Source organism: Mytilus californianus, unplaced genomic scaffold, assembly GCF_021869535.1.
Source record: "Mytilus californianus isolate M0D057914Y unplaced genomic scaffold, xbMytCali1.0.p SCAF_2, whole genome shotgun sequence".
In the NCBI taxonomy this organism is placed as follows: Eukaryota; Metazoa; Mollusca; class Bivalvia; order Mytilida; family Mytilidae; genus Mytilus; species Mytilus californianus.
Window position 1 is genome coordinate 34,850,655 of NW_026262668.1, and position 144,179 is coordinate 34,994,833.

At 32.2% G+C, this 144,179-nt stretch overlaps 1 protein-coding gene across 1 annotated transcript; it reads left to right on the forward strand.

Annotated features, from left to right (window-relative positions):
* Window positions 1–1,692: 1,692 nt before the first annotated feature.
* LOC127729744 (citron Rho-interacting kinase-like) lies at window positions 1,693–72,844 on the forward strand. The gene is given in 46 exon segments (XM_052237613.1): window positions 1,693–1,772; window positions 7,343–7,547; window positions 8,131–8,306; window positions 12,979–13,127; window positions 14,874–14,969; window positions 16,504–16,597; window positions 17,356–17,568; window positions 18,842–18,995; window positions 25,111–25,291; window positions 25,807–26,104; window positions 26,529–26,656; window positions 26,882–27,044; window positions 27,656–27,781; window positions 28,887–28,994; window positions 34,500–34,655; window positions 35,707–35,832; window positions 36,150–36,230; window positions 39,250–39,366; window positions 40,923–41,053; window positions 41,313–41,703; window positions 41,706–41,890; window positions 42,591–42,855; window positions 43,346–43,522; window positions 44,173–44,247; window positions 45,815–45,931; window positions 46,246–46,355; window positions 48,151–48,234; window positions 49,369–49,504; window positions 50,141–50,245; window positions 51,513–51,653; window positions 52,257–52,367; window positions 53,984–54,146; window positions 54,730–54,753; window positions 58,736–58,975; window positions 59,608–59,788; window positions 61,491–61,727; window positions 62,169–62,274; window positions 63,272–63,352; window positions 64,018–64,162; window positions 64,670–64,911; window positions 66,014–66,122; window positions 66,644–66,775; window positions 67,703–67,783; window positions 69,354–69,435; window positions 70,316–70,486; window positions 71,889–72,844. Coding segments are annotated over 45 exon segments (6,750 nt in total). The 5' UTR covers window positions 1,693–1,772; window positions 7,343–7,345; the 3' UTR covers window positions 72,049–72,844.
* Window positions 72,845–144,179: the final 71,335 nt, after the last annotated feature.

Here is a 144,179-nt window from a genome sequence, read left to right on the forward strand (position 1 = left end):
AAATATTCTCATTACCGTTTGCTCAATATGGAGGTGGAGTACAAGAGGATTTATTTGTACAAGTAAAAATAAACAAAACTTTATTTTTGAACTTGTTATTTATGCAACAATTAGTTGATAGCAGGATAAAAGCCGGTGTTTCGTAGATATTTTTGTTATTCATATTTTCCACTGATCTAGTTCAGCTACATGCTTGCAGTAACGTATGATCATCGTATATAAAAGCACTCAAACAACTCTTATATATAGGTGGCGTATTTATTAATATTAGAAAATGATTTTTTAATATTAAAAAATCAAGCTGAATATTTAATATTAAATATTCATTTTTTAATATTAAAAAATAAGACCATTTATTAATATTAGAAAATGAATTTTTAATATTAAAAAATGATTTATTAATATTAAAAAATGATTTTTTAATATTAATAAATAGGATCTATTTTTTAATATTACAAATTATTTTTTAATATTAATAAATCGAATATTTAATATTAAAAATTGAATATTTAATATTAATAAATAAAACCCATTTATTAATATTAAAAATTACCTATTTATTAATATTAAAAAATATTTATTAATATTAAAAAATCGATTTATTAATATTAAAAAAATAATATTTAATATTAATAAATGATTTTTTAATATTAATAAATAGGGAATAAATTCCACAACGGCTTGCCATAAATGAATACAGCATAATGAAATCTCATTTCTATAATCCAGACATTTACGTCTATAAGAACTATACTGAGTCACTTTCAGGACTTTTAAAGAATTGCTTTTAATGCAACGTTTCATACTTACCTGATTCTCACTATAACTTGTCGGAAGTATATTTAATATAACAGTTTTAAAGTTTATTCTGTCGTTAGAATATTTTTCACAATTCAGTATAAAGTGATTTTCATCTTCTATCTCACTCGATTTACTAAACTGGTCCGCCATTCGATCTAATGCTTCGCACGTTAGTGTAGCGATAAGTGAACACAACAGGGGTCCAGTTTAACGATTTACATACATTGTAAACTCGTTCATTGGTGGGTAAACCTAAATGTCGCCCTTTTACTATATAGCAAGATTGTGTGCACGCAATCTTATTTTACACATAGATGACCTTTCTGATTTGCTCCTTAGAACATCAACGTAAGAACTACGATTTGAATTATGAAATTTATAAAATTTTAGTTTGGATGAATTGTAAATTTTTGATGATTGATTCTGCGTGCATTGACATATATATAGAACTATATATATATAGAAACGATGATCTGACAACACACACTATTACCACCCACACTCGCGTATATACATTTCTACACAAATATTTAATTTTGGTGTTGTTGGGTTGAAAAGTAAATCTATGTCTTCTATTTGGCGGGGCGAGTTGGAGCGAGTAATTTTCCAAGTGGAGACGAGTTGGTTCAAAACGTGGACGAGTCGTTGAATGTGGAGGCAAGTTGGTAGTGGGACGATTTGTCCTTCCAAAATTCATGATAAATTCATAACATTCAAATGCATGACATCACCTTACCTCAAAGCTGGTATAAAAAGTAAAAGGTCGTACATTAGATTATGGTTTAGAGGATAATACGAAATGGTCATTGGACGAAATCCATAGGGTACGAAATAGAATAGGACGAAATAATCATGGTACGAAATGAATATTTTCTCCACAGATGGCGCTGTATTTTTGAAAATGAATGGCGCTCGATTACAATAACATTATAAACAAAAAATGAAACTGTGACACATTCCTTCCATTAACAGTAAGTAAGCAGATAATAAACCGCCACCCGAAGATATTGTTATAATGTCTAGTGTTTTGATAAAAAGAGATATTCATCAGGTGTATGCAGAGAGTCAATATCATCTTCTTCTTCTTTCGGTTTTCAGTAGTCCTTCAATATCTGAAGATTATATACTGTTTTGCGCTGCGTGGCCTATATATATATTTACAAAAACACAAAAATAATTGAAAATGAATTTGGAGTGCGTGAGCATTTTAAATTGTAATTAAAACTATGTACATAGGCTAATAATGAGTTAAATGAATTTGTGGAGAACAGTTGGTGTAAGCTGTTCTCTGAAAGTGTCGACTGTGGTTACAGCGACTGTGTGGACTGGTAGTAAATTCCACTGAGTAATGGTGTACGGAAAAAATGAAAATTTATATGTATCTTTTTTAGTAGAAATGTGTCTGAAAGTGAAACTATGGTTTTTGCGGGTTCTACTGTCTGATGGTATGAGAATAGCAGATGGGATTGCTACGATTTGATGTACTATTTTGTAGAACATTATCAATCTTGTGCGTAGTCTTCTTTCTTGTAGCGTGGGCCAGTTTAGTGAGTTTATCATGTCTGTAGGACTACTGATGTTATGGTACCTGTTACAGACATATCTGGCAGCTCGTCTTTGGACCATCTCAATTTTAGAGGTTTGTTCAGCTGTGTGAGGGTCCCATACTGAACATGAGTATTCAAGCTTAGGACGAACTAGTGCCAGATATGCCTGGGTTTTGATGTTCTGACATGATGTTTTTAAATTTCTTTTTAAGAAGCCCAAAGATTTGTTTCCATTAGCTATGATGTTGTCTGTATGTTTTGACCATTTTAAGTTTGCTTGAAGTGTAATGCCAGATATTTAGCTGAAGAGACTAGTTCAAGTTTGTGATTGTGAAGGATATAGTCATGTTTAAACTGTTTTTTCTTTTGTGATACTGTGAGGACTGTGCATTTGTCTGGATGGAAAGCCATCAACCAGTCTTGTTCCCACCTAGCAGCTGCATCTAAATCTAACTGGAGTTCATCACAGTTACTTTGAGATTTGATGGTTTTGTAGATGATACTGTCATCGGCAAACAGTCTGAGCTTACTGGATTGTAAGTATTCTGGTAGGTCGTTGATGTATACCAAGAATAATACTGGGCCCAGAACTGTGCCTTGAGGGACACCTGAGGTGACTGGAGCCAGGTCAGATGACTCTCCATCCAGGACAACTGTTTGTGTTCTGTCATTTAAGAAGGCAGAGACCCAGTTTAGTGTTTCATTTTGAATACCATAGTAGTTCAGTTTATAGAGAAGTCTTTTATGAGGGACTTTGTCAAATGCTTTGGCAAAGTCCATTATAATTAAGTCTGTTTGTGTGTTGTTGTTGTTATTTGCTGCAAGCTCTTGGATGAATGAAATGAGTTGGGTTTCACATGATCGTGACTGACGGAAGCCATGCTGGAGGTCATACAGTATATTGTTCTTTTCAAGGTGGTTGATGATGTGTTTGGTGATGATATGCTCCATAAGTTTACAGGAAATACATGTCAATGATATTGGGCGGTAATTTTCTGGCTTGTATTTTTCCCCTTTTTTAAATACTGGTGCCACATTGGCATGTTTCCAGTCTGTTGGTGTTATGCCAGTTTCAAGTGATGTTTTGAAGATTAGTGTAAGAATTGGAGCTGTTTGATCTTTGAGTTCTTTTAATATTCTGCCACTGATGTTATCTGGGCCAGTTGCCTTATGTGGGTTTATGTTGAGTAGAAGTTTCTTGACACCTGGTAGTGATATTTCTAGTGGTGTTATTGTGGGGTGTGAGCTTGGACCTTTGTCTGGAATGCTGTTATTTGATTCGGTTGTAAACACTGATTGGAACTGTGTGTTGAGGATGTCTGCCTTTTGCTTTGTGTCTGCTATTAACTGTCCTTCTTTTTTCAAAGGAGCTACACCGGTGTTATCTGTGCGCAGTGATTTTATAAAGGAGAACAGTTTTTTAGGTTTTGACTGATTGTTACATGGTTGGTCCGGTTCATTTATGGGTAGATCCAATATCATTTTTTCAATATAACCCCAATATGCTTCCCTCTGTTCTTTTTGTACTTGTTTTTTCAGATGTTTGTACTTGTCTGCATACTTGATGTTTTGTTTCATTTTATAATATAATTTATTTTTTCTACTTATCATTTTCCTGAGGTGAATGAATGAAATTCTTACAATTTCTGTTCTATCAGGCCAGAAAATTGCACATATAAACTGTTACACTAAAATTTAAAGTAATAATTAAGTCCTAGATGTAAGGCTTAAAATGTGCACCAGATAACCCTCCTTAGTCTGGCTACAATGATACGCACATGAAACTGCTGGTTGTTATAGATACATGTACATGAGGGTGGTAATAGGGGTACCTTCATGACGAATAACGGTAAAAAATCTTGCCAAATGAAATTAACGGTAACTTTTGGTGCATGATGATAAAATGAAGAATTTCTTCAAGACGATAAAAAAAATCGACTGATTTTGACGAATCACATTAATTTTTTTCCAAAAATAACGGTAACAATAATTATTTGAGACCTCTGACAAATCACGATAAGGATAATTTGACGGAAAAATTTTAACAGATTTGACGCTAACGGTAGCCGAAAATGACCGTTTGACGCCTGACGGTAAAGGGCATTCATACCCTCGTACATACCCAGATTTTCCCTTGCATGTAACCATTGTACACTTTTTATTCTATATGTAATGATAACTGTCATTAGTATGATATATAATTTTATTTGTCATGACTTCAGGAAACCTTCAGGATTAATAGTATTATACATTTGCCATCTACAGTCGACTCTCCATATCTTGAAGTCAGCTGAAACAGAGTAATATTTCGAGATGCCTGTAGTTTAACTTGAAAACCAATTTCGGAAATTTGACAAACCAAAGGATACAACTCTTGCTTAGCTTGATAAGGCTAAAATAACTCCAGATGAAAATGGGACAGGGATTGATATTTTGGTCTTAGATCGTTGTATCTGTATGTAATGTTCTCATACCTGCCAACATTTCAAAATGCCCATGGGGGTTTAGGGTGCAAGATGGCTCCTTGTCCCAAAAAACCTTTAAATGGGCCTTCAAATTTATTGTAATGATGTTTATTTGCTTCTTCATACTTTAACAATCATATACCATGGTAAAATTGATTGTTTTGTTTTAAATTGTGGACAAAATTGCTCTTTAAAAATTTCCAATAGGGAGCCCGGTCCATGAGGGAAATCCCCCACAAATAATGACAGTTGGTAGGTATGTGTTCTTTAATTATTAAATGTGTATAACAAAAGTTAACTGTATGTAATTATTATAACAAAAGTTAACTGTATGTAACCACCATAACCATCTGCAGGGTTCTCCACAAAAAGAAAATCAAGGGTGGGGGAGAGATGTTAACAGAGATGGTGTCGCCTTTGTTAGCATTCCTCCTTGGGCATAAATTAGACAGACAAAATACTTTTAATACATCTTATTAAATTAATAAATATATATATATCTATGATAACAAAATATAACAGCACATAACATACATGCAGTAAGCACAATTGTCATTTTGAGGTAAGGACTAAAATATATCTAAGATGTCTTGTTAAGTTGTCTGCTACCTGTGCCTTCATTCAGCTGACCAAGGTCTAGTCTTCTGATGGTAATGCATGACAAGGTAAATGATACAATCATATAAACATTCCTGGAGTCACACCATTATATACTAATAATTTTGATTGCTTAAATTTGCCACTGACATGATAATTGGGTTAGAGGTATTCGGCATTTACTACAATCTATTGATTTTTGAAGCGTGGCGGACGACAAGTTACGTGTGGTGCATGAAAATCAAAGGTGGCGGAGAGGAATTTCAAGTGTGGCGATTCCCGAACTGTAACCATTTTATTAATGGAAAAACTTAAATCTGGTGCTCATTTTGTGCCTTATCTACATGTACATGTACAACAAATGTATGTACACTTATACATGTGCTATGAGGAAATAACACGAGTCACAATTTCTTTTTCAAAGTTAAAGTATGACGCTGAAAATGGTGGGTTGATGAAAATAAAGCTTTCATTTGTGCTTCAAAGGTTCATGAATAAAAGTTACATATTTGTGGAAAAAAAGGAAAAATGAATTGAATCTTTTATGATTTATCAACTTCAAAATGGATCTTTTACAATTCAAAATAGAAACTTGCTGTCCCAAGGTCTTGGTGGGCAATTTCCAGGTTTACTATTTGGACTGTGCTTTGACTTCCCAAGGCCACAACAGTCCTAAAAGAGGTACTGTTTCCTGCAGGATGTTGTGGCGTGGTATGGCGCCATGCCCTTTTTCCGTCGTATTTTAGAACGCCTGTAATGTAATATTGGTTCTGCAATTCATCTTTTACAAGTTTTAGCAAGACCATTTCGAGTTATTTCCCATGGAACAAAAAATCAAAATTTAATGGCTGACATTTTATTGAATTTTGAAATGGTTTAACAGTTTTGAAGCGACATATTACACATATGATTCACGATTGAATCTAATAGGGACAACATCGATTTATACTTCTATGAAATTAAAAAGGGGCCAGGCCATCGTTTTAAGTTATAATTTGACGATGCATGGGATGAACCTTACCACTGATAATTCTCGTAAACAATCCAATGTTTGTTTATATTTTCTACATATACTATTCGGTCGGTCGAGACGTCGGATTGGGTGTGAATTTACTACGGCTTTCATACTGTTGTTATCTTAATAAAATTAAAGTTGAGAATATAGCTGATATAGTTTTGAATAGTATACAAAAAATCAACAATGTTTCAATAAAAAAAAAACACAGATTGAAAAAAGATGAAATGCAGAAGAATATGTATAGTAAGTCTTGCTATACAAATCTTTGAATATCATAAAACTATTTTTAGTCATGAGCCAAGGTAGCTTTGAGTGGTTTAAAAATGCGAGTCCAAAAGGTATTTGGCACTTCTTTTGTGCATCTTAAAAGCAATGCATTGCATATGCTCTTGGTCATTCAAAGTCCACTTTCACAACACATCCTTGGACAATCAGTCACAGTGATCCAGTATTAAAGTTTATAACTGGAGTTATTGATTGAAATGAGGCAGTTGCACAATGAAAATGATCAAGATTCTATTAGCGGAGTCTAGAAGTGAGAATTTTATTACAAAAAGGAATTAAATTAACAACCTTATATACATGTACATATCTTTATTTCTTACCAATGAATATGAAACAGTGATATATTTGATCAAATCACCATCCATTACAGTGCCTTTACTTCTGTGAAAAGAGTGCCCCAAAAGTATAGTCCTCCGTGCAAAGGGTGCCCTTTAAGTACAGCTTATCGCGCTAAGAGTGCCCTCTGAGAAAAAAAATAACCTGCCCTTTTCAAAAGCTGCAGGAAACACTAAAGACTATCAGTCATTGGAACAATCTGGGACTAAATTACATATTTACTTGCTGAATGTTCAGTAGTTATGTGTCTGATTGAAGGATGTCATTATACAAGTGTATATTATTCTTTTCAGGCCATGGGGGACTTAAGAATGGAATCTATCACCAACAGAATACAGGTGTTGGATGGCTTTGTTAAAGGACAAGTGGAGACTGATGATGTTCATACATCTTTATTGACAAGAGATGGATTAATGGATAGTTTGCTAGTGTTATTTGATGAGTGTAGTCATGACAATCTAATGAAAAATAAACATGTAGCAGCTTTTGTGAAAAAATGTAGGTTTTGGTAGAATGCAAATTATTTGTACATGATAAATCAGTGTTAAGTTTTTGTATTCACAACCATGAGAGTGAAAGGAGCCAATAGTGGTATCCATGTCTGTCAAGCTATTTAAGTTCTCCATTTAAAACTTTTCCTTCTTTTCCAATGAAAAGAGTATCAGAAAATTTTGATGTATGAATGTTCATGAAGGCAGGATGCTTTTGTCCTACAGACATACTGTAAACCGACTTATTTTCGCGTTTTACCCTCTCTAGTCCACTTCGTGGCTATTTGATTTCGCACTTTTCTATTTACTTCATGTAGTTGAATAAGGAAAGATGCAAGTTTTACATATTCGCGACGATTTATATTCACAATATTTTTCTACTCACGAAAGTCACGAAAATTAGTTGGTTTACAGTACTACTTTGTTATCATTTGTAATTTGAAATGGCTAATTAAGCATTTTTTTCTTTTTCCCCTTTCCTAGGTCCAAACTTTATTTTTATACTGGAAATTAAACAAAAATTGTTTAACATGAAAATGATGTCATTGAACTTTTTCAAGATCTATTTTATTTGTGATTACATTTTATAGATGAATCAACAGTTAAGGAACTGAGAAAGATAAGAATGAAAATGGCAGACTTTGAGGTGAAAGATGTGATTGGACGAGGCCATTTCGGGGAAGTACAAGTAGTTCGAGATAAAGTGACAAGCACAGTATACGCTATGAAAATTTTACATAAACACGAGACACTGGCACAACAGGAGGTACATTACACACCTAGAAAAATAAGAAATAACACATGAAATCTTGTGGTATTTAGGTATTTAGGTATTTTGACTGTGATATTATATCAAATTGATATACGCGACCTTAACTTAATATCTACTAGACAGCAACCCAACTGTTTCCTTTAGTCTAAATCTAGGGTAGGGTTCGGTCTATGCTTTCGCTTTAGGACTTCTATTATAGTTATGCCCGACCGGTATATTTCAAAGTTTTATTAGGTATTATTTTTACCGGTCCATGCCACCAGTTTATAAGTGATTTAAAATGTGTGTTCTGGAACTAAATGTGTCTGAAGTTCAGTACTCTTCGAGATTCAGTCAGGAGTGTCTTCTAGAATCTTTCTCCAATGGTGGACAAAGAGGACCTAGACTGCTCTTATGGCCCAACAAGCCCTAACCTTTGACCTTGACCGTAATCAGGCTACCATAGTATTGGACTATAGAGACCAACAGGAATAATAATCTGGATAGTCACCAGATATACAAGGATCTGGCGGTATCGGTTTACAAGAGAAATCTCAATCCCAAACTCAGTCGTTCTGGTAGTAGTCCAGAAATAAACAACACCTTTATCTGAATCTCTCAGTATATTTCCACTCAAATATGTACAATCCCACACTAATACTACAGTATAGACTTTTGTATGTGCTAGGGTAAAAACTAAAACACTATAAATAAGCCTGGGGTTAAACAATGAATAAAGGGGCAACAGACTGACGGACCAAAAGTAACTAGCCCGACCTAACAATTTTGGACGTTTCAAGCACGGCACCACAAATGTAAAGATAAGTCATAAGACTTTCGAAAACTAGTTCTCTATTTCCACCAATATACAATTAACAAGAACCAAAAAAATAAACTACTGAAGGGAAGTTAAAACAAAATAAGACTCGTTCTGTCCAGAATATGCTTTCTCAAAAACGGTCTGTAATCAGGAAACACTGAAACGCAGGCTCATCGAAAGGGGTCGAGATCTAGGTTGATACCAATACAAAGGGAAGTAACCGGGATTAATTTTTAATCAAAAGACCAATTCAGGCAAGGGACAAGGCGTTTCTCTGTAATAAAATAATTCAGTAAAGTACAACATTTATTAAACAAGACATATATGAATCAGCTGCACATTTAATTTGTTACAGTTTTGGAGAGTCAATGGTCTAATTCTGCAGTCTCTATAATAGTTTCCTAGACCAAGAAATATAATGTTTTAGTATCTAGAATTTCTCTCTAACGACTCACTCTGCCGTTCTGCTCAGGGCTTGCATTTAGAACTCGCTAGTTAGTGCTTCAATTCTTAATTTTACCGACTTTTAAGTTCAAGTCATAGATTTAAGACACGCACGGGAATGTCAACAAATAATGACCCCGAACTTTTACTTTCTTTAACCAGCGATCTATAAATAACTTTAACCTTAACAACTGACTAGCTGAACAGTTAATCGAATCTCGTTTTTCGCAAACTGACAACTTTTATTCAGTCCAAAGAACTATACAAAAACTCAACTCATTTAACCAGCGAACTGCTTTCTAAATAAATTACGCCTCAATGCGTAAATATTCTAAGTTTCCGCTAAATATCCAATGCAAACCCTGATCAAAAACTAGCCAGTTTTAGTCAATCAAAATATATACATAAATAGGAAGGGGAACTTCTTACCTAAAAAATACTGTAATACACATTTTCTTCAATACACTAGTTATAGCATATTAAATAGTGCGAGATTCCTCACCGAGACCACTTCCAAAAAATCGCGCACATGGTTGAAAATTCACTCTTTAACTTATGTCTACACCCCTGTGAATCTGAGCTGGGAATGATTACCAGAAGACAATCACTGCACGAGCTAATTTTCCCCGGGAATTCAATTGAGCTCTCTGATTGGTTGAGAAAGGAAAAATATTTTGAAGGCTAATGCGAGGTTCGTTACGTCACTAAAATTTAATGAATGAAAAAAAAATCAGAAAGTAATAAAATAATAATAAATCTTTCTGGGAAAATAATTAAAAATACTAATAATGAAATAAATAAATGAACCAAATAAAGTGACCCACAAAGCTACAAAATCATCACTGCACATATAAAACAAGGACTTCTGTTCTCATAAATAGATCATTGACTAAGTGCAGTTTATTTAAAAAACTATTTAGGACTATTCCACAGTCATGACAGTAAAATCTAAAGCAACTTTTGATTCTTTAAATTAAATTCATTCTTAAATAGAAAACTTCACATTGCTTCAGATAATGCAATTTCCAAAAGCATGACTTCTTTTGACAGAGCACATATATGTAGTTGCATCTTCATATTGTGTTTGTTATGGTTGAAGGTATCTGAGTTGTAATTTTTTGTCGAGCCTGCGACTTTTGTCGCAGAAAGCTCGACATAGGGATAGCGATCCGGCGGCGGCGTTAGCTAACTTCTTAAAAGCTTTATATTTTAGAAGGTGGAAGGTCTGGATGCTTCATACTTTGTATATGGATGCCTCATGTTACGAAGTTTCCGTCAGTCACATGTCCAATGTCCTTGACCTCATTTTCATGGTTCAGTGACTACTTGAAAAAAAAGTTAAGATTTTTTGTAATGTTAGATTCTCTCTTATTATAAGTAATAAGATAACTATATTTGGTATGTGCGTACCTTGCAAGGTCCTCATGCCCGTCAGACAGTTTTCACTTGACCGCGACCTCATTTCATGGATCAGTGAACAAGGTTAAGTTTTGGTGGTCAAGTCCATATCTCAGATACTATAAGCAATAGATCTAGTATATTCGGTGTATGGAAGGACTGTAAGGTGTACATGTCCAACTGGCAGGTGTCATCTGACCTTGGCCTCATTTTCATGGTTCAGTGGTTATAGTTAAGTTTTTGTGTTTTGGTCTGTATTTCTTATACTGTATGCCATAGGTCTACTATATTTGGTGTATGGAATGATTGTAAGGTGTACATGTCTAGGGGGCAGGTGTCATCTGACCTTGACCTCATTTTCATGGTTCAGTGGTCAAAGTTAAGTTTTTGAGTTTTGGTCTTTTTTTCTAATACTATGTGCAATAGTTCAACTATATTTGGTATGTGCGTACCTTGCAAGGTCCTCATGCCCGTCAGACAGTTTTCACTTGACCTCGACCTCATTTCATGGATCAATGAACAAGGTTAAGTTTTGGTGGTCAAGTCCATATCTCAGATACTATAAGCAATAGGTCTAGTATATTCGGTGTATGGAAGGACTGTAAGGTGTACATGTCCAACTGGCAGGTGTCATCTGACCTTGACCTCATTTTCATGGTTCAGTGGTTATAGTTAAGTTTTTGTGTTTTGGTCTGTTTTTCTTATACTGTATGCCATAGGTCTACTATATTTGGTGTATGGAATGATTGTAAGGTGTACATGTCTAGCGGGCAGGTGTCATCTGACCTTGACCTTATTTTTATGGTTCAGTGGTCAAAGTTAAGTTTTTGAATTTTGGTCTTTTTTTCTAATACTATGTGCAATAGTTCAACTATATTTGGTATGTGCGTACCTTGCAAGGTCCTCATGCCCGTCAGACAGTTTTCACTTGACCTCGACCTCATTTCATGGATCAGTGAACAAGGTTAAGTTTTGGTGGTCAAGTCCATATCTCAGATACTATAAGCAATAGGTCTAGTATATTCGGTGTATGGAAGGACTGTAAGGTGTACATGTCCAACTGGCAGGTGTCATCTGACCTTGACCTCATTTTCATGGTTCAGTGGTTATAGTTAAGTTTTTGTGTTTTGGTCTGTTTTTCTTATACTATATGCAATAGTTCAACTATATTTGGTGTGTGGAAATATTTTATGATCTTTTTGGCAGTCACGCAGGTTTTATTTGACCTTGACCTCATTTTCAAGGTTCATTGCTCAGTGTTAAGTTTTTGTGTTTTGGTCTGTTTTTCTTAAACTATAAGCAATAGGTCAACTCTATTTGTTGTATGGAAGAATTGTTAGCTGTACATGCCTGCCTAGCATGGTTCATCTGACCTTGACCTCATTTTCATGGTTCATTGGTCAATGTTTAGTTTACCTGGTTAATGTTAAGTTTATGTGACAGTTGTAATAAAGCTTTATATTTAGGACTATCAACATAATATCAATGATTAGTAAAGAAGGCGAGACATTTCAGCGTGTGCACTCTTGTTTTAATATTATCTGAGGCTCTTTTCACAAAATTTTTTAATAGAACTACTTGTAAGTTATGAACATACAGTATAACTTACAATTTGTAATATTTTTTTTGTGAAAAGAGCTTCTTATCTTAGTTTATTGTTGGATATCAACATAGTATGATTAATTCTGTTCGTTTGTTGACAGTTACATACTGCAATCAGTTCATGGAAACCATTTCTGATTGATTGATTGTTGGTTTTTAACACCACTTTTAGCACTTGGTTATATCATTTTGGCCAGTTTTCATTGGTGAATACCACCTATCTTCGACAGGAAATCTAACAATCCTTGTCAATTAGATATACTGCTTATGAATTTGCAAATTGAGCTGTAATACTATGATTTTTTTTAAACTTATGAAAAAAGAATATGCACTGTATTATATAAAGTTGCATATTTCTGTCCTTTTCATTTATTATACATTGTATTTTATTTTCAAAAATATCACATTTCTTATTAATTGCAGATAACTTTTTATGAAGAAGAACGAGACATTATGGCCAGGGCCACATCTGAGTGGATAACACAGCTACACTTTGCTTTCCAAGATGCTCAGAATTTATATTTAGTGATGGAATTCCATGGTGGAGGGGATCTTTTATCTTTACTATCAAGGTTTGCTTATGATATGAATATAGAAAGAAATCCTGTTTATACTTTTATCAGCTGTAATATTTAACCATGTAAGAAGGCATTACCAGTGCAATCATTTCATCAATTACAATCGTGTCATAATTGTTTTGGACAATCCATAAGAGTAGACACCCTTTGCAAATCACTGTATACATTTTATATGGATATTTCTTTTTAAAATTGCTTGAAAAAAAAAGATTTAAAAAAAATAAATTAATGATATTTTAGAATATAATCATGAGCAGAGGAATGTTTCAATCTAATTGAGGGCTATTCCAAAATGAATTGTATTGGGGGTTGGAAGGCAGTTGATAATACTATAGGCATAGTGGGGTTCAAAATATGTTTCCCACAATAGCACATTGAAATTTGAATTAAAATTGTATGGATAGGGGTCTTTGGGGAGAGGAGGGAGGGTAGTGCCTTTCTACCCACCCATACATTCAATTTCGGAAATGCCCATAAAGTAAAAAAGTGTTTTGTTTTAATCATTGTTTTCAACACTCGTATGATGAACATCATATAAAACATAAATCTAGAGTCCTTTTTAGCTCACCTGGCCCGAAGGGCCAAGTGAGCTTTTCTTATCACTTGGCGTCCGTCGGCGGCGTCCGTCGGCGGCGTCGTCGGCGTTAGCTTTTTACAAAAATCTTCTCCTCTGAAACCACTGGGCCAAATTTAACCAAACTTGGCCACAATCATCATTAGGGTATCTTGTTTAAAAAATGTGTCCGATGACCCGGCCAACCAACCAAGATGGCCGCCATGGCTAAAAATAGAACATAGGGGTAAAATGTAGATTTTGGCTTATATCTCTGAAACCAAAGCATTTAGAGTAAATCTGACACGGGTTAAACTGATTATCAGGTCAAGATCTATCTGCCCTAAAATTTTCAGACAAATCTGACAACCTGTTGTTGGGTTGCTGCCCCTGAATTGGTAAATTTAAAGAAATTTTGCAGTTTTTGGTTATTATCTTGAATATTATTATAGATAGAGATAAAATGTAAACAGCAATTATGTTCAGCAAAGTAAGATCTACAAATAAGTTGTCATGACCAAAATTGTCAGTCGACCCCTTTAGGAGTTATTGCCCTTAATAGTCAATTTTTAACAATTTTTTGTAAATTTTTGTAATCTTTTACAAAAATCTTCTTCTCTGAAACTACTGAGACAAATTTAACCATAATTGGCCATAATCATTATTAGGGTATCTAGTTTAAAAAATTTGTCCAATGACCCTGCCTTCCAACCATCATGACTTGGTTAAAAATAGAACATAGGAGTAAAATGCAGTTTTTGGTTTATATCTCTAAAACTAAAGCATTTAAAGCAAATCTGACAGGTGGCAAAAATGTTCATCAGATTTAGATTTATCTGCCCTGAAATTTTCAGACGAATCCGACAACCCGTTGTTGGGTTGCTGCCCCTGAGTTAGTAATTTTACAAAAATTTTGCAGTTTTTTGTTATTATCTTAGATATCATTATAATATCTAATATCTAATACTATTAATTATGATTTTAACCTTATTTTACATGATTTCCAAAGCATCAGTAAATACAGGTGAGCGACACAGGCTCTTGAGAGCCTCTAGTTTGTTGTTGAAATGTCTTCCAAGTTACTTCCAGTTTAACTTTAAACATGTACATGTATGCACATCATATCTTACTTTTGTTGACAAATCCTGATATTACTGATTGTTAATTTGTTTGGTTTGAATTTTTAGGAATGATGATATATTTGAAGAATCAATGTGTAGATTTTATGTAGGAGAAATGACACAGGCAATACATGCTTTACATTGCATGGGATATGTACACAGGTAAGATTTCTACACATAAGTTTGTGATATTCTAAGGCTTGATAGTTATTAGATTGTTCTTACCAGTGTAACTCTTGTAAATTTGCTACTAAATTCCAGATGTTCTTATGGTGAAAAAAGATATATCATTTAATAGAAGAAGGTTTTTGCAATTTATTTTTTACTCTCATCATTTGCATGAAAGTCAGCTGTTTTAGGTTTTGTTGCTTCAGCTTATGAGTTGAACAGAAGTTTTGTGAGTAACAGTTAGATTGGTTTCTTAAGATTACACTTTATTGTAAGAAATGATAATTTTTGCATCCTTGTCTTTTTGGCAAATAAATTCTGAATTAATAATAGAAAATTCAGTTTTCAACATAATTTGGAAAGTTAAAACAGGTGAAGACAAGATTTAGAAGAAAAAATGAAAGCACAAGTTACTAATTCTTGCATATTAAACTCAAAAGCAATTAGAGAGGTTTTTGCAAAAAAATTCTGGATTAAAAAGTGAAAACTCAGTTTTCCACATATTCCACTCATTCAGTTTTACCCTTGTCCAACTGTACGTAGGTACGTCCGTACGTCCCAAAATTGGTTTCCGTTCTCTAACTTGAGTTTGCCTCAACCAAATGTTATGAAACTTATACACAATGCTAATTACCACAAAACACAGATCAAGTTTGAATTTTAGTGGCGTCACTTTAACCGTTCTAGAGTTATGCCCCTTTATGAATGGAAAAATTGCAAAATTTTTAGTTTCCGTTCTCTAAAAAGTTTGTCTCAACCAAATGTTATGAAACTTATACACAATGCTTATTACCACATAACACAGATCAAGTTTGAATTTTGGTGGCGTCACTTTAACCGTTCTAGAGTTGTGCCCTTTTATACATGGAAAAATTGCAAAACTTTTATTTTCTTCTAAATATCGAGTAATTTTTAAAATTGGAGTTATCTTCCTTTGTCCATGATTATAGTTGAATCAACTACAATCAATGCTTTATACAATGCAATGTTTAATTTTGACTTCCACTGATAAAACACAGATCAAGTTGAATTTGGGAAGTGTTACTTTAACCATTATTGAGTTATGCCCATTATAAATCGAAAGATTGCAAAATTTTTAGTTTCAATTCTGTAACTTAAGTTTACCCCAACCAAACATTATGAAACCTATACACAATGCTTATTACCAAATAATACAGATTAAGTACGAAATTTGTTGGCGACACTTTTACCATTCTTGAGTTATGTCCATTTATAAACATAAAAATTGCTGAATTTTTCAGTTATGTTCATTTATAAACATAAAAATTGCTGAATTTTTCGTTTCTGTTCTCTAACTTTAGTTTGTCTCAACCAAATGTTATAAAACTTATATACAATGCGTATTATCACAAAACTCAGATCAAGTACAAATTTGGGTAGCGTAACTTTTACCGTTCTTGAGTTATGTTCCTTTATAAGGTTATATGCAAGCTTTGGCATCATCTCTGTCCACATGTGGACACTATCCACATTTTTTTTCTGATACATTTTAAACTTTTTTTTTAAGGGACATTAAACCAGAAAATATACTACTAGATAGTACAGGACATGTAAAGCTAGCAGATTTTGGATCAGCTGCCCAGTTATCAGCAGATATGTTGGTTAGTATCATTACCAAGGGCTGTGCCAGATAAAAAATGAAAAAAAGTGGGTTGAGGGGTCGGAAGGCTCTGACAGATTTACTATATTAGATTTGTTTGGATGAAAGGTATGATGAAAATTTTATACGTTTTTTTTTTAAACTTTTTTTTTTACTGAAATGTCCTTACTCCTACAGCATAACATTGTTAAAACAGGACATGGCCCCTTTTAATTAAAAAGGCATACAGTGTCTTCTTTAAAACAAATATCGCTGTGTATTTCTCAATTTTTTTGGATATACATTAAGAGCAGTTACTCAGATTGTTTTTACATTTTTTGTGTTTTCTTTGAATTAATGTATTTCCTGTAACTAGAAACATATAAAAAAACTTTGATAAGAAATAAGTGAAATTTATAGTATTTATTTGAAATAGACATTGGGGTTATTTTACAAACAACTACCACAAACAATTGGGATTTTTATAACTGCATTTTTACCACATTGAAATTATGCCATCAGAAAAATACAAAAAACTATCATCATATCCCTGAGTATCTGTTTAATCAAATAGTTGCTGCTTAATTGTTAAATTTTTAATTGTGTGAAAAAGTCTGAAATCATGAATACATACACTCAGAATCCACAAAATTAAATCCATGAATCAATACACCTTTTACACTTTTACATATACATGTTGCCAACTTTGTTTGCTTACTATAAAATATTTATTGTCATGCTCCGGTGGCTCTTCATGGTTCATTGCATTTATATTTTTAGGTTTCATCAAGGATGCCTGTTGGTACCCCAGACTATGTGTCTCCTGAACTTTTGACCTCTATGAACAACCATAGCAGTGATTCCAGATATGGAGTGGAGGTTGACTGGTGGTCACTTGGTGTTTGTATGTATGAGATGTTGTTTGGGAAGACACCATTCACTGATGAGAGTGGCTCCATGGTCATAACCTATTCTAATATCATGAACTTCAAGGTCAGTAATACAAACAGACATATTTATACGATTTAGAAATAGTGCGTAGAAATTTTGGTAAACCAAAATTAATCATAGGGCTCTAAAACACTATTTTGATTATATCCCAACAACTTTTTGGTGATTGATTAAAGGATTGTTGGTGTTTAATGCCACTGTCAACACTCTTAGCTATATCATGCCTGTCAATTTTATTGATGGAGGAGGAAGGAATGCCTGAAAAAAAACACCCACTCTTGGCTGGAAAACTGGCAATCCTAGTCGATTCAGATCATGTTTCTCAAAGTTTTTTTAAAAAAAATATTAAATAAAGTGCCTCTAGACTGCCCCATATGTTTATTTCTTTACCTTGCCATAGCACATTTGGCTAGTATAAAGTAGGGCAATTCTAACACATGTTTTTAGACTAAATATGCATGCAATATTTGCAACTTGATCACACATTAATCAATCTGTCAATCATAATTTACAACATTTTTTGTGCACTAACCATTTTGGTGTTGATCCATGCTGACTGTATACGTATTTACTGAGTATAATAACACAAAAAATCTAGTGTGAATGAAAACTGCAAATCTTAAAGAATAATTCATATATAAAAAGCATGCTGTTTATAGTCCACAAATGTTTGGGTTTAGCATTCTTTGTGGACTAAAAGAGAAAGTCGAGCAAAATGTACTATGTCTACATTTGTTAAACCATAAGTTCGAGAACATTCATTTCTTTCTGAGGATCACTTTTTTTTCATGCCAGGCATAACTACTTATCCAATAAATTCCATTAACTGGAATAAATGTTATCTTGACCCATTAACAATTTTCTCAAAAAAAAAAAAAAATAGATGTAAAAGTTACAAATGATATAAGTTCCAATATAATACTAAAAACACTGACAACAGTAAATGCAAACAAGAATTACAAATTTTTGTAAATTGAAAGAAGAAATTTAAAGGATGAAAGACTCAGTATGGAAAGATAACATTTTCTAACCTGTGTATTGATACATTTACTCCATTTCTATTCTTTATAAAACATTTGTTATTTTTGATTCTGCGGATTCATCATTTTTCATGGTGAACCAATTTTGGTATACTGGTTAATCACAAATTTAAATGTTCAAAGGAGTTTAAATTTTTTATAGACTTTGCAGATTTTGGTCAAAGCCAAGAAACCAAATATCCAGCAAAAATTCAATCTTCCTCAATCAACAAAAATCGGTATCCACGAAAATAAATGAATCCACAGTAACAATTTCATTTTCCATATCTTTGCAGGAATGTTTGACCTTTCCAGAGAAAGTAAAAATATCTAAACATGCTGTTGATCTGATGAAAAAACTTTTAACAGAAAAATCAGACAGATTTGGCTATAGAAGTGTACTCTTACATGACTTCTTTAAAGGATTGAATTGGGAAAGACTAAGAGAAGGTAGGTTAAAATGTATTGATAAAAAGGTTTATTCAGAAAAAAACTAGGGTACATATAGATGAATGCATATTCACCTGTCAGATATGAACCTAAAGGTTGGTCTGGTGGGGTGTTGACTGTTATAACTATGAAAAAATCTGTTACATGTTAAACTTTGCTTATATCCACATCATTTGAACTCTGGTGGATAGTTGTCTCATTGGCAATCATACAACATCTCCCTATTTTATGCTTCATTATCCAGTCTTATCAACCAGGATAATCAAATATTTCCCTGAAATTTGATTTATATATGTTTTACCCCTTAGTATTCTTGTGATATTGGCCACTGGAAAAAAACCTAGTGTCAGTCATCATAAAAGTCAAAACTAGTCCTACAAAGCGTTTAATCAATAGATGTTAACCTCTTCTTCATCTGGTCTCTGTAGGGGAGTTGTCTCATTGGCATTCATACCACATCTTTCTTAATTTTATATATAAAATTCCAAGTAGAAATGATACATGAACTGCAGTAGTGTTTTACACAATTGCTGTTTGAATTTACCTCTACAAACTGATCAACTGGTTATTAAGCAGTTTAGCTCATTGCGTCAGTCGAAGGTTGTTAATATGAAGCAAGTGCAGTGTAATAAAAATAATCCTTGTCAACCTTTTCCAGTGATTTACTGTGACTTGACTATAGGTGTTGCTGTTTACCTTTACCTATTGTTCAACCAGATTGTAAAATTGACAATACAATTGGGACATTTAAATTGACCAGTTGGTATTGTTAAGAGTTGACAATAGGTAATCACTCATGCATTTACAGTCTACCTTGATCCTGTCCTATCACTATACCTGTTTAATTGTAACTGATTTTCAAAACTTATCCATGTGGCATTTAGGTTTCAAGTTTTATCTTTGTAAAATAACATAACATGCCTACAGTTTAAATAAGTATATATGGTATGAAAAAAGCTAGACACAATATGCAAAATTATTCCATGTTCTAATATGCTAAAGACTGCTGAATTTTTTTTTAATTTCATTTCCACATGTTTTCCTTTAGAGAATCCTAAAATAAGTAAAGGGAAAACACATTGTTATTACAGTCTTTTTCATTGAAATGAATGTATTCCTTGAAGTAATTGGCCATACAATTTCCAAAGAAACACAACTTTTAGAAGAAAAAGGAGAGATTTTTATTTTACTGTCATTTCAAATTTCAAGAGAGAGGAAGCCAGAACAAGAATATATATGTGTTTTTTTTCTTGTGGGGTATTAACTTGCATGTCATATAATGCACTACATTTCCTCTTAATGTTTTCATATTCAAATACTATGAGTGCTTGGATTTCTTTTATATTGTTGAAAAAGACCTCTTTTATCTCATTCGCTTTTTCTAATGGGAGTTAACTCAAAAGATTTATTTTTTACTCTCTCGGAAATCTTAATTATTTCATAATTTCCATAATTTTCCAAGATTAAAAAACACCAGATCAAATGTGTGCATTCCTTCGTTTAGACATTTGTTCAATACTTATTGCCATGAGTCTTGTACAAAGTGTTCATGCATAGTGAAATATCAAAAATAATAGTTATGAATAAACTGGTTTATTTATTAACACTGATATTTGATATCCCATCCAGTATTCCAGTTTTCACTATTTGAAGTAATACTATTTGAAGTAATTTTAAACTATATTCCTAATTCTATTAACTTTTTGGAATATTTTCTTACATTTTTCACTATATTACTAGATTTTTTATTCTATATCCACAGTATTCTGTAAAATTTCCTATGATATATATTCCAATTAAACAGGTGCAGAGAGTTTATATTAGATCCAGAATTTTGTAATTTTTGATCATTTCCTATATCACATTCAAAATAAATAATCCTCACTTTACAAATTTTTTGGAATATTTTATTTCTATTTTTCACTATATCACTTGATTTTACTATATCCACAGTATTCAGATTTTTATTTCATTTTCCATGATATGTCCACAGTGTTCAGTTTTTTATTTCATTTCCCATGATATATGTCCCAATTTAACAATATTAGATCCAGAATTTTATAATGATTATTTCCAATATCACATTAAAAATTTTTATCCTCACGTAATGAATTTTTTGGAATATTTTACTTTTATTATTCACTTTATCACTTAAGATTCGACTATATCCACTGTATTCACATTTTATTTCATTTCCATGATATATATCCCATTTAAACAGGTTCTCCTACTTTTTTTTAACTTAAATCCTGTCTTATAAAAAGTGAATTTCCTTGAGTGAACACAGTATTTTTATGCACAAAGCTCCTAATAGATTTCAAAGAAAAACACTGCAAGTATGCTCCCAAATTATTTTGGCTTTTACATGTACATCATGATGTGAAAGCCATACAAAACATTTTGAATGAATTATTTCCTCCTTGATACATTCATGACAATCCATTTAAAATCACATTTTAAGAAGCAAAATTAAATGCATCTAAGAATTGAATTCAAATAAAACAAATCCCAATATTTTATGCAAATTGATTCCAATAGATTTCAAACACTGCGAATAAAAATCCAAAATGAAAAATTTGAAGGGACATATGAAGAAACACACAACATATCCATCTGAAAACTGAAACTGAAAACACCTGAATAGTTATTTCTTGTTTCACTGACAACTGGACAATACTATGTATAAGGGTTAAAAATTTAAAGATTCGTTTATTATCTAAAATTATTATCCGAAAATCTTTTGACTGATTTAGATTATTTTGTCAAAATATGTTAATCATCTATATTGGGGGCTTAAGGGCATACGATACAGTAGCAAGGGCAGATAATAACGTTTTCAAAACTTTTCGTGTTGTTTTTGCGATGTTGTTATCAGAACGTTGTAATTTCGCGACTTTTCTTAAAAGAATGATTACATTTTGCGACGTCGCTTTAGATATAGTCACATTTGCAGAAAAATCCACTGACGTCATAATCCGATTGCGCGAATTTGAAAAAGGTACCTGCTAAAAAAATTGACTATATTACGAAAATTGTAATATTTATTCATTAGTAATGAAGTCAACAGTATTTATTTAAAATGTGAAAATAAAATCAAATCCACAGTCATAGTTTTGTATGTGTTTTATTTCATATAGGAAATGAATAAAAGATATGTAAATAAAATAATACGTTGAGGAGACAGAAACCCAACTACACAAAAAGCCCAATAAATAATTCAACGTACTATCTTGACCATAATATAGTATCTATATATACACCATTTGGCAAGCACTAAATTGTATGACAATTGTACAGATAAAATAAACAGACTATCAACAAAATGTTAAAATAACATAAGAAATAAAGACAACGCCTCATACTGTTCCTGACTTTCAATAGGTACATTAAAAAGTTTAACGGCATTTTTAGAACTAACCCAGTGGAATATTTATATGTGTATGAAGAATAACTCTCAGTTAAGTAAACACAGTTATGAGCCCCATACGTATTACAGACCAAAGCAAAAATGCACCGGTTCATGCGCTAAGCTTATCCCCTATGTACATATTGAGAGAAAACAATCGAAGTATCGGCACACCGGAATTAGGTATCTGACAGACAAGAAAAGTGTTTACAAGTTGCAACTCACTGTCATTAAGCTACCGACAAAATACAAAGTCTTTCCGTAAGGCAGTTTATCAGATAAGAAACAAAAATTTGTTGGACCACCGGACGGACAGACAAACAATGGTGTTGCACCCAATCCTAGATTGGAGGTATAATACAGACAAATAAGTCAATAACTATATGTACCGTAATAAAAAATACCCCTGCCTGAATACAAGCTAAGGTAACCTATCTATTGATACAGAATCATGCAATGGTATGCTCTAATATCGACTGCTGTACTTCCTATGAAATGTTATACTACACCGCAATAGACTATATATATTGAGACAATTACGAAATAAATGTAGCTTTTTTGTGTGTCGAATTGTGTTTATCTTCGTCATTTGAACTATGATTGATAAAGTTATCTCATACCAAATGTCCTTATTTTTATATTATCCCATTTTCTTTTTTTTGTAATTTATAATTGTTTCACATTTTGTCATGTCGGGGCTTTTTGAATAATTAAAACTATGCTCAAGCTGTGTTGTCTACATGAAATGTAGGACTAATCTCGGACAGAGATGCAAATTATTTTTTTTTAGATTTATTTTTTTTTTGTTTCTGGTCATTTTTTTTTTAAAAGTAATTTACTAAAATACTTTTTCCATCCAAGTTTCGTAACAATTCATAAAGTTTGGCAAATATTTTATGCTACTTTACGAGTAACTATCTGTATAAATATTGATGATAAATATCATTGATTTCGAAAAAAAAAAACCTTGACGATACCACTGAACTTGACAGCGTAGTCTGGAACGACGGAAAAGATTTCACGACGTTGTTGCGATTAAAACTTATTTCAACGTAATTTAGTGCCTTATTGGCAAACGTCCCGTCTGCCATTAAAAATCAAGGTTTATTGCTTTTATTGAAAAAACAAGCACATGGACCCCCATTTTTTTCTTTTGCAATCAATCAAGGAATGTTCCAGGGACGCTCCGCCAAAATTCTAAGAAAAAATCAATGATCGAATTTCTTCTGCACTTCTGAATAGATGCAAAAGTATTGTCAATTTCTTTATTTCACTGATAGAAATATAATTTAAAGAACAAAAATTAAGTTAAACCTTAAACTTGTTACAGCATTTTGATGCCGTGGTTCAAAGGAACATTTTACTAAGAAACCCTGTTAAATTATGACTGTTCGTTCTGTTTCTGACAAGTTTATGACCCTCAACTAATTAACATTTACAACAGGTGTTTTAAGTTGTGATTACAGATAATCCGCTTATCGGCATTGGATGGGTCACTAATCCGTTAATTATTCATCAACCTCATAATTGATCATCATTATTATTTTCCTCAGTAAAATCAGTCAGTCAGAATTTCAATTTCAATATTTATCAAACGAGCACAATTTGTAGTTCGTTTGTCGTAGTTTCGTCATTTGAGTTTTCAATCGGACAGTTCGCATTTAAATTTCAATATTTATCAAATGATCACAATTTACAGTTCGCTTATGGTAGTTTCGTCAAATGAACGTATTTTCGTCATATTTGATATAACTTTTAATCAAAAACTTTCGACAATTTCGAGTAAAAAAATAGAACTTTATTCATAACATTCAGAAGTGTTTTCACGAGTCAAACAGGTGCTTCCTTTACGATGAACTGCGCATGCGCGGAAATATTCTTATGAATTTAAAGACACTAAAACGTATAATACGAAATAATTAAGTATCAAACTAAACGAGAGAGACAAATATAGTTCTTATTTAGCAAATTTTATTTAAAAAATGATAATTTCCTGCCTTTTTTAAACACGAACCAATCCGTAGATGAATCCAGATTCATTCTGAATTTATTATCCACTTGTCACTTCCCGTTTTCATTTCATTTGGAAATCGAAAGTAAACATGATCTATTCATGATAAATTTACAATTTAAAGTCATTAGAATTGTTCCAATAATGGATTTGTACAAATCCTTGGTTCCAACTTTATAGAATTAATTCTAAATATTGCTTTAAAACGTTTTTATGGATAATGAGTATGAATAATGCAGTGAAATAGTCCTTACAAGTTCATTTATGCTGTGATTCCTGGTTTTAAATATAATGCCATTAATGGATCCCAACTTTTTCTGATTAGGAATGTACCCTGAAACTAACTGAAGTGAAATTGTGAACTAGATTTCTAGATCTTATATCCTAATCTTCGTATTAAAGTGCCACATCAGTCAAATCATGCAGTAACTGCCTAGTATGCATAAGTCCTTCAAAGTCTGACAAAATGTATAGATAGTAATATATATCCTAGGTCCAACGCAAAAGTGACTAAAGCCCTCAAAATCCTAGCTTAAACCCTGTCCCAAGAAATCCACTAAAATCGGTACCCGACGTATATTAATGAATCCATAGTATGTGGTGAACTGGAAAGATTTGAACACCTAATTTTAATTGGTCTATTGAAACATTTCATGGCAGCCACTTTTATTTTGAAAATGTGTGATTTCCAATTTCAGACACACCACCCTTTGTACCACATTTGTCTAGTTTAGATGATACATCAAACTTTGACGAGTTTGAGAGAGTTAAATACCAGCCAGCATTTGATGAATACAATGAGACCAGAGATTTTAGTGGCAAAGACTTGCCTTTTGTTGGATTTACCTATGTCAGGAATGCAAAAGAAGAAGATTCTGGGTATGTAAAGAAGGCACCGTCTCATTTTAAGCCCTGCCTTCGATAGTAGGGGGCATAATATTCTCCAGTCTGTGTCCGTCCATTCGTCCCTTAAGTATAAGGTTAAACTTTTTGGTTAAGGTAGATTACCATGAAGTTATTGTCACATCAACTTAAAACTTAGTACACCTGTTCATAATATGAACTTTAACAATATAAGCCAAATTACGGTTTTGACCCAGGTTTTACAGTTCACATGGACACATATTCTTTATTTTTGTATTTTATTGGGTTAAAGCAGACTTAAAAAATGTCAGAAAGTAATAGAATGTTGATGTTGAAAAGGCAAGTAGATTTTAATTTTTTGGTGTATAAATGTTTTCAAGAAAATTTTCTTTTGGGAGAAACCGAAAAACTCTGCTTACCTTGTTACCTTCCAAAATGAATTTTATCAAATCTACAAAATAGTCTTCAGTATAAAGCAATGAAATACTACATGGAAAGTATTGATGCTCTAAAGGTTTTTTTCATTTTAGGATCAAGATACATTCAGAAAGTTTTAGTGATGCTGACTCAACTACAACCTCATCTTGTGCAGACTCCAGCTGTAGTACTCCACCTCGTAATTTGGAAGTCACACTTACGGTAAAAATAAATGAATTACATGGTCTGAAAAGAAAATACCACCAGCTAGAAGAGAAGGAGTGCTCCTTACAGTCAGAGGTAGATAAATGGAGAGTGTCCTACCATGAGAAGGATGAGGAATTGATGAAGGTTACAGTAGAGAAAGATGCTTTGGAGAATGAACTGCAGTCTTACATTACAAAAGCTAATGTGAGTTTATCAACTGTCAAAATTAATGGGAAAAACTTTCACATAATTTTTGTGTGTTAAGAAATTGAATATTATTTACATGAATTGGGTAAATTATGTAGAGAAAACAAGTGGACCAACTGTAAGTTTCATAAGAAATGATATGGGAGGATGCTTTTAAGACATAAGGTAACAAACATGTATCAAAGAATGTAAACAAATATAAAAGACCTACACAAAACTGTAAATATAAATATTGTTGCCCTTTCTAATCAAGAAAAAAAAAACATTTTTGTATTTAATTAGATATATTGAATTTAGCTTTGTATGTTGTGTAACATCATCTGCTAGAGTATAAATTTAAGATTAAATGACAGAAAAGGTTTCTTTTGAATTATTAAAAAAATTACTAATTTTTTTGATGAACTGTATGCTATTATTTTAGAATTTAAAGGACAGATATGATAAAGTTGTAGAGGAAAAAGAAATTCTGGAAAATAGAGCCTACAAATTGTATGAAGAAATAAAAGATATGAATTCAGAAGTTCTACAAATCGAGGAAGAAATCCTAAGGTATTTTCAAATATGATTTGCATCATTCATGCAACAAGGGAATTCTTCACTGATTCTTCCTGTATTTGACTGAGTATTTTTTCGGTAACTTTAAAAATCATTTGAAATTTGGAAATTTTTTAATTGACTATTATGAAAATTGCATATATCTTTCATTGTGTTTGTAAGTCCTGAAGTATTTCTCTATGTCTGTACCATAATAAAATACATTATTTTCTCCCACAGGTCACAAGTAGAAGAACTACAAGACTTGGTAGCAGAGTTAGAAAAAGAAAAGAAGAAAATGTTGAAGAAGATTGCTGACAGAGATAAGCAGCTAAAGTTAAACAAAGAACAGCTTATCCAGAACAAAAAACAAATAGATAGGTTACAGAGTCGTTTAGACAAGGTATATACACAGAAATATTCTGTCTGTAGATAAGAACAAGATGTTTTCCATTCACATTTAAAAAAACAAAGATGTAGCATTTTGATGTCCAGCAAAGAATTCCCCACAAACTAGAGGTAGGAGCCATTGTATAATGGAAAGTCTGAGATTTTGTACTTCGTTTAAGTATTCACTGTGATTTTTAAGGTAGCAATTAAACAGCTGTTTCCTTGTTTTAGGTTTGGTCATGTGTATGAAAGATTTTTTTTATGTTACCATATCCTTCCGTTTCCATTCAAAGGGGCTTGTAATGTGTACAAGTAACCATTATGCTATGTACAAATTTGGGGAAGAGAATTTTATGGATACACATCTACATTAGGAAATGTAGTTTTTAAAAAGCAAACTTTCAAAAACTTTCACTATTCTTGTTTCAAAGGTTGTATGACTTTTTTCTTGTAAAAAATTACACATTTTTATAGAACCTAGCTGTTTACCTAATAACATCTTATTTGCTGTTAAAAATAAATTTATTCATGGTAGAATATTTTCTGCTTTTCCCAATGTATTCTTTTGTTGGGAAATCCTAGATAGAAAATCTTTGATATGATATTCAAAATCTTTTGTTTCAGGAAAGAAGAAAATCTAGAGATGACCAAAAGAGGGATTTGACATTACTAGAAACTAGGGAAGATACATGGAGAAGTCAACTGGAAGACAAAAATATTGAAATAGCAGAACTTAACAATAAATTACAGGTTTGTATACAGATATTTAACCAGAAGCAAATAAAACATATATATTTGTGTTTTATTTGTCTGTAATACTGTTTACAAATTTTGTTGTTTTACACCTTACATGTCACATGTAAACTTTTTTACCTGAATGTTGTCACATCTATTTACATAGAGATTATTAAAGAAGTTACTGTTAAAGATTGTTTTTAAACGAAGTTGTTCAAGGTAAAACAGCATAATTTATGAGACTTTATGAGACTTATTTAAGCTAAGCTTGTGCAATTTTGATATAACAATTATTTTTTGGAAAGCTTTTGTGTAAAATAAGTTCAAACCTTTGTTTTGTTGTAATGATAGTTTTATTTAAACATACATGGTACGCAGGAAAGTACTTTCTAAATTGGGTAACCACCTTTTTTTGGCAATTTTAGGATTTTCACTGTAATGGACACATAAATGGAGATTTCAAAATGCCTTACCTGGGTCTTGCATATGTTATTATGTAACAGCCCTCAGTACAAAAATGCTTTAGAATATTGTCTGATTAAAGGCAATGTATATATAGTAGGGCTGACTTTTGGACTTTTATGAAATTTTGTATGCATTTAGAACATGTTGAACAACATCTGAATATAGAAATATTGATATATGTAGCATTTATACATTAGAGATACAGTCGGTAAAAAGAAATATTTCTAAAAATGTATTAAAAGTACGTAAAGAACAGTAAAAAAAGGCAGTTTTGTCTCTTTTAAATTGTGACTTCTCTTAGATTTCTCACCAGAATTATTGTTGTAAACATTTCTGTTTTAATGATCTGAAAATATTAGTGGGTCAATTGATTTTTTTTCATTAGAAATCAATTTTAGAGGAAAATGATTAAAAATAACTAAAACAAGTGTAATGTTGGAAAAGATGTCATGCTGCAAAATTGTAATTTTTCTTGTTTATTGACGGACACCACTCAAACTTCAGTGATTTAGACAGCAAAAATTAATCTGATAACCCCTTAATTTATTCAGATCATTTAAACTGAAATGTTAACATGCAGTTTTATTTGTCAGTTGACATGGTATAAAGAACTCATGTACTCAGGATATTACCTCAACACTTGTATCTTTGACAGGAAATGGACGATTTAGTTGAGGCTTTTGAAGTTCAAGAAAAAGAGTTTATGGAACGAGAGCAGTATCTTTTGAGTAAATTACAGGATTGCCAAGAAGTTGATAAAGTGGTTAGTATAATAGAAAATATTTCTCTCTGTCTTTTATTAGTTTTTATGCCCCACCTAGGGGCATTATGTTTTTTGGTCTGTGCGTCCGTTCGTCCCTCTGTCCCGCTTCAGGTTAAAGGTTTTGGTCAAGGTAGTTTTTGATGAAGTTGAAGTTCAATCAACTTGAAACTTAGTACACATGTTCCCTATGATTTGATCTTTCTAATTTTAATGCCAAATTAGAGTTTTGACCCCAATTTCACGGTCCACTGAACATAGAAAATGATAGTGCGAGTAGGGCATCCGTGTACTATGGACACATTCTTGTTTCCTTAGAATTGACTTGTCCTATTTTTAAGGACAAAAAATTTAAGAACTCGTACCTATGTAGAAATATTATAGATATAGAACATGTAAAAATATATGTGTTTATGTATATAATGGTTAATTTTGAACAGTATAATTGATTCTCCCTTTCTCTAAATGGCATCCATTACCCCCCAAAAAATAAGAAAGTGTGTTTTGGGTTTCTTGTAAAAGTCTTTAGTATCAATAATAAAATTATGGTGTCAGAATTAAAAATAAAATCCTCTGAAGCTGGAAAATATGGTGTCTTCTTTTGAATTGAATAAAAGATGTTGGTTATGAGTACATGAGGAATCAACAAAAACAATATATACAAAGACTGGCAAGCTCTAAATAATCAGACTGAGTCTATCAAAAATCTACCATCAACAACAAAATTCCTACAAAAACAAAAACATTGAATTCTAACTGAAGACAAAATTAGTTCTGTCACCTGCAGTTATCAGAAATATAGTTCCAAGTTTAAGTAAAGCATTGTGTATGTTTTTGTTAGGTTGATATGATAGAGGTCTGTAATATATCCATTGAAGCATCTATTAAACTGCAGGTAAAGGAACCAATCAATATACTGCTTACAGCATGAACAGTTCTTTTTTTCTACAGTTTTTAGACACTACAATTATTATATCACATATTGTTTCAAATCATGCTACATTTAAAGGATCTTTAATAAATTTCTTGGGCATGCAAATTATCATCTATACAGGCCAGAAGGGCAAAGCAAATAAGTGTGTCAACTTATGTTTATATTTGTTTTGAAAGTTTTTTAACAAACAGAAATTTTATGAAATTAGTACAAAGTTCCAATAATTTAGGAGAAATATAACTTCTTGAAAGCTGTATGATGACCTTGAACTCTGGTGGATAGTTGTCTCATTGGCAATCATACCACATCTCCTTATTTTATATTTTTTCAGACATGAATAAATTTCATGATCTAAAGAAATATCATGTTTGAAGTGTCAGTTTTCTGTATATTTAAGAAGGTGTTTTAAGACTTTCAATTTTTGTCTCGCCTTGACGGAGTCAAAAAGCAAGACATAGGTATGCTGTTTCCGGTGTCGGCGACTGCGGCGTCAACAATGTATTAGTTTGTGATTAGGTCTAGTTCATGGTGAACCACTAGTGGTAAGTCAATGATATTTGGTATGCAGTTGTATTAGCATTGGCACATCTCATTACCATGGGGATTATTTGGCCCCGCCCCCTCAGTCAAGGTCTATTGACTTTGAAACTTTTCATAGTTTACATGTATTAGTTTGTGATTAGGTCAATTTATGGGGAACCACTAGTGGTAGGTCAATGATATTTGGTATGCAGTTGTATAAGCAAAGGCATATCTCATTTCCATGGAGATTATTTGGCTCTGCCCCCTTAGTCATGGTCTATAGACTTTGAAAATTTTGCTAAGTTAACATGTATTAGTTTGTGATTAGGTCAGTTCAAGGGGAACCATTAGTGGTAGGCTAATGTTAATTGGTGTTCAGTTGTATAAGCATTAGCACATCTCATTTCCATGGAGAATATTTGGCCCTGCCCCCTCAGTCATGGTCTATTTACTTTGAAACTTTTGCTTAGTTTACATGTATTAGTTTGTGATTAGATCAGTTTAAGATGAACTGCTAATGTTAAGTCAATGATATTTGGTATGCAAATTTATTGGCATTTGCAAGTATCGTTTCCATGGAGATTATATAGCCCTACCCTTGATCATGGTTCATTGACTTTGAAACTTTTACATAGTTTATAAGTTAATGTTTGTGTTTAGGTTTGTTTAAAGGGAATGACATATAATAAGTCAAAGGTATTTGGTATGCAGTTGTATAAGCACTGGCACATCTCATTCCATGGAGATTGTTTAGTCATGTACCTTCAGTCATGGTTCATCGACTTTGAATATTTGCATAACTTACATGTTAAAGTATTGCTATTTTAATTTCAACATTTGCATTATCAAAATTACAAAAAGGCGAGACATATCTCTGTGAGAACAGTTTATTTATATTTTTATAGAATTAAGGATTGGAAGTTCAGATAGTATATCAGACATCTAAAAGCCTATCATTGTTTACCTTTCTTTTTTGTTGTTGATTATTTCAAAGTAAGAATTTTATTAAAGAACAAATATCCATACCATTTATAACCAGAATTAGAAAATAGAGAATCTCATATATATTCAGTATATTTGTGGTGGTGATATTTGCTTTGATGCCAGAATAAGAAAGTCATTGTGTGATCACAAGAACAGAAAAACAGTAATTTTTGTCACATGTTTGGAAGGTTGCATGAAGTTTGGCAGGTTAGAAAAGTTTTGTGTAATCATCTCTCAAGCTTTTTAAAATGTTTGTACATTGAAGATAATACAACTCACTTTTTGTTCACTTGTCAACTATTTGCTGCTAATTTTCCAGATATTGAAACTTACTCAATTTTGAACAGCTTTTTTGCTAGAGGGTACCCATTTTGTACAATTCCAAATTTAATATATTCTTTGTACACACATTGACAATATGCACGTCACTTTGTGTACACTATATTTTGTGTGCATATTTTCCAGATTGGTTAAATTCTTTTAAACCAACAGCTTAAAAATATATTGCTTAAATTATTTTTACCCAGGAATATGAGGTATCTGTATTATGTTAGTACTAGAAAGTAGAATTTCATGTTTAAAATAACTACGTGTATCTATAATTTGTACACATTGTTTATAGTCGTGGTGTGATTGTGTAAATGTAGCATTGATGACCAGTCAGGGGCGTTTCTTAAACAAGTTATTGTTTTTAGTTACTTATATAGGTGATTTTTGTTTTTGAAAATTATTAAATTACTCAATAGAGTTATTTTAAATTTCAATAAAAGCATGGACTAGATGCAGTTGTCATGAAATTTTACATCATTTTATTTCATAGAATAAGAATTTATTAAATTTGAGAGGAGTATAGAGATAAAAGGTTACTTTAAAAATAATGACAAAAATATTACTTGAATAAGTTATTTTATACTTCTTTGAAAGAATTAGTATAAATTACAATTATTTAAGGAACATAGGTAATTGTATCGGGTTACAAATTATAAATAACTTCAAGTCTTAATTAAATCACAAGTGTCTATCTATTTATATCTGTCTACCTTCAAGATTTTCAAGGAAAATGATATTTTAATAGTCCCATAAGACCAATATTTGACCCAAAAAGCGTGGAAATGAAAAATAAGTGTGTCAGAAAGGCAATTAGTGTGTCAGGAGGATTAGTTTTTATATTTCATGGGGAAAATAACCAGATGACTGTGAAAATTTGTTAAAGGTAGTTAAATCTGTATGAAAGGACACCTATAAAAAGAATATTTAGAAAAGTTACTTATATAAGTATATTTAAAATAGCCTTGTTTTCAACATTACTTGTATAGGTAATTTTAAAAATTACTTGTTTAAGTAATGCCCCTGACTGATGACAATCTGTTCTCTGGTCATATTTATAGGTGAAAAACTCAATTGACATGGTCCTCACTCTATACTATCAGTGTTGGTTTGTGTAAAGTTTTCGCTGGTAGAGGGGTGCAAAATTTTGGGTTTATTTTATAATGAAAAAGCTTATTGACAGAACTATTAAAAACAGACCAAGTTTATGAAGTTGGTCAATTGTAAGGCCTGTTATAAACTAGACCTAATGTTGGTCTTTAGGTGTGTTTTTATTTCTGTGTTTTTGAAGGTTGCAAGCCTCATTGTCATATACCTAATGTCTCCTTTATTAGTTCACAAGAACTTACTAAGAGCATATCAAAATAATTTTTAATTTTGTATGTTCAATCTTCAATTTGTCTTCGAAAACAAGGATATTTTTGTTTACTAAAAGATATGTCTTTGAAATATTTTTTTTAGCTTTATTTTACTACCTCTAATGGAATTTCAGAGAATAAGTTTGAATATTTGTGTCTTGATTGGCAGGTTCTATGCAGTACTAGTACACATTGATTTATCCCTCTTTTCTTAGAAATCAATATATGAAAGATATGCTTTTCATAATATTAGATATTAAAAGGTAACAAAATCATTGCATATTTTTTAAATCGTTACAGAAGATTGACTGATTGTAGTTTTCTTAATGTCCAGTGGCAAATATTTCATGCCTATTCAGGACTTTTAACGACGTAAAGAAAAATGCAATCTACGTATAATGTATTACAAGAAAAATTAACTAGATAGTTATGATGAAGTTTTGAATGAAGTTGGATTTATTTCAAAAATTATTATCATCCCACTCCTAGGGTAGGAGGCTTTCACCTAGCGCCTGTTCATCCAACAAATATTGTGGTCACACTATTCTGTCAGAAAAAAGTAAAATAACAAATATACCGAACTCCAGGGAAAAGTCAAAACGGAAAGTCCTTTAACAAATGGCAAAATTAAAAGCTCAAACACATCAAACAAATGGAAAAGAACAGAACAGAACGACTCAATATTTGAGCAAATGTTTGACAGTAATATTTTGAAATGAGTGAGCTTTTCTCTTATCTTTCAGACATCTACTCCATGTTTTCTGATACATTGAATTACGAGTGGGGGTATGCTTAGCATGACAAGGCATGCATTCTTGTTTTGATAATATTTCTAACTGAACATGTTGATTATTTATAATATTCACAAGAAAGAAATACTGAGCTAAAAAGAGATTTATTTATTGAATTGATTTAAAAATTGTGGTCCTATTGTTTTTACAGTTTTTAAAACAAAGCAAACCTACTCTCATAGAAGCAATTCCACTGGACTGGCATACTATAATTTATCTATTAGCATTAAATTCTTGAATATTTGTATCATTTTTATCTTACATGCATGGCTTTGGCCCAACCCTGTAGTACGCTTTTATATTGCCTGCATTCAAATACATATATTTTTAAGAAGAATACCTTGTTAATGGCTCACCCCAAAAAACTCATGGAATATATTGAGATAACTTCTATTATTTGGGGGTAGTATTACATTTTATGCTTTGAGTCTTTGGAGACAAAACTTTGTTTTTAGATTTGTGTACCTATTATTGTATCTGGCTATTTATTATTTTGTCATTGCCACTGGACTTTAAAAAAACTAGTTGTCATTTTCCCATGTTTATGAAGTTGAAGACAAAGTCAGTATTACATGTATTATATCTGTTACAGGAATTACGTGTTTTGTTTCACACCAAGTCAAGAAACAGGAAATCTGATGGAAAAAGTAGGAAAAGGATAGAGGAACTAACAAGTTTAATTCAGAAGCACTCTTCTGAAGCTGATCTTTTCAGGGAAAAAGAAGAGGAGTTCCAAGAACAAAATCAGGTAAATCAAAATAGACCCAAGACTGTAAAGGCATTTTTTCAGTATTACAGAGGAATTTTGCTGACATGCTTATTTTTCTGAAAAAAGTGTAGCGTAAATTCAGAAATTATTGCGTGCATTTATTATTGCAGTTTTTGAAGAAAGAACAAAAATGTGAGATTTATCATTGCAATTACAGAAAAATCTGCATACAAATATATGTATTAGATATCAGAATGCGAGTTTCTTATTATTGGGATTTTAGCCCAGTTGCATTATTTGCCATAATAAAAACCTGGCAATAATTTTTGAATTTACAGTACTTAAAAATAAGTCGTCTAACCACTGGAGTAGGAAAATTAAGTCGCAGCTATATAATATATTAGATAAATATATATACTCATAAATTTTAGTTGACAAATGTAAAAGAAAGGATTGTAAGATACAGTTCTTAAACAAGCAGTGTTCTGAGCATATATGTCTTGCCTGGATCAACTATAATCACAAGCAAGACACATATATACAATTACAAGAAAGATTTACTGCAAAGACTTGAAGAACAGCTGGAGAATGACTATCATATTCCTGATATTTTGTGTTTAAGAAAGTTCATCCAAATAGTTTTTCTCAAAAGGCATAACAAATGCATTTCTATGTTAAAGATAGTACAGATTAATGACAAAACAGCATTTGACTCATTTTTACAGCTGAATTACTTGAGTGTGTACATAGGGCATATAACTTAAGTTTGCTTGTTTTTTAAGTGATCCTATATAAAAATAAATAATCAAACAGATGTTTAAATCCTCCTTTTGTTACATCTCTAATACTTTTATTGGCTATTAATATCTGTTTTTACCCTTTCAAGGGGTAATAAACATTGATAATATTAATTTAATGATTCACCTAGCAAAGAAGCAAACTTAATTTCATTACTCCTTGCACATGCTCAAGTATATATGCTGTAACACACATACATTTCTTACCAGTGATAATTGAAAAAAAAGCTGATCTTGATTTACGTTTATAAAAAAAACATGAAAAATAATGAACAAATAACTTTTTTTTATAGAAATTACATTCTGAAATAGAGATGTTGAGACATAGAGCAAATGTCTCAAGTCAAACTAAAGACAACCTCTTAGAACAAGTTAAAGTTTATCAGGAGGAAATTAATGAACTTAAGAACAAAATCAGGGTAAGTATGATAAATACATTTTTTGAAAAAAGAAAAAGTTAAAGAAGCATAATCTGCCAAATTCATGTCCACATAATTTACTCGAACTCACACTATTAATTTAAGCTTTTATCCATTAAATTTGAAATTTCATTTTACTTTATAATCCCAGTCCTTCAAAAGTTGTGGCCGCCATCTTTTCAATTGCTTCGAAAAAAGTTTCTTACAAATTTATAGTGCAAAAATATCTTTATTTTTATTTATGCATTCCACAGATACTTGTTCATTATTTCCCCATATCACATTTAAGGTGACAAATATCATAAATATTGTTTCAGAGTTTACAAGAAAGTATTCAGCTGTACATGGAATCAGAAGATACAGCTAAAAAGGAGGATGCTCTACAGAAACAGGTCAAGGTAAACAAAAGTGACCACTTTTTATATGCCCGTCAAATTTTTGACGGGACGTATTATGTTATACAAATGTCCGGCGTCCGTCTGTCTGTCTGTCTGTCTGTCCGTCCATCTGTCTGTCCGGCGTAAACATGTCGCACCGTAACTTGAGAATGACTTATCCAAATTTCATGAAACTTAACATAGTTGTTTCTTATGATGGTCAAAAGATCTGTATACTTTTTGGTGAAAATAAGATTAAAACTTTTTTGAGTTATGGGACTTAGTAACTAAAACAGGTGTGTGTTTTTTTTCACATGTCGCGCCGTATCTCAAAAACAATTTATGATTATTGCTTAAAACTTTACACACTTCTTAGTTATATTAATCTTAAGATCTGTATACTTTTTGGTGATGATTCAAAATTTTATTTTAGAGATATTGAGTATTTTGTTAAAAAAGGGGGAGGGGTTTTTCACATGTCGCGCCGTATCTCAAAAACAGTTTATGATTATTGCTTAAAACTTTACACACTTCTTAGTTATATTAACCTTAAGATCTGTATACTTTTTGGTGATGATTCAAAATTTTATTTTTGAGTTATTGAGTATTTTGTAAAAAAAGGGGGAGGGGTTTTTCACATGTCGCGCCGTATCTCTAAAACGATTTATGATTATTGCTTAAAATTTTACACACTTCTTAGTTATATTAACCTAAGATCTGTATACTTTTTGGTTTTGATTCAAAATTTTATTTTTGAGATATTGATTTTTTTTTTTTTTAAAAGGGGGGGTTTTCACATGTCGCGCCGTATCTCAAAAACAGTTTATGATTATTGCTTAAAACTTTACACACTTCTTAGTTATATTAACCTTAAGATCTGTATACTTTTTGGTGATGATTCAAAATTTTATTTTAGAGATATTGATTTTTTTTTTTTTAAAAGGGGGGTTTTCACATGTCGCGCCGTATCTCAAAAACGATTTATGATTATTGCTTAAAATTTTACACACTACTTAGTTATATTAATCTAAAGATCTGTATACTCTTTGGTTTTGATTCAAAATTTTATTTTAGAGATATTGAGTTTTTGTAATAAAAAAAAAAGGGGTTTTCGCATGTCACGCCATATGTCAGAAACTATTTATGCTTATTGCATAAAAATTCACACACAAGACGAAGGGCGTATCATGCGCTCATGGCGCAGCTGTTTATTCTCCAAGTTGGAGAACCGTGTCAATTTAAATAAGATGTGTATATATTAAATGCATATGTTATTATGTTCCATTTTCATGGTTACATATTTATAATTTGGAAAACCAAATGTTAAATTTAAGGTGATGTCCTAATCACATTTTACACACACATTTACCTTTTCAAAGTGATTTTTCTTCTTTTTTTTCTCTGGATGTTATGATTATACAGAATATTCAAAATATTATTTTGTGTTGTAATACAATCTATTCTGGATTTTATGAAAAATGACATTTAAAATTTATATTTATTTATTTTTCTCTAAAAGGAATAGTTTTATAGATAGTTATCAGTATAAAATGAATATTTTGATGCTTTGTCTAGAATATATCAAATGCTTTCTCCACCAATAAGAACTGACTGCTACGAAATAGTGCTGAAAGTGGCTTTAAACACAAATGAATTAATTAATCAATCTTGTTTTACACAGGATAAAAAAACACTGCACAGGGCACACACAACTTCAGAATCACGGGGAGAAGTGACTTCTCTTTTTGATCTATTAGGGAGAAGTGGTGAGATTTGAAGGAGAAGTGCTTGTTTGCTGGCTCTGATATACAGGGTCAGTCCCCAGGCATTACTAATGCATATAACTTTACTGGACTTTGCCCAATGTCAGGCGAACCTGGGAATGACGAATTATGGGAGCTTCGTTTGGGAGACTTCGTAACAGCATCCTGTTACAATCATTTCTTGTTTTAAAATTTTTACTATAATAAAAAGGGTCATATGTATTCTATTTATCTACTTTTTATATTGTTCAATTTATACCTGAGTATACAATTAAAGTAACAGTTGTTTCAGTTTATCATTTCTAGTTGCACAATTATATAGGTCCTCTTGTCAAAAACCACCAACTAAATATCTAGTACTAAAAAGAACTTTTTTTAATATCAAAAAGGAAAAGAATGTTTAATATATCAAATAAAAATTCAATTTAAAAACTATTCTGTTTATCATGTTTATGAAATTCATTCTTTCTCATTTAAAAGATATATAAATTTAACAAAGTTAAGCAACTTTAATTAATTAAATGAAACAATGCTTATAAATGAAAATATATTCATTAAGCAAGGAGCTCTTACCAAAAGTCTGTTAATGCGTGTGGAATGCGTAATTTTCCCTTTTGGAATCATTATTCTTCTGTCAGCAGTGCCATTTGTGCATTCGTAGTTATTATTGTAAGAATATGGATTTTGATCATATCTGGTCCGGTTCCGATCAATCCAGCCTCCGATCCATAGTTCGCACAATTATTTCAATGGCGGATGAAGAAAATTTACAAAATAAACGGTTTGACAAGCTATTTGGAAAGGAATTTTCAACACGTTCTAATGAAGTAACAAATTTATTTTGCCAAAATCAGAATGTTTTGATGTACTCTCTCGAGTAACAAGTACCGAAAGTGTTAAAAAGTTATCTGTATGAAATAACATACAATCAATCTGTAAAGTCAATACTTTCTCCTCTTTTCTAAAGAAATAAATCGTTTATGTCTTTGAATTTCTTTACTTATAAATGAAAAATTGCTGTTTCATCGACTTGGTAAAAATTGAAAATTGCAGACGGCGAAAGTGACTGAAAGCGAGTATTGTGAACACCAGGGCAACAAGTTAGCGCTTTTGACTGTCGGGCATAGTGAAGTGATGGTTGGGAAAGGGACATCTTCGCTCCAGTCGCCTGCTAGAATGAGCCCTGCTGCATAAGCCTTGCATTTCTACCTAATTCACAGCATCTTTTAAAAAAACAGTTACTCCCTAGACAATGAAAACATATTATATATTTTTAGACTCTAGAGATAGAAGTTGATTTGTTACATGAAGACAAGAGAAAGTTACGGAGTGATGTCAGCAAACACCAACAAGAATTAGAAGATAAAAGATTTAAAGTGGCAGAACAAGAGAGGGTAATTAATCATATCAGTTGCATACAGAAATTTTGTCATTTTTTTTTATGAAAAGCATAAGTATTTAAAACTCTAAATTTTACTGTTACTGAAGTAAATTTGTGTGTTTGGGTTTGTTACCAGACTTAACTTATTTGTTTTACCCAACAAGTTCTTTTTTTCACAGATTTATACCAAATTATTTTCCTCATGTAAATGAGATAACTGCAATAGAATGGTCAAATATTTAAAGTACTGTTTATATAAAGAAAAATGATTGTCTATTACTTTCTGTTTACTATTTTAAAAATTTCTTTTCTGATATAATCCTACATGCATATATCATTTTTGGTTATTTTAAATGAATTACATTTATGTGCTTTGCTTTGCATGGCTGCATATGTATTTAGATGACTTTTTTCTATATTTCTATAATTATTATATTAATTTAATTTACTAAAACTGTTGTTTTAATGTAGTTTGTAGCTAGAATTACCTTTTGTATATTTATATCATTAACATGCATTTTTATTATCTGTATTCCCTATTTTCTTTATTCCAAAAGCTGTCTCCTTATCTAAAATTAGTTAGTGTTGTCTCTCTTACACTGATAGTGCTGTATTTGTAATGGGATTTTAGGCCATTGAAAATTTTAGCAATGATATAAAATAGGATTATGGAATATCACAATTCAAATAAACAATATTTTATTTAGAAATGTCTATAAAGAAGTTAAATGGATAACATTTAAAATTTCTATAAAAGCTATTCGAAAAATACCTGTCCAAATGGTAAGTATATTCTATTAACTTTGTAATGAGAAAAGGGGAATACATTTCATAGAAGCATCTTTAGTATCTATACTTGTAGTAGCATGATGCTCATATAAACACATACTTGCTAACCTTTTCAAAATTTTGTTGAAGAAACACCTTCTAGAAAGATTTTCTTAGTTTAAAATTTTTACAATGATTTAACTGAATAAATTGAATGAATCAGTTTAGATTTGGAATAGATATATTTCTTTAAGAGATAGTATGCTTACTGGTTGGAATTTCCAGGTCTGGCCAATACTTAAATGTTAACATGATACCATTTTAATGTATTAAAATATGATTCAGATTTCAGTACTCAGTAGCCTTTATCAGGTATGCATGAACCCAAAAGTTTTGGAAATCAAATGCATAAAACATTTATGAGCATCAAAATGTTAGAAGTGTTCTTCCAGTGCATGTAAAATTTTCTAAGGTCAGCTTTGCCAAGGGAAAATGCAATTTAAGTTTTTAATAGGATTGAACAATTAATAAGCTTAATATTTACCAAAAATATCATTTTGAAATTGATATATAGATCTTTATGAAACTTAATATTTTTTCATTTTTTGTTTGTTTTTGATTCCCGTTTGGATTTGAAACATTTAATCCCAATGATGTCCAATAGAATGCACCAGCCACCATTGTTAGAACTGGGATAGGGTTAGCAGGTATGATTAACCCCAATATATAGCTCCTAGCAGCATGGCAATATAGCTCCTTAGGTGATGGTTAACCCATGGATGACATGTCATTTGTTAATAGGTTATTGCTAATGTTACACAGACAATTTCAAGACAGACCGGCAAGCTAGAAAGAGTGGAGCGACAACTGAATGAAACAAGAGACAGAGACATTGATTTGAGAGTGAAGATGAGGGAACAGCAAGAACTTCGGTAAGATGTTTTGTCTGTCTGCAGAAAGTCAAATTTGACTATATATCTTTTATCATTTTAAGTGCTTCTAAAACAAAAATATACACATTTTTATTAGATCTATTACAAAAAGTGAAGATTCAGCAGTACAGTGACAAAGTACACCTTCAGTTAATTTGAATTTCATGTAATAAAATTTTATAGAATTGTAGTGACTTACATGAAGTTTCATTCTTTTGAAGAAATGTTGTACATTTAAAGTTGAACTGCTGTTTTATAGGACTAAACTTTCAAATGAAAGATTTGCAGAGCTTGAAAAACAAAATCGTGACCTGAAGGTTAAAATCAGGGAACTGGAAGAAGAAATAGAGAAGCTGAAATTAACATCAAAGCATTCGAATAATCAAACAGACGAAATTTCTCGATTAAAAACAGAAGTTGTAGATAATATAGAAAAACTTAACAGTGTTCAAGAAAAGATGGATCAATGTAAGAAGGAGAAATTTGACTTGGACAAAAAAGTCAGAGATTTACAGTTAGAGAATGACACTCTTGAAACTTCTTTTAAAAAATCAAAAGATACAGTAAATCGTCTTGAAAAACAAGTGGAGGAATTGCAAAATGGCCAAAGAGAATTTCAGAAAGTAAAACTAGAAAAAGACAGATTAAATTTGAAAAAGTGAAAGAACTTGAACAGACAGCAGAAAAAGCTGAAACTGCTGATAAATTCAAACATGAAAGAGATAGTTTAGAAATTAAAGTGCAGAATCTTGAGAAAGATTTAAGTGATTTGAAAATATTGTCTTCTAAACGTTGGAATAAGGTAGAAGATGCTGAAGATCTCAGACAAGAAAACAGGTAAACCAATAATAAATTCGTATAAGCAGTCTTATTGTGAAGACTTTTCCATAAAGCATACAATTAATTCAAGGATATCTTATGAAAATGGAATACTCATCTATATAATCTTCATATATGTTCAAACTGAACACAATTATTTGGCACCAACTCTTAGATTTGATTTCTTTGTGCCATTCCTTGGTGCCTTGTTTTTAAAATAGAAGGGCGATGAACATGTTATATTTCAGTTCTCCTGTACAATATTTATTAATACTGATTATTCCTTTTGCAGGTTCCATTGTAGAAAACTTTTACTTATGGATGTTCACATGCAAAAGTCTTCTATAATTGAAAATGTTAAATTAAAGTCACGATTTGAATACCAACCAGAAACAAAAGTTAGAATATAATTCCTTGATTATAGATTCAATGTTGGAGATATTTTGTATGAAGTTTATACTACCTTAACATATTTTAACATATTCATTTAGTTAAACTGGCTAGAGTTTAAGCATTTAATGGCTTATAATATAGTTTAATCAGTATTGCATCTCAGTAAAAAAACTGAGGTTAAGGTATGTAATAACCTATAAATAAATGTTTAAGTTGGAAAAAAAAGAAAATTACATCAACTTGAAAGTTTCATTTGGATTATTTTCAAATTGTTTATGCAAAAAGTATCATAAGTACCATAAATCATTAAGATTTATGTTTACAGGTATTTAGAAAGTAAAATTAAAACACAGCAAGATACATTGGAACAATTGGAGATCAAACTAAGAAACCTTGAAGAACAGACAAAAGAAATCAGCAAGAAAGACGGGAAGATTAAAAGTCTGATGGAAGAATTAGACAGAATACGTCTGGAGAAAAGGTCAACAGAGGTCAAGTTATCTGAACTGAACCGTGACTTAGAACAAAAACAGAGACAGAGTACAGACACTAAAAAAGATGTCTTACATGTGGAGGAAAGGTTCCAGAAGGTACTGTGTATATTGATTGATTATTCTTATCTTTGGATCTAAATGTGTAGGTACAAATTTGCATATTGTTTGAGCATCTTTATAAATAAATGTCTAGAAATTAAGCTTTCTGCACCATTATTTGTTTGTTTTGATTGTTCATCATTTTTCAGAGGAGTTGTTTATTGGTGGTTTTGTGTGGTCTGTTGTATTGTATTATGTATTTTTAATCCTTTAATATGTATTATTAACAAATATCATAGACATGTTTGTTTGAGCAAGTTATTTTCCCAATCACTCCTGACCTGTAACTTATGCAATGAATGATAAAACTACATTCCGATTAGTTGGTTATGATCAAAACAGAAGTCCAAATTAGGCTTATGAATAGTAGAAAAATGAAGCAGATTTTGCTTTAAGAAAGGTCTTTATAAGGAATCTCCTATATTAAGAGAGTTGTTGCCTATTCACATTTAGCATCCTAAAAATAAATTAACTCTTATTGTTCTAGGAAAGAAAAAATCATGAAGAAGCTATCCAGGAGGTGCGGCAGGAACTAGAGGAGTCTAATTTGGCACTGAGTGAAGCTAGGTCATTGTTGGCTGCTACTCAGAGACAGGAGAAAAGTATGAGGGAGAGGCTGGAATCTGATATAAGAGAATTACAACTTAAACTTCACAAATTAGAGGTAAACTTGAACCCTGCATGCCACATTATTTTTTTACGGTAAAATGTTTTCATATTTGATTACTTGGAAAACAGAATAATATATGCAAATTTTATGGAACAGCCCTTTTTAAACATTTCCTTGGAAACCAAACATATTATACCATTGAGAATTTTGTATTTATATTAAAGTATAAGGAAACTTGAACATGTAAACATGAAAAATTTAATCCCATGATAAAATTGAAAAAAGAAATCTTTTTGCAAAACTGACTTCAGAAAGTGCATGATAAAATTTAGATAAAAAAGAGCTCAAACAAAAAACTTAACGAACAGTATACACCTTCATATTACACTTAAAACAGCAAAGAAATTGGGAGAATTTTCTTAGGACAACAAACAATAACTTTTTTATATACTGTAATGATACGAGAAAGAAAATTTTGATTGAACATGTCAAATACAGCCAGTAAAATCCTATTTTTAGACGACGTATTTAGGAATTGCACATGGTTAAGACATAGCTTTAGAGAATATGGAAGTTTTCAGAAAAGAAATATTTTACACGTATATGCTTTTCTCTTATTCTTACACATGTCACAGATATATTTTGAATATTTAAAGCTGTGGATTCTATAAAGTTTTTTTTTCAATTATATTTTCTATTTTTAGACATCAGGTCCAGATAATGACGATGAAGTTAATGTATTGAAGTCTGAGAGGGACAACTTGAATAGACATATCAAGGTAATATATAGTTACTGTTTAATATAAAGTCAGTGTAAAATATAATAATTTTATTGCAATATTTAACAGGCAACCAAACCACAAAATTAAAATAAAAATAAAAATAAGGTGATATGGTATGATTGCCAATGACACAGCTATCCACCGAAGACAAAGGATGAGGATGTATGGGTTTGTTGTCAGGGACTGTTGGAGGTATTCACCTTTTTAGAATCTAGCGAATTCTTGGTAATATTTTCACAAGCGTTCACAAAAATGTTTGATTGGCTTACAACGTCCTAAACAATGGGAATTCAACCAATGATGTGATGTACTTTTTATTTTTGGTGTACGAACAATGAAATTACCCACAATCCTTTAGATTTTGAAACGGCCAATTGTAGCATCGGCACTGTGGATTAATAGAAAATTTAACTTGTTTTGATAATCTTGTTTAACAAAAATGATATATTGATTCACTTTAAATGACATTGTTTTTGTCGAGCCTTCGACTTTAGTCGAAAAAGCGAGACATAGCGATCCTACATTCCGTCGGCGGCGGCGTCCACAAATATTCACTCTGTGGTTAAAGTTTTTGAAATTTTAATAACTTTCTTAAACTATCCTGGATTCTACCAAACTTGGACAGAAGCTTGTTTATGATCATAAGAGAGTATCCAGAAGTAAATTTTGTAAAAATAAAATTTCATTTTTTCCGTATTTTACTTATGAATGGACTTAGTTTTTCTGCCGGGAAATATTACATTCACTCTGTGGTTAAAGTTTTTAAAATTTTAATAACTTTCTTAAACTATCCTGGGTTTGTACCAAACTTAGACAGAAGCTTGTTTATGATCATAAGATAGTATCCAGAAGAATATTTTGTAAAAAAAAAAAAAATCCTTTTTTTCCTTATTTTACTTTTAAATAGACTTAGATTTTCTGCCAGGAAACAACACATTCACTCTGTGGTTAAAGTTTTTAAAATTTTAATAGCTTTCTTATACTATTTTGGATTTGTACCAAACTTGGACAGAAGCTTGTTTATGATCAAAAGCTAGTATCTAGAAGGAAATTTTGTAAAAAAGATAAATCCATTTTTTCCATATTTTACTTTTAAATGGACAGATTTTCTGCCAGGAAACAACACATTCACTAGGTGGTTGAAGTTTTTAAAATTTTAATAACTTTCTTATGCTATTTTGGATTTGTACCAAACTTGGACAGAAGCTTGTTTATGATTAAATGCTAGTATCTAGAAGGAAATTTTGTTTTCTTCCAGTTAACATTACATTCAGTCTGCAGTTAATGTTTTTAAACATTTATTAGATTCATAAACTATCCTGATTTTTTACCAAACTTGGACAGAAGCTTCTTACAATCAAAAGATAGTATCAAGAGGAATATTTTTATTGATTTACTTCCTCATTTTTGTTGAGCCTGCGATTAACAGAAAAAGTAGGCGAGACACTGGGTTCCGTGGAACCCTTACAAATTTTTAGTGAAAAAACCTTATTCCATCAGTCTTTAGTTGCTCATTTTAAAGTGTCAAAAATGTGGTTTGTCTCATATACTTATCACATTTTAGGAGCAAGATGAAAAAATTAGTAAACTCCAGAGAGAGAAAAGCTCAGCCTTTATGGAAAAACAGACACTGAAAGATACTTTACAGCAAAAGGAACATCAGTTGGAACTTGAAATCACGGTATGTTGTGTAAAAGGGTTTTTCAAGTCATCCATGCTAAAATATAAAACTATTTATCGAATAGTTTAGATGAATAAATTCTTTTAGACTAAATGAAATGTAAATTTACCTATTTTTATAAGGCCTATTCCATGGATAATGCAGAGGGGAGGCAGGTATTAAAATATTGTAAAGGTGGTTTATTTTAAAAGCAGGTTATAATTGAAATGATATGCAGGTTTGGCATTTTTAAAGGGTGCAACCAATGTCTATATGCCTTTGTATGTAATTAATTTTAGAATTTTCTTAATATTAAACAAATTTAATTTGAACAGAAAGTAGAAAAACTTCAGCTGATCTGTGGAGAGCTTGAAGAGCAAATCAAAGATTTAGAAGCCATTAATACAGAAAATGAGGAACGACATGTGGAATGGGATAATATCAAGTAAGTAACATGCATCATGCTAAACAACATTTAATTTCTGTCACAATGCCAGGTAAAAGATGAATGCTAAATTGCCCTAAACATTTTTTGTATCTGTTTATAGTGACTCATTGATTAAGATTGGTAAGAGGTCAAATAATAGATAGTGGAATGCTAATATGTTAATATTTATGTGACACAGTGCTGCTGATACTTAATACACTTAATACAGGAAAAGTTTGTCAGTTTTTGCATTCTTATGTAGCCATTTCTATGAATATACAGATTTGACCTGATTTCGCAATACTTTTGGTCCATTTCCATTATATCAGCCCTGCAAAGTTTCTATTAAGTTTTGGCTTTCAAATATTTTGGCCTTGCATTACTGAAGAGAAATTAATTGTGGAAATGAGTATCTGGTGCAGTAACATTAGTACATTAACGTGATTGTAATTAGCTGCCACATATGGACTTTATCCTACATCATCATTTAATGTTGCCCATGAGGGTATACCAGGGTATAGAAAATCTGACCCAACTTTTCTGCTGAAGGATATGACTAAGGAACCTAAGTTTGGCTGTACTGAGATTATTAATAAGCAATTGGAATGTGGGGATCAAATCTTATGCCTTAAGTAGGAACAGTACCATACTCTCTGCACATTAATAAACCCTTGGTACCTTTTGAGGGGTCTGTAAGGGACATGTTGCCTTGCAAATAATCTGCCCCTAACCAAGATATACCCTTCTTGACAGTGGCAGTTCAGATGTCCCCCTTCCATCCTGGTCTAACACTGGCAGAACCTTCCTATTGGATTCATTGTTAATTTGTTCTCGTCCTATTTATGAATCGTTTATTGTAAGGCCAACTAAAATTAATTTTGTAGATGGTGCGGGTGGGATGATTTTATTTTATCCCCGCTTTTTTTCAACAACTTCCTGTTTACCGAAATATTTGGGGTGGGGGTATCATCAGTGAACAGTAGCTCTCAGTTTCACTTGTTTTCAATATCAACCCGGCAAAGTTTAATTTTTATATCCTCTGAAACCCCTTTGTACTGTGTTCTTCATATGCAAGTGTAATAAAAAGCTTATCTATATATCATGTATATATAAGGAATTTTACAGAATTTTTTGAATTTTTAAATAAATATTTCTGATTGGCAACCATTGTTCTACATGTAATTGCTGCTTTAGAAACCTATTTTCAGTAAATAGCAAAAAAGGTGGAGAAATGCTCTCTTTTAGACTACGTACATTAAATTTATTTTGCTAATAAGCTATGGTTTGTAGTGCCCATAAAATGAAGCCTATGCATTGGTATGCAACACTAGTATTATGAGTAGAGTGAAATTAAAACTCAAACTGTGTTGAAAATACTAAGGTTAATGATTTTAAGATTCTTATGCAAGGTGCAAATATAATGTAAAACATGAACTTAACCAAAATGAAGAATTTGTTTAATCACTCTATTGGGGTGCTAGGGACAGAGGGTATTTGCTGTTGGTCAACAAAAAGCGACAGCCTTGGGGTAAATTTTAGGTCTTATTATAATACATTTTGTACGTTGGCCAACTTTTTGTACACAATATCTGGTCACAAGTTCATGTCAATTTCTTTATTTCAATCATGTTTTTTGTACCAATGTGTTCCACGATTCTTGCGCTTTGGATATCATTAACAGTCTAAATTTCCTGAAAAAAAAAATGGGGCAGGTGAGGATGAAAACCTATCAATTAATTTTAATTGGCCTAACTAATCCAAGTTTTGATTTCTCATTTAATGTATACTTATGATGTTTTTATTGTCTTCACAGGAAAACATTTGAGACAGCTGTTGATGAAAGAGAAGATGAAATTGAAGGAACTACCCAGAAAATTCATGCCTTAGAACAGGCAAAGTGAGTTGATTTTATATATCTTCACATGTAAACAACATGAAATTTTTTTTTTTATTGAACATGTAGTACATAAATATATAATGATGCATAGGGGCCTCGGTGGTTGAGTTGTCTAAGTTGTTCTACTGTATCACTAGCCTGTAAAGGCTGAGGATGTGGGTTTGAACCCTGCACATGACAGGTGGTTCAACTTCTACCTTAATTGACTAGGATTGTCAGTTTTCGTGCTACAGAAATATATAATTATACATAGGGGCCTTGGTGGCCGAGTTGTCTAAGTAGTTCTACTGTATCACTGAGGTTGTGGGTTTGAACCCTGCACATGACAGGTGGTTCAACTACTACCTTAATTGACTAGGATTGTCATTTTTAATGCCAAAGGTCTATGCTTCTCTCTTTGCACTCTTTCTTCTTCCAATAAAAACTGATCGCCACTATATAGCCAATAATGCTTAAAGTGGCATTTAACACCAGCAATCAATCATATGATGATACATGGTAGCATTCATATATATATAACATTGCTCTATCTTAGAATGAGGAGTATGTATGTAAACATGGTTATAAAATATGCAGATATACAGTTTTTGAAGATGACTTGTCATTTATCTATATACCGCTGGCGTATTGATATGCTATCCAAGATTCTATCAGAACTTGTTTCTGGACTTGAAATGTTCCCCTTCTTTTCCACAACTTCCCTATCGCTAATTACAGCTTATCAAGAACAGTGTTTTTTTAATGGCTTCAGGGATGTGGTTTTTATGAATATGAATAATGTGACTGGTTGAGTATCACAATAAATAGATCTCACAATCTGATATCTTATGCATATACCAACATATAGATTTTCCTGAAATAGCAATGATTAATCTCACATTTTTGTCCATTCTTCGTGCACACAATAATTTCTGAAATTACAGTAATTAAATGTTAACAAAACCTTTGATTAACAGGATTACAAGAAGTAATGAAAGTTAGAACATATTTAACATATTTGAGATCATGACCGGTATTCATAAATCTCTACTTTTAAAATGAAAAATGCTGACTTGCTCGTGTTCAAATATTAATAGAAGATATTGAGTATTTTACTTTGTCATTCAAACTTTTTTTATTGTTTTAACATTGTAGGCAATCTGCTAGTCAGAAAATGCACAAAATGAAAGAGCAGGTACAACAGTCAAAGGCCTTACATAAAGCTGAAGTTGAGGAGCTAAATCACAAAGTCTGGGAGGCAAATAGAACAGCACAAAAACATACTATAGAGGTGAGTTCATTCAGGTGTTTACTTTCTTGAAGATACATTCAGAACCAACTTTAAATTTTGTGAACTTTTACCTGGCTACAAAATATTTTAAAAAAAATGTATGAATACATGTTTTATATTAACAAAATTTAAATCATTTTGCCAAGAACATTTGATAAATGCTGTCAAAAATTGAAATAATTCTAGTTAATATCAATAGTTGTTAAATGTTAAACTTATTTTTTGCAATAACCAATCAAGTTGAATTGCAAACTAATGAAATTTCAGGACTTTTTGTAATGGTACCTATACTTTTTTTACACTGTAAAAATCTTTATTTTTTAATTTATTGAAAAGCAATTCTACGATAACTTGTAAACCTATTTGGCATAATTTTTGGAAATTAAATCCGACTTTCAGGGTTTTTCCTACTAATTTTTTATTAACAGCTTGTTCAATTCCATCAAACATTTGCCACTTTACAATAAACAGCCAACAACCAATTGGATATTATTCCTTTGTTCATGTCATAAATGATGTAAAATGCAATTTCAATTGACATTGGATTTGTTATCATTTGTAGGATAATGATATACATGAATTTACATATTCAACAAATAAAAAAAAAAATCACTAACCAAAAATAACTTGTTTCAGATTGGTCAGTTACGTGAACAGCTACAGAAAAGGGAAATGTCATCAGACAATTATAAACGTTTGATGGAAGTGGAAGCAGACGACAAAAGGACATTGAAAGAAGAGGTAAACAGATGAAGTAGATAGTACTGTAGTATAGATATTTATTTTTTCTCTCATACACCTAATCGCTATTTATTCCATTCCGGATAAGTTCTAAAATTACATAACCTTTTCATCCAGTTAAAGCTATCTGGGGCCCTGTTTAAACAATGCACCATGCATGATACTTTTTAATGAGATCTGTTTAAAACATCGTAAATACTTCAAACAAAATATTTTTTGACTATAATTTGAGTTTCGAAAATGTGGATCATAATCTATCAAAGTTTCGTATTGATCGCTTTCTAAATTTTTCCCTTCCTCAGCTCGTTACTGATGACCTTTGTTGTTTACCTGTTCAAGGCCTGTTGACCCAAACAGGAAGTTGTCTTAATGACTGTTTTTTCCGGATTGGACTAAATAGCGATAAGGTGTATTACAATCAAGGTTGATTAGTTGTTTGACAGCTGAAATTTACCTGTTCAGGTGACAGGAAAACTATTTTGTATCGGACATTGATCTGTCTATTTAAAGTTATTTCATAAATTTCTGCAGTTTGCATCTAATTAATTTAGTCAAGAAGATTTAGATTATCAGAAATGTGTATATAAATATGGTTTGATGAAAAATTTTAAAAGGTAGTAATAAAGGTTTTAAGCAAAAAATCGTCAATGCCATATTGTTCTAGTGCGGGCATGCGTGCAGGTGTGAGATTTAATAATGCATCTTTATTATTAAAAAATTATCATTGATACCTTTAATGTTCATTTCAAGTATCTTCTTGAAGAAAAGAGCTACTTAAAACTTGCTCCTGCTTTTGGAAACGTACACGGATTTTACGTATATGTCTCTGGTTTGTGTTTTATCATTGTCAAGTCAAGAATAGGTATAAGGAAAATGTGCTTTTTAAAAACAAAAGTAAAGCTTTTGAAAGCGTAATTTTGCACAAATAAAGAGTCTATGGCAGATATTAGTATGATGATGTTGCACACTTCAAATGATGGACTGTCAATTTAACAGTTTACGTCAGAACATTGGATTTATATTAAAAGTCAAGTTTAATATCATTTGTATGTCAATCATTGTTTATATGATGCCCATCTGATTACCATGATTGCCTTTTGTTACTAAGTCTTAAGGGATTAAAATCGGGATAATACAATAAATGTCCGGCTGGCTCAAATATTTTTTGGAAGCCCTGATATGAATATCATCAACCTATTCAAGTCATTTTAAATAATGTGTTATAGAGATCCACAGTTTACATTTTAAGCATCTTTTTTTCCACCAGATATCCCAGTTGATAACAGAAAATCAAGAATTAAGGAAGAGAAGCCTGAAGCTTAAACATGGACTTGAAGATGCAATGGACAAATTTGAAATGATATTTGGAGAAAAAGTTGATCTGGAAAATTTTGCAGAGGCCTTACAAGTATATTTATAAAACTATTGTATATGATAAACAGGACCATCCTGCAAGTTATTTCGTGAATAGCTCTTGTTTGTTTTTTTGTAATGTCTTTTAAGCTTTTCTTTATAATACATGCTGTTCAGTTAATAATGTTAATATTAAAGGTCAAAAGGACCTTAATAGTACTGTGTGATTCAAAAGTCTTTTCAGTAATAAAATTTCAAAGTTGTTATACTCTATTGGGGGATTTATAATCAATTATTTTCCATAATAGACATTTTTTTCAGTAATTTCAGTCAATATACCCATTAGTATAGTGTTAGAAGATTTAATGAGTCAACATTTCAATGATAGTACAGAAGTCTGTAATTTAAGGGCAAATATTTCCTGAACAGTTTAGTTAAAACGGTTATTTTCAGGGTTAACATTCCTGAACAGTTAAGTGTATTCAGTAATTTAAGGGTGATCATTTCCTTGACAGCACTGTTTGTTTGTAGTTTCAGATATAAAAGTTAATAAATTTAACATACATTCCTTATTTCGTTGGGGTAACAATTTCACGATAATATTGTGCATTTTATGTTCTTGCTTTTCCTCTATGTGGTATTTTTGTTGTTATTTCAGGGATTACATTTCTTAGATAAATACAGATTTGAGAGTACTTTAAATCAACAGATGAAGTTAATCGATTATCTGCAGGAATTATATAAAGAAAATAATGGCAAGAAGAAGAAGGTTTGTCATTTATTTCACTAGCATATTCAGTGAATATTTTTAATGGTGTTACTTCAAGTTTCATCTATATATCAATGACAATGAATTATGGATGAAATATTTTTGATAAGTAAAGCTATTTTCAGATTTGAATTTTTGAATTTAATTACGGCTTCTTCCAGGTAGAGTCCTCTTGGCATTGAAGTCTTGCAATTGAAAAAGAAAGAACAGAAAGTGGGATATAATATCAACTATGTATAAAAGATGACTTGTAAACTTTTGGGATTTAATCTATTTAAATTCATCTTTTTCTTGAATAGCTCAAAATAGTTATCTTAATTTGTATTAGGTAAAAGATAAATGGTTGAACTTTGTTATAATTGAATTAAGTGTTGTTATTCTTATTATAGCAGGATGTAAGTATGACATAATAATCAGAAATTTTGTACAACTGAATATTATAGCCATTTCGTACTGATAGAGCTTAAAGAAAACACTAAAATAATTACCCATATCAGGTTAGGGTTTTGGTGTAAGGTAGTTTATCATGAAGTTGTGGTCACATCAACTTGAAACAGTTCAGAAGTTCATTATGATGTGATCTTTTTAATATATATATATAGATATAAGAAGATGTGGTATGAGTGCCAATGAGACAACTCTCCATCCAAGTCAAAATTTATAAAAGTAAACCATTATAGGTCAAAGTACGGTCTTCAACAAGGAGCCTTGGCTCACACCGACACAGCAAGCTATATATGGAAAATAAGGGTTTGACCCAGATTTCACAGTTTGAATTGTGATAGCGTGAGCAGGGTGTGGTGTCCAATGGACAAACTCTTCGGTTTAATTTACCTTGAACTTTAGTAGGCATTTGATTCCCTATTCCTCAGACATCAATTAATCCATATTTTTGTTGCTTCAAGCATTCCTGATGTAAGCTTATGAAGGTTAATTTAGAAAAAAAGCTTAGAGCTTAGCTGAGCAAATTTTGTATGTTGAATATCTGCACTTCTTTCAAACGCTTTTCTGTTTGTGTCAGCAACAAACCTGAAACTAAGATATAGATATAACAGATGTTTATGTATTTGTATATTTACATTTTTTTAATCAACAAAACATACATATGTACATGTAGAACTTAGAAGTGTTTTGGTAATAACAATAAAGTTTTGCTTTTAATTTTTAAACTTCAAGTTTTGCACATTTTAGATAGCTAGACAAAAATGTTTAAATCATCTGTACAAAGATGCACATCTTCTGAAAGTGGTTCATGCATGTGCGGTATAGGGTGTGGTCAGCCTTTTAAATAGAAGTTTTTGTAATTATGTTCAAGCAGAATTTAATTGCTTTAGATGAATTTTCATTTTTTCCACGAACAACCACCAATCAATAATAACTCCATGAATATTTTTCAAGGACAAAATCAAAATTTAAGAGAAAAACCCATAACATGCTTAAATAAAATGGAACTACAGTCAATGGACAGTTGGATAAATTCTTGTGTATGATTATGAATAAAAGGAGATGATTGAAAACAAAGCCATTTGATAAAAAAATCCAGATAAATATATTGTGCTCAACAACTAAAATAACTTTTCAAATGTTTAATTACCATTTTCGAATATTTATGTCAGACTGGTAAATTATTTGGAAATAAAGGCAAAGACACCATTAGTCCTGTGATGAATGTATGTGGAGATCTACAGGCGGCTCTTGATCAGGAGAGAAAGAAAAATGCACGACTTCAGGAACAGAACGAAAGACTAAGACAAGAAAATTATTCACAAGCTAATGATTGTAAGCATGTCTACAATAGTTAATCCTAGTTGTATTGTTTTATATTGGCATGCTATATACTTAAAAAATTTGATGTTCCCATTTTGATGTTGTTTAGAAAAAAAGTAGCATAAAATTAAAAAAAGTTAGTGTATTTGATGGAAAACAAGATGAAAAGATTTTTGATTTTGATTTTTGGTGTTTTAACACCACTTTTAAGCACCGCTTTTGGGCTATCTCGTGGCGGCCAGTTTTTATTGGTGGAGGAAGCCGGAGTGCCTGAATTAAGATTGGAGTCCAGTGCACCCACACGAGCGGGGTTTGAACTCACAACCTCAGTGTTGACTGGCTAGTGATTACAGTAGTAACTACTTAGACAACTCAGCCACTGAGGCCCCTAAGATGAAAAGAAAAAGGGTATCAAATTTTCGGTAGTACATGTCATCTTCATGATTAGCATAAAAAGTAAAATGATGTTTGTAAGTATCATTAAATTAGGACATCAATGTTGTTTTGCAATTGACATTATAATTAGGATAGAACTGATCACTTATTGTTTATGAAATTGGTTGACATAAATAAGGTATTTGATCTCTTATCATAGGTAAATGTTACAAGGTTATTTCAAGTAAGAAAGTTTTCATTTCTTGTGTAAATATTAGTATTTAAAAGGTGAAATTGTTATAAGTGTGAAAAGGATAGCACAGTTTCTGTGGTTAAAAGGTTTCTATGGTGATCACGGTTTTGGGTTGTTTGAAAGATGTTTTCATTAAAAACTATGTAAATGAGATAGGCTTAAAAGTTATGAAGAGGAAAATTAAAAACTTTTGGGTTGAATGAAAAATGTTTGAAGTTGCTGTGAGATCATTTTGACTTGTTTAAAAATTAAATTGTTGATATATTTATAGGGCCACACAGAAAACAGGGTTCTTCCCAGGCAATTTTAGCCTTGCGATTTTCAGTACTATCAAACTTTATCACAGCACTGTTTAATCGTACTACAGTGTTTTCAATTTCTGTTAGTCTCCTAAACTGACGTTACCTTTCAATTAGTTGACTATCTTCCTTGGGAATAAGTATATTTTTAATTTTTTTTTAGAATGAATGATATTTTAACTAAGGTTTCAACTCCCTCAGGCAAATTTGACCTAAGATGGATTTGGCTATTATTTTTAGAACCATTTTGGTCATATAGCTCTTCAACTGCTTAGGTTCTTATATATTGTTGGCTTGCAAATATTCGGCTTTGAGAGTTCCTAATGAAGATAAATCCAGGAAAGCTCTTTGGACACAAGAAATTTGTAAAGTGTTGTTTTTATATTTTAACTGTCTATAGCACCAAGTAAGTATAACATATTATAATCCAGAGTTGCTCTGTTTATAACTGCTTTGGTGTAGGATACTTAAAAAGCTATCAGGCATACATTTATTATTAAATCATACATTGTACTTAAATCAGTAGAATATAGTAATTAATCACTTTAACAATCTTAAATTATAGTTATCATTTCAACATTTCGTATTGGGGCTGTACCAAAATTAAACGTAAAAGGGGATGAAAGGCACCTTTTTAAGACCCCGACCAACCATAACATTTTTTTGTTTTACTTATAATTCTTACATATTCTAAGGAAAATGCAGCCACTTATATATAATGAATTTGAGTGCCTCCCAATTTTGGAACAGCCTTGAATGAATTTGACAAATATTCATATACCCTGAGAGCAAAAAATCAGGTCACATCACTCCTTCCAGCTCAGTTAAGATAGTTTTACAGCATATCCAAGATTAAGTTCTAGACATATATAGGACAGGGCTAACGCTAGCAGGTGACTGGGGCAAAGAAGTTGCTTTCCCGTCCGTCACTTTGCTTTACTGTCAAAAGTGAGATTCTAGTTGCCCTGGTGTTCACAATATAGATGCTTTCAGTCGCTTTTGTCATAGGCAATCTTCAAGTTTTACCAAGTCAATGAAACAGCAATTTTTCATTTATAAGTAAAGAAATTCAAAGACATAAACGATTTATTTCTATAGAAAAGAGGTAAAAGCATTGACTTTATGAATTGATTGTATGTTATTTCAAACAGACAACTTTTTATCACTTCGGGTACTTGTTACTCGAGAGCGTACATCAAAACATTCTGATTTTTGGCAAAATAATTTAACAAGTTTTTTACTTCATTAGAACGTGTTGAAAATTGCCTTTAGTTAATGTTTCATCCATTTATTGCAATGAAAGCGTTATATTCCTTTCCAAATCGCTTGGCAAACATCTTTTATTTTCGTAAAATTTTTTTTCGACCACTATTGAAATATTTGTGCGAACTACGGATCGTATGAAGGATTCATTGGAAGCGGATCAGCTATGACGGAAATCCGTATTCTTATGGTGATAACTACGAATGCACTATGGGACAGCAGACAGGAATAATGATTCCAAAATGGAAAATTACACTTTCCGCACGCTTTAACAGACTTGGGTTAGATCTCCTTACTTAATGTGTATATTTCCATGTAAATGTATTGTTTCAATTTTTTTGATTAACCTTGCTTAACTTTGCTAGAACTATATCTTTTTAATGAAAAACAATGAATTTCTTAAAAATGATAAACAGAATAGTTTTTAATTGAATTTAAATTGATATGTGATACTTTCTTTTCCGCGATGTATAATTTTTGTGATACTTTCTTTACCGCGATGTATAATTTTTCTCCGTGGTGCTAAAATTTTCAGTTAAAAAATTGTAAATTGGTAAAGTTTTAAACGACTTGTTAAATCTTTTCCGTGCGGTATAAAATTCCAGGTGAAATTTGACCAGTTCAAACCAGTTCAACACAGATTGTTTACACCACGTGATCGATTTACCATATGAGGTTAACCTTGTTGATTGGATTTAATCGATGTAATTAACACTTGTAACATGATTCTTTTGTGTTTTAATTAAGAGTTCATAACTTTATGATCACAGATAACTATTTTATGGCTTCACTCTCCACCCAAGCACTGACCTGTGACAAGTCGGCAAATACATTGTACACAGTGTCTTGACCCGATAGGTACATTTTTTGTACATCATAATGGTGGCTCATTACGTATAATGGACAACTATACATTCCCAATTCTTATATTATAGTATAATATGTCTCTGATTAAACCATGGCCAATATTATCTTTAATTATGACATAGTTATTGCATGATAGTCGGGTTTCAAACTGTAGTATCTGTCTGTACATATCACATGACCCAGTTAGTTCACGTAGAATATTCAAGTTTATTTACAATTAATTGCAATCTATTATATTTTATAAATTAAATGCATGACTGTACCTTCAAACTGGATATCTATATCCATAATTAATGAATAACAGAAGTAATCTTGCAAATTTTATCCATAAGCACATGTTAAATCTATTTATATCTACTTCCTGTCATTTAGGCGGGAAAATAGGGAGACTTAGTTGTTGACATTGAATATGGTTACTTATAGATCTATAGACCAAAGATAAATTTATAGATTTAAGAATTCTTTTTAAATGGTTCATGACAAATAAAAATTTAGATTTTAGGGCAGTATTAAGTCTGTATCTATGTTTGATTATCACCTAAGACAAGAAAGGTTAATATTTACATGAGATCTATGGCAAAATGTTCTAAAATTTATGAAAAATTTCTTTTTATTAAAATTTAAGATAGAAACTTGGTTCAAATAATAAAACAATATTTGCAATTGTTCTTGTTAATTTTATATCTTCTTTATATCACAGGAATCCTTTCACACACAACAACAATTTTTTCTAAAAACTAGAAAGTTTTTTAAATTGAACATTTTTGTTCTCTTTTGAATGATATTTTATTTTTATAAAAGATTTAATTACTTTAAATTCAGATGAATTATTTAAAATAAAAAATATTAAAGTATACAAACTGTTTTTTTTATTTACTTCTTTTTTACCAATAATTTTCTGAATCAATGTATACATAACACAGTACCACAGTGTTAAAACAAAACAAGAGACATAAAAACTACAGTAACTAGAGCTAAGCGATGTGACGCGACACAACTGCTTGCATGAAATATTTCACCAAGAAGTCCACACGCGTTACCCTGGTGCTATCCAAAAATCTTTGGGAGAACACTGTGAGACTACTATAACACATGTTATAATAGTCTCAGATTGAACAATATAAAGAAAATAATAAAATAAATAGGATACAAAGGGCCCTTTATATTATAGTAAAAACCAAACATTGTATTGCCGCGAGATAACGAGCACTTCTCTTTCAAGTCTTACCACTTTTCCCTATCAGTTTTAAAAAGAGTTCTCACAATGAGTGGTCATTAATTCAGATGTAAAAGAATATAGCCTTTAAAATCCCTTTTCACTTAAACAAGAAATGTTTCCAACAGTTGCATATGGTTGTTACTTAAAACTTCATAATTAAAAAAATCAATTTTATAATGTAATAAAAACATGTTTAACATTGAAGTTTTCATATTTCTATGTATAAAATTAGATGAACAGGACTTGATTATATTTTGAAGATATCTGTAACATTTGGTTACTACATAACTATAAATGTTATAGAATGATTTTAATTATTTTACAGTATTAAGATTAAAAGGACCTTTAACAGACACCATCACTCCTGAGGTGAAGAAAGCAGTTAACCTTGGTCTTCTTACACCAAGTGTCAAAAGAGCTGCCACCATGAATTACAACTCAACACACCAGAGAATGAATCATAAGATTCCACATAGATTTGTTACAGGGTTAAATTCCAGAGCAACTAAGTGTGGGGTGTGTTTGGGGAGTGTTCCATTTGTCAAGCAGGCATCTAAATGTCAAGGTAGGAGAATTAAATTTACCTAGTGGGGTCATGCGGCTGTCATATCAGAACAAGATTGAATTGATATTTGAAAAAAAAAATGTTTGTAATTCTAGAATATAGTTGATGGTTATATGAATTTATAGCTATAATGATTTTTCATATATTTCATTATTTTGAATTTGTCTGTATATTTAAAATAATATTACATTTGATTATTTGAGATATAAGAAAAGTCAGCTAACAACTATTTTTGGCAGTCAACGCAATTATACATTTTATGGTAATTTTTGTGATTAAGAGAGATGTTGGAAAATCATAAAATACAAGGGTTAAAATGCTTGCTTTTGAGAAAAGAGAGGCTCAAAATTGTGAGTTTTTTTAATTTCATTTAACTTGGTAAATTTTCTGATAACTTTAAAAAAAATTAAAATTGGCATTTTTGGCATTAGAAGCTTCAATATATGTTCCCTAGGGAAAAATTAAATTACTTGTCAGTAATATCAAAGGAAAAAATTGATGTCAGAAATTAAGCGATATATCTGTAGAAGAAGGGAATGACTCTCACCACACTTTGATTATGACGAGTGAATTACTGTGAGATGTTTTATTGTACATGCCTCGCTACTGTATGATAAATCATTTGTTTTCAGAATGTGGCATGATATGTCACCCTAAATGTGTGTCATCTGCTAAAGATAATTGTGGTCTGCCAACAGAGTATATCCAACAATTCTCCAGCATAATGGGTCAGGTAGAACAATCTAGTCACAGGTATTCCCCAATACTTGCCGATGTCCCAATTAAAATGGAAGGATGGCTCAAAGTTCCCAGGTAATCTAATAATTAAATGTATAGATTGGAATTCTATTTACCGTAGAAAGGCTTGTATAGTTTGCACTGGTACATAGTCCGCACCCCCTTCTCCACACGAAATTTTAGGTAAAAAAACTTTTTGTAACTGTTAGAAAAGGTCTAATGAAACTCCGGTAATTTCAAATCCTGTGCGGTCGTTTGCGGTATTTTCTTGGAAAAACCTGTTTTCCATCATCAAACAGAAGCTGAAACTGCTTGTAAATGATTCTAGAACGCTTCATGATTGTTAAAATAAGTTTAATTCACGTAAAAAACAATTTAGAAACTTGTGTATGTTTAAACAGGAAGTTTAAAAAGCACGTGTAAAAGAAGAAATTAACCGGTGAGAGTCGAAATCCGTACATAACAGATATCACTATAATACGACTTTGAAAGTGAAACAGTTCCATCCTTTTGTAAAACAGTCTTTAATATATATATCACATTAATGTTTGAAGGGTCTTAAGCTAATACAAACCATATTAGTCAGTATGAACCACCAAAACGGAACGAACAATAACCGATTATGTTTTGTAGTTTACAAATTCTAAGCTGGTTACGGTTGTCTTTTTCACTATGTTTGTATCGTTTCAATCAAGCAGATACCAGTTTATTTCAACCAATGCATTGAAAAGAAACGAGAAATTTGTAATGAAAGGTTTAGTTTTTATATTCATCAGTATTAATTTGATATTGAATAAAAATAACTTGTTAATATGGATGAGTTAAAATTATTAGTTTGAAAAATGATAAGAGCGCCCTCTACAATATAAATAACAAAGATGGCGGAACGTAAACAAACCACCATTGAAATTTTTCTCTTATTTCTTGCTTATTGTACTCTATAGTCCGCACCCCGTCTGGAAGGTCCAATTTTGGAGAATAAAACCACGGACTATCCAAGCCTTTTTACGGTATATAAAAACGAGGAGATGTGGTATTATTGCTAATGAGTCAACTATCCATCCGAGTCAAAATGAAGTGGTAGTAAGCAATTATAGGCCTTCAACAATGAGAAAAACCCATACAGTATAGTCGGCTATAAAAGGCTCCAACATAAAAAATGTGAAACAATTCAAGAAAGCTTATGACCTAATTCATAACAAAACAATTTACAAAAAACAAATATGACAGGCATAAACCAACAACATGATTCAAAGGAGCGCAAAACATGTTGCAAGGTGTTTCAGGGCCATTTGTTCAAAATCTGTGATATATAGTGCATGTATTTGTGTATTCTTAAAATATATCATGTAAACACACAATTTGTTCATGCCTGCTTTATTTTATAACTACGTGGCATCAACAGTACATCAGTAATGAATTATTTATAGTATACCATGTTTTTTCAATTTTGACTTTACACCTGAAATATGCTTAAAGACGATATATATATTTACTATGGTTTCGTATGAAAAGAGCTAAAACATTACATGAGTTAGGTAAACCATGCGTAGTGTCCTGCAAGGTGCAACATGATGTTTGGAGGGGAATATGGTGCTCAGATGTGAATACAAAAGATGTGAATACAAAGTATTGTTCAATTTCACATTGGATAGTCTCTACCAATCAAGTAATAATTTTGGCATTTGTGGTAAAATATATATTTTTTAATAATTGTTAGAATTAACTTATATTTGTCTTTTTATTTATTCACTAATGTGTGGGTTTTATTTTACAGGACAGAGAAACAAGGCTGGGAAAGACGATGGGCTTCACTAGAAAACAATATATTGTTATTATTTATGTATGAATCTGATGCTAGTCCTATAGACACTTTTGATCTTGGTCCACCAAACACAGATGTTACAGTTCACAGTGCAATCAGTACTGCAGAGCTGCCTAACACAACAAACACTGATCTAGCTCATGTAATGAAACTGGAACAGCAACCACTCACAACCTGCTGGCCAGGAAGGTAAAATCTTAGGTCTGGGGACCTGTCCTTCCTGGAAGGGGACTTTTGAATTACAAAATACAAAGACCTCCCATTCTTTACACTGATACTTTTTACAGGATCTTTGACTTTCTTAAGGAGAACATTTTACTTGAAGATTCAAATGGTCAGGGGCCTTTCATTGTTTAAAGCAAAATTGAACCCCTGTAAAATAATTGAAGATAATGAACGGAATATAAATTTGGAGAATAAATTTTTTTAGTTGCTCTCTCATCAGAAAAAAATCTAGTACTACAGACAACTTTGTTGACATCATTTTCCAGTCAGTATGGCTAGCCTCTATCTCTGCACTATCTCAAGTTTTGACAAGAAAGATGTACATTTTGACAACAGATAGGTGTATGAATATTTTAGACTAACTACCTAAATTTGTATATATAAGCTATATTTATCTTTTTTCAGAGTGTTGTATCTGATGGCTAGTAACTTCTCAGACAAGCAGAAATGGGTAGCATGTTTGGAAGCTGCTGTCAAAAGTATACAGAGAAAAGACACCATTGTCAGAACTGTAAGTCCATAAAAGATTGCAACATTTTATTTTGAGAGTTAGCAATATACTCTGGTACTATACAGAGAATTTCAAATGAGATTTATGATCTAGAATAATCTAAACTTGCAAGCAGGTGCACTTGAATTAGTACTTAGTTTGACCCCTTCAACATGCTTTATTTGCATCAATTCAAGTTCCATATCTTTAGTATCATATTCAATAGGTATCAGGTAAAAGTAGATCACTCTTATGTTTTGTGGATGTTATTCCCATGTATTATTTTCAAGTTCTGCATTATTGTCCAGGAGATTATTTTTCATGGTTATTTTACTTCATGGTACATCATTTTAGGCAAAAATGTTTTTCCAAGTAGTCTGTTGTTATTTTTGCCTTACTTTTCTTTGTCAGTTTTACTTTCAGTTATCCAGATGATACACAGTAATTGTTTTTATGTAGTTATTATGATTATAAAGTTCTTTGTCAGGCAATAAACAATAGGATATGTAGGAAGATTTATAAAATCACTAGGCAATTTATTCCTCCATACACATATGTAGTGGTTGTTGGTGTATATCAGAGTACCACACACTCTAGGAGCCATGTTGATCTGTCATGTTTGCCCTTTTCAGTTCATTATATATGACCTTCCAGCAAAGGTCAAGATGTAAAATATCATTAATAAGTCTGTTCCTTTTATGTTTTGCTCATATCCTAGTGTTCCATAGAAGTTTTGTTTCATGTACATCCATCTTTCCTCCCATCTTTTCCAATCCATCCTTCATTGACTATGTCAGTGTTTACATTTGGGTATCACGCTGTGAGCTTTCATACATTAAATAATCTATAGTGCAGACATGTGTGTTGGAAATGTATCCACAGCTTTGTTTCACCATATTTTTTATTTATGATTTAATATTTTGTCAGTAGGAAAACACTAAGGAAACTCTGACATCCTAGATTACTTGCGTTTAACTTTGACATCCTAGATTATTATAATACTGTTTTTATTCTATAGGGAATGTTTTCCAAGACGTTGTTAGAGTTAGAAGGAAGTCGAAGACTGGAACTCAACTGCTCCTTTGCCTTATGTAAAGAGGTAGGTCAATTAAATGAATAGTTTATCATAAGAAGATGTGGAATGATTGCCAATAACACAACATTCCACTAGAGACCAAATGACGTAGAAATCAACAAATTTTGGTCACTATAAAGCCTTCAACAATGAGCAAAACCCACACCGCATAGCAAGCTATAAATGGCCCCAATATGACAAAATGTAAAACAATTCAAATGAGAAAACTGACGACCTGATTTATGTACAAAACAATAATCGGGAAACAAATATGATGTATGCATTTCATGGCAGAGTTCGTGAAACTTCGCAACAACATCCAACATCTACCTGTTCTGTCTGTACGAAACAGTAGAACAATCAGACTGTCTTGAAATGTGAAAATGGCAAACCTTGTGTAAATGTGGCAGTCTGAACCAGCATTTCTTATGATTTATTTTGGCAGAACCTGACATGGGAGTGTTCTTGAAAATTATCATGTTGTGAATTATTATGTGGATGCAGTAAACAAATTAGCATAGAGTAAATATTATATGGTACAGATCTTATGGCGGAGATTATTTTTCATCCAGTTTCCATTTGATTAATATTTTCAGAACGCTGTTAAGTTATAAATATTAAAATGTGGTGCATATGAATACAATTGTTTGCTTTATTTTGAGTCAACAATTTTTCTTCTTTTTCTTCAGTTGGTATTACTTGGTGCAGACGAGGGATTATTTTGTGTGAATTTATACAATGGTAAACATGCTATTATTACACAGCTGACAGGATTTAAAAGTGTGCATCAAATTTTGTACCTATCATCTCTCAACCTGATCATTCTAATAACAGGTAAGAATTTTAGTAATTGTTTTAGGTGATACAAGTTTTAATGCTCTAGATGCACATTACAATAAATAATGTGTCTTCTTCACTGCTTTAAGTTAAAATATCAGGGAATCTGAATCTTGAAGCAAACGTCACTATATGATAATGGTTTTCTCATTGTTGAAGGCAATACAATGACCTGTAGTAAACATTACCAGGACCAAAAAGTACATTGAAACTGGGCGAAGAGTTGTGAGCAATACATGAAGATTTAAAAAATTCCCTACAAAATTTATAAGTATTCGTTATCTTTGGTAAAAAACTACAAAGGTAAGTGCAGCAAATATTTAAATTGGTTTACAGATCCTCTCCAGCAAGATAAAAAGTCAATTTTGTTGTACATGATATGTTTGTGACATTTAAAAAACAAGCTTGTATAAAATGCACGTTCTCCAGGTCCATTAATGAAGAATAGCTCTCATTGATTATATACCATTTCAATCCTTTACGAACAATATGTTTCTGTTGCAGGCAGAGAAAGGGCTGTAGTCACCATAGACAAGCGTATGATACATTCTAGAATAGATCAGGCTAACTCTGCTGCTAAAGAAGAGACTAATCCTATTCCACATACAGTAATTGAGGGAATTGTTGGATGTACTGTGATGGATGCTTCAAAGTGTCATGGTGGTTCCTACATGGTTGTTGGTATGGCCGACAGGGTTCTGCTTATGAAATATAACTCGGAAATGAAGTCATTCTGTTTGAGAAAAGTATGCTTTTTGCTTGAAAGAAATTTATGTAAATGTTTGATAAATATAGAAAAAATGGGATTTGATACAATTACAATTTTGAATACCTTCACTTCTAATAGTAACATTAGACAATTTTACATTTATCTTTTATTTTAAGCATCAATGTAAGCAACATGGAAAATAAGAAAGTCAAAAAAAAAATTAAATACCTGTTTCACAGCAGAATTTGCAATGTATGCCCAGAACAAATGGTACAAGAGACTTCCACTGAATACCTTATTCTTTTTTCTGTTGACATACACAACCAACAATGGAGGGGTTAACTGGTTTGTAAGCCATCTAGCCTTTTTTATTTGCAGAAAATGGCAAATTTTTTGCAACATATTGAATACTTTTAGTTTGTTTGATACTACATGAGTATTAAGGCTTAACCATAAGTTATCTGGATTTTGTTTTACCAAAAGATCAGTTTGTGCAAACATTTTGAAAGTTAAATTGAATCCAGAATTCTACACGTGAGCATGACATCTCAAATAACAGTTCAAATATATATATATAAGCACTGTATGATAAGTTAAAGATGAACAATTGTCACATAGAATATTTTTTTTTTATTAATGTTGGATAATTATACATTCGCTTTAAAAAAGTTGGGGTATACTGTTTTACCTCTGTTTGTCCGTCCATCAGTCCGTCCATCCATCCATCCATCCATCCATCCTTCAGTCCGTCCGTCTGTCCCATGAATATTTTTCGTCACATTTTTCTCAGGAACTACAATTCAAAGATTTCTGAAATCTGGTTTCAGGGTTTATATAAGTCAGCTATACCGTGTGATGCGTTTTGAGATTCATCACTCAACTACTTCCTGTTAACTGAACACTTGTATCATTTTACACATGAAAGCCAAGTTGATAATTTTCGTCACATTTTTCTCAGGATCACAATTCAATGATTTCTGAAATCTGGTTCAGGGTTTATATAAGTCAGCTATACCGTGTGATGTGTTTTCAGATTCATCTCTCAACAACTACCGAAATATTTGGGCAGGGGTATCATCAGTGAGCAGTAGCTCGCAGTTTCACTTGTTTTAATTCATTAATTTATCACTTTATTACAGGAATTCATGACTAATGAGCCATGCAGCTGTGTATGTTTGTCCAGTGAGTTTGCAATAGTGGGAACAGACAAATTTTATCGTTTGAGTTTAGATCATCCAAGCATTACTGGTATGTTGAGTCATATTAATAAATTTACAATTTTATTCATAGAAAATGTATTAACATGTGGTTTGTCTTTCAACTCTTAGCCTACAGTTGCATGTTGTTAAATACACATAGGAAATATTAGCAGAAAGGCATGTTTATTTATTGCTTCTTGCAATGAAATAGAATGATACATATATAAAAAAAATTGTTTGTTTGGTTGGTTGTAATGTAAATGTTGAATAGATTTCTTACGACATTGCACGGTTTTGCTTATTTTTATTAATGTTTTTTACATTGTTTTTTTTTTATGAGCCATCCACTTTAAATGATGTTTACACATAAAAATTATATCTGTGTTTTATTTAAACTAAAGATTGCACTTTAAACACTATTGGTCTTAATTTTTTCTCATTTTTAGATTTTCTTATAAGGTTTCAAAAATTTATCTTTTAAAATAAAGGTTTAATGAGCAATGAACGTCAAGATGTTAAAATTGAATGATTTATGTCTTATGTAATTTTTTTTTTATTTTGTTTTTGTAGATTTTGTAGACAAGAGGGACAACTCTTTAGCATTTGCAGCTTTTGGAGCAGCAATACACAATAGCTTTCCTTTAGCAGTTGTAAAAGTATCACCTGAAGGATTGCCGTTGGAATTTCTCATCTGTTTCCATGGTAATGATTTTGTTAAACATTAAGCACAACTAAAATAAAAAAATCTATATTGGTTCTCTTCCAGATTGGTTCCACACAGCTCCACAGAGGCTTGTAACTGCATATATCCATTTTTGATAACAACATGATCATGAGAGACCCTCTAAGGATAGACAAGGTCGTTAAACATCATTACATCATAAGATCTGTTTATTGAAGATCAAGCTTGTTAAAATTGGTTTTGTTTTATATTGCAGGAGTAACTTGTACATACTGTGTATTCATTATTTTTGTGGTTACCAATTTTTCGTGAATTGAGGAAAACTTTCATGGGTATTTGATTTCGTTTCCCAAAGTCTGCATGCATTTCTATAGAAAAGTTGTAATTCATTGAATAATTGAATTTTTGGTACCCCTGTACCAATAAATTCACAAAAATTGTTATCCAACAAATAATAATAAATACACAGTAGTGAGCCTTTTCTTTTCCGACACAGAGGGCCCCCAGATAAATGCTGATAAGCAAAACATTTAATCCTACATAGTATATGTCTGTTTTCTGACAGCATCCATCTACTGGTACTTTTTATGTTGTACCTGTTTACATAGTGTTGATTTGTTCTTGTCCTGCATGCTCAAAATATTTATAATTGATATTAATGTAATACACAAACATATGTATCGGTTTTACACCTGTAAAAAGGTATCGTCATTATATATGTTTAGATAAAGGTTGATATTAAAGATGTTAAAAATATTTAAAACGGGGTCACTTTCCAAGAAAATCTTCGTCTAAATATAGAACAAAGTTTTTTCCTCAAGAAGAATTTTTTTTGCAAATAAAAGGAGTTGAGATTATATTTGCATTTAGGCAGATACCACATACCAAAGACCACAGGACAATACACTGAACATAAAAAGTCACTTTGTAAATGATTATTTTTGCAGAATTTGGATTTTATGTTGATTCAAAAGGAAAAAGAAGCAGACCTACAGAGCTGAAATGGAGTTGTCTCCCATTGTCTTTTGGTATGTTGTATACAAAATAAAAACAACACTTTATAAATTTCATGCATCCTAAGTGCTTTCTGGAATGCTCAAAGCTGAACATTTGAAAGCCAAGGATGTATAAGAACCGTAACATTTGAAGAGCTATGTGACAAAAAAGGACCTAAGAATGATAGCCAAATCCATCTAAGGTCAACTTTGCCTGAGGGAGTTGAAACCTTAGTTTCTAAATAATTTGTAAATTTATAAATGGACAATTTTAGAAAGGTTTGTAATAAATCATGTCAGTACCGAAGTACTGACTACTGAGCTGATGTACAAATTTTAATCAAATCAACTCCTGAGAAAACAAGCATAAGGGAATAAGTATAAAAGTGTTTTCCCTAGGTGGATTTTTTTTTTTTAATCTTTGTGTTATATTGCATGGCAATTGACATTAATTAGTATTTCAGTTATAAGTTGGCCTGTTTCCGACAAGAACAGGGTGTTTTTGATTATTGCAGGAACCATTTTGATTAGACAACAGGTTTACCTGGCTTGAAATGACATAAAACGCACACAGAAAGATTGCCGTTTCATATATGAGGCAATTTGTTCTTTTAAATCTAAAAAATAAAAACAATAACCATTTCATGCATTAAGTGTTACCCTTGTCCGTCTGTCCGTCCCGTATGTCCCTAAATTGGTTTCCGTTCTCTAACTTTAGTTTGCCTCAATCAAATGTTATAAAACTTATACACAATGCTTATTACCACAAAACACAGATCAGGTTCAAAATTGGGTGGCGTCACTTTTACCATTCATGAGTTATGCCCCTTTATAAACATAAAAATTGCTGAATTTTTTGTTCCCATTCTCTAACTTTAGTTTGCATCAACCAAATGTTATGAAACTTACACCCAATGCTTATAATCACAAAAAATGGTCTTAATAACGTGAATCCTGTATCTGTATGTGGAAGTTGACTCATGCATATTTACAAGCGGGGGCATCTGTGGCCCATAGACGCATTTGTTATTACAGGATATTTTTTTAGATTTGTATACAACTTCTATATGTAAAGATAAACTGATAATTAAAAAAAAGAATCATTCATCTCTTATTGTCTGCAAAAATTATTGAATGGAGTTCCTGAAAATTGAAGAATATTTGTATTTTATGCACATAGGAGTAAAGAGCTTTCTGAGAAATGTGGGAGAAAAAAATCTTTATTTCATTTTAAAATCAATCCATAGATTATTCCTAAATATTGATAAATCGTTCCTTGATAAATTTCTGTTAAAATTACTAAAAATAGTCATTGGACACTCAAATTTATTTTTGTTGTGCAATATATTTTTTTTATATACTATTTTTCTATTGATAAATGTTGAACAATTATGTCCTATGACTTTACAAGTTTATGCTTATTTTTTACTGAGGCATCCACTTTTAAGCTTGTTTACACAAAAAAGAAAATCTGTGACCTTAAGTTTATTGGTCATGATTTAATTGATCATTTATCCATCTTTCAGGTAATAACTTGCTGTCAACATGATTAGAAAACCTATTATTTCTTATTAAAAACAAAAATGTTTGATTTTTATTACAGCTTACAGTGAACCATTCCTTTATGTGACCTACTTTAGTAGTGTACAATGCATTACAATACCTGCTGACAAAAGAGAAACCAGGTTTGTTAATGACAATATATTATTTAAAGATTAAGAGTAAACATTTTTTTCCTTTCAGGAACTTTTTAAATACTTGAAACGTCACTTTGTCATTGTCTGCAGTATGAATGTTGTTTCCTTGCAAGAACCTTTCTTCTAGTTGGCCAATCAATATAAAATGTTAACATGAAAATTTCTAACAAAAGAAGAATTTGGGTTGTTTTCCGATCAGTGAGTCCATCCACTTTTTAGTCTATTAGTTTTTGGACCATCCCATATCTGACCATATGGATACATTCTTGTTCATTGAATTTCGATGGCATTTCTACCAGTTTAATCCTGTGGTGAGATTTTCTGCATTTTATGATATGCTGTTAATTATAATCCATATTACTGAAATATATAGAAATATATATACATGATATAGTTGACCAACCTTATTTTCCAGGTAAATAATGTATAAAAGGGTTATTAAAATTGTCATTTTTATTTGCTTTGGTAAACCCTTAATGTCATTGTATAGGTAACAAATTTGAATGTAAAGTATCCCTTAGAAGGTCTGATGGATCATCATGTTATAAAATTTTATTTATAGCATTGATTTGAATATTAGTATTATTACAGAGACCAAGTGTGTAAATTTGTTAGGAAAGACAAATAACACGCATTATTGAACCATGTCTGAAAGTTTTCCCTGTGTATTGATCTTTTATGTTTATCAGGTCCATTCACATTTTTAAAAATTATTCACATATCAACTTGATAATATTTAAACTTTGGTGAATATTGCCAACTGAATGGGTGTTTGAATTTCAGCTTGTAAGAATCTTATTTATTCTTCTTGAATTTCTTATACAAAAGCAGATTTGATAATCATTTTTTTGGTATCTTCTCCTTTTAGAGGTAAACAGACCTGTATAGATATTCAAGGCCCCCGATTTCTTGGTGTAGGTATTACTCGTGGTACTGTTTATATTTCCATGGGAACAGGATACCTGACAGAATTAATAGTTCTCCAAGGAAATGATGGAATCTCTAGAGAATTCAAGGATGAAGATGATAAAGAAAATAGGTCAGTTTAAAAAAATAAATTTGAGTTGGTTGTAACAGAGTGTTACCATTGTATACTTAAATGGTAATGTTAAAATATGTACAGAATTAATCCTCTACTAAAAGCTATTCTATTAAAGACAAATTGGTCCCTCTGGAAACATTACTGAAAAATTCAACATTTGCCTTTTTTTTTCTTGCTGTTTAAATGTATATGAGATGTGAGTTTTGTTCCACATGTTTGAAGACCTTCTAGTTAATGCCAAGACAAATGACAACTTCCTTGAATAGATGAACTTTTGTAGTTTTTTTTTTTTAATAGTTTCTCTTGTTTATCAACCCTATTATCAATTTGCCAATAATATAGGTAATTTATCAAGTTAGCATAGGTGGGTGTTAAAAAAAAAAAGTTTTATGAGACCTGAGCTTTTCTTAGTCCTGAAAAAATGAGGTATGGTTCATACTTTTTTTTGGCCCTGATATTGCAGAAATCTCAAAATCTTATGTTTTAGTTTTAAATGACTGGTTGTATAGTTTGAAAAATCCAACTAAAATCAGACCTTTCTGAAAATTCAAGCCTGACTATTTTAGTACAAATATGATAATATAACATTATTGGCAAATATGACCAAAAACTTTCATAATATACTCACAGTTGATCATGGTAAGTTCAAGTTGAAGGGGCCTGCCATAAATATGTGACTTATCTAAGGTAGGAGTCATCTGAGGTAAATAGTTCTATCATGTTTTCCAGTTTCAGTAGTTCACTGCATATGTATTTTTAACACTGGAAGATGTTTTATATTATTTATCTGCATCGTTAATATCGAGATAGGAATTATTTGACGAAAAAAAATGTATGCAAAGATATGTCAGAAAAAAATGTGGCAGAGAAAAAAGTCAACTAATGTTTACAAAGATATGTCAGAAAAAAATGTGGCAGAGAAAATGGTTAACTAATGTTGACAAATATATGTCAGAAAAAATCCTTTCAATTCACTTCAATTAATTAATTTTAATTCTAATGCTTGCTGAATCTTTCTGAGATATTCTTGGCTTTGGTCTTTTAATTAGGGCCCTGCCTAGTGGAGGATCGCCCTATAGTGATCAGTCTGTCCGTCCGTAACAAATTATGTCTGCTCTATAACTAGAGAACCATAATAATTTCATACTTTATACTTGACATGTATATTAACCAACACCAGAGGGTGTGTCATAATGTTTTTACAACTTCCTAGGTCAAAGTTCAAGGTCAGCGGGTCCCACAGAGATGGTTCCCATCTCAATGATGTCTAGTTTGTGTTGTTATGATATTCGGTAAAATGTGTTCATCAAACAAAATGTTCTGCTTGATCAATTATCAAAGGCAAGGAATTGCAATATGCTATTGCATTTATACTCTTTTTATTTTGTTTTACTTGTAGACCAAAGTCACCAGGAAGATTTCTCAGTCCAAAAAAAGGAAGCGTGAAACCATCTTCTAACATGAGGAGACAACTCTCTTTAACTTCTTTAGACAGTAATTTTAGTGAGATATCTGTATCAAGTGCAGATAGTCGGATGACAATAGAATCAGATGTGTGAATGGTCTTGGAATCTGATTTAGTAATTTAATTAAGATGGTGTAAACATTGATGTAGTATACAAACTGATTGAAGGCCATTTAGAATCTGAGTTAATTATTTATTGAAATGTTATTAACATAGGTGTTGTAAACAACTGTCCAAGGTCTTACGGTAAAAAACATAGAGAAGTAAACAAAACTACTCCAAGGTGATATAATTTCTAATTCAAGGTTAATCAATCTAATTACTTTGCATTGCCAGTAATAGAACTGAAGTTGATTGAAATGAGATTTAAAGAAAATGATTATGGTGGATCCATCTTTTTTTATTTCAAATATATATGCTAGTAAAATTGAGATAAATAGTTAGTGGGAGAGAGTAAAAGAGGAGGGTAGGATTTTGAGAAGAAAAAAACAATCAAGTTTTTACAAGGTTGGCGATAAGAAATTGTTTACATCCCCAAAGATTAGATGATAGCATATCTTATCCCTACAATTATCACCTTGTAAGGATAAAGCTAATTTTCATCAGTATTAAAATCGGGATTTCTTTTGTGTACCCCTTTTAGATGGGATATAGTTTGATAACAGAGTATGACTAAATATATAAAATTTGTCCAAACAACTGTGGATTCATTTATTTTTGTGGATTGAGGAAAAATTGTAATTTGATGGATATTTGAATTCATACTTTTGTCAAAGTCTGCATACAAGCCTGCTGAAAATTTGTACTTTGTTGAACATTTTGATTGTTAGTTTACCTATATCTATGAAATCCACAGAAATTGCAGTGGAGATCCAGGGGGGGGGGGGGGGGGGGGGTTGAAACCCCCCCTTTTTTTGATGATCAATGCTTTTGAATGGGGACATATGGTTGAACCCCCCTTTATCCTGGGGTTGGAACCCCCCTTTATCCTGGGGTTGGAACCCCCTTTACCCTGGGGTTGGAACCCCCCTGAATTGGTATCCCACAGTAACTATTTAATAAGTAATCTTTTCTGAATTAGATATATAAATGATTTCTAATTGATTTAACATGTTGTTAAATCAACTTTCTTATTATACCATTAGATTTCAGGTAAAGACTATTTTCTACTTTTCCAACTAAAATCATTTTCTAAATGATTATAATGAGCTCAAGTCAGTGGTTTCTCAGGCCCTTTTGAAGGATTGTTAAAACTTACTCATTAATAAATGATTTTTGTCAGAACTAACTGATTTACATAAATGATTTCTAATTAATTGAATTGATTAATTAACTTTCTCATTTTACTATTAGTTTTCAGGGAGAGCCTTTTTCTCCTTTTCAATTTTTGCAATTCTTGAAAAAGTCTTGTGGCAAAAACATTGGACTTGAGCTAATTACAATAATTTGGAAAAATAAATTGCATTCAGAATAAGGAATAATAAAATGGGACGGTAAGTAGGTATGTTACCTGGTGCTTTTTGAATTAGAGCTACACAGGCAAATTTTGCTCATGTGAATTTTACATGAATCTCGCATTAAAAATTTCATGTGAAATTCACCTCAAACAAGCTTATACATGAATTTCACATAAACTTTTCCACAAAAAAAAAATTGTAGTTTAATTAAATCTGAAAATTATGTGATTTTCAGGTGAAATCAACGTGAGTTTCAGTTGAGTTTAGTTTAAGGTGATATTTATGTGGGATTGGCATGAATCTAAATTCACGTGAATGAAACTTCCCCGTGTAAACCCATGTTTTCTGATTTTCCTGTTCATTTGAAACCATGCCTAGATCAGCTGAAAAATACGTGAAATCAATGCTATATTTATAACTATGTTGTTTTCTGGCAGATTATTGTCACTAATCTTTCTATTTTCGTCTTTATTTAATAGGAAATACTCATTTTGTATATAATGAAATGAAACTTCAATCCACATTAATCATGTGTGAAAAAAAATACCCAGGGGATTAAAATCACATGTATATTACATTTGAGTTGATACACTCCCACTTTTTAGGTATGTTATTGGTTAAGTTGGTTTTGTATTTCTTCTAAATCAGAGAATTCAATTTTACATCTCATATTAAATATTGAAAACATTTTATTTGACTCAAACAAAAGATTTCTTTTAGAAATGTTTGTTTCCTATAGATTTGCTTTCTGTTTGTTTGTAAATCTTTTTGAAGCTTCTGAATTATATTGATTAGGAAGTTCAAACTAAAATCTAATCTTACAGAATCATAGTTTCCTAGTAAACATTTCCCTTCAATTTAGCCATACTGTTGTCTGTGCTGAAAATGACATATTTTTAGTGTCATCTTTCCTGATTCATTATATTATTTACAGAGCAAGTCAAAATGTAATTAAGTTCAAAAGAAAATGGATGTATAAATGTATATATAGTAATATGTAGTCATTACTTTTGAAGGGTACATATCATTTTAATTTATACATGTGTAGTTGTTTTGAATGTGTGTACATTTTTATGTATTTTACTATGTGAGTTTTCTTACTTTGGTTTCATCTTATTTCTCATAAAATGTTTTGTGTTAATAGTCTAACTTTTTTTCCCTTCCATTTAATACTAACTTGTTAGTATTTAAAAGAATCTTCAATGGTGCTATTTCATATCTACGACCTGAAGTTATTTTTTTTACAGAAATGTAAATATATATTATTCCTTAGAACTGTAAGTGATGAGTTTAAATTTCATAAAGAACATTTTTAAGAAAATATTTGCCACTTTTTAAATTTTTGAATGGTTTTTGATGCTACAGTAGCATTTTAATATCATTGTGTTCTCTTGTTATGTTAATAGCCTGTAGTACATATACATATATTCATGTACAACAAATTATGATCTCTTTGACAGGTGCAAATCTTTGGAATTAGAACAGCTTGCAATATATTTTTCTGTTGTAGATAAATAATGTGTGACATCTTCCACCACATGTGTTCTGTAGAAGTTCAAAAATAATACTTTATAAAATATACGATACAACAATGATAGTTTTGTTTATTTTATGTTTGATATTTAGTCCTACCAGCATGACTCATTTAAAAAAATGAATGTAGGAGTAAAATCAATAAATAATTTAAGGAAAATGTAAAATTTTTTTTAAGTAAGTGCCAATTGATACTTAATCTTGAGATAATAATACATATAAATCCCTTATAGAATTGTGGTTTAGTACCCAAACCTACATCAAATATGACACTTTACTACCACTGAAAATAGAATTTTGACATGAGCATACAACTAAATAATCTTATGGATATTTCTGAATAAATATTTAAGAAATCTTAAGTATATAATTATTTAATAATTTCATTGACTGATCTATATAAATACATATACTTTAACTCCTTTTGAGTTAAAATGTCTGTTGTCTGATTATTTTTAAATTTTTGTAAGTTAACAGAATCTTGTTTATCTTGACCCATGAAATTTCCTGAAATTTGACCTCTGGGATGTAATGGCTTCAGGAATTTATTTGACAATTCCAATCCATTTATAGTGCCTCCAGTCAAGCTCAATTGACTTTTTAGATTGTTGAATTGCAATAAACAATTTATATATTTTATAAAATATGGAGATGTGATATGATTGACAATGGGACAAATATCCAACAAAGACAAAATGAAGCAGATTTTTAGCAACTAAATTGTGTCAGTCTAAATGTAGGAGTTTGAAGTTCATGGCAGATCTTTTGTAGCCTTTGTTGAAATTATTTACAATATGTCTAGACTTGAAATAATTCTAAAACAAGTGGTATCATCGGTCACTGATATGTTGATTGTTGAATATCATATTCTAAGGTTTGATAATGTTTATGGATTGCTGCCTCAGATATTTATCCCACATTTTTAATTCATAAGCTTTCTGTTCATTTGTGTTGATGAAGAGTAACTTTTGATAGACCATTGTTATATGACATGTTGTTGCATCAGCATGATTTTAATTGATTTCAGTTTCGAACAGAATAGGGTACTGTAATCGTCTGAATATTAGGTTTTCTAATAGGCATGTTTGCAGAGGAGCACTCATAACAGATCAATGATAAATAAACCCTGTTCATTACTCAACGTGTAGATTTTTACATAGCTATGGATAAAGCATTAGAATTCGGAACGTGTGTGAGAACATCTCAATCTCCAGACAAATGTGACGTAATTACCAAGTCTTACCCCACTGAATTCGATGCAATTGCATTTATTGATGCTTTCTGATCATTTTTGCTTTACAAAAACTTAGTGACTGATATCAACTACCATATACATGTACATACAATAATATGGCATTATGTCATAGCTTTTTTGTGGAAGGGTGATGAAACACTTTTAACAGTTTTATGAAAGATCAATTTTGTGGGAATTTAGGTAGTAGACCTGAATACTTCATCTCTTGTATACAGATGCCTTATTTTCTGAAGTTTCTGTCTTATTATTGACCATATTTTATGGTTCACTGGCTGCGTAATAACTAGATAGTTTTAAATGCCAGATTCTCTTAATGGTTACGTAAGACTCATCAGTGGCTCTTCAATAAGTTGGAAGGCCAAATAAATTTTTCGAGAAAATTGTATATTATAATTTGAAGTGCATTAAAAGTTTAAACAAAAAGTTCCAAAGTGTGTACCGAATAAGGGCATCTCAGCCTGGGGCACGAAAACTAAATGGTTCGAAAGATATTTATATATTTTTGTTTTAATAGTAACTTTCCAGAAATGTCAATCATATCACTGGATGGTTATACCCCAGTCTGATTCAAACCAGTCCCCACGATCCACTTGCGTTTGTAAACACAAGTGGATAGTGGGGGCTGGTTTTAAAAGTTGTAAAAAAGTAATCAAAGATAACAGGCAATAAGGCAACTTTAATTTGTGTTTAGAACGATTGTAAGGTTTACATGTCCGTCTTGCAGGGTTCATCCGACTTTGACCTCATTTTAAGTGTATATTGGTCAATGTTAAGCTTTTATGGTTAAGTTTGTTTCTCAGATACTATAAGCAATAGTTCCACTATATTTGGAGACCTTTGGAGTATAGAATGATTTAAATACATTAATGGTACATATTTTACTGCATCATATCCACAGTTAAACAACAAATTTTTGTTCAGTTATGCTGGTGGCAATGGGCCAACATTTTTAAAAGTAAAAAACCCAATGCAAACGTGGAAAAGCTGATGAAACAAAAAAGGACCAAAAGTAAAGTCAAAGCCGAACCACAAACAGCTATGCATAATCGAGACACATTCCTTTATTTAAAATTATTATCAAAATGTTTTATCAGCAAATTTTATTAAAACATCTGTATTTTCAGTCCAGTACTTTGTACTGGTCTGGTGATACCAAGTTTTACTGCACAAGATGGGCATATTGACAATTAATGTCTAAGGAGGAGGCAAAAGTATTTGAAATTCCAAAACCTATTGCAAACGTTAAGGAGGTTAATTCAGGAAAATTAAAAATTTTATACCATCAAATTTCATTTTAACATTATCCGAGTTTTTATGTTAGTACTGAAGTGAGGTCTACATGTTTATCGCATTCTGACAGAGTTCGTCAGACCTTGATTTCATTTATATTAATCATTCATAATGTCTAGTTTATGTGATACCTGTAGTACAACCTTATCTGTATGAATTCAATATGATGATAAGAAATGATACACTTTAGCGTATGCACTGTTGTATTAAATCAAAATGATATTTTTCTTACACAAATTGAGAATGCTGCATGTACGTGAAATTTACGTTGTTTATCATCAGTCAGTTATGTAAGTACGGTAACATAATGAATACATGATTTCATAGGGAGATTAATATTAATTAGAATAGATAGTGTTATTAAAATAGAAAGTGTTAATCAGTATATATTTTTAAGGAAGAAGGAAGTCTCATAACACGAAAAGTTTACTTTCGCAGAAAAGATTTAATGAGGTTATCAAAGAAAGTGTTAATCAAAATATGTAATTAAGGAAGTTGGAAGTCTTTCTCAACATGGAAAGTGTTAATTTTCGCACAAAAGATTTATTAAGTTATTATAGAAAGTGTTACTTATGTACGGGTGTTCTAATTATCTGCCAAAACCTTTAAAAATGTTTTGAGTCATAAGCATTTGGTTTTTTATTTCCACACATACGACATATTTAGAAATTTCAAGTACGGACATGAAGCTTTGACACTGTTTTTATGTAAAAAAAATAAAAGACTTTTTGATGGTGGGAATAAACTCATGAAAATTGGCAATCACTCTTTTTTTTTGTACTGAATCGGGTCAATACAAATATCGCGTGCAGCTCGTGAAAAAATAATTAATTGCTTGAAACAAACTTCCATCACATCATTCCTAACTTTACGATTTGTTCCAAAATGCCCCTCCAATGTGTTTCTGTTTTTCCCTTGGCTACCTTAAAGATACTAACAAAGACATGTTCTTCAATTTAAGTTATTGTTTGAAAGATTCATTAAAATATTTTCGTGTTTATTATTCAATTAATAAGGGTTCTTATCTACTATCACTACTTCTTTCTCTATATAGGTATATAGTTAAACATAATCATCACCACGAAAATCAGGCGTTTCGTCCAGAAAAGACTCATCAGTGACTCTCGAGTCAAAAAAGTTAACAGGCCAAATCAAGGACGAAGGTGAAGAACATATAGAGCTCAAAACTCTAAAATGTTTTGGCATAAATAATCTAGCCCTGGGGTAGACAATACTTAGTATTTCGAACAACCATAGTTTTATTTTCTACATAAGGAAATGCCTGTACCAAGTCAGGAATATGACAGTTGTTTTCCATTCGATTTTTGTGTGTTGAGCTTTTGACTTTGCCATTTGATAAGGGTCTTACCGATTTGAATTTTCCTTGGAGTTCGGTATTTTTGTTATTTTACTTTCTTTTGTAAACAGTTAATTTATAAATATAACCAAATCAATGATATTTCATATGCATAAAGAAGTGCTGAGGAAACCTACATCAGCACTGACATCAACCCAATGGTTGTAAAATAACTAACGAAACCAGGCATAAAATTTGTACACCAGAAGCGCGTTTTGTCTACAAAAGACTAATCAGAAATGATACACTTAAGTGTATGCACTGGTGTATAAAAAGATGAATTTTCCCTTACACACAATGAAAGTGCTATAGGTACCTGCAACTTTAAGTTGTTTATCATGAGTAAGTTACAAAAGTACATTCTGAGATACATTAATAAATGATTACACAAGGAGAACAATGTTAATAACAATAGAAAGTGTTAATTGACATACAAAAGATAGACTTGTTGGCACAGAAAGTGTTAATCAAAATATTTGTTTAAGGAAGTAGGAAGTCTTTTTCAACATGGAAAGCGTTAATTTTCGCAGAAAAGGTGTACGAGGTTTTTATAGGAAGTGTTAATCAACACAACAAATATAAATTAACATTGTTTTTTTTTAACACGGAAATGGTTTAAAAACTAACATTAGAAGTATTAATTATGATATTCGATGTGTGACTAGTTTCCCAATATTATTTCACACAAATATGACATATTTTGAAAACTCAAGTACGCACATGACGCTATGACAATGTGATTTTTTTGGTAAAAATAAAAGACTTTTTGATGGTGGGGATTTAACTCATGAAAAATCGCTCTCATTCTTTTTTAAGGGAATCTAGTGAACACAAATATCGCGTGCAGCGCGTGCAAACTACTTAATTCCTTCATATCATTCCTAAGTTTGCGATTTGTTCCAAAATGCCTTTTAATGTGTGTCTCTTTCCCTTGGTTACCTTAAAGATACTAATAAAGACATGCTCTTCAATCGAACTTATTGTTTCAAATATTCATTTAAAAGTTTTCGAGTTTGTTATTCAATTAATATAGTTTTCTCTACTTGTGCTACTTTTTTCTTCCAAATATTTCATAAAACACAACCATCACCATGAAAATCAGAATAGCAACAGTTTATACTTTCGACCATCTGTGTTTGTATCGTCTCTAAAACATAATGGGAAAGGATTCGGCCAAATGAAGTATTGCATTATTATAAATTAAGTGATATGTCACTCGTTGATTTTTCTTAAAGATTTGCATTTGTTTATTTGTGGAATTAAATTAGGATATTTCATAAAAAGAAAACAGCTATAGTGTAGATCACTACGGTTGCTTTAAATGGGATTTATGTTATCCCCAACCAATGGATTTATCTAAATAACTCATTATTATAAGCATTAACAAACAAGAGAAAACTTATTATATAAATTTTATGCACAAATTGTGAACAAATGATTATTTTCACCAAATAAAAATTATTACTATTTTGAAATCCTCTTACCATCATTAATAAAAAAAAAAAAACCATGCACACACTGTATTTGATGAAGCTTATCCCTGTGATAAACACATCATAAATACCAGACTTAAAATATGTACATGTCTCATATGTACATGGCTACCTGTCATGCTTATTTTATTCTGATAATTCATAAAACTGATATAAAGATAATATGGAAATTCTAAAATTATTGCGAGGTTTTTATTAATGCGAAAAATGCGACTAGGTGACTATCGCAATAGTAAGAACTCGCATTCTGATATCTGTTGCATATATATGTATGCAGATTATCCTGATATAGCAATGATTAATCTCTCATTTTTGTCCATTCTTGAAAAATCGCAATAAAAAATGCACGCAATAATTTCTGAATTTACAGTATAATGATATTATCAGATATTCAATAAACTAAGAAACTAATACAAACGAAAATATTTAAATAGAATCCAACCCAAGCTCTTGTCAACTTTTGCAGCTTGGGGCCAAAAAAAATCAATGCTTAATGTATCTGATATTTGTATCATTATGAGTAAAACATTAATTTGGTTTATTATTGGATATAAAGTTGTATCACCTGTGGAAAGGAGGCGAGAGTCAAAACGAAAAAAGTCAGCACACATTAAAATTTTAACAAAATTACATCTTGTACACAAAAATACATTATACAATTATACCTTACTGCGATTCATTTTACAAGACTCCTTGTAATAGCAAACTTTTACAAATGGAACATTATTTCTTATCATCCTGTATGGTTTAAAAAATGCGATATGTTTCAATAATTTTTTCTAAATTGTTCAATAACAATAAATCAACAACGCCCACTTAACTTTGAGGCTGATTGCGAAAGCAGTACTAGTAAATAAATAAACACATGTCAATGTTGAAGAAAATATCATCGACAGTAGAGACTAAATAACAAAACAAGATGCGATTTCACCGTAGACATTTCAGCAATTTTGTTGTTAGAAGATTAACTAATGTAGATGGAGAAAAAAAATGGATTGCTACCATATTGCTTTTGATGGTAGTTTTTGTATTGATTGCATATATATCGAAAGACTTAGTTATAACAGAAAAAATAACCTTTGATATTAATATGTAACTGAGAAACTTCATTTAAGTATCAAACCATGATGTTTAAGGTCATGGGAACTAAAGTAAAGGCTCGCCTAACTATAATTATCTCTAGGTAGCCATGTCTTTGGGTCGGAATTTTTGGTTTTTGAATGCTTTTCGACTTTGTATTTTTTGGCCTTATTACTGTTTTAATTCGAGCGCCTCTGATAAATCTTATGTAGACGAAACGCGCGTACCTAATTAGAAGCCTGATATCTTGATAAGTTTTACTGTTCAGTTTTTCTGTTGTTCCGTTGTTTTCCTCTTATAGTTGATGTGTTTCCCTCGGTTTTGGTTTGTGACCCGGATTTGTTTTCGCTTAATCGATTTATGCAGCATATCATTTACCAGAAGCAATAAAGACTGATCCATGTGAATCATAGAACAAAACATGACGATAGACTTGAATAGAAGAGGGTTTTATTTTTTCAGCTTCTATTCTCCAAAATGTATTTTTGCCTAAGCACAAATTCCATTTTGTAGCTAGTTAAACCTCTCAGTTGTATGACGGTCGCATAAAATTCCATTATATTGACAATAATGTTGTGAACAAAACAAACAGACATTAATAGGGAAAAATGTCAAAATTTGGGATACAGCAGTCAACATTGTGTTATTATCTTTATCACTATGAAAACAAACAAATATATATAACTTAGTCAGAATCTGAGAAATAATTTCTTCTATATTCGATGTTTATTATGTCAGCAGTTATAAGGATTTTTAAAATTAATTCCTACCAGTAAACTGCCCTGTAAAAATGAATCACTAAATAGTCTTTTTTGTTATGCAGAGTTCCAACGCAGAAAGTCTTTGTATGATTCCACCTTCTGAAATTCATTGAAAAATGGTATTTCATAGCACTGCTGGAAGTCAATATTTAATATATAGCTAACAATTTTAAGAATTTGCTTCTTCATAATGCAGGGGATGCGGGGGACATAGAAATATCGGATGTCCGTCTGTCTGCTCTTGTAAGCGCTCTCTCTAGTATACTTCTTGCTAGATTTTTATGAAATGTATATCAAAGGTTTATTATATCGTTCGAGAATCAGTGACGATCAACTATTTTAAGAGTTTTGGAAGTATTAATCATACAAAAAATTGCATTGTAAGAGCTCTCAAACCTACGTTTCATGTAGGATTGTCATAATATTTACATCATAGGTCACCCAGCAATGTCTTGGTTAAGTTCCAAATTTGAAATCTAATTGATATTGAACATTGCATTGTAAGCACTCTCACACCTCAATTTCTTTTCAAGTTTCTACGAAGATTCTATCGAAGTCTCTGAAGAAATACATGGAAAATAGCATTGTTAGTGATCTCGTGTCTACATTTCTTGTAAAATATTTATAACTTTAAGAACTTTTTTACATGTGCAACGCAGCGGACATTAGAACACTGTTTTTTTTATCTAAAAGTGTTACCTTTGAAATGAATTTCTCATAAGCTCGCTCAGTCCCTGTTTTAAATCATTTCTATTGTTATTTAATATCGAGTGACAAAATACAAGGTTAGAAAACTTTACCTGCCTACGGAGAAATATGATTTATTAGATGGTGTCAGCTGGTAAAGTTTAACCTTTTTGTTCTAGAATAATACGGGACAAACAATTATGCAAGTTGTTTTGGTGATCAGAATAGATCACTATGATTTAAATATTACCCTTTACTTGTACGTCAAAGATGAACATATTAACGTTAATACGGCCGTATGAAAAAAATCATCAACGATGCAAGGCTTATCTGGTATGCCAGTCGCTCGTTTTAATTGCACATGACTCATCTGTGACACTCGTATTAAAACAGTTGGAATGCAAAATCCCCCGAAGACGAAACGTCCATCAGGAATAACATCGACTTAGTGGTTGTAAATACCCACCCATACCAGCCTTATAATTTGGCATGCCAGACGCGCGTTTCATGAACGTGCATAAATCGCATCAATGATGATAAAATCAAAACAGTCGGAAGTCCTAATAAACTACGAATTTGAAGAGCATTGAGAAGGAAACTATTCCAAAAAAATTAGGGTCATTTTAATACTCAAAATTGCTGCTTCATTAGATCAAATCATCTATCTATCTAGGCACTGGGATATTGCTACATAGACTTCTTTGTCATTGATACTTATGCCAAGGTGGAATGTATTTATGTTTACCTTATTTAGATGTGCTGTGATATGATGATTGTTGGCAGAATAACACACTTTTTGCAAGTTAATTGTTGTTTTGGGGATTTTAATCTGCATCAAACTAATTTGAAAGTGCTTAATCTTCAGATTTGCGGATGTGTCTGTCAATAGTCTATTTACTCTAAACAATGTTCACATTCTGTTTACCTTAAGTTTAACTTCATAGAAACCAGGTATATCCTGAATTGTACATGTATCACCTTTCTACATACCAATTTTCAACCCATGTTTAAAGTCTTGTAAGAAAGAACTGCCTTTCGGAAGACAAGTACTAGTAAAAATAACCCCTGGTTTCTGGAAATCTTAAATTGGAATACTATGGAGCGCTTTAATCCTCAAGTTTTAATGCAAACTCGAAGACAAGTAAATTTTGGCTCAAAATGGTCTAAATATATTTCTCTTTCACCAAAAGTTTCATTTCTGCAAATTTGTTGGTTAGTTTAAGTATACAATGACACCAAAAGCACAATTTTGTGTAAGAGTAGGGCTACTTTTACATACATTCTAAATTGGAGGGAGTGAATTGGTGGTCTGACACCTAAACAACAACTACCAAAAACATTAGCATTTCAACATACGGTGTTCATTATACGACGACTATCTAAATCATATGCTGCTGCTAAATAATCCCGAGTATAGACGCGTTGCGAAGACGTTCTGCATTAGGTTATTTTTCTGAGGTCTTTTTCTGTTTTCAGTACAAACTTACATGTATTTAAATGTGAAGCCAAAAAGAGAACACAGGTCATAAAGCCCCAATCAATAACAGATGGTTTTGTAGACCTGCTATAAAGAAAAATTTTTAGACAAAATAATCCATTTCCTTTTCCGGCCTTCATACTCTTTATTCTTTTGATATAGTGTTAACATGTTTTTATTAAAATTTTCTTATCCTTCGTAGTTCCAAAAATTATTAAAGAAAGTAATTATCACTTGAAGATAAAAATATGTGATTGTTTAACACCAGTCCTTCCTTAGAAGGCGAAAGGCGTATTACGATTCATATTAACACCTCTCTTTTTTTCGATTTTTATAAGACAAGTGAGTACATCGACACCTGTTTTTTTAAATAACTTTTGGTTTAATTATGCAAGAAGATAACTTGTACCAAATTTTTATGAAAATCATATATGATTTTTATTTTATAAAAGCTACATATACTCAAGGATTTGTATAGTAATCCTTGATATATAAATGTCTATTTTTTCTAAAATCGTAAAAATTTAATAAAAATTATAAATTTTCCAAAGCACTGTTACACACATTTAGATCCTAGTATGCAAAGAAAATATTCCAGATATTTACAAAAAAAAAAGAAAAACGATTGTGTTTACCTTTTGAAACAAAAGAGTTGAATATATCTGCCCAAAGTATAGAATTACTAAAACAGAAATTTTGGATAACTATCTAACGGAAAGTCCCTTATAAAATGGCAAAATCTAAAGCTCAAACACATCACACGAATGAAAAACAACTCATATTACTGACTTGGTACAGGCACTTCCTTATGTAGAGAAATTGTAGATAAAACCTGGTTTCACAGCTAGCTAAACCTCTTACTTGTATGGCAGTCCCATAGAATTCCATTATATTAACAACAGTGTGTGAGCAAAACAAACAGACATAATAGGTAAAAATGTCAAAAATTGGGGTACAGCAGTCAATATTGTGTTATAATCTTAATCACTATAAAACAAACAACTATATTCAACAAAGAAAAACAAATTGGCATATAGACACTCTATAGACAAAGCAAATAAGCTAAAATGAAAGACAATCAAGAGTACAAAAAATGACCATATCATAATAACACAATGGCGGGGTGTATAAATACCGAGCCACGCCAAAAGGATATTACCAAAATGGACTAAACATTAAAGGTTAAAAATATACAAAGACAAATAAAAAGATAAAAAAAACTATAACACATAATTAAGATGATTAACAACGTCAGTACCTAGAATCTATCATGTATTATTTGTCAAGTTGATACGGAATATTTATCAACAAGGTCTTGGTATCTTCCGATGAACTTTTTTTAGAAAATGAACGAGACTTTCTTTGACATAACCCTGGTTCATCAAACTTTCTGCTCAGACGTTTTATAAAGTCTGAGTGGCAGCTGCAGTACCGAATGAGTTGCGAAATGTATATCCCATATTCAGGTGAAGTTTGTATGCAATGCTTCTTTAACGTGTAGAAAATGTGGCACTCTCTCTACACAATGCATCGGATTTAACGTCACCATTCTGATCGAACCTTACTGCAAATTTATACATCCCGAATGCAAAACGGACGCCCTACTTTGGCAACGGTTTTATTTTCGATCGAAAGAAGACCAATTTTACTATATTTTTATATACCAGTCATCCTTGTGTGCATTTCTAAAACAACCAATTTCTGATTAGATAAAAATGTTGATATGATCTCTATCATCAAAGTGTCTACGGAATAAATTGTGTCTCCGCTTTAATCGACGCCGAAGTTGAAACTTTTATCTAGTTATTGCACTGAAACTTTATTGAGATGGATTAGGTTGAGGAACACATCTCTTAAATATAAAAATAAAAAGATGTGGTATGATTGCCAATAAGACAACTCTCCACCAGAAAAAAAATGTCGTAGACGTTAGCAACTATAGGTCACCGTACGGCCTTCAACAATGATCAAAACCAATACCACAAAGCGAGCCATGAAAGTGCTCGAAATGACAAATATAAAATAATTCAAGCGAGAAAACTAACGACTGAATAATGTACAAAACAATAAATGAAAAAAAATATTATATACATCATCAAACGGCAGTCACTGAATTACAGGCTCCTGACTTAGGCCAGGCTCAGAATGTGGCGGGGTTCAATATGTTAGCAAGTGCCCATCTTCCACCGCCCTAACCTTGGACAGCGGTGCAACAGCACAACACAAGAACAGAATACTCAAAACAAAACGAACAACTAAAAATGATATATAGCAACAAAAAACCATTTTGAATTACTGGCTCCTGACTTGGGACAGACACATATAGAATGTGGAGGGGTTGGTGTCCGAACCTCCCCTTAATCTGGGACCGTGGCATAACATCACAACATAAAAAAAAGTATAAAAATCAGTTGAAAAGGGCTTAACTCATCAGATCGACACAAAGCACAAAAACAACTAACAAAAACACAAAGGACACTAAGTATAGATCTGATAGTACTCGCAGTTCCTGAAAGCTAAGACTTAAATATCAAGCAGTTCATATCCAAGTTCCAATGGATTTAGTGTAAGGCGTCATTAACAGTCGTAGAAAAACATGACCTTATGCAATGTCAAAATATAGGTATCGACAGATTGTAGCACCGTGAATGTACATATGTGTATAACAATAATATTTAGTTTGGTTTTAATTTATTAATAAAAAAATCAATATTGATACCGATAAAAACAATATTGAAAGATCTAATACCAGTGTTGAATTGGTAGTCTTTTAGAATAAGTTTATTTAAAGGATCTATACTTTTACCAAGATCGAATCGAAATTGACGGTTCGGTAAACAACATCACCGTAAAATTTAAGATGTGCTATCCCGTTTGTAATAAGTTCTAAACAGGTACAACCAAACTTCCAAACTAAATATTTTTATCAGTCTCAACTTCTATTGGTACCGCAAATGTTATTATTTATTCTAGGTATAATCTAAATAATCAAAGAAAGGCGAAAGATATCCAAGGGACATGTTCATATACACTTATTAGTTTTGGAAAAAACAACTTTATAAACAATCCTGCGGGGAACCTTTGGCAATTGCATGTCATTGTTCTGGATTGGTACACGCACTTTGAATGAAGATAGTGGTCTCAACCAAGTTTTACAGTTCGAAAAACGTCTTACTGGTGCGAAAGTCTTTATAGTCCAAACATGAATTTTAAAGACAATATGTCTAATTGGACTTGACAGTGCATCCACACAGTCAAAAGGACGTAAATGTTGTATTATTATATTCCAAACATTCAACAGACACTCAAGCCAAGAGTAGTTTTATTAATTTTGTGAGTCTTAGATTCCATACAAAAACATTTGGATTTAATAACATGTCCCAAATCAGGCTGGACGTGCTAATCAAGGCCCAATCTTTTTGCTAGTTTAATATTTTCAATTCAATTTCTCAACTTAATTTTTTTATTTATTACGTTTGTTCTATCATTAATCCCTATATGTTACTTACAAGGTCATCATTACCTACATTCAATGAATATAACTTTTGGTTCATTTGTTTACTGTGTTGCTGTCTCATTTTCTTATGTCCCTTTATCTACCGTTAAGTATGTCAAACTGTATATAAATCAATCACTACTTACCAAGTAAAACAATATACATGTGTTGTGTTGTTTGATGTTTTATTAAGCTTATCTCTATATCTTTGATACTTCCTGATATATTTGTTTAATTCAACTCCAAATAACCCTATCTACCCATGGAAAATTCACTTCTTTGATCAAATTGATTAAAACGACCCCTACATGATTTCTATTTCATCTTGCAAATTGGAATTAACACATGATTGTAGCTATAATAAGAAGAAGTTCATTGTTGTAAATATACCATATTTCATTGGTTAACTGCAATGTTAAATATCGAGTGACAAAATAACGATGACGATTGAAATACATTCATCTTACTTATTTTGTCACTTGGTTAATGACAGCAACACTCAAAATATGGAAGACAGAAAAAAAAGTATATCAGAAATCAACACAAATTCTACTGTTGATGAAGATCAGTTTATTACAGATAAACTTTTTGCATCTATTGTGTTAAAAAAGTTCAAACTTGCTAGAATTTTAGCTGAAGGAGGAGCAGACGTAAAATCAACACTTTCATCTGGAGTCACTCCATTAATGGCAGCATGCGATGCAGTCACAGAAAAAAGACATCTTGAAAAGAAATGTGAGGTAATATTTTGCTTGCTTAAAAATGGTGCTGATATCAACGCCAAAGACAAATATGACAGAACACCATTGCATTACGCCTGCATAAATGGTTGTACGAAAGTGATCAAAATTCTTGAAGAAAATGGCGCGGACAAGGAGAAATTTGACTTGAACGGAAAGAAGCCTAGTTTTTACATAGAGAATGAATTCACACAGAAACGGTCTTCTATTCGAACAAAGCGTGACAGTATAGCTACAGAGAGTATGATGAACACAAATTTCGCTTACCGTCACTGGGACTCCAGAGAATTTTTGAACGTATTTTAAGAGTTAGGATCTTCATGCGATTTTATAAACATAGTATGCATATGTTGCTTTTTTTGTTATGTATTGTTTATTTTTGTTAAGTATTGTTTATTTTTTGTAAAGTATTGTTAATTTTGAATTGCATTATTTATTTTTAATCAAAGTAAAATAGCATCAGACAAGTGATATATACAGATTGATTTGAATTGTAATCAGAGATATTTTGATTTGACAGGGGAAATAAATGAATTTATACTTCCGTTTTTATTTTGATTACTCTTTTCTTCAATAAGGACAGCTTCTATACCTTTCTAGTTTCAAGTACTAGTATTTGTGATTATTTCCATGCGGGGTGAGGTTTTAAGTAACAGTTTTTATGCCCAATCCATACACAAACATTCGGTACTGATTTTCCACGTGTGTGAGGTAATTTCTCTTTTATTTTGACATACATGGCGTACTTTTTCTTGATATAACTTCTATCGTGTGTACCACTTTCTTTTGTCATATGTAGAATGGGATTTTGTGTAATGAATAAATACACAATATCCTTTATTTCCCATTATACTTACAGAGTTTGTCTCTTCTACTGGTATAACTAATCAAACATACCAGACTTGTAATTTGTTACTCCAGACGCGCGATTCGTTTAAAAATAATACTCATTAGTAACGCATGTGTGTGATTTTATATTTTCAAAATTATTTTCTATTTTTTTTTAGATAATTTTTTTTTTGTACAAGTACCATTTAGCATTTCTTCGTCACATTGTTTCTCATGAATTCATGTATTTATACATCCTTTGTGTTCGAAGGCTTGGGTTTGAGTATTTTTGATGAATGTAAATCTCATTAAAATCTTCAAGCGCACGAAATTTTTATTGAGCATGAACACCTTATCCTTATATTTGTCGAAGTTTAGGCAGGCTTGTCTATATATAGCTATTTTCCAAAATCTAAGGACAAAAAAAAATCACTCGCAAGTCATTTAAAATTCAGATAAACTTGATTTTAGTAATAAGATGTAACTGTTTCTTGTCAAGTTAACTGTATATGACATTTATGAAAAAAATAAAAAACTACAAATACTTATTTTAATATGTGACAACACCTTTGATGAATTAATAAGGCACAAAACATAAAACCTCGCAGTTTAACCACACGTTTGAACTTTGGAAAAGTCGCAGAGAAATCTTTTCTCTAGGTTATCTGAAATTTCTTATAAGTAAAATATTATATTTTATGTAGAGTGTTGATTCATTTTATTCTATTGTTTTTCATTGTCTGACTTACATAACTATTTTATTCTCAAGCGCTCTGAAAATGATAAAAAGACGACAGAAAACTTAAGAACATACCTGGTAACTTGGATTTGTATAAACATATAAAGTATACATTTTGTCCGTATCTTCGTTCACTATGAATACAAGGAGATGTAGTGAAAAAATCAATGAGTCATCATCCCAACGACAAAAATATTATAAAGACATCTACAGGGCAGCATAGTCTTCAACAATAGAAGGTGTGTATACAATATGCCAAAAGCTACACAAATTATACGACTTAAATTGTTTAAAAGGACTTTACAAGTAATTTTGAATCACATGTGCAATTCCAAAAGGGAAATAACTCGAACTATTTTAAACCAGGGTCTAAAAGGGTTTTTTAAAGGATTTTCCCAACTTCCTCAAATTACAATGGTATTTTCAGGTCTAGAACAACTGCAATAAAATTCCAAGCTTTTTCAAATTTTCAACGTAGAGTAATCGAAGACCTTCCAGCATGTGTCAAAAATAAAACCAATAACAAATAGCATTATTCGTTCAATATATTCAGTATCTCATGAGTCCTCTGTCCGATCAGCATTGCCTCCATATCTATGGTTATTTGTTGTGTTCTTGTCTTTCATTTTTGCTTATGTGCTTTGTCTGTGGAGTGTCTACATGAAATTTTGTTTTTCTTTCTTGACATAGTTTTTTGGTTTTTTTTCTAGCGATTAAGATTGTAGCACATTGTTGACTGCTGTACCTCAATGTTTGACATTTTTACCTATTTTGTCTGTTTGTTTTGCTCACACATTGTTGTCAATATACTGGAATTTTATGCGACTGTCATACAAGTGAGAGGTTTAGCTAGCTATAAAACCCAGTTTAATCCACCATTTTCTATGGCTGTACCAAGTCAGGAATATGACAGTTGTTTTGTATTCGTTTGATGTGTTTGAGCTTTTGATTTTGCCATTTGTTAAGGGACTCTCCGGTATGAATTTTCCTTGGAGTTCGGTATTTTTGTTATTTTACTTTTTGTTACAAGTAACTCCTTTCTAGAAGGCCAAATTTATGTCCTTAAAACTACTCCGTCCGAGAATGATTACGTCCTATGTAAAAAAACGAAAACAAGGTCCACATATAAGTCTAACTAAACTAAATACACATTGTGCGTACATAAGTGCAATTGATAACCTGTTGTTTTTTTATTTTTCGAGTAAAATACAAAAAAAAAAATAGATTACATATAATACATATTAAGGAAACGAATTACAGGCATTCCAAATATATAAGACAGTTCAATAGACCACACCAATCACTAATACCCGTCTACGACAAAAAGACGTACAAACAAAGGCAAATAACAACGAGCAACTCATGTCATTATAGGCCTACCTGTTACTGGCTTACACTGAAGTAGTTTTAAAACAAAATTTACGTGCACACAACTCCCCTTTTTTGTCGTAAAAGTAAATCAAATACAAAATAATGCTTATGATGTCATATTTCTTTTTGAATCCTATGTGTTTATTATTCATATTTTACGGACTCCAGGGTTTTGAGAGCAAACCTCATCAACAGGTGTTTTGTTGATGTACATCACATTCAAACGGGTTGGATGTAAATAATTTAAAATAAATTTTCAGTACCCAGCTAATCATTATACATATATCAGCTCAATATTAACAAAAAAGGCAGAACACGGAAAGAAACTTATTAAACTGATTTTCTATACGGAAAAGGGCCACATTTACATCAAAAGTAGACCAGCTTGAACAATATTTATTGCTTATCTGTTACTTCTTATCATGAACTATAATCTCTTGAGTTCAATTTGCCAGAAATTAATCTTTAACTTTTTGAGAGTTTTAATTAATTTTTTTGATAAATTTTACATTCTATCCTTTGTAAACTAGTCAATTCTAGCATTAATAAAAGATATGTAATATACTTCATTTAGACAGCGACCAAACAAAACAAAAACCAAAAGACATCTACAGGTTAACATATGATCTCCAACAATAGTCAATTGTACATATAATATGTCAATCTCTAAATTGCTCCATTATAAGAAAATGTGTGTAAATTTATCAGAAATCAAAGATCTGCAGTTGCTGCTTAATTCTCCATTTGACAAAGTCAACCTTTGACGAGGCTTCTGACTTTTTACTAGTTGTTGTGATGTATGTTTACAGTTTTAGATATTGGATTCTAATTATTGTTACATTAACCAATTATGTCTGTTTGGGTTGCTCAACCAAATTTGTCAATATAACGGATCTATAAACAACTGCCATACAAGTGGGCGGTTTACCTATAAAATCAGGTTTAACCCCCCATTTTCGTCGGAACACATGTACCAAGTTAGGAATACGACAGTTTTTTTTCCTTCGTTCCATTGGTTGATATAGTCCAACTTTTGATTTTGTCAGGTTTTATGCACTTTCCCTTTTTTGATTTATCTTGGAATTCAGTATTTTTGTTATACTTTTTGCCAACAATTCCATATTTCGTATTTAAATTTAACATTTGTTTTGGAAAGAGAAGTCGGTGTTTAATATTGATGAAATATTTAACAATATAGGAAATTATTTATTCTATTCTTTAAAAGCGTCGTTTTGATACATTTTATAAAAGTTTGTTATCAATCTCAATGACGTATACGTCACATCTCTTTCCATTTTTGTTTGTATCACTGATCACAATTTTGTCTATTCAAAAAAATGAATTATGTGGATATATAGAACATAGTTATCCCAGAGACTTGTTTAAACCCAACAATAAATTGGCAGTATTTGGCCACGTCCTTAAATATTATTATTAACAAATTCATACATATTGTATATATTCGATATCAATAAATGAAGGTACTGCAGATCGCTGGCTATTGAACCGTCACTGATATATCTGAAAACATGAGGTTATCGGTAGATCGCTAATTATGGCAACCGTACTGTCAAATATATATATAAATAACTACCACAGATTGTGTCAACTGAAGATAAGATTAAAACAATTTGGATCATCACGGAAACTCAGGAGAGGGACGAAAATCTTACATATCTCATATGTAGTGAATGAAATCATTTATAAGCCGAAATGTCTTTGGAGCAGAAAAATCTACAAATCACAGACAAAGTAAATTCAGTCTTTGTCCGAAACTTCGATAACATTAATAAGACTTTTTCACCTGTCCATTTAGCAAAATACATGAAGGTGTTATAAAATGTCATCTGCATCATCACCTGAAATTATATAATAAACCACAGCAGTATCTTATTGCAATTTATTTTACAACCAATATCCATTTACTGGGAGGGACGGTGGGTTTTTGGCTTTTGGTTATATATTTTAGTTTGATTGTCTTCTGCCTTCCCTTTTGGATCCAAATTGAAAAATGATCGTTACGTCAGAATTTATGATTCAGTAATCTATGAGAATAGGATCTCCTTAAACTCACTAATAACCGAAACAAAACATAATGGTATAGGGCACCGTGATAACTAAATTTAAGTACAAGATGCTTGACAAAACCAAACAGTTAATTGGCATTTTTCGGTCATTTATTATTTCCAAATTTATAAATATTGTATATAAACAATTATAGATACTGCAGATCGCTGGCAATCGAACCGTCACTGATATACCTAAAAATTTTAGGTTAGTGACAGAGAACGCTAATTATGACAACTGTACTGTCAAATGTATAAATAAATTACTATCACAGATTATGGAAACTGAATATAAGATTAAAACAATTTAAATCACCGTGTAAATACAGATGAGGGATCAATACCCTTACATTGTTGATTTGAAATGAATGATACTATCTATAATACGATTTTTTTTTTGAAATAGCTAATTCTGCAAACACAGGTTAAGTAAATTTAGTCTTTGTCCGTAAGTTCGATAACATCAATCCGACTTTTTCACCTGCCCACTTAGACAAATACATGTAGGAGTTCAGAAATGTCAACTGCATCATCACCTTAAAATACAAAATAAACCACAGCAGTATCTTATTTTAATTATATTTACAACCAATATCCATTTACTGGAAGGGACAGTGGGTTGTAGGTTTTATATTTTAGTTCGATTGTCTTCTGCTTTCCTCCTTGGATCCAAATTGAAAAAGTATCTTAACGTCAGAATTCATGGTTCAGTAACCACCAATGAGAACAGAATCTCCTTAAACTCACAGATAACCGTAACAAAACATAATGACACAACGCATCGTGATAACTGAATTTAAGTACAAGAATTAAATTTTATCATCCCAGATGCTTGTTCAAACCTAACTATACATTGGCAGTAATTGGCTACAGCCTTTAACATTATTACTATCAAAGTCATACATGTTGTATATAAACGATATCAATATATATAGATACTACGGATCGCTGGCAATTGAACCGTCACTGATATATCTGAAAATTTTAGGTTACTGACAGATAGCTAATTATGGCAACTGTACTGTCAAATGTATGAATAAATCACTACCACAGATTATGGAAACTGAATATATGATTAAAACAATTTGAATCACCGTGTGAACAGAAATGAGGGATCAAAACCCTTACATGGTTGATCTGAAATGAATGATACTATTTATAAAACGAAAATGATTTTTTGAAGCAGCGAATTCTGCAAACACAGGTTAAGTAAATTCAGTCTTTGTCCGTTAGTTCGATCACATCAATCCGACTTTATCCCCTGTCTATTTAGACAAATACATGTAGGAGTTCAGAAATGTCAACTGCATCATCACCTACAAATACAAAATAAACCACAGCAGTATCTTATTCTAATTATATTTACAACCAATATCCATTTACTGGAAGGGACAGTGGGTTGTTGGTTTTATATTTTAGTTCAATTGTCTTCTGTCTTCCTCCTTGGATCCAAATTGAAAAAGAGCATCGTTACATCAGTGTTTATGATTAAGTAACCACCAATTAGATTAGAACCTCCTTAAACTCACAGATAACCGAAACAAAACATAATGACACAGCGCATCGTGATAACTGAATATAAGTACAAGACTTAAATTTTATAATCCCAGATGCTGGTTTAAACCCAACTGTAAATTGCCAGTAATTGGCTACAGCCTTTAATATTATTATTAACAAACTCATACATGTTTTATAAAAACGATATCAATATATATAGATACTACGGATCGCTGGCAATTGAACCGTCACTGATATATCTGAAATTTTAGGTTACTGACAGATAGCTATTTATGGCAACTGTACTGTCAAATGTATGAATAAATCACTACCACAGATTATGGAAACTGAATATAAGATTAATACAATTTGGATCACCGTGTGAACACAAATGAGGGATCAAAACCCTTACATGGTTGATCTGAAATGAATGATACTATTTATAAAACCAAAATGTTTTTTTGAATCAGCGAATTCTGCGAAAACACAGGTTAAGTAAATTCAGTCTTTGTCCGTTAGTTCGATCACATCAATCTTACCGTTTCACCTGTCCATTTAGACAAATACATGTAGGAGTTCAGAAATGTCAACTGCATCATCACCTTAAAATACAAAATAAACCACAGCAGTATCTTATTCTAATTATATTTACAACCAATATCCATTTACTGGAAGGGACAGTGGGTTGTTGGTTTTATATTTTAGTTCAATTGTCTCCTGTCTTCGTTCTTGGATCCAAATTGAAAAAAGCATCGTTACATCAGTGTTTATGATGAAGTAACCACCAATGAGAATATAATCTCCTTAAACTCACAGATAACCGAAACAAAACATAACGACACAGCGCATCGTGATAACTGAATTTAAGTACAAGACTTACATTTTATCATCCCAGATGCTTGTTTAAACCCAACTGTAAATTGTCAGTAATTGGCTACAGCCTTAAATATCATTATTACCAAATTCATACATATTGTATATAAATGATATTAATAGATGTATGTACTGCAGATTGCTGGCAATTGAACTGTCACTGATGTATCTGAAAAGATGATGGCTAATAATGGCAACAGTACTGTCAAATATATATATAAATGACAGATTGTGGTCACTGAAGATAAGATTAAAACCATTTGGATCACCATGCGAAAACATGTAAGGGATTGGACTTCAACTTCATCAAAACCCTTACATTTATCATCTGAAGTTAAAGTGAAGTATACTATTTATATAACGAAATGCGTTTTGAAGCAGCGAAATCTGCAAATCACAGGCAAAGTAAATTCACAGTTGCCTATAATTGCTTACATCCACTTTATTTGAACTTAGGTGGATAGTTGTCTCATTGGCAATCATACCTCATCTCCTTATTTTTATATCACTCTTTGTCCGAAAGTTCTATAACAGCAATCAAACTTCTTCATATGTGCATTTAGCCAAATACATGTAGGCGTTCAACTATAACACCACCTGAAATTATAAAATAAACCACAGCAGTTTGTATTCCAATTATATTAACAACCAATATTCATTTAAGGGAGGGTTGATTTCGGGTTTTATATTTTAGTTCAATCGTCTTATGCTTTCCTTCTCGGATCCAACTTGAAAAAGGATCGTTACGTCAGAATTTATGGTTCAGTAAACACCAATGAGATTAGGGTCTCACCAAACTCACTAATTACCGAAACATCATGGTATAGCGCATCATGGTAACTGAATTTAAGAACAAGATTTACATTATATAAATATATAGGTTTGAACGTTGTTTTCAATGTTTATATGATCCGTTCATCCTATATCGACTCTTCAAAATTCAAGAGTCTATCCTAAATTGACGTAAATTATATGGCCTTCCAAATACCGTTTCGATTCCTAACATCACTGAAGAGACATTAATTGTCGAAATCCGGATATGGTGTACAAAGTTTTGCACCTCATTAATTGCGGTATACCATCTTTTCCGCAAGTTTATTGTTTTCTGTTTGGTATTAAATTAATAATAAAGATCCATTTTGTTACATCTTGTGATCCGTTTATTTGGCAATCGCCAATGGCAGTCAGTAGGGTTTAAGATCATCCGTTGTTAGACCTGTTAGTCAAATGCGTTTTGCTAAATATACTTTTTCACTTTTTTGGTCTTTTGGAAAATGTTGTTTGTGCTGTATTTAGACCCCTCTACCAAGAAATTTGTTTGGCATGCACACGTATAAAAATTACGGTTTTTATCAAACGCAATCATAAGTTTGAACTTTGTTTTCAATTTAGACTTATTTATATATATAACCCATATATTGTTCATCTGTATGAATGGTACTTTTTATATAACGAAATGTTTTTGAAGCATCGAATTGTGACAGAATTTGTTACACTGTTAATCGCCATAAAATGGAGGTTTGCTGCCAAGCCATGTTCCAAATTCATTCACCAATAATAAAAACAAACTTTCAAACTCAAAATTTAGTAAAATTGTTAACTAAAGAATAGAAAATAGTTTTTATGTAAATATACATGCAAACTAGATTGTCAAAGAAGTTGTGCTGTATCTAAATCTTATTTTTTTAATATCCATACTTCTGTTTCAGCAGATGAAAATACATGATTAACAATTGTTTTGTAGATGAAAAACAATATCACCTGGAACAGTATTCAAAAACATATTGTTTCTAGCAATACTTTGAAAAACATCAGCTATGCATGTTATTTTAATCTATTTTTATGCCATAACTTAACAAGAATGTGTCCATAGTACACGGATACCCCACTCGCACTATCATTTTCTATGTTCAGTGGACCGTGAATTTGGGGTCAAAACTTTAATTTGGCATTAAAATTAGAAAGATCATATCATAGGGAACATGTGTGCTAAGTTTCAAGTTGATTGGACTTCAACTTCAGCAAAAACTACCTTGACCAAAAACTTTAACCTGAAGCGTAGGTGGGGCATAAAAGTTCACTAATTATATCTTTCTCCACATAACAAAAAGGTTGAATAAAAAATACTTTTTTAATTTAAATTCAGTCAAATACTTTAGTATGATCATTCAGATTTCTTTTAGTCTACACAATTAATAGTAACTGACTTCTAGAAATCAAGAACCATGAGCATATATTTATCATTTTATATAAATTATTTTTATTTGAATGTGTAGAATTTTCTTTTATATAATTTCAACATGGCCTTGGGAGTCCAATCAGGAAAACATCTCAAAAGAATTACACACAAGAAAAGAATAATATTAGCTAAGGTCATGCGATATATTGTCATCACTTTTCGTACATCGTCTGTAACAAATTTGTCATTTTAAGTATAACAAAATTTTATTTGCATGCACACGTATAAAAATTACGGTTTTTATCCAACGCAATCATAGGTTTGAACTTTGTGTTCAATTAAGACTTATTTATATATATAACCCATATATTGTTCATCTGTAGTGAATGGTACTTTTTTATATAACGAAATGTTTTTGAAGCATCGAATTGTGACAGAATTTGTTACACTGTTAATCGCCATAAAATGGAGGTTTGCTGCCCAGCCATGTGCCAAATTCATTCACCAATAATAAAAACAAACTTTCAAACTCAAAATTAAGACAAGAAAAGAATACTACTTAGCTAAGGTCATGCGAGATATTGTCATCACTTTTCGTACATCGTCTGTAACAAATTTGTCATTTTAAGTATAACAAAATTTTATTTTGTGTGATTCTTAAATTTTCAAATAACTACTAAGCTAAGGGCAAACAATGTATTCTGATTACCCGAAACTGCAAAGATCTTCTGATGTGTCTCTTGTCATACAGATTTAAAATGTTATAGGTATGATCCATAGTCTAAAACCAATTTTGAGGTTTTGTTGCCAATCAAAATGTTCAGATGACATGACCACCCCAGTTGAACAAAGTTGAACATACACATAGCTTCTTCTCAAAAACCATCTCATACATTTAAACTTAATCTTCCACTTATGATACTGGGGTGATCCGTTTTGTTGACAATCCGAAATAAGAAATGACCGCTACATTAGAACAAAATAAAAACATACGAGAAATACCAACATACAGCTTCTTAGAAACCACACTTCTCACACTAAAACAAAATCATGCACATATAGTGTTCCTCCACTAGTTTGAAATTTTTGGTGCCTTTCCAAAAACAAAGATGCTCACCAGTTTGATACAAAAGTAAACATAAATTCGTGCTGGTAATATCTTACAAATAGCTTCTAGATCAAAACACTCATGGACGTTTCGCCAAATGGTCTAAAATAACAAATGTAAAACAATTTAAACGAAAAAACTAGTTTTTCGAAAAATTCAAAGTTTTGTAACAAGAAATTTATAAAAATGACCATATAATGGATATTCATGTCAACACCGAAGTGCTGGGCTGGTGATACCCTCGGGGACGAAACGTCCATGAGTGTTGCCATTATTCGCCATCATCTTTTCAGATACATCAGTGACAGTTCAATTGCCAGCAATCTGCAGTACATACATCTATTAACATCATTTATATACAATATGCATGAATTTGGTAATAACGATATTTAAGGCTGTAGCCAATTACTGACAATTTACAGTTGGGTTTAAGCAAGCATCTGGGATGATAAAATTTATGTCTTGTACTTATATTCAGTTATCACGATGCGCTGTGTCATTATGTTTTGTTTCGGTTATCTGTGAGTTTAGGGAGATTCTATTCTCATTGGTGGTTACTTAATCATAAACACTGATGTAACGATGCTTTTTTCAATTTGGATCCAAGAACGAAGACAGGAGACAATCGAACTAAAATATAAAACCAACAACCCACTGTCCCTTATTTTATAAATAGTATCATTCATTTCAGATCAACCATGTAAGAGTTTTGATTCCTCATTTGTGTTCACACGGTGATCCAAATTGTTTTAATCTTATATTCAGTTTCCATAATCTGTGGTAGTGATTTATTCATACATTATTAAAAATACATACCATGAAAGCAAGTACAATATTTTTGCATTTTTTACTAATTCATAAGTATGTAACAAAATGCACACATTATGGTATATGTGTTTGTGTTCACTTAATTTTTTTTTTAAATTCTACAAAGAATTTAGAAAATCTCTTGAATCCCCTTTGACCAATGAGGGGAAGAAATTCTCAAAACTGTTGGTTGCGATGCTATCCCGTCTTAATAACACGTGTTTCTTCTGGTTATTGCTATTGTAGTCCAAATAAAAATACGGAGTTTTTCCGTTGATATCAAGTGCAGATTTTTCAGCTCCATGTTGTTCTAAAACCTTTATTGTCTCCTTGCACCCATTTATACAAGCATAGTGAAGAGCTGTCCTTTTATAAATGTCGCTTGTGTTTACTTTTGCTCCGTTTTTTATCAAACATTTTATCAAGCCATATTTTTTTTCAAGATGACGATCGTCTGTAACTGCATCACATGCCGCCATCAATGTTGTAATTCCTGATGAAAGTTTTGCAGAGACATTTGCTCCCCCCTCCGCTAGTATTCTTGCAAGTTTAAATTTCTTCAACACAATTGCTGCAAATAGTTTGTCTTTTATTAATTGTTCCTCTTCCAAACTGTCTCGTATATTGACTTCTTTCCATGGTAGCAAATCTTAACTTATTCCTCCAGCTAATGTTCATATGTATTTATTCCGATATTCTCCCACCTGGATGATATATGATGGGTGAAAGTAATACCGATCATTAACTTTATTATTATTTATTATTAATAATAATAATCCTAACGCGATCGTCAAAATGTGTTATCACAGCTCTCATATCTGATGCTACGTTGTTTGTCATGTTGAAAATAACAGAGGATATCATTAAAAAAAGCGATTAAAGGCGATCTACGAACGTTTTTATAAGTAGAATTTATTGCAGAAGGGACACGTTTAAAGTGTTTTGTGCATATGATTTTAAATAAAATTAATATGTCAAAATTACTGATTAATATAGCATTATAACCTTTAAAATCATAAAAAAAACACTATAAATTGCATGCGTCCGAAGCGTTATTCTGGATTTACCTTCATCAGGAAAGGAAAATATCAACAAACGATTACTCGGAATATGAATTTCTTCAAACAAAGTAAGACGTTATATTTGGGTCAAGTCAACTCTATTTTTGAAATTTGGCACCCCAAGATGCACTTACATATGATAAATTGTCAAAGCTTAATTCTAACATGATGTTCTTCAAACGCTTTGAGTACACACCCGTGGTAAAATAGGAATATATTGTTTTGGCTGTTCCGATCTTACTCCCGCGTCATATGTTTTTTTTTTATGAATGAGCTACCCGACGTCAAAGAACGATGACGTAAGAATATAAGCATTTTACGGGAACATACACGCTTGTGAAACCGAAAATCATCACAACAAGGAATTTAATAGCGCGATTATTTATGGGAACGGCAAATAATGCCTTCACCTAGAGCGCTCAGATCCAAAACAATTGCCGTTTTTGTCCTACTAGAATCGAAATAATTCATGGGGGCTTGAATTATTTCTAAATTATTTTTCCCGATAAGCTACTGCTGACGCGCACCTGTCAATGACTCCAAGGAGACATTTACAGTCTTCCCATAAGTCGAGGTAAAACAAATCAATGCTTGTCAAAATATTGTTTAAACGTTTGAATGTTTTGGTTTATACAATATAGAAAGAAAAACTGCTCCTCAAGTACTCAACTCCTTTCTGTTGTTTAGTGATAAAATTGAGAATGGAAATGGGGAATGTGTCAAAGAGACAACAACCCGACCATAGAACAGACAACAGCAGAAGGTCACCAACAGGTCTTCAATGCAGCGAGAAATTCCCGCACCCGGAGGCGTCCTTCAGCTGGCCCCTAAACAAATATATATACTAGTTCAGTGATAATGAACGCCATACTAAACTCCAAATTGTACACAAGAAACTAAAATTAAAAATAATAAAAGACTAACAAAGGCTAGAGGCTAATAATACATTTGTATTTCACCTTTTACTTTTTTGTTATTCCCTTTATTTTTTCCTTGATCGCATTTGTACAGGAAAACTCTGTATTTGAGCATTATAATCGTCACATTTCTACTATTGAGTTTTAAGTAATTCGTCCAAGCAGTTCTGCTATCACCTCCTTGACAAATACACAATCGAAATATCGATTAGTGTAGAATAGAAGCTGCTGTGTTATACTTTCTTATTAAGCCCACACATCATCAAGTATAGACTGACTATACGATATTTTGAAAGCCTTCTTTTAATTTGTTTAAAGTATCTGTCTGCCGAGTAACTCTCAATTTAATAGTACCGTGGATTCATTATTATTCGTTGGATACCAATTTTCTTGTGCACAGGTGAACCACGAATGTAAATATTAAACGAATTACAAATAGTCTATCAGGTTGTATGCAGACTTTGGCAAAACCACGAAATCACATATCCACGAAAAGGCAAGTTTTCCGCAATCCATGAAAATTGGTACCCACGAAAATAAATGAATCCACAGTATTCCTCCTTCGAGATGAAATCAGAACAGATTTCTCAGAAAATAATAATGTTCAACGTTTTTGATTACTTGTTAAAAAGATATTTACAATGTCCGCCAAGTATGATATCAAAATAATACCACGGACCAAAACATGATGTCACCTTCCATTAGCTCTTTGTATGCACCGGAAACTTCTTTCAAAAGATACTATCTTGCTTGTTATCCACGTAAATTAAGTTGCCTAATGGATGTGTTCCCTTGTATCATTATTTTGTTGAAGCATTTGACAGGACCATGCACATAACGGAGAATCTGTTTGTATTGGGGAACACGCCAGCACGTTTCCATGAAATTCTCTACTTTCCATGCTTCTTTCACGCTAGTCAAAGTTTCAAGAACAGATTTATTGTTCAGTAGTCGGTATATCATACTTCTGCAATATGTGCCATAGCAGGTTGGACCAAGAAGTACGTTTCCGGGAAAAATCACAATCAAAATCCAATTAAAATTTCATACATTTGCTGGGATAAATATCTACTTTTTGTCATATCAAGTATACTGATTTTGCAATGATGACAGCTTGTCATGCACCAGGCTGCATGCATATTTATACACCCCCTTCTGTTGTTAGTGTTTGAAAAAATGAATCAATGTTTTTGTCAGATAGGTCTTCGTTCAAATATCGATATACATCTTCATTGTCCAATTGTAACAGTCCTGTGGATACTTTGTCCAATTGTAACAGTCCTGTGGATACATTGTCCAATTGTAACAGTCCTGTGGATACATTGTCCAATTGTAACAGTCCTGTGGATACATTGTCCAATTGTAACAGTCCTGTGGATACAATCTGCCAGTCTGATTAAAATACAGATCATGTGTCTAAGCTTTCCTTGCAAGGATCTGACAACACTCCATTTTACTTTCTGTTCCGGTGATTATTACATCAGCCAATGACATTTCCGCCATCAAACTAGGTGTGTATTAATCTGACAAAATCCGAAGATCCCGAAGAGTCTTTAAAATAGAAAGTAGAATGGAGCGTTTTCAGATCCTTGAAAGCAAAGGTTAGAAACATAATCTGTATTTTAAACAGATTGTGTATTGGTCAACTAAATGCCTTTCGACATAATTATTTGCGAGGGAAATTGTTCACAGTCAGATCCAAAAAACTGGCATTTGCTTTCGTGACTTCATAAAAAATTTCAGATACTACACTGACAGGCTTCCTATCTAAGAATACAAAACATATGTCCGCAGTTTTCTGCAAAGAACTTGATATATCATCTCCTGGTATCTGCATTAATCAACCATGTTTTACCAGTAACAATGTAATAATGTATGCGCCTTTATGTCTGAACGGGATGGTACCAAGCAAAGATTTTACTGCTCGTTCATATAGAGATTCTAGTTGTTTTAGTACTTCTGGATATACATCGAAGGAGCCTCATAAAATAACTGTGCTACCAATGTTAGCTATGTATTCCTCTTCTTTCATTGACTCTTTTCCGCAACCTGTACATTCTGAGTTGTAAGTTAATTCTCAATAGGTTTTAATTTATTTGAAGTAGTAATTATATCATGCTGAGAATGTATAGTGTATTTTGGTGGTCTCAGGACGCGTATTAGAAATGGTTAAATTTGATTTGATTTTGATTTTTGTGTTTTAAAGTCACTTTTAAGCACCGCTTTTGGGCTATTTCGTGGCGGCCAGTTTTTATAGGTGGAGGAAGCCGGAGTGCCCGGAGAAAACCACCGACCTTCGATAGGAAAACTGACAATCTCTGTCAAATAAGATTGGAGTCGAGTGCACGAGCGGGGTTTGAACTCACAACCTCACTGTTGACTGGCTAGTGATTACAGTAGTAACTACTTAGACCACTCCGCCACCGAGGCCCCTAGAAATGGTTAAAGGATATCATACCAAACGAACATTGAATAATAACCGGTGAGTATATATAAAAGTATGTCAAAAGAGTTGTTATTACTTCTCGATATTTTTCACCAGTAAACATCCAAGCTGATCCAAAAGTCTCATATAGAAGCTTATACATCTTCCATGTTGAATTGCTTCATTTATACTTCCAGTTGATCAAATGGTTGTAATTGTTTATTCTTTCTAACATTTAGTTCAGGGATAAATGGTACGCCTTCGTTTATAACAGACAATCAAATTGTTTCGATTATTGACTAAAATATATTTGATAGGCTGTAATTGCAGATAAATTCGTTGTTGAGGACTTATTTCGTACGAAAACAGATCGTTAAAAATTTTCTTACATTCAAACGTCCAATCTTCTGCAAAGATCTTAATATCTCATCTCCTTGTAAATAAACACATTATAGATACCACGGTTAAAATTTTGCACCCCAGACGCGCATCTCGTTCTCAAAAGACTCACCAGTAACGCTAAAATATAAAAAAACGTTAAAAGGCCAGTTAAAGTATGAAGTTTGAGAGCATTGAGGAGCAAAACCTCCGAAAGGTTTTGCCAAATACACTTACGTAATCCATTCCTGTGGTTAAAAATTCTTTAGTATTTCAAAATATTCAAGTTATGTAAACAGTTAATTATGACCATATCAATAATAATTCATGTCAACACAGACTTGCTACCCACTGGGCTAGAGAAAACCTCCTACAGCAGCGGAATCGACCCAGTGGTTGTAAATAATCTCAGCATAGATACCAGGCTTCAAATGTCCATGCCACGCGCGCGTCTCGTCTACAAAAGACTCACTAGTGACACTCGAATAAAAAAATAAAAGGCCAAATAAAGTACAAAGCTGAAGAGCATTGAGGACCCAAAATTTCGAAAGGGTTTGCCAAATACAGCTCATGTGTTCTATTCCTGGCGTAGAAATCCTTAGTTTTTCGTAATTTTCAGCGTCTAGTCAACAATTAATTTTTAACTATGACCATATCAATGATCATTCATATTAACACAGAAGTGGTGACTACTGGGCTGAAACTTTCGACAGCAGGGGCATGGACCAAGTGCTTGTAAATAAACTCATATTATAGATACCAGGCTTAAAATGTTCTTGAACCTTTTTTGTCTCATGACACCCATTTATACAAGCATAGTGAATAGCTGTCCTCTTATAAATGTCCTTGGTCGTCCTTCCTTCCGTCCGTCCCATTTTCGTTTCCGCACTATAACGTAAGTTTTCTTCATCGAAATTTTATGAAACATATATACAATGCTAAGAACCAAAACTCGCAGACAAATTCGAATTTGGGAAGTGAGTCACCATTACAAACTCAATGCCAATTTATATTCTTGTACGTGTCTTTAAATTAAACAAATCTATTTTATTTTTATAAATTTACCTGTGATAATATAAACGTCACAAAAAATACGTCACTTTTTGTGAAGTTGATCTATTCATGTGACATGCAGTTTATATTTCGTTTGTGGTGTCCTGGTGTGCTGTCATAAATTCATGGGAGGTGTCCGTTGTTATTCTGCGGTTTACATGTTGTAATATACTTTTATATTATTTATTTATGTATGTATCTGTGCTGAGTGTTCTTGTGTTTGTTTGTACTGTATTCCTGTCACGTAGTGTTGTAATTTTAGCTGTATTTTTAACATTGCCATATAAGCGGGAGGTTTGGCTAGCCATAAAACCAGGTTGAACACACCATTTGTTCTTAAAATGTCCCGTACCAAGTCAGGAATATGGCAGTTGTTATCACACAGTCCGTTTCTATGTATGTTGGCGTTTGCTTTTGTTGTAGTTCAGCTTTTCTGTTGTTCCGTTGTTTTCCTCTTATAGTTGATATGTTTCCCTCGGTTTCAGTTTGTTACCCGGATTTGTTTTTGCTTAATCGAATTATGACTATTGAACAGCGGTATACTACTGTTGCCTTTTTTACCGTTCTAGAGTTATGCCCCTTTATAGCTTGGAAAATTGCATTTTTTTTTCGTAATCGCACTCTAAATTAATTTTTCTTCATTCAAATTTTATGAAACTCATACACAATGCCAAAAACCAAAACACGTAGACAGAATTTTAATTTTGGCAGTATAGTTTAAACATATTTTATTTTTCAAAAATGACAAATGGATAAGACACAAGTTTTTCAACTTAGTAACGTCTTCTCCATTACATACATAAATATACACATGAATGAACATTACATATATCTGACTTTAACCAATTATCATTTTATCATGAAGATATAAAAATAGATTACATATAAATTTGAAGAATCGAATCAATGGATATTTTCCACATAATATAACTAATCGAGTGAGTCTATTTTCAGAATAAATAAATACAAACACACCGAGCTGTGTAAAATAAAGCAAATTCATCTCTATGTATTAAATCTTTTAAGTTTTTCAAATCTTTGAATTACATTTAATGTTTTGTAAATCTTAAAACTTTTGATACCAGTAGTTATTTTACACTAAATATTGGTTCAAACGCTGATATACCACTTTCAACTTATCATACTTTGCGTGGGCAAATGCCAATTATGTCCGGATAGAAACATTCTACGATTGTCAAAGGGAAGCAATTTGTATTAAAAGTGTGTATAACAGAATCAAATCGGTAATTAACAAATGGACTATTGCTGCAAATAGTTTGTCTATTATCAATTGTTCCTCTTCCATACTAGACTTGCGTCTCGTATATGGATTTCTTTCCATGGTAGCAAATCTTCACTTATTCCTCCAGTTAATGTTTATATCTGTATCTATCCAGATATTCTCCCACCTGGATGATATATGATAGGTGATGGTTATATTAGTAATAATAATAATTAACTTCTATAATAACAATAATCCTAATTAGATGGTTTTCCATTTTTTTCCATTAAGAACTATAATCCTAACGCAATCGTCAAAACGTGTAATCACAGTTCTAATATCTGGTGCTACGTTGTCATGATACATGTAACATAGATATCATTTTACATAGCAATTTAAGGCGATTTATGCATGTTTTAATAAGTAAAATGTATTGCAGAAGGGACATGTTTTTGTATAATTTGTGTATATTATTTTTGCAAGAAATAAATATGTCAAAATTACTGATTACTGTAGCATAACCTTTAAAAAACGAAATCGATACTTTATACATTTTTTGCGTCTAAAGGGCTTTTGTGGACGTACATTCATCAAGAAATAAAAATCTAAACAAACGATAACTAGGATATGATTTTATTCAAACTCATTACGTCGCGACATATGGGTCAGGTGAACTCTAAAACTCAGTACGTTGCGACATATCGGTAAGGTGAACTCTAAAACTCAGTACGTTGCGATATATGGGTCAGGTCAACTCTCTTTTTGAAGATTGGCTCCCAAAGATGTACCTACATATGTTAAATGATGGTAGGTTAATTATTTTTTCCGGTAAGTTACTGCTGACCGCACATGGCAATGACTCCAAGGGGACATTTACAGCCCTCCCATTAGTTGAGGCAAAAAATGACAATGCTTGTCAAATTAACATTCAAATTTTTTAATGTTTGGTTTATACAATAAGAAAGAAAACCTACTTTTCAAGTACGTCCAAGGGTGACTAAGGAATAGAAATATGGTCACTTAGATCTTTCTACCGGCAATAAAAAATTTGCCAAAGTGGGGCGTCCGTTTGGCTGTGTGGTATGTTTAAGTATACAGCCACGTCCGGTCAGAACAGTGACGTTAAATCAGATGCCTCGTGTAAAGAGAGTGCCAATGGTCTTTACACGTTAAGAACCCTTTCAACAACTCTTTCAGGGTCCGCAATTTGCCTGTAGCAAGGCACAGATTCTGTCCCCATACAATATACCCTTATTATGAAATATATTATATTGAAATAATGGAGAACGTCTTATCTAAACTACATGCAATCACAATATCGCCGCTAAGTAGCGACGTCCAATATACTGTTACGTAATTACCGCGCTAAACGACGTTAAGACGTTTACCAATTATAAGAACATGTCTATAATAAAAGAAAGTAATTTACAACATCAAACGAATGGTTCTTTTGCTTGCTATCATTTCGTTGCTAGGCACCTCCGGGTGGTCGGGTTTCCATGAAAATTTGGCAATGCACTTGTTCCCTTCGAGATAAATACTGGGTTCTTGATAAGTGATCATTTCGTCATGTGCAGATTGTCTTCCGTTTCACTGGACTCAATTTCCCAAAACTTGTGTATTTCACATTCTTCATGTCTGTGCGGGGTTAAAATGTTTATGATTGATGAAGATGACGGAGTGTAATGTTCTGATGAATTTCGATGCATAGGCCCAGATAACAGGTACCCGATTTTTGATTTCACTGCGGTTGGTCCCGGTCTTCGAATTACTTTATCCTCTACAATATCCCAAATATAATCAGCGCCGATTAAGATTGAAACTTCAAAGTCCTCGTCATGTGATACAGGGTGTGCTAATTTCAATCCATTGAATACGGAAAATTTGACTGATTTCTTGCGTACGTTTGTATAGGGTGAGCAATATTTGGTACGATAAGTACATTAATAGGTAGTATGCGTCTGAGCACTTGAAGATGTTTTACCTTCGTGATTGATTCACCAAGTCCCGAGACTGTTATTACTTCGTTTCTTACGGGTTTCAAATTTAATTTATCTGCCATATCCTGAGTAATAAAACTGCGCTGTGCTCCTTCGTCAAATAAGATATTTGCTTGACTAAAATGGTTTTCGTCGTACGAGACTGTAACTATTGCTGTTTTCAAAAGTACTTGGGCTCTTGTCGCTAATGAGTTCATGCTCGCTACTGTGATATTGCTGTCTGGTTTTCCTGTATTATGATTGACCGTTTCTGTTTATGCTTCGTTTTGTGTATATTGCTTATTCTTATTGCAAATACTCGTGTGTCGTTTTTTCGCAATTTTTACATGTTTTCATTGATTTGCAGCTTGCAACTCTGTGTCTTCCCAAACAATTAAAACACAGCTGTTTCTTTGTAATTTCGCGCTTTCTGTCATCAATAGTTTTTACTTTCATGCATTCAGATGGGGCGTGAATGTCGTTACAATAAATACAGGGTTTGTTAATCAAGTTTCTGTTACTTGAATGGTAATTTCGTTCTGTACATATTATAAATGCCGACGTATGTGTAAATTCTGACTCTAGTTCGTAACAATGACTGACTGGCCTGCTTCTTGGATTGTAATCTCATGCTGAATTGCGTCTCGTAGCAACTGTAAATTCCATCTGTTTTTCCATTAACGCGAACCATATTTTGTCGGATGTTTCCGAAAATTTTATTTAAGATTATTGGTACTAGAAGGCTAGGATTCATGCGTTTATCCCATCCCCTCAAGTCCTCGAACATCATTCTCCATACTGTCGTAAAAATTCTTTAGTTCTCTTATATTTGCGGATGGACTGGGTATATTAATTAGGCTTTGCATAAAGCTATTTACAATTTTGTGGGGTTGACCAAATCTTTGTTTCAATACATTTAGGTCTTGAGTGAAATTTGTAGTCCTGAGATGCACTGGCTTGCTTCTCTGTACAATTTAGACTTTAAATAGTTAAACTTCTGTACAAATTTTTATGTACTGCTGCACAAAAGGAATCCCAAAATTTCTGCCATTCCAATATATTTCTTCGTGGGTAAGGTGACCTTTGGTTATTTATGGTACATACTCAGTCGGAAAGCAAGCCCTTAGAAACGACTGTTGTTGCTACTTTCTAAAAACAACAGTGGGACTGATATTAAAACCCGCCATTCTGAAGTTATTTTCGCGGGAAAATGAAATTGGCGGCAATTTAGAAATTTTCTGTTTTCTGTTTCTCACTTCCCGTTGGAGTCAGAAATTGATGTCTAAAGCATGTGTCTTGTTATAAAAGAAAATGTAATTCAAATTGGCCGCCCTAAAACAAATAGGTTGAAAATTATGTGAATTGTCTGTTCGTTTTTTCTACTATTTTCACAGATAAACTTACATTATATCAATTCTACAGAAGTATAAAAAATAATACGTATTTAAAGTCTAAAGATCTGTCAACCCTTATGAAACTCCGTTTGAACTAAATTCTGAAGGAAAGACATTTTTCACATTGTAGTTTTTTTTGTCTCACACATCGATGTCAACATGCATGTGAACCGAATGTACACAAGATTTAGTGTATTTCAAAATACACATTTGTTTGAAAAATTTATTGGAGAATTCAACTGTTAATTTGACTGGATTAACTATTCTCTTTTAGTTAAATGTTTGACGTTAACTGAAACAAAAAAGGTAAGGTTATTTTATACTGTCAGTGCATAAGCTATGATGTAAGTATTTTTTTTGTGATGAAAGACTCTTGTAAAAGTTGAAAGTTAAAACAAATATTGCATGTACAATGGAAACATTAAAGTCTTATCCTTCTTTGAACTATTAAAGCAATCTGTAACAGAGTTGCATTTTAAACACTTTAATTTAATGCATAATCACATAAAGTGTGACTAATTTCTGTTGAAAAAAAATATTGACTTATCACTCAAAAACTGCACTGAAATGAGACAGTTTTGACTTTTCCACTCTTTACACTACACTTCCACATAATCTTATCAAACAAAAGTTTCCCTATCTAATTAAATGGTCGTTCGATAAATCTAGTTGCAAATTTATTTGCTGCAACTCATATAAAGCCTTTTTCTCAAACGAGAGAGGTAAATATGCTAAATATACTTACTGGGGGTTTGATGAAATGATTAAAGCCATACATTTTCCCAATAAAGTTTATCGACAGATTGTAGGTATTCCTATGGGCACCAATTGTGCCCCTTTAATATCAGACTTGTTCCTGTACTGTTATGAATCATAGTTTATAGCCAAACTCAGTAAAGACCCGTTTAAATTCCATTTAATTGATAAATTCAACAACACTTACTGTTATCTTGATGATATTTTTTCGTTAAATAATCAAGAATTCTCTAAATATACTGCAGAAATTTACCCTCAGGAACTTACCTTAAATAAATCAAATATCAACAGCAATAAGTGTCCTTTCCTAGATTTAGACATTTCAGTTTTACACCAGAAACTCTACACAACAATTAAAGATGAAAGGGATGATTTTTCTTTCCTTATTGTTAATTTTCCTTTTTTGGACGGTGATCTTACGGTGTTTATATATCCCAACTCGTTCGTTATGCCCTTGTCTTTAGTAACGTTTTGGATTTCAATGAGCGTAATCTATGTATAACTGGTAAATTATTAAGTCAGGGATTTCGTTTCCACAAATTACTTTAAACCTTTACTAAATTCTTCCATAGATACAAAGATTTGGTTTGCAAGTTTGGCTGTACCTGTAAAAACATAATTTCAGACGGAATAGCACATCCTAAATACTTGGTTGGTTCATGTCGGTCTTATTTGTTTTTCGTAAATTGTTTTGTTATAAATTTGGTCGTTAGTTTTCTCAGTTGAATTGTTGCATATTTTTTATGTTGGGGCCTTTTATAGCCAACTATACGATATGGTTTTTCTCATTAATGAAGGCCGTACTGTTGCATATAACTGCTTACATCCACTTCATTTGAACTTTGGTGGAAAGTTGTCTCTTTAGCAATCATACCTTATCTTATTTTTATACTAGTTATTTTTTTTAAAATAGAAGAAAAAGTTATGAGAACAAATCTTTCTCAATATGATTTATTCACAAGTTCATGATTTACCATTTAAATTATTATCCATTAGTTTATGTTTCTTTTTTTACAATTTAGGTCCATTTAGTAGAACCTGTATAGAATGAGACAATATTTATAGTTATTTAGTTTAATTAATAAACATACACACAAAAGGAAACAAATTTCCTTTTATTTTAACTTATGAATTATCTTTATTGAGATAGCTTTGATTACTATTTCTTTTAGAAATATATAAAACATATTTCAATGGAATTCAACTTAGATTTGACATTTTAACCCTGCCTAGATCCAGTATTTATTCATATTTGGGCTAACCCTTGCCATTATGCAGTAGAAATTTATTTATGTGTTAGTATTATTTGGTTACCAGAGTAAACATATACACCTAAATATTAAAGGAACTCATGGAACAATATCTTATGATCCATCGTAACAGCAAAGCACTATTTCAATCCAGGAACTATATCATTTGAAAATGATAAAATATATTTACCTATTAAATGTTTCATATATATCTGTAGTATAAAACAATGATCAATTGTATTTAGTAAAAAGGTAATTACTTATTTTAATTATGTTCACAGGTAAATAACAGCATACGGTGCTAAAATAATAATTGTTCTAATTTGTTTGAAGTGTCAACAAAGGGACGTAACTCGTAATTTACTATCGCAACCGCTTCGTCAGAAATTTTGACAGATCGAAGTGACACATTTTTGACACAGGCCAGTTCATAAAAGGTCTCGATCGCATAATTTAAATTCAGCATAGGTTGCCCCGAAGTTAAGAAAGAAATTTTCTTCTTTGTTGAAATTGCTTCGACGGGTGAACTCGGGTTTGACGGCTTCGTATTCTAATTCAGTACCTTTTATCAAAACAATTTTTATGTTAGAACTTCTTAAAAGTATACACAGTTGTCATTTATAACGTACAGCACGCTTTGGTTTCATTTGATATAACGTTTTAAATGAAACCGACTCGTTTCAGAGGAACAAAAAATGACAAAAAAATGCCCAAATATGGTAGTCACATGACTTCAATTGATGTCTTTAGAAATGGGGTCACCTTTCCGACTGTACTGGAGTTTGAAAATGCAGATGCTGAATTATTCAATTGCGTTAAACTATAGTGAGTCGGATTTGTTTTGTTGTTTGAAGTGTGAATTCTTTGGCATGTTGGTTAAATTGTGGTTGACTCGTAGATGTTGTGTTATCTGCTTCCCGGATAACTTTTGCTATTTTTTTTAAAGTAATTTGGATGTCAAATACATATCTGTCAGCTTCTATCTCTTCTTGAATATCCTCTTCCGAAATTTCTTCCACAACTTTATCGTTGAGTCCCGCGATAATTGTTTCCTTCTTCCGTTTCATTTCTCTGATTGTCACAAGTTCATTCACATCGTATTCCTGTAATAACTCCTCAAAATTTGCGCTCACTCGCTTTAGTAATTTTGTTACTGCACCACGATATCCAGCTCGAATAGCTTTGTGTCTAGAACTCATCGATCTTTTTGTCACGGCATCAATATGACATATATTCTATTGAAATAATAAAGAACGCCTTCACATAACGAAATCTTTATCTAAACTACATATAATCACAATATCGTCGCTAAATAGCGACGTCGAATATACTGTTACGTAATTACCGCTCTAAACGACGTCAAGACGTTTACCACTGATGAGAAAATGTATAATAAAAGAAAGTAATGTACAACACTTATTTTCAAGTGGCAGTCCAATCTTCCCCGACCTTCATCCCGGACTATTACGGGACCTACCTATTGTATTTATTGTTAATTTGTTCTCCTGACCATGCATGAAATATTTTCCACTAGTCGGTAAGGAACCAAAAATCAATCAATCAATCAAGTACTCAGCCCCTATATATTGTTTATTTATTTGAAAAAAATACCAATTAGTTTAGAAGCTGTGTTATAGTTTCTTATCAAGCAAGTATCATCAAATATACACGGACTATACGGTAATTTGAAAGCCTTCTTTGTTTAAAGTATCTGTCTTCTAAGTAACTCTCAATTTCACATTATTCATCCTGCGAGATGAAATCAGTACTAAGCCTTATCAATGCTGTCCTGTGCATATTACTTAGATTTCTCAGAAAATGATAATGTTCATCGTTTTTAGTTACTTGTTAAAAAGATATTTACAATGTCGGCCAAGCATGATATCAAAATAATACCACGGAACCCAAACATCCTGTCACCTTTCATTAGCTCATTGTATGCTTTGGTTATTTCTTTTAAAAGAACTATCTTACTTGTAATCCAAGTACATTAACAATGATTAAGTTGTCTTTTGTATGCGTTCCTTTGTATCATTGTTCCCTTGTATCATTATTCCGTTGACGCATTTCACAGGACCGTGCACATGACGCAGATTTTTTTTTGTATTGGAAACACGCCATCACGTTTCCATAAAAATTTCTATTTCCTTTACTCCTTTTACGCTAGTGAAAGTTTTAAGAACAGATTTACTTTTCAATAAACGGCAAATCATTTCTAGAACTTTTGCAGTAAAGTCATAGCAAGTTGGTCCAAGAAGTACTAGGTTCTTTTCCCGGGAAATAGCACTAGCAAAATCCAATAATAGTTCTAAAATTTGCTAGAATAAATTTTCACGGTTTGTCATATATCAAGTATACTGCTTTAGCAACGATGACAGCTTGTCATGGTACCAGGCTACAGGCATAATTATACAATCCCCCCCTTGTTGTTAGTTGTTGGAAGAATGTATTAAGTTTTTTTTATTAGAGTAGACTGCGTTCAAATGTCAATATACATAATCGTTGTTTAATTTTAACTGTCCAGTGGATAAAGGCGCTGTAAATTTCTCAACGAAATGTCTTTCGACATCATTATTTGCAAGGACAATTGTTTCACCGTCTGATCAAACATGTCAAAATCTGGCATTTGTTTCCGTGACTTCATAAAATATTATCAGATATTCACCGACATGCTTCCTATCTAAGAATAAGCAGCATATGTCCGCAGTTTCTGCAAACAACTAAATATATCATCTCCTGGTATCTGTTATAGCAATGTAATAATGTGTTCCTGACTTAAGACAGGCACATATAGAATGAGGCGGGGTTAAACATGTTTGAAGGCGCCAATTCCCCATTAACCTGGGATAGTGGTGTGACAGTACAGCATAAGAACAAACTATAAAAATCAGTTGCAAAAGGCTTAATTCATCAGATCGATTTAAAGCAGAAAAACATCTAACAAAACACAGACTGGACGTGACGTGACGTGATATATCACTAAAAACAAAAAAAGACACAAAGTACAGATCTGAGAGTACTCGCAGCTACTGACAGCTAGTCCAAAGCTAACATCAACTAATACAATCATCATTTATCTAAGACTGAAATATCAATCACTACAAATCCAACATTTAGTGTAAAGACGTCATTAATAGCCCGAGAAACACATGACCTTGTACAACGCCAAAATATACGTATCGACAGATTGTAGTACCGTAAATGTGCATATGTGTATAACAATGATATTTAGTAAAGTTTTAATTTACTGATAACAAAGTCAATATTTTGACCAATAAAAACAATATTCGAATATCTAATTACAGTGTTGAATTGGTAACCTCTAAAAATAAGTTTATTTAAAGGATTGATAAGTTTACCCGAATCGTATTTAAATTTTCCGGCTCGGTAAACGACATCACCATAAAAAAAAGGATGTGCTACTCCGTTTGAAATTAGATATATAAAGATTACGCTCATTGAAATCCAAAACGGCACTACAGACACGGGCATATTTGAATATCTGTGTCTCTTCCTTCATTGACTCCTTTCTGCAAACTGTACATACTGACTTGTAGGCAGTTGTTAGATAATTGTCGACAGATTTGGGAAGTTGTAATTATATCATGCTGCTCATGTGTAGTGAACTTTGAGAGTCACAAGACGCGTATAAGAAATGGTTTACGGTTGTCATACCAAACGAACATTGAATAATAACCGTGGAGTTTCTACAGAAATATGTCAAAACAGTTTTTATTACGTCTTCTTGATAGTTTGAACCTGTTGACAATCGTCTACTGCATTACTTTTCTTTGTTTTTCGCTTATGGAGTTCTGATTCGTCTTGAAATCCTTTACGATACACTGAGACTGAGCAACTGCATTTTTGAATTTCATGTTATTTTCAAATTTGATGAACTATAATCTCATGTTGCTTACTCATTGCACGCGGGTTAAGGTTTGGGTTTGCTTTATGTTATTGTTTATGTCCCCCAAAAAAGAAATTAACACTCCGTACTGACGCAGTAATAGTTTTTGTTTGTTCAACTTGACCTTAAGGACGTTCAACTATGGTAACGGCATGTATGATGTCACCAATCTTAACTCTGATTGGAAGAAATTACGGAATTGAAAAAAAAGCCAACAAAAAAATTGCCTTTAATACATGATCAGGTAAATATCACCGACAAGAATTCACTACAATTGAAGCTAATGCTGGTCAATTAGGCTAGTAATAGCTAGAAGGCTATCAATATATCTTTGTGTACTTGCTAGTGCAGTCTAAAACTTCCAAGGCGAAGTACTAATCTCAAGAGTACAAAACATTATACTTGAAATAAAGAATGTTAAAATACATATATCGCAAATTTAATTACTTGTCAAAAGAAAAGCGAAAGATACCAAAGGAACATTTAAACTCATAAGTAGAAAATAAACTGACACCGTCATGGCTAAAAAAGAAGCAAACAACAGTATACAAAACACAACATAGAAAACTAAAGACTGAGCAACACGAACCCCACCTAAAACTGGGTTTGATCCTATGTGCTGTGGAAGGTAAGCAGATTTAGCTCCACATGTGGCACCCTTCGTGTTGCTCATGTAAGTACAAACTCGGTGGTAGGTTTAATTCTGTAGGTCACATTCGGGGAAAAGGGGACGGGATTGTAGTTCCAATAATCGGACGCATGAAATTAATTACGTGTTGTTTTCATTTTTTTTTGACATTTCCATCGTCATCTGTGTAACAGATATCCCATAACGGTCCAAAAGCTGTATTATATAGATCATCTCCCTTTGGCGTCTTTCCACGATATACACTAAGAAATAGGATGTATCTCTTATTGTCAAAGTTGTGATTGACTTATTGTTATAATTGACATTTCATCATGGTTCTAAACTGTTACAAGTGCATTACAGATAGTAATCTAATAATATATAATATTTATATCTTTTTCACAGCTAAGTATTACTTTATCTCTGAAAAATACATATATATATACCGTTAGTTAAGTACCAGTATATATTTTGACTCTTTTGAGAAAAGGGCATATACCCATCTTTCAGAATCGTCAGGCTTTAGTTGTCAAATTGTGTGCAATTTTTTAACTATGACCAACAAATTCTGATACAGATTCATGGTTTTTTATGCCCCACCTAGGGGCATTATGTTTTTTGGTCTTTGCGTCCGTTCGTTCGTTCGTCCGTCCGTCTGTCCCGCTTCAGGTTAAAGTTTTTGGTCAAGGTAGTTTTTGATGAAGTTGAAGTTCAATCAACTTGAACCTTAGTACAGATGTTCCCTATGATATGATCTTTCTAATCTTGATGCCAAATTAAAGTTTTGACCCTAATTTCACGGTCCACTGAACATAGAAAATGATAGGGCGAGTGGGGCATCCGTGCACTATGGACACATTCTTGTTTAAACTCTATGCCCACATCTGAATGCGTCAGATATCTTTTTTAAAGATAGTACATATTTAAATTGTATGCCTCCGATGCATTTTCCTTGGTTTACCTTTATCAAGAACGCTCAAGCCATGATGGAATGTTAAAAGACTGTCATACCATTACTGGTAAATGAGTCAAGGATTTCGTTACCACACATTACTTAAAACCTTTACTAAATTGAAAAACCCACTAACAGTAATCAAAAAATTACAATCCACACTGATCTGTGTCCACACTTGTTTAGAATTAAAAAATAAATAAAACAATTAAATTGCGGTATCTAGCTGTTAAAAAAGAAAGGCAAAAGATACTAAAGGGATATTGAAATTCATAAGTCGAAAACAAACTGACACGGCCATGGCAAAAACACGAAGAAACGACGAAAAGAAACAACAGTACACAAAACACAATAAAGGAGTGTTAAAGATTGTGCTAATTAAGATTGACCAAACTGTAAATGTTAAAACTCATAAAGCCTTCCGTTGGTATTCTATGAACCATCTGGTCGTTCACTGTATCACAGCAAAGAAGATTTAAAACGACTGAGATCGGGCACACGTTTTATTCAGGCAATAAACAGCTATCTAACTAAAAAATCACTATTGCCATTCTCCTTTGACGATGGACATAAAAAAGGATAGCCTTCTAGAGATGAATAGTAATTCTTCCAGTTTTGAAGAAGAACAGCTTATCACGGATAAACTTTTTGCAGCCATTGTATCAAAAAAGTTCAAACTTGCCAGAATTCTAGCAGAAGGGGGAGTTGATGTTAAGGCAACACTACCCTCTGGTGTTACTCCATTGATGGCGGCATGTGATGCTGTTATAGATGACAGATATTTGGAAAAGAAATGCGAAGTCATATCATGTCTTATAAGAAATGGCGCTGACGTCAATGCTAAGGACAACGATGACCGGACACCACTTCATTATGCTTGTATAAATGGATGCGAGGATATTATCGAAATTCTTAAGGCAAATGGGGCCGATCAGTTTGCAGTTGACATCAACGGTAAAGTTCCAAGATTTTATTCGGATACAAATTTCATGCAGCACCAATTTAATGTACGCACAAGGCGTGATAGCATTGCTGTCTTAAATAAATTAAGAATGTGTGATTATTATTAACAGGCCACCTCAGTAAAAATGTTTTGCAGCAATTAACTGTTCATAAGTCTTGATGTACTGTAAATTCAGAAATTATTGCGTGCATTTATTTTTGCGATTTTGTCATTTTAGACTAAAATGCGATTTTATTTTTTGCGATATTGAGAAAAATCCTGTTTAATTCATATAAAATAATTCAAAATGCGAGTTTAAATTATTGCGATTATAACTCTGTCGCATTTTTCGCAATAATAAAAACATCGCAATAATTTCTGAATTTACAGTAAATAAAAATCCTCCATTCGTGAGTGTCCTGTATGTTTATGTGTTTTACCAGTAATTTTTTCAAATTAATAAATGTTCAGTGGTTTCTACCTGGTTTTTTTTTTTTGGAATAGGAAATACAAAATTAATAAAAATTATAATGTTTTGTTGGACTAAGATAAAATTCCTAGCTTTTCACAAGCAATTTTAATGGGAAAAGTTGATGTTCAATACTGATTGTACTATCTTTAAAAAAGATATCTGACGCATTCAGATGTGGGCATAGAGTTTAAACAAGAATGTGTCCATAGTGCACGGATGCCCCACTCGCCCTATCATTTTCTATGTTCAGTGGACTGTGAAATTAGGGTCAAAACTTTAATTTGGCATTAAGATTAGAAAGATCATATCATAGGGAACATCTGTACTAAGGTTCAAGTTGATTGAACTTCAACTTCATCAAAAATACCTTGACCAAAAACTTTAACCTGTAGCGGGAAAGACGGACGGATGAACGAACGAACGGACGCACAGACCGAAAAACATAATGCCCCTAGGTGGGGCATAAAAAACCATGAATCTGTATCAGAATTTGTTGGTCATAGTTAAAAAATTGCACACAATTTGACAACTAAAGCCTGACGATTCTGAAAGATGGGTATATGCCCTTTTCTCAAAAGAGTCAAAATATATACTGGTACTTAACTAACGGTATATATATGTATTTTTCAGAGATAAAGTAATACTTAGCTGTGAAAAAAATATAAATATTATATATTATTAGATTACTATCTGTAATGCACTTGTAACAGTTTAGAACCATGAAGAAATGTCAATTATAACAATAAGTCAATCACAACAATAAGAGATACATCCTATTTCTTTGTGTATATCGTGGACAGACGCCAAAGGGAGATGATCAACAGAATACAGCTTTTGGACCGTTATGGGATATCTGTTACACAGATGACGACGGAAATGTCCAAAAAAAAAAATGAAAACAACACGTTATTAATTTCATGCGTCTGATTATTGGAACTACAATCCCGTTCCCTTTTCCCCGAATGTGACCTACATAAATAATCCTACCACCGAGTTTGTACTTACATGAGCAACACGAAGGGTGCCACATGTGGAGCTAAATCTGCTTACCTTCCACAGCACATAGGATCAAACCTAGTTTTAGGTGGGGTTCGTGTTGCTCAGTCTTTAGTTTTTTATGTTGTGTTTTGTGTACTGTTGTTTGCTTCTTTTTTAGCCATGACGGTGTCAGTTTATTTTCTACTTATGAGTTTAAATGATCCTTTGGTATCTTTCGCTTTTCTTTTGACAAGTAATTAAATTTGCGATATATGTATTTTAACATTCTTTATTTCAAGTATAATGTTTTGTACTCTTGAGATTAGTACTTCGCCTTGGAAGTTTTAGACTGCACTAGCAAGTACACAAAGATATATTGATGGCCTTCTAGCTATTACTAGCCTAATTGACCAGCATTAGCTTCAATTGTAGTGAATTCTTGTCGGTGATATTTACCTGATCATGTATTAAATTTGACAGTGGTGATTTTGACACCTTCTTTACCTGAATTTATTTTATTTATCTGGATAAGATTTCCATTTTTAGTTTGATTTTATGTCCGTAATGTTTTCCTTCTATTGTAGCATTTAGTTTTATTTTTGTTGGCTTTTTTTTCAATTCCGTAATTTCTTCCAATCAGAGTTAAGATTGGTGACATCATACATGCCGTTACCATAGTTGAACGTCCTTAAGGTCAAATTGAACAAACAAAAACTATTACTGCGTCAGTACGAAGTGTTAATTTCTTTTTTGGGGGACATAAACAATAACATAAAGCAAACCCAAACCTTAACCCGCGTGCAATGAGTAAGCAACATGAGATTATAGTTCATCAATTTTGAAAATAACATGAAATTCAAAAATGCAGTTGCTCAGTCTCAGTGTATCGTAAAGGATTTCAAGACGAATCAGAACTCCATAAGCGAAACACAAAGAAAAGTAATGCAGTTAAACGATGGTCAACAGGTTCAAACTATCAAGAAGACGTAATAAAAACTGTTTTGACATTTTTCTGTAGAAACTCCACGGTTATTATTCAATGTTCGTTTGGTATGACAACCGTAAACCATTTCTTATACGCGTCTTGTGACTCTCAAAGTTCACTACACATGAGCAGCATGATATAATTACAACTTCCCAAATCTGTCGACAATTATCTAACAACTGCCTACAAGTCAGTATGTACAGTTTGCAGAAAGGAGTCAATGAAGGAAGAGACACAGATAGCCAAATATGCCCGTGTCTGTAGTGCCGTTTTGGATTTTAATGAGCGTAATCTTTATATTACTTATTTCAAACGGAGTAGCACATCCTTTTTTTTATGGTGATGTCGTTTACCGAGCCGGAAAATTTAAATACGATTCGGGTAAACTTATCAATCCTTTAAATAAACTTATCTTTAGAGGTTACCAATTCAACACTGTAATTAGATATTCGAATATTGTTTTTATTTGTCAAAATATTGACTTTGTTATCAGTAAATTAAAACTATACTAAATATCATTGTTATACACATATGCACATTTACGGTACTACTATCTGTCGATACGTATATTTTGGCGTTGTACAAGGTCATGTTTTTCTTGGGCTATTAATGACGTATTTACGCTAAATGTTGGATTTGTAGTGATTGATATTTCAGTCTTAGATAAATGATGTTTTTATTAGTTGATGTAAGCTTTGGACTAGCTGTCAGTAGCTGCGAGTACTCTCAGATCTGTACTTTGTGTCTTTTTTTGTTTTTAGTGATATATCACGTCACGTCACGTCCAGTTTGTGTTTTGTTAGATATTTTTCTGCTTGGAATCGATCTGATGAATTAAGCCCTTTGCAACTGATTTTTATAGTTTGTTCTTATGCTGTACCGTCACACCACTATCCCAGGTTAGTGGGGAATTGGCGCCTTCAAACATGTTTCACCCCGCCTCATTCTATATGTGCCTGTCTTAAGTCAGGAGCCTGTACTTCAGTTGTTGTCATTGGTTCATGTCTGTCATATTTGTTGTTCGTAAATTGTTTTGCTATACATTAGGCCGTTAGTTTTCTTACTTAAATTGTTTCATATTGTTCATGTCGGGGCCTTTTATAGACGACTATACGTTATTGGGTTTTCTCATAGTTTAAGGCCGCACGGTTGCATATAATCGCTTACATCTACTTCATTTGGACTTTGGTGGACAGTTGTCTCATTGGCACTCATACCACATCTCCTTATTTTTATATTGGTAGCAATTATTTAGAGAGGTTCCTTACAAGAATCACTAAAGCAACAGGAATCCCTGTATAAACAAAATATTTGCCTGGTACAAGCCCGTTTAGACATAGAGGCGAACACATTATTACATTGCTATAACAGATACCAGGAGATGATATATCGAGTTGTTTGCAGAAACTGCGGACATATGCTTCTTATTCTTAGATAGGAAGCATGTCGGTGAATATCTGATAATATTTTATGAAGTCACGGAAACAAATGCCAGATTTTGACATGTTTGATCAGACCGTGAAACAATTGTCCTTGCAAATAATGATGTCCGAAGACATTTAGTTGAGAAATTTACAGCGCTTTTATCCACTGGACTGTTAAAATTGGACAACGATTATGTATATTGACATTTGAACGCAGTCTACTCTAATAAAAAAAAACTTGATACATTTTTCCAAACACTAACAACAAGAGGGGAATTGTATAATTATGCCTGTAGCCTGGTACCATGACAAGCTGTCATCGTTGCTAAAGCAGTATACTTGATATATGACAAAACGTGAAAATTTATTCCAGCAAATTTTAGAACTATAATTGGATTTTGCTAGTGCTATTTCCCGGGAAAAGAACCTTTTACTTCTTGGACCAACTTGCTATGACTTTACTGCAAAAGTACTAGAAATGATATGCCGTTTATTGAACAGTAAATCTGTTCTTGAAACTTTCACTAGCGTAAAAGGAGTAAAGGAAATAGAAAATTTTATGGAAACGTGATGGCGTGTTTCCAATACAAAAAAGAAAAATCTGCGTCATGTGCACGGTCCTGTGAAATGCGTCAACGGAATAATGATACAAGGGAACAATGATATAAAAGAACGCATACAAAAGACAACTTAATCATTGTTAATGTACTTGGATTACAAGTAAGATAGTTCTTTTAAAAGAAATAACCAAAGCATACAATGAGCTAATGGAAGGTGACAGGATGTTTGGGTTCCGTGGTATTATTTTGATATCATGCTTGGCCGACATTGTAAATATCTTTTTAACAAGTAACCAAAAACGATGAACATTATCATTTTCTGAGAAATCCAAGTAATATGCACAGGGAAGCATTGATAAGGCTTAGTACTGACTTCATCTCGCAGGATGAATAATGTGAAATTGAGAGTTACTTAGAAGACAGATACTTTAAACAAAGAAGGCTTTCAAATTACCGTATAGTCCGTGTATATTTGATGATACTTGCTTGATAAAAAACTATAACACAGCTTCTACACTAATTGGTAATTTTTAAAATAAATAAACAATATATAGGGGCTGAGTACTTGATTGATTGATTGATTTTTGGTTCCTTACCGACTAGTGGAAAATATTTCATGCACGGTCAGGAGAACAAATTAACAACAAATACAATAGGTAGGTCCCGTAATAGAGGCCGTCCGGGATGAAGGTCGGAGACGATTGGACTGCCACTTGAAAATAAGTGTTGTACATTATTTTCTTTTATTAGACATTTTCTCATCAGTGGTAAACGTCTTGACGTCGTTTAGCGCGTTAATAACGTAACAGTATATTCGACGTCGCTATTTAGCGACGATATTGTGATTATATGTAGTTTAGATAAAGATTTCGTTATGTGAAGGCGTTCTTTATTATTTCATTAGAATATATGTCATATTGATGCCGTGACAAAAAGATCGATGAGTTCTAGACACAAAGCTATTCGAGCTGGATATCGTGGTGCAGTAACAAAATTACTAAAGCGAGTGAGCGCAAATTTTGAGGAGTTATTACAGGAATACGATGTGGATGAACTTGTGACAATCTGAGAAATGAAACGGAAGAAGGAAACAATTATCGCGGGACTCAACGATAAAATTGTGGAAGAAATTTCAGAAGAGGATATTCAAGAAGAGAAAGAAGCTGACAGATATGTATTTGAAATCCAAATTACTTTAAAAAAAATAGCAAAAGTTATCCGGGAAGCAGATAACACAACATCTACGAGTCAACCACAATTTAACCAACATGCCAAAGAATTCACACTTCAAACAACAAAACAAATCCGACTCACTTTAGGTTAACGCAAGCGAATAATTCGGCATCTGCATTTTCAAACTCCCGTACAGTCGGAAAGGTGACCCTGGTTTGACCCCATTTCTAAAGACATCGATTGAATTCATGTGACTACCATATTTGGGCATTTTTTTGTTATTTTTTGTTCATTTGAAACGAGTCGGTTTCATTCAAAAAGTTATATCAAATGAAACCAAAGCGTGCTGTACGTTATAAATGACAACTGTGTATACTTTTTAGAAGTTCTTACATAAAAATTGTTTTGATAAAACGTACTGAATTAGAATACGAAGCCGTCAAACCCGAGTTCACCCGTCGAAGCAATTTTTTTTCAACAAAGAAGAAAATTTCTTTCTTAACTTCTGGGCAACCTATGCTAAATTTAAATTATGCGATCGATACCTTTTATGAACTGGCCTGTGTCAAAAATGTGTCACTTCGATCTGTCAAAATTTCTGACGAAGCGGTTGCGATAGTAATTAACGAGTTACGTCCCTTTGTTGACACTTCATACAAATTAGAAGAACTATTATTTTAGCACCGTTTGTTGTTATTTACCTGTGAACATAATTAAAATAAGTAATTACTTTTTACTAATTGATCATTTTTTTATACTACAGATATATATATAAACATTTAAAAGGTAAATATATTTTATCATTTTCAAATGATATAGTTCCTGGATTGAAATAGTGTTTTGCTGTTACGATGGATCATAAGATATTGTTCCATGAGTTCCTTTAATATTTTGGTATATATGTTTACTGCGGTAACCAAATAATACTAACACATAAATAAATTTCTACTGCATAATGGCCAGGGCTAGCCAAAATATGAATAAGTACTGGATCTAGACAGGGTTAAAATGTCAAATCTAAGTTGAATTCCCTTGCAATATGTTTTATATGTTTCTAAAAGAATTAGTAATCAAAGCTATTTCAATAAAGAGAATTCATAAGTTAGAATAAAAGGAAATTTGTTTCCTTTTGTGTGTATGTTTATTAATTGAACTAAATAACTATAAATATTGTCTCATTCTATACAAGTTCTACTAAATGGACCTAAATAGTAAAAAAAGAAACATAAACTAATGGATAATAATTTAAATGGTAAATCATGAACTTGTGAATAAATCATATTGAGAAAGATTTGTTCTCATAACTTTTTCTTCTATTTTATAAAAAATAACTAGTATAAAAATAAGATAAGGTATGATTGCCAAAGAGACAAGTTTCCACCAAAGTTCAAATAAAGTGGATGTAAGCAGTTATAGGCAACAGTACGGCCTTCAATAATGAGAAAAACCATACCGTATAGTTGGCTATAAAAAGCCCCAACATAAAAAATATGCAACAATTCAATTGAGAAAACTAACGACAAAATTGATAACAAAACAATTTACGAAAAACAAATACGACCGACATGAACCAACGACAATCACTGAACTACAGGCCCCTGACTTGGGACAGGCACATAAAGAATGTGGCGGGGTTAAAGATATTTGTGAGCGCTCAACCCTCCCCTTACCTGGGACAGTGGTGAAACAGCACAACATAAGAAAAAAACTATAAAAATCAGTTGAAAAAGGCTTAACTCATCAGATCGATACAAAGCAGAACAATCAAACAAAAACACAGACCGGACGTGGCAGGGTATTTATTCATTCCTCATTCCTAACAACAAAAAGGACACTAAGTACAGATCTGAGAGTGCTCGAAGTCACTGACAGCTAGTTTAAAGCCAATAACAACTAATAAAAAAAATCATGTATCTAAGACTAAAAATATCAATCAATACACATCCAACATCCAATTGATTTAGTGTAAAGACGTCATTAACAGTCAGAGAAATACATGACATTATGCAAAGTAAAAATAAAGGTATCGGCAGATTGTAGTACGTTAAATTGCATATGTGTATAACGAAACTATTTAGTATGATTTTAATTTTCTAATAACAAAATCAATATTTATACCAATAAAAACAATATTCAAAGATCTAATTACAGTGTTGAATTGGTGACCTTTTAGAAGGATTGATCAGTTAACCCGGATCGTAGATAAATTTTCGTGCTCAACATCACCGTAAAATTCAGGATGTGCTATTCCGTCAGAAATTATTTTTTTACAGGCACAGCCAAACTTGCAAACCAAATCTTTGTATCTATGAAAGAATTTAGTAAAGGTTTTAAGTAATTTGTGGAAACAAAATCCCTGACTAAGTAATTTACCAGTTATACATAAATCACACTCATTGAAATCGAAAACGTCACTAAAGACAAGGGCATAACGAACGAGTTGGGATATATAAACACCGTAAGATCACCGTCCAAAAAAGGAAAATTAACAATAAGGAAAGAAAAATCATCCCTTTCATCTTTAATTGTTGTGTAGAGTTTCTGGTGTAAAACTGAAATGTCTAAATCTAGGAAAGGACACTTATTGCTGTTGATATTTGATTTATTTAAGGTAAGTTCCTGTGGGTAAATTTCTGCAGTATATTTAGAGAATTCTTGATTATTTAACGAAAAAATATCATCACGATAACAGTAAGTGTTGTTGAATTTATCAATTAAATGGAATTTAAACGGGTCTTTACTGAGTTTGGCTATTAACTGTGATTCATAACAGTACAGGAACAAGTCTGATATTAAAGGGGCACAATTGGTGCCCATAGGAATACCTACAATCTGTCGATAAACTTTATTGCGAGAAATTTATGGCTTTAATCATTTCATCAAACCCCCAGTAAGTATATTTAGAATATTTACCTCTCTCGTTTGAGAAAAAGGCTTTATATGAGTTGCAGCAAATAAATTTGCAACTAGATTTATCGAACGACCATTTAATTAGATAGGGAAACTTTTGTTTGATAAGATTATGTGGAAGTGTAGTGTAAAGAGTGGAAAAGTCAAAACTGTCCCATTTCAGTGCAGTTTTTGAGTGATAAGTCAATATTTTTTTTCAACAGAAATTAGTCACACTTTATGTGATTATGCATTAAATTAAAGTGTTTAAAATGCAACTCTGTTACAGATTGCTTTAATAGTTCAAAGAAGGATAAGACTTTAATGTTTCCATTGTACATGCAATATTTGTTTTAACTTTCAACTTTTACAAGAGTCTTTCATCACAAAAAAAAAATACTTACATCATAGCTTATGCACAGACAGTATAAAATAACCTTACCTTTTTTGTTTCAGTTAACGTCAAACATTTAACTGAAAGAGAATAGTTAATCCAGTCAAATTAACAGTTGAATTCTCCAATAAATTTTTCAAACAAATGTGTATTTTGAAATACACTAAATCTTGTGTACATTCGGTTCACATGCATGTTGACATCGATGTGTGAGACAAAAAAAACTACAATGTGAAAAATGTCTTTCCTTCAGAATTTAGTTCAAACGGAGTTTCATGAGGGTTGACAGATCTTTAGACTTTAAATACGTATTATTTTTTATACTTCTGTAGAATTGATATAATGTAAGTTTATCTGTGAAAATAGTAGAAAAAACGAACAGACAATTCACATAATTTTCAACCTATTTGTTTTAGGGCGGCCAATTTGAATAATATTTTCTTTTATAACAAGACACATGCTTAAGACATCAATTTCTGACTCCAACGGGAAGTGAGAAACAGAAAACAGAAAATTTCTAATTTGCCGCCAATTTCATTTTCCCGCGAAAATAACTTCAGAATGGCGGGTTTTAATATCAGTCCCACTGTTGTTTTTAGAAAGTAGCAACAACAGTCGTTTCTAAGGGCTTGCTTTCCGACTGAGTATGTACCATAAATAACCAAAGGTCACCTTACCCACGAAGAAATTTATTGGAATGGCAGAAATTTTGGGATTCCTTTTGTGCAGCAGTACATAAAAATTTGTACAGAAGTTTAACTATTTAAAGTCTAAATTGTACAGAGAAGCAAGCCAGTGCATCTCAGGACTACAAATTTCACTCAAGACCTAAATGTATTGAAACAAAGATTTGGTCAACCCCACAAAATTGTAAATAGCTATATGCAAAGCCTAATTAATATACCCAGTCCATCCGCAAATATAAGAGAACTAAGAAATTTTTACGACAGTATGGAGAATGATGTTCGAGGACTTGAGGGGCTGGGATAAACGCATGAATCGTACGTTAGCCTTCTAGTACCAATAATCTTAAATAAAATTTTCGGAAACATCCGACAAAATATGGTTCGCGTTAATGGAAAAACAGATGGAATTTACAGTTGCTACGAGACGCAATTCAGCATGAGATTACAATCCAAGAAGCAGGCCAGTCAGTCATTGTTACGAACTAGAGTCAGAATTTACACATACGTCGGCATTTATAATATGTACAGAACGAAATTACGATTCAAGTAACAGAAACTTGATTAACAAACTCTGTATTTATTGTAACGACATTCACGCCCCATCTGAATGCATGAAAGTAAAAACTATTGATGACAGAAAGCGCAAAATTACAAAGAAACAGCTGTGTTTTAATTGTTTGGGAAGACACAGAGTTGCAAGCTGCAAATCAATGAAAACATGTAAAAATTGCGAAAAAACGACACACGAGTATTTGCAATAAGAATAAGCAATATACACAAAACGAAGCATAAACAGAAACGGCCAATCATAATACAGGAAAACCAGACAGCAATATCACAGTAGCGAGCATGAACTCATTAGCGACAAGAGCCCAAGTACTTTTGAAAACAGCAATAGTTACAGTCTCGTCCGACGAAAACCATTTTAGTCAAGCAAATATTTTATTTGATGAAGGAGCACAGCGCAGTTTTATTACTCAGGATATGGCAGATAAATTAAATTTGAAACCCGTAAGAAACGAGGTAATAACAGTCTCGGGACTTGGTGAATCAATTACGAAGGTAAAACATCTTCAAGTGCTCAGACGCATACTACCTATTAATGTACTTATCGTACCAAATATTGCTCACCCTATACAAACGTACGCAAGAAATCAGTCAAATTTTCCGTATTCAATGGATTGAAATTAGCACACCCTGTATCACATGACGAGGACTTTGAAGTTTCAATCTTAATCGGCGCTGATTATATTTGGGATATTGTAGAGGATAAAGTAATTCGAAGACCGGGACCAACCGCAGTGAAATCAAAAATCGGGTACCTGTTATCTGGGTCTATGCATCGAAATTCATCGGAACATTACACTCCGTCATCTTCATCAATCATAAACATTTTAACCCCGCACAGACATGAAGAATGTGAAATACACAAGTTTTGGGAAATTGAGTCCAGTGAAACGGAAGACAATCTGCACCTGACGAAATGATCACTTATCAAGAACCCAGTATTTATCTCGAAGGGAACAAGTGCATTGCCAAATTTTCATGGAAACCCGACCACCCGGAGGTGCCTAGCAACGAAATGATAGCAAGCAAAAGAACCATTCATTTGATGTTGTAAATTACTTTCTATTATTATAGACATGTTCTTATAATTGGTAAACGTCTTAACGTCGTTTAGCGCGGTAATTACGTAACAGTATATTGGACGTCGCTACTTAGCGGCGATATTGTGATTGCATGTAGTTTAGATAAAGACGTTCTCCATTATTTCAATAGAACATATGTCATAATAAGGGTATATTGTATGGGGACAGAATCTGTGCCTTGCTACAGGCAAATTGCGGACCCTGAAAGAGTTGTTGAAAGGGTTCTTAACGTGTAAAGAGCATTGGCACTCTCTTTACACGAGGCATCTGATTTAACGTCACTGTTCTGACCGGACGTGGCTGTATACTTAAACATACCCCACAGCCAAACGGACGCCCCACTTTGGCAAATTTTTTAATGCCGGTAGGAAGATCTAAGTGACCATATTTCTATTCCTCAGTCACCCTTGGACGTACTTGAAAAGTAGGTTTTCTTTCTTATTGTATAAACCAAACATTAAAACATTTAAATGTTAATTTGACAAGCATTGTCATTTTTTGCCTCAACTAATGGGAGGGCTGTAAATGTCCCCTTGGAGTCATTGCCATGTGCGGTCAGCAGTAACTTACCGGAAAAAATAATTAACCTACCATCATTTAACATATGTAGGTACATCTTTGGGAGCCAATCTTCAAAAAGAGAGTTGACCTGACCCATATATCGCAACGTACTGAGTTTTAGAGTTCACCTTACCCATATGTCGCAACGTACTGAGTTTTAGAGTTCACCTGACCCATATGTCGCGACGCAATGAGTTTGAATAAAATCATATCCTAGTTATCGTTTGTTTAGATTTTTATTTCTTGATGAATGTACGTCCACAAAAGCCCTTTAGACGCAAAAAATGTATAAAGTATCGATTTCATTTTTTAAAGGTTATGCTACAGTAATCAGTAATTTTGACATATTTATTTCTTGTTAAAATAATATACACAAATTATACAAAACATGTCCCTTCTGCAACACATTTTACTTATTAAAACATGCATAAATCGCCTTTAATTGCTATGTAAAATGATATCTATGTTACATGTATCATGACAACGTAGCACCAGATATTAGAACTGTGATTACACGTTTTGACGATTGCGTTAGGATTATAGTTCTTAATGGAAAAAAATGGAAAACCATCTAATTAGGATTATTGTTATTATAGAAGTTAATTATTATTATTACTAATATAACCATCACCTATCATATATCATCCAGGTGGGAGAATATCTGGATAGATACAGATATAAACATTAACTGGAGGAATAAGTGAAGATTTGCTACCATGGGAAGAAATCCATATACGAGACGCAAGTCTAGTATGGAAGAGGAACAATTGATAATAGACAAACTATTTGCAGCAATAGTCCATTTGTTAATTACCGATTTGATTCTGTTATACACACTTTTAATACAAATTGCTTCCCTTTGACAATCGTAGAATGTTTCTATCCGGACATAATTGGCATTTGCCCACGCAAAGTATGATAAGTTGAAAGTGGTATATCAGCGTTTGAACCAATATTTAGTGTAAAATAACTACTGGTATCAAAAGTTTTAAGATTTACAAAACATTAAATGTAATTCAAAGATTTAATACATAGAGATGAATTTGCTTTATTTTACACAACTCGGTGTATTTATTTATTTATTCTGAAAATAGACTCACTCGATTAGTTATATTAAGTGGAAAATATCCATTGATTCGATTCTTCAAATTTATATGTAATCTATTTTTATATCTTCATGATAAAATAATAATTGGTTAAAGTCAGATATATGTAATGTTCATTCATGTGTATATTTATGTATGTATTGGAGAAGACGTTACTAAGTTGAAAAACTTGTGTCTAATCCATTTGTCATTTTTGAAAAATAAAATATGTTTAAACTATACTGCCAAACTTAAAATTCTGTCTACGTGTTTTGGTTTTTAGCATTGTGTATGAGTTTCATAAAATTGGAATGAGGAAAACTTAATTTAGAGTGCGATTACGAAAAAAAAAAATGCAATTTTCCAAGTTATAAAGGGGCATTACTCTAGAACGGTAAATAAAGGAAACAGTAGTATACCGCTGTTCAATAGTCATGATTCGATTAAGCAAAAACAAATCCGAGTAACAAACTGAAACCGAGGGAAACACATCAACTATAAGAGGAAAACAACGGAACAACAGAAACGCTGTTCTACAACAAAAGCAAACGCCAACATACATAGAAACGGACTGTGTGATAACAACTGCCATATTCCTGACTTTGTACAGGACATTTTAAGATAAAGAAAGAAGTGTTCAACCTGATTTTATGGCTAGCCAAACCTCCTGCTTATATGGCAATGTTAAAAATACAGCTAAAATTACAATACTACGTGACAGGAATACAGTACAAACAAACGCAAGAACACTCAGCACAGATACATACATAAATAAATAATACAAAAGTATATTACAACATGTAAACCGCAGAATAACAACGGACACCTCCCATGAATTTTTGACAGCCCACCAGGACACCACAAACGAAATATAAACTGCGTGTCACATGAATGGATCAACTTCACAAAAAGTGACGTATTTTTTGTGACGTTTATATTATCACAGGTAAATTTCTAAAAATAAAATAGATTTATTTAATTTAAAGACACGTACAAGAATATAAATTGGCATTGAGTTTGTAATGGTGACTCACTTCCCAAATTCGAATTTGTCTGCGAGTTTTGGTTCTTAGCATTGTGTATATGTTTCATAAAATTTGGATGAAGAAAACTTACGTTATAGTGCGGAAACGAAAATGGGACGGACGGAAGGAAGGACGACCAAGGGTAACACTAAATGCGTCTTTGTCTATGGCGGGGCATAAAAACTGAGCAGAAATAATTGCAAGCGACATTTATAAGAGGACAGCTATTCACTATGCTTGTACAAATGGGTGTCAGGATACAAAAAAGGTTCAAGAACATTCCAGGTCTGCATTATTTTAAGCCTGGTATCTATGATGAGTTTATTTACAAGCACTTGGTCCATGCCCCTGCTGTCGGAGGTTTCAGCCCAGTTGTTACCACTTCTGTGTTAAAATGAATGATCATTGATATGGTCATTGTTAAAAATTAATTGTTGACTAGACTAAGGATTTCTACGCCAGGAATAGAACACATGAGCTGTATTTGGCAAACCCTTTCGAAAATTTGGGTCCTCAATGCTCTTTAACTTTGTACTTTATTTGGCCTTTTATTTTTTTTGTTCGAGTGTCACTAGTGAGTCTTTTGTAGACGAGACGCGCGCCTGGCATGGACATTTGAAGCCTGGTATCTATGCTGAGATTATTTACAACCACTGGGTCGATGCCGCTGCTGTTGGAGGTTTTCTCTAGCCCAGTAGGTAGCACGTCTGTGTTGACATGAATTGATATTGATATGGTCATAATTAACTGTTTACATCAATTGAATATTTTGAAATACTGTAAATTCGGAAATTTTTGCGTGCATTTATTATTGCGATTTATGAAGAATTGACAATAATGCGAGATTAATTATTGCGATTTCAGGAAAATCTGCATACAGATGCATATATCAGATATCAGAATGTGAATTTGAATTATTGCGATACTATCCCAGTCGCACTATTCGCATTAATAAAAACCTCGCAATAATTTCTGAATTTACAGTACTAAGAATTTTTAACCACAGGAATTGATTACCTTAGTGTATTTGGCAAAACCTTTCGGAGGTTTTGCTCCTCAATGCTTTTCAACTTCATACTTTAACTGGCCTTTTAACGTTTTAGGATTTTAGCGTCACTGGTGAGTCTTTTGAGAACGAGATGCGCGTCTGGCGTGCAAAATGTTAACCCTGGTATCTATGATGTGTTTATTAACAAGGAGATGAGATATTAAGATGTTTGCAGAAGATTGGACGTTTGAATGTAAGAAAATTCTTGAAGATCTGTTTTCGTACGAAATAAGTCCCAAAACAACGAATTTATCTGTAATTACAGCCTATCAAATATATTTAAGTCAATAATCGAAACAATTTGATTGTCTGTTATAAACGAAGGCGTACCATTTATCCCTGAACTAAATGTTAGAAAGAATAAACAATTACAACTGGAAGTATAAATGAAGCAATTCAACATGGAAGATGTATAAGCTTCTATAAGAGACTTTTGGATCAGCTTGGATATTTACTGGTGAAAAATATCGAGAAGTAATTACAACTCTTTTGACATACTTCTATATATACTCCCCGGTAATCATTCAATGTTCGTTTGGTATGACATTCTTTAACCATTTCTAGGGGCCTAGGTGGCGGAGTGGTCTAAGTAGTTACTACTGTAATCACTAGCCAGTCAACACTGAGGTTGTGAGTTCGAACCCCGCTCGTTCAGGTGCACTCGACTCCAATCTTAGTTGACTAGGATTGTCAGTTTTCCTATCGAAGGTCGGTGGTTTTCTCCAGGCACTCCGGCTTCCTCCACCAATAAAAACTGGCCGCCACGAAATAGCCCAAAAGCGGTGCTTAAAAGTGGCGTTAAAACATAAAAATCTAAATCAAATCAAAGGAGTATGGCCACGAAGTGCCGATATTGGCCCTGTGAGGTGATAAAAAATAAAAGAGAAAATTTAACTTTTGCTAACATTAGAAACAAGCAAATCCTGATTCAACGCCGCCATTTCCGAAGTACGATAGATTGTCTGTGACGGAAAATAACTGTACAAAGAACTTTTACAATTGCTATAAATAGAATAAATTCTATAATTTATTATTTTCTTATTTATAACAAACAAAAAAGAAGAAAATAGAATAACAAGTCTTTGTTTTTAGCTTCGTTAACCGCCGATCCGGCGAGGTTTTTAGATTCGTCCTCATAACTGTTTTTATTAGAAAACAAGACAATTAAATTTGTGGAAATAAAAATTACGAACTTGCAAATTATTTCAAAGATCATTTCCACGTTATTTTGTAATAATTACCCCGGTCTGTGCTATGCAAACAAAAATATGACAGTTTTAAATCAGAGCCGTAGTTTTTTTTCGTAAAATTCTATATCCAAGAGATCGATATGGGTGTCAACTTAAAAAATCTTATTCAAATTTCCTTTTAGAAACACGGCTATTTTGTTTTTTAAAGACGAAATCGTCGAAATGTAACCTCCGCGGAATGTAATCTCATGTTGACGCTTTGATGAAGTGCTTTCTTTCACGTCCGTATTTTCTATCATATATGGCATGCCAAGTTAACATTTTAAATAATTACTACGGATGGTGTAAATAAATTACAGAACTATGAACAATAACATACATAGAAAATCGTAGAACATAAGAAGAAACCACGTGAGAATTTTGATATCATATTGCACGCACAGTGGTTAACTAAGCTTTTAAATATTTATTTAATTAGAATAAAAATTACGACGCCATGAGAGGGCATGGTGTATACTGTCCGTGACATTCATCTAGAACAAATATTTGTTTTCAATGAAAACTGAAATAAAGATGAAACAAAACTATTCAACACAATCAAATCGCTTGGGTAACTTCAAATAGATATGTGATATTCACGCGTGATAGCGTGCATAATTGGTCAGAATGCATACAAGGAGCAATTGTTTATTTGGTCTCTTTTAAATTTGAGTGAGACTATGGTACAAGCGACCAACAAAAATGGCTGTCTACTATGAATAAATTATCTATGAGATATCTTTATATTTCTGATTATTTTCGTTTCTTGTGATGGCCCGAGGTTCGTGTTCAATCTGTAGTTCATGGTGTTGTAGTATTTTATTGGTCATGTGATTCTTTATTGCCCCACAAATCCCCCCTCCCCCACAACCCCCTTTTGAAGAATTTTCTCTTATGTTCAATGACAACACATGCAATTTCTTGTTTTCTGTTTGAAATAGATTCTCTAAATTGCTCTCCGTCATAAATATGCACGAAGTATTTTCCACTGGACGTTCGTCAAACAACTATCAATTATATCTCCTCTAAAGTTACAGTACAATAATGAATTTAAACATAATTAAATAAATGATTAAAGATTTTAAAATCTTTTGAGAAGATATTTACGCGTATCTTAATTCACTTTTTGGGGAAAAAGAAAAAAAAAGAATATTGAATATCAAAGAAACACACCATTTTACTACATGAGTTGTTTGTCTCATGATGATGGATGACTGTTTAACGTCCAGCGGCAAGTTAGATGCATATTCCAGAGGAAAAGATGTTAATTTGCACACATTGCCTCTAGACTCTGATATCTAGGGTATACAAGACATAATCTGGACATCACACATGGAGTCCAGAAGTGAGGAGCTTCTCTTGAAGATGCAGCATTTATCCCACATGCCATGGACGAAAGTGACAGTCAGCAGAGTGCAGTTGAATAATAGAATATTAATTTAATCATTGTTAGGTAGCTGTCACATTGACATTTATCTCAGTATTCCTCTTGCTCATCTTTTTGAAACCTATTTGTATGTATCGTACTTTTTGCAAATAAGCAATTTTTTTTAAAACTCTTAAAACATTTTTACCGGTTAATATAACATATCCATGAGAAATAATTCACATTTCATTTCACTTTAAAGAAAACAAACATTGTGGGGAGTTGTCTCATTGGCAATCATACCACATCTCTTTTTTATATATAGACGAAAACAATTGATCTTGTATATTAATTAAAGTTATAGATAATAATTACTTGAATGGACGCAGCTTACATACACTTATATCGTTACAATCAACGCCAAATAAAATAAAACTGATATTCATGGATATCTATTAGTTTTAAAATAAATCCATATGGGCACGTCGTTCGGTATCTGGTTGAAAGTTGTCTTCTTTGCAATAATATCACATCTCCTTTTTTTATACGGATTGAGGCATGAATCTGTTTAATTTGACCAAATGATAATAAAAAAAAAAATAAAGTACACTCGAACTTTTTTCGAGATAAGAGTAGTTGTATGTGGAATACCGGAACACTTTTACCAAGAGCAAGACTATTTAAGATTACAAGATAAAAGCTAATAAAGAATAAATTGACAATTGTGAAAACCTTATAAAAGAATTTCAGTTTAAAACTTAAAGGGGCATTAGCTGTCAAATTCATGTTTACCGATTTGACTCAAATTTTCATATTCGACTTATAACATACTAAAGCGTATATTCAAATTAAAAAAAGTGTAAAATAAACAATTTACGATGCATAGACTCGATAGTATGTATCACCATTTCGTGTGTATTTTAGTCAAGACGCAATCTACTTAACCATCGAGGCGACCTTCTGAAGACTGCCGATTTAAACATAAACAAAGATATAAATAGATAGCAAACTCGTGCAATTGGATTTTTCTAGGTCTGTTTAATTTAAAATTATATGTTAAATCAATATGTTAATAATCGTTTTTACCTGTATAAGAATGAGTTTTTGTAGATCGAATCAGTCAACCAAATGGTTAACCCTTGTTTCACTTCCAATGTTGACATTCTTTTACTTTTAATACCTGAACACGCCTAGTTCATGCGTAACCCATCTCTAGCTAAGGGGTTCAATTGAACTTCACTTGAATATGGATTTAATGAGGTCGAATTATCCACTTGCAAGTGAATAATTCATAAGCGATGTTTCTTCGCTTATAATGACAGAACTGCACCAGACTGGCTGCTAAAAGCGAATTATTATTTCACTATTTCACTTCCATTAATGATTGAACAAAAAAAAACTTTTTGGTTTATATCTCGTAGCGAATGACCCTTTAACATGTTTAACGAGACCACGAATCATAAAATGATAAAAGTATTTGTTCTTTGGAAACGTAACTGATAGAAACATGCAAAAGTCGGATAGATTTAATTGAATATAGCTAAATCGCTAATTGAAATCGTCCGCAATGGACAAATAAGATTGAGTATTCTGTAAAATATTTGAGTTTTTAAAACTAGGCAGTGGCTATTTTGCCGCCGTCGGCAAAACAGAAAATATGCTATTTTGTCGTCTTTAATTAAAATATCTTAATTAAAACAAGCAAAATAGCTTATTTCGATAGCAATGACTATTTTGTCGGCGCCGGCACTACAGTGAATTTGTTATTCTGCCGGTTCTTTGTAAAGAGTGAATTTTAATATTTACTTGTGAAAAACACTACGAAAATGTGCATTGTTAACATAAAAGAATCAAATTATTATTCGACATATAGTTGAATAAGATTAATGTCACAATATTAGAGATACATAAAATCGTTTAAAAACATTTATGAGTCCAAGTGAAAATAAGAATTTGTAAAAAGGAATAAAAATAATAAAATTTAATGATCTAATAATTAAATTGATTTATTGCATTAACAATACATTTACTTGTTTATTGTGTTTCAAATGTACGTCAGTCCATTATTTACGTTTTGCCATTTAAATACTTACAACCATATATTTAAACATACGAAAGAATATGCTTTGAAGCGCCTCGTGGACTTTGGTCATATATAAACACGTGTTCCCGCTAAATTTTCATTCCACGAGTATTTTTCAACAAGATTGCACAACCCATCCTCCCTCCCTTTAACAAACAAAATTGCTGCTGTTTTTAGTTTATTTTTCAGATTACATGGTGAACAGATCCAAGTGTATTGAATGTTCCAATTAGATTGTCATGTATCATCAAAATTGTCAGACGTTTCAATATTCATCGGCAGATCCAATGAAACCTGAATATTCAAGGAATTTGCAGGAATAATTAAAAAGAGAATATCTATCGTCATGGCATTCAGTTCAATATGTAAAGTGCGTTGGATGTCATCATCAACATGATTCAACTGGCAGTGATTTATTCAAATATCGTTCATTAAGCTGTTATGGATGTGCCCAGCAGCTAGAAATTGTTATGCATTTACTGTTGGTTTCCCTTCAGTGACCAATTGTCATCAAGTTTTAACTTGTTGGCCAGTTTGTTGATGTTGGTTGTTTGTTGGTTTATATTGTTGAATATTGTTGAATAAATGCCATGACAAATAATCAGTCAAATTTCAATTGTTTGTTTGTTGTTTATATTATTCTTGCTAAGGAATGAAACAAAACAAATCTGCAGTTGTATATTCATTGCGCACATTGAATATGCAATAAAAACTATTGAGCATCCATTTGTAGCAATGAAATCATATAAAAACATGTAGTTGAAATTACTTCTAAAATCAGTCTAATGCTACACGTATGCATAAGAATAAAATCTCAGATTTTTAAACTATGCTGTCTGTAAAAAAAAAAATGAAAGACAAAAATCTCATAGCAAATCGAATTGATAAAAACGTTATACAGTCTAAAAAATCAATCACAAAGCTTCAAAATCAAAAATGTTTAAAATAAATTTAGTTTTGAAATACTAGTCAGTTTTGAATTGCATATCTGTAAACACATTTTTTTTTACTAGCATGCTGGCTTCCGCTTACCGAGAGTTGGCAAAATAGCATATTTTTAATTTTGGCGGCGCCGGCAAAATAGCCACTGCCTTTAAACTATTACTTTATCTAGCCAAAAAGTTCCGGGAAAATATAAAAAGGATTCATTGAACCATTTGAAAGAATTATATTTCAATTTTTACAGATGACTACATATTTCATGCGCTTTAGGTACAATTAGAGATAGCAGTACTATGTAATGTGGTCAGTGACGTATAGATGGCAGTATTATAAGAAACTATTGTTCATTCAAGTGTTTAATTCTGAATGTTGCTTTGAGAGTAAGCATGTAATCCTCCGGAATGAGAATGATCTTTATTAGTGCACGTTTGGTTATGGTATCTGATGACTTTTGTACAATTATGATGTGTTCTATGATTATTGAAGTACATGTAATTCTATGTTGTCTATACACAATGTTTATCCTTATCTGTGTTTTCATGTTTTACTTCTTTACTAGAAAATAAACTTTTAAGTGAATCACGGTTTCTTTCCATATACAAATAAGATAATGTGGTGTGATCAACTATCCTCATACTTTTTTACGACTGTACTTCGCTCGCCAAGATATTTTACAGCTTTCAATCTAAATACCTTCTGCCCAAAAGAAAACATTCATTGCTTATCTTTTAAAATCCTTTATGACTTTTAATTTAATCTATGCTATAGAAATATGTTTGTTTACATAGTCTCTGCAATTTCTATTTCGTGAATATCAATACAGAAAACGAGTATTGGGGCCACTTATACAAAATTTGATTGAAGCGCTTATTGCAGCTTAAACCTTAATATTAGTAAGTTTCTGTTAATAGAGTTAAAAAAAAACAAGATATATGGACGAGATACAAGAAATATTTTGTAAAAAAATTCTTGTGGTAAAATGATTATAAAGTTACTAGAACGTTAATGATAACAATTTTAACGTTACGCGCAAATGGCTAAAATACCATTGTACCTTGGTCTTTGCTGACGCTCTGGAAAATTATACAAACACAGTTACAAGTCTAATGATGATCCTTCTGCAGTAATTTCGTCAATTTCTGAGACAGGGCCGTTTTTAACCCTTCGTGGCCCTACTCCTTTAACCATTTCTAATACGCGTCCTGAGACCACCAAAGTACACTATACATTCTCAGCATGATATAATTACTACTTCAAATAAATTAAAACCTATTGAGAATTAACTTACAACTCAAAATGTACAGGTTGCGGAAAAGAATCAATGAAAGAAGAGGAATACATAGCTCACATTGGTAGCACAGTTATTTTGAGAGGCTCCTTCGATGTATATCCAGAAGTACTAAAACAACTAGAATCTCTATATGAACGAGCAGTAAAATCTTTGCTTGGTACTATCCCGTTCAGACATAAAGGCGCATACATTATTACATTGTTACTGGTAAAACATGGTTGATTAATGCAGATACCAGGAGATGATATATCAAGTTCTTTGCAGAAAACTGCGGACATATGTTTTGTATTCTTAGATAGGAAGCCTGTCAGTGTAGTATCTGAAATTTTTTATGAAGACGAAAGCAAATGCCAGTTTTTTGGATCTGACTGTGAACAATTTCCCTCGCAAATAATTATGTCGAAAGGCATTTAGTTGACCAATACACAATCTGTTTAAAATACAGATCATGTTTCTAACCTTTGCTTTCAAGGATCTGAAAACGCTCCGTTCTACTTTCTATTTTAAAGACTCTTCGGGATCTTCGGATTTTGTCAGATTAATACACACCTAGTTTGATGGCTGAAATTTCATTGGCTGATGTAATAATAACCAGAACAGAAAGTAAAATGGAGTGTTGTCAGATCCTTGCAAGGAAAGCTTAGACACATGATCTGTATTTTAATCAGACTGGCAGATTGTATCCACAGGACTGTTACAATTGGACAATGAAGATGTATATCGATATTTGAACGAAGACCTATCCGACAAAAACATTGATTCATTTTTTCAAACACTAACAACAGAAGGGGTGTATAAATATGCATGCAGCCTGGTGCATGACAAGCTATCATCATTGCAAAATCAGTATACTTGATATGACAAAAAGTAGATATTTATTCCAGCAAATGCATGAAACTTTAATTGGATTTTGATTGTGATTTTTTCCCGGAAACGTACTTCTTGGTCCAATCTGCTATGGCACATATTGCAGAAGTATGATATACCGTCTACTGAACAATAAATCTGTTCTTGAAACTTTGACTAGCGTGAAAGAAGCATGGAAAGTAGAGAATTTCATGGAAACGTGCTGGCGTGTTCCCCAATACAAAAAGATTCTCCGTTATGTGCATGGTCCTGTCAAATGCTTCAACGAAATAATGATACAAGGGAACACATCCATTAGGCAACTTAATTTACGTGGATAACAAGTAAGATAATATCTTTTGAAAGAAGTTTCCGAAGCATACAAAGAGCTAATGGAAGGTGACATCATGTTTTGGTCCGTGGTATTATTTTGATATCATACTTGGCGGACATTGTAAATATCTTTTTAACAAGTAATCAGAAACGTTGAACATTATTATTTTCTGAGAAATCTGTTCTGATTTCATCTCGAAGGAGGAATACTGTGAATTCATTTATTTTCGTGGGTACCAATTTTCGTGGATTGCGGAAAACTTGCCTTTTCGTGGATATGTGATTTCGTGGTTGTGCCAAAGTCTGCATACAACCTGATAGACAATTTGTAATTCGTTTAATATTTAAATTCGTGGTTCACCTGTACCCAAGAAAATTGGTATCCAACGAATAATAATGAATCCACGGTACTATTAAATTGAGAGTTACTCGGCAGACAGATACTTTAAAACAAATTAAAAGAAGGCTTTCAAAATATCGTATAGTCAGTCTATACTTGATGATGCGTGGGCTTAATAAGAAACTATAACACAGCTTCTATTCTACACTAATCGATATTTCGATTGTGTATTTGTCAAGGAGGTGACAGCAGAAAATCAATAGAAATCAATAGTAGAAATGTGACGATTATAATGCTTAAATACAGTTTTCCTGTACAAATGTGATCAAGGAAAAATAAAGGGAATAACAAAAAAGAAAAAGGTGAAATACAAATGTATTACTAAACAACAGAAATGGGTTGAGTAATTGAGGAGCAGTTTTTCTTTCTATCTATATTGTATAAACCAAAACATTCAAACGTTTAAACGATATTTTGACAAGCATTGATTTGTTTTGCCTCGACTTATGGGAAGACTGTAAATGTCCCCTTGGAGTCATTGGCATGTGCGCGTCAGCAGTAGCTTATCGGGAAAAACAATTAAGAAATAATTCATGGGGGCTTGAATATATCGTGATTTTATCACGGGTTGGCCCTTTATGACAAATATTTTACCCTGAGCGATAGCGAGGGGTAAAATATCGGCATAAAGGGACAACCCGTGATAAAATCACGATATATTCAAGCCCCCATGAATTATTTCGATTCTAATAGGACAAATACGGCAATTATTTTGGATCTGAGCGCTCTAGATGAAGGCATTATTTGCCGTTCCCTTAAATAAACGCACTATTAAATTGACGTTAAAGAACGTAGCAAACTCAATAAGTGACATGCTTAAGCTATTTACAATAACATATTTAGATAGGTTTGGATGAATCTAAATGATTATTGTACTTATATGTCTTATATGTATACAAAATATGGCTTATATAACACATTTTAGCATCGTTTGTTTATGTTTCCTTGTTGTGATGATTTTCGGTTTCACAAGCGTGTATGTTCCCGTAAAATGCTTATATTCTTACGTCATCGTTCTATGACGTCGGGTAGCTCATTTATAAAAAAAAACATATGACGCGGAAGTAAGATTGGAACAGCCCAAACAATATATTCCTATTTTACCACGGGTGTGTACTCAAAGCGTTTGAAGAACGTCATGTTAGAATTAAGCTTTTACAATTTATCATATGTAAGTGCATCTTGAGGAGCCAAATTTCAAAAATAGAGTTGACTTGACCCGTACATAACGTCTTACTTAGTTTGAATAAATTCATATCCGAGTTATCGTTGGTTTAAATTTTCCTTTCCTGATGAAGGTAAATCCAGAATAACGCTTCGGACGCATGCAATTTATAGTGTTGTTTTATGCTTTTAAAGGTTATAATGCTATATTAATCAGTAATTTGAAATATTAATTTTATTTAAAAACATATGCACAAAACATACTTTAAACGTGTCCCTTCTGCAATAAATTCTACTTATAAAAACGTTCGTAGATCGCCTTTAAACGCTATGTTAAATGATATCCTATGTTATTTTTAACATGACAAACAACGTAGCATCAGATATAAGAGCTGTGATAACACATTTTGACGATCGCGTTAGGATTATTATTATTAATAATAAATAATAATAAAGTTAATGATCGGTATTACTTTCACCTATCATATATCATCCAGGTGGGAGAATATCGGAATAAATACATGTGCACATTAGCTGGAGGAATAAGTTAAGAATTGCTACCATGGAAAGAAGTCAATATACGAGACGCAGGTCCAGTTTGGAAGAGGAACAATTAATAAAAGACAAACTATTTGCAGCAATTGTGTTGAAGAAATTTAAACTTGCAAGAATATTAGCGGAGG